Here is a 144,179-nt window from a genome sequence, read left to right on the forward strand (position 1 = left end):
ATTCATAATATGGCCGGCCTTCTTCAAGCTTTGGGTTGTTTGTGGCTTTTTGAGTCTTTAGTCATTAAGTTGTCATACAACTTAAGTTAATGGGCTTGACGGTTCTAAGCCCAAAGGGCCTTGAGGTCTAATAATCACTCAAAAGCTAAAATGAACTTATTCGTTTGATTAATTAACATATTAATTAGTCCTAGCCATATATAATTAAACCCTTTAATTATCCTTACTCATCCTTGTTGTTTCTTCAATCTCTACCTTACACAGTGTATGATTCATTAGGTTCCTTTTAGCATGGCAATGGGTGATTAGAACTCTTTAAATCGATTGTGAATTGAAACGTACTTTCAATTCTCCCTTTAGTGATTATACACCTTTAGGGCTTCCATAAACCATGAGTGACACCTAGTAGTATGTCATAGCTACCCAAGCTAATCAGAAGAGGTGAAGAACTTATTCAGATTAAGATTAGAATGCCGGTCTTTCTTTACTACAATACTCTTGACCACATTGTTTTGTTTGATAGTTTGTTCATGTCTACTATCCAATCTGATTTTCTTACTTATATGATTACCTTGAATGTGATTTGGAACGAATTTCTAAATCTCATTCATACTCTGGGCAGAGATTCTTAATCATATCATAGAGCATTCTCCCTCAAACGATTTGAAGGTTAGAGATCCCTTGTTGTGCATTCACTTGCCTCCATGGCTAAGTGGCTTAACCCCAACTATGCTGTGGACACCCTTTGACGGAGTGACTTTGACATATTCAAAGATGAAGGACCTAACCACAAGACAACTATGATGCCTTTGGTCAAATGACTACTTTGAATTATCCCAACCATGAATTCTCATGTGACATGATGTCTTGGTGTCAGTTACACCAACGACTCGAGACTAGTCATTCTCTCTAAGAGAAGACAGAGAACGTATTGATCTTAATGGACTTTCAATGCCCAATTGGCAATCCTACGATCAAGAACATTTAGGATATGTATGCGAAAGAGAATGGTCTCATGAATCTAACTTCTTTAGATCACATTCTTCCAATTACATATTCCTTGGACTTACCGTTTAAGCATATAACGTTTATATGCGACGACTTTAAACTATAATATTTTCCCTTTATATTAAACTAGATTAGTTTAACATGTGAAATGTCCATAAAGTATCATCATAACATTGGCTTTAGGGCACATTTCTAACAAAGGGTTTATATCACAAATGGTCCTTAAAATTGACCATACCATCAAGATGGTTCCTGAAATTGAAAATTGATCAATGTAGTCCCTAAAAATATGTGTTGCAAATTAATGTGGTCTTGCCATCATAGTTTTTTCAAAAATTGTCTCATGTGTTGATGTGACACATAAATGAGGCCTACCAAATGTAAGACTTTTTATCACAAATGGCCCCTAAAATTAACTCACACCATCAAGATGGTCCTAAAATTTAAAATTGATCTACATAGTCCTTGAAAATAGGTGTCGTAAATCAATGTGGTAATTCGCTCACAATTCTATCGAACATTCTGTTATGTGATGATGTGGGTTTAATATTTAATTAAAAAAGTTGTCAAAACACCTTTTTGCACAATGAGATTATCTCAAGCCAAAGCTTGCCATTGTCAGCGTCACCAAGGTCACTGGGAGAATCCACAAAGCTCTCCAAGATTAAGGTTGTGAGGTTGTCTATTGCTCAAATTTTGACGATGGAGTCACAAAAGTCGTCACCAATCCAAGTTGTCACCAAAGATTGTCTCAATCCTTGTCAAATTCGATGAAAGGATGTTGAAGGGTGTAAAGATGGGTGTCTTAAGAATATTTTTTTTAGAGAAGAGACGGTGAAGGCTACCATAGATGGAGATAGAGGAGTATGGGTTGGGATCAAAGGTGATTGCGGGATCGAGTTTCTGAGTTAACAACTTTTTTAATTAATTATTGAATTATTAGACCTATTTCTAATTTAATTTTTATTTATTTAGACTTGTGGGTCCATTTATGTGCCATATTAGCACATAACAAAATTTTGACAGAATTACGATAGAAAGACCACATTGATTTGAGACATTTATTTTAGGAGTACAGTGATCGATTTTCAATTTCAGAGACCATTTTTGATTAAAAAAAACAACTTGTGGGGCCCATTTATGTGCCACATCAGCACATAACAGAAGTTTTGACAAAATTGTGACGAAATGACCACATTGGATTGTGACGAAATGACCACATTGGATTGTGACACCTATTTTCAAGGACAACATTGATCAATTTTCAATTATAAGGACTATCTTGATGGTGTGGGTCGATTTTAGAGACCATTTGTGAAAAAAAAAAAAATTAAAAAATTAATAATTAATATTGGATTTAATATTAGAGCCCGAGCCCCAATGCCCATCTTTTGACAATTAAATATATTTTAATTATATATTTAATTATCACACACCCAAACCCAAACCAAAGGTTGAACCCCAATTTTGCTTCCAATGGTCCATCTTTCCAATCACTTTGTATGACAGACAAGTTGTTATGAAGTGTGAAACTTCCGAACTTGACCAGTGTGTGACAAATGACATGGAAGGAATTTTCATCTCAAAACCTTCATTACCCAACATTTGAATTGAAATTTCATTCAAACATTAACAATACCCCACATATGAAGGCAAAAGTAAATGAAAACGTAGATGCTAGGCTGCCTATCAAAACTGAGAGAGATAGACATGAAATGCATTGGGGGGAAGTGTGTTTTGGACTTGAACTTACCTTAGTGAAAACATATCAGGTTTACTTGGTGACGCAGTGGATGTGGAAGATCTTGAACTGTTCACCACAGTAGTAAACTGTGACAATATGCTACACATATATCATGCCTACCACACATCAATTCAGTTGGTTGTGTACATGTTCGTCTTGAACAGATCCTAGTTTTCATAGGAACATTAGAGAATTTAGCGATTTAATAAAAAAAAAAATATTTTGTTGAATTAGATGTTAGATTAGCCACCTACGGGGTTCCAACCCATGCCATCATGCAAGTGGCCATTTACCATAGTGAAGAATTTAGCCATTTCAATTCTCACAAATGCAACCCCATTTACTCATATATAAGTGACATTAATTAAGAATAATATGTCATATTCCTCTTGATAACATGATATTAATATCATAAATGCGGCCCCATTTACACCTATAAATGTGACCCATTAACTCCCAAGCCCCATCTTTTGACAATTAATTATATATTTAATTATCACACACCCAAGCCCAAACCCAAGGTTCAAGTATAATTTTGCTTCCAATGGTCCATCTTTCCAATCACTTTGTATGATGGACAAGATGTTATAGAGTGTGAAACTTCACAACTTGATCAATGTGGGACAAATGAGATGGAAGGAATTTTCATCTCATAAACTCCAGCAGAAGTATCCTGAACTTTAACTCTGTAGACATTGCCTTCCCATTCTCTGTCGACTACCAGCACATCCTTCTACCAATCTTTGTCCTGCTTGGGTAGATTGGTAATGTATGTATCCTAATGGAGGCTTCTCCTTGCTTAGAAGAATTAGTGAGTACATGCGCTTTGTACATGACCCATAACTCTTCGATTTCGAGCTCCACAACGTACCACTTGTTGAGGGGCTCAAAGCAAGTGATACTCTAGTAAGATGCCTGAATAAGGTTGCAAAGAGAGTTTATAAGAGACCAAAACCTCTTTGGCGAAGTCCAAGATGGAGAACTTGACGCCCAAATCATGATTCCATGGATGGATCCTAGTGCATGGCCTCTATGGGTTAAATGGATTCGGCAGCAGGGTAGGCATATCTTTGCCGACTTTCCACCTGACATTCTAGCTGTTCAACATTTCTAGCCTTGCTTGATAAAGGTGATCTAGTCCTGTTGACTGTGAATTCTGATCATCGGCTGCTCGTAGAGAATATGATGATTACTTACAGGTGTTGGTTGAACACTAGAAAAGGCCATTTTTTTCTCATTGGAAAAATGAAGAAGAAAGTCAGAATTTTGAAAAAGGGTTGAAGGTTTTCAGAGCTTTTTGCACAAAATAGTACTTAGAGGAATTTTGAGAAAGGGTTGAAGGTTTTCAGAGCTTTTTGCACAAAAGAGTACTTAGAGGATTTGAAGGCAATGGAGAAAAATGAGAAGTAAAATAGAAGATATTTATTAAAAAAAAAAATTCAGAATCATGTAGTCGTTAAATTCGTAACAACTCGCCACGAGATTCATGAATCTGACGATTGGAACCTTGTGGAACACAAAAAGCAGTTTCTTGGGCTTCGTGTGACACACCCTGACCCAAAATGTCCACTAGGACTCCGAATCTAGTTGTGCTGGTCGACATCTGGAAGGTGATGAAGCCATAACGTGTAGTGATGTAAATTTAAACCTAAAGATGTCTAAATATAAGAGTGCATTATGAGCGGGAATGAACCCATTTCACACGTGATGATAGAGCATAAGTACAATACAATAAGATAGGGTGAGAATTATACCCCTGAAGGTAATCGTCTGTACCAAGATTTGCCACGAATCCTCATCAATATGAAAGCTTAACTACTAAAACCTGGAGGGGCGAAAAACAAGGGTGAGTGAGCCTGAAAATTAAGTTTTATAAAAACCTTGGAAAATGTTATAACCCCTCGCCGTAAAACATGTATAGTTTTCAAAATATACACACAACGTATAGTACGAAAATACTTACCATAGCCTGCAAAACATAAATAAGGCATGACATCCCAAAATCACAAAATCTCAACAGTAATATAAGTAAAATCAGGTGCTCAACAACCTATACTAGCACACCAGTCGAAGTCGCCTAATGTGGCCTGTACGATAGGACTAAGTGTAATAATATATGCTCTAGTGCTACAATCACGTGAAGACTAAAGTTATTCGCTACCACATACGAGTCGAAATTACTTACAATCTGTACGACAAGACTAGCACCTACTTGGATCCAAGGCGAGTGTGCGGTGCTGATGTGAACAACACGTAAAAGACTAGTCTGGGCCTAGGCTGAGCACTAACACCTGGGTGTAGTAATGATGAGCAGACTATATGAATATAAGCATGCCATAATGATGCAATAATTCTAATCAACATAATAAACTTACCTACGCATCCCGTATGATTATTTTGCATTTCACAACAGTGCAACAATTCTTATAACATTATTTAATCATGGCAACAAAGATTATAAGCATACATGTGCATCTCGTAGGATTTATGATAACTTCATAATTTTCTGTTATTTCGCTAATTTAAACTTTAGTCTAATCCAGGCATACATAAATGTGTAAATGGAAACTATCAATCATATATATATATATATATATATATATATATATATATATATACACTATAAAAAGGAAAAGACCCACTCACCTGAAGTCCGCGCTACAACTCCCTAGCACGAATATCGAGGCACCACGAACGATCGGGGCCTAGAACAATTATCAAATCACGCATCAGAATTCTTATATATAGAACACATAACTTACATAAAACACATCTCCAAGGACGTTCTAGAATGATTTGTAACCCATTGACCAAAAGTTAACCATCGGTCAAAGGTCGACGGTAGGGTCCACAAACCTATGTAACTCAATCCGAAAGATCTGCACCTCGGATTTCTGATCCGTAACTTCCAATGATCCACATTATGCTTCTAGAACATCATACTAAAATTTCATTATGATCCAACAATTATATCTCCGCCAATTGCAAATTCAAGTGGCAGCCAATGTTTTATTTTACGAACTTACAAATCCAATTTGGGAAGAACCATATGTCGGATTCACAATCCAAAAGTTTCTATGGTCCTCAAATATTACGTACTATAACGTATTAAGGTTTGGTGATGATCCAATGGTCAGATCGTCGATTCACATAATGTTCAAGTGGCGGACATTAGCGAAGTTATACCCAAACAATGGAATTTCGTTAATTAGATGTCAAATATGGAATCGGGGCATCCAAATTAGCCTATAAAGGTCAGGTGGGGTCTCGGCCCACGTGCCGCCACACGCAGCGGTCGGCCGCCCCGACTAGCCGGAAAAATTCAATTATTTCTAAAAATTCTCAAATTTTACAAGAATGAAGATCTTAACGAGTAAAGTAATTTTTATACCTGTGGCCAAGTCCAATTTGGCTAGGAAAAGCTTCAAATCGCCATGAATGCGCTGAAACCTTAGAATTTGGGTGTTATTAATTCATCCTCAAACCAACTCTGACGCTTCAACCAATGATTGGGAATTGTTCCTGAGCTCAAAGGAAGTTGTGATGATGGAGATCTATAGTCGTGGCTTCAGAAATGGTGGATCGCCATCAAAGTTCCCTCGCACCCATCGGTGCAGTTCATCACGAAATTGGGGTCAAACCCAGTCGGGTTTAGATGGAAAAGGAAGAGAGGAGGCCAAGGTGATGAATGATGGTAGTGGATAGTCACGATTCATCGAAAAATGGAGTACATCGACTACAAAGGAGCTACCAGAAACCAGGTCAAGGACGGGTGGAACGGGTCGAAAACAAGTCCGGGGGTTTTGGCTGCTTCTCCCCCTCTCCTTTCCATCCTTTCTTCTCTTCTTGATTGGTCACTGTCCTCACCTCTTTCTTCTAGTTGGTCCATCCACCTTCATTTCTCATCTTTGATTGGGCAGTAGCCATTTCGTTTCTCTTCTCTTCTTTCGTCCACCATTCCCCTTTTAGACACACACATGTGGCATAACAATTTAGTAATATAAAATAGTATAATATAATTAAAATAGTGATTTCTTCAAAAATACTTTCGGATTCGTAGCCCCGTAAAACTTTAACTGTAAGTCTGATTCTGATTCCGTTTGCTCCTAATTGGATTTTTAGTACCTACGCAAATGGGGTTAAAATCATTTAAAATACTTGCAAGAATACAAGGTAATTGTCGTATAAATGCCCATGCAAGGTCGTTGTCCCCAAATATTGTTTGACTAATTTGTAATTAAACTAACTCTTAATTAATTATTAAAATAGATTTGATCAAAGATTAGAGATTTATGAATTTAAAAAGATTAAATTAACAATAAAAGAAATCTGAAAGTTTGGAAATAATAACAGCAAAGAAGAAAAACGTTTTTAAAATTAACAATTTAGAGAAATCTAGGGTTTAGCCATCAACGTCACAATTCTATCAATTATTCATGAATTTTCACATACATGCTTTGAAGGTTAGGTTTTCCTAATGCATATTTTCCTTGTGATATTCAAGCAAGAACGTATACCTAACATGCAATCCGTCCGTGACGTTTAGATCAAATATAAACATGCAAGACTCATTAAGCTTCATGAAAACCCTTCGAAAAAACCATGCAACCCTTAAGAGCGTGATGTTTGCCTTAAGTGAACTTACAATGATTAATCACAAGAAGCCCTCCTCAATTTCAGGGTGACGTTCCAACATAAATTGCATCAAATTACTTTTCTAAATATCCTAATGGTGATCAATCATTAAAATACATAGATGGTTTTAATTGCTGTGATTAATAATTCAAAGCAAGCATGTATCCATTCATAAGGAAATTAATAAAATCACATATTCATACTAAGACTCATGGCCCAACCCTATCAAAGGAATTAGTTACGCTTACTCATAATAAAAATCAAATAAAATATCATTAGAATGAATAAGAATGAAAACACCTTGAAGTAGAAAATCTTCAAGAACCCTAACAATTCTATCTGTCTCCAAAGTTTCATAAAAGAAAGTGTAAGGAAAAACTGTGAATAGCAACCCTAACAATTCTCTCTGTCTCCAAAGTTTCATAAAAGAAAGTGTAAGGAAAAACTGTGAATATCAAGGCATTATATACTACGCCTAAAAAGCAACTCACAATCCCTAGAAAATAGTCCTTTGTTCCAACTAGGAAACCAAATAATAAATAAAATATTTTAGAAAATAAAATCCTAATTGAGCTAGAAGAATCTGCCAAGTACTTGTCCAGCCATGTTTTAGCCTCAAATATCATCCAAATCTGGATCAGGATAGCTTGTTTTAAAGATTAGTACATTTTGAACATATCTTCAAATGGCCACAAACCCATCAGAGGTCATCTTGGACTCCAAAAACACAATTCAAGCCCAAAACGTCATTATTTCAGCACCGCGCACTGCACCTTTATTTTATTGCCAGGAAATAACCACCTAGATGAAAAATCTGATATTTTGATACGATTAAGCCAACTGACTCCCGAACGTCCTTCCACTAGAATTACTCCAAAATTCATCCATTTGTCCATATTTTTCTCCAGAAGAAGTCAAAAGTCATATATTGAAAATACAATTCAAAGTATCAAAATTCTTCCAAATATTAACCAAAATATACTAATATATAATATAAAATCTACTCATCATCGCCTATGCATAGGTATCGTTAAGTACTTCAAGAATATGCTAAAAGAATATTTTGTACGTCTCACTATACGTTTATCAACGAAAGTCAATACCCTTGCCTCTAGGGCATTTTTGTAATTTCACATTTTAAAAATTTATAAAATCATAGAATTAGGGATGGGTTGTCACATCGTGCACACGTAATATGACAACCCATCATAATTAATGTCTTAATGGCACGATTTCCAAAATCACACTCATGATTTTAGAAAATCTTCATTACCTAGCATTAGTAGTAAAACCAGATTGACAAGTGTCAAAGAATTCCAAACGACAAGCTATTTCGATTTACTTCGAAAGGTATAGTCCTTGGGTAACTATCTATCCTTAAGAGAACGCCCTTCGATGCATCGTCTAGGGCATTTGTGGGACCATGATTTTTCTCGACTGGAGTAAGGTGGATCGAAATACTAATGCCTCATGAGGCCAATCATGGACTCAATGGCTTAGAACCAAATTAAGCCACCACACCCTGTTGAGCTTTAGAATGATAGGCAAGGCCTACTAGGATCGACCATGCTTGTCTCGAAAAACATAGAAGCTTGAGTCATGGCTCTTCTCTAATTTGCATAATGTGGGACCCTAATTTTCTAAAACCAAGACATGTGACACCTTAGGTAGCAAAGAAAACTGGGATGCCCATTGCACGTAATGTTTAGGCCAACAAGCTAAGGGGTCCTAGTCAGATTAGATAAGCCCTAGTTAGAATCGAATTAGCCTTAGTCATATGAAGTAGGAATACCAAGTGAAGTCAGACAGACTAGGCTTAACCACATTAAAGATATTACTTGTCTCCCATGGAAACCCTAATTAAAGTCAAATTATGATATCCTAGGGATTAGGCAACATAGTCATAATTCTAGGAAGATTGGGTATCTCATCCTAGATTTCCTACTACATAGTCTCTTAATCTGATGAAGATTACTTTCCCTACAAGAACTCTCAAGATTCTTATAAATACACTAGCTTGGGTATTTTTCAAGAGGCAGCTATCTACCTTCCTAGGAGAACAACTATATCTCTCTTTAGGACGATCACTTTATTCTCTACAAAACTATAATAGATATCTACCTACAGTCAAATATATCCCTCTACAAAACCGCAACACATTTATTCTCTCTATGCCTAATAAAGGCTCATACGTTGCCGTTTATGCGTAGACATGTCCATGGAGAATTTACCTCCCAACGTCCCGCTATAGGCTATTCGTCAATGATGGTTTACTCAGTTCTTTCATGGAACTACACTTGTGGTTTGATTCTCCTTCCCGATATATAGGCAGTCCTTTGCGAATTCAACCACATCCCCCAATTAACCCCATTCTCTCCTCGTCGGGGATCATAGATAATTCCGACTTCGTTCTCGCCTCCGTCCATAGATGTGCACAAATTCGTTTCCAATAATCGGTGGTATCATTGAGAGTGAATTCATATTCCCCCGTCCAAATCACTATATCGACATGCGAATCTACTTTGGGCAAAAAGTGATCAAACGAAGGAATCTTGGAGCAAATTCAATTAGAGTGGATTTGTGAGATTTTCAAGATAATTATGTCAAAATTCCAGAATTTAATTCCACGCCATTTTGGCAGTGGCAAAGAAAAGAAAGGCTAGCATGCAGCTTTTCCAGATTGATGTTTCGGGATGTTTTGGGAATTTTGAAGGTCAAGATGACATATTCTGAGGAATGTTCCTTTAGGGGATTTGTTAAGGACCACTTAAGGTTTAAAAAAGAGATCTTTTGTAATCAAATAGGTGTTGATGTGATGGTAAAAATCCTATATGTGAGCGACAACAAAAATAAGGACGACAGTCATAACTACCTCATGACGGATTGAAGAATCACGAATTCCAACTCCATATGATGGGAATAAGAGTTTTATCACAGTGCTCAGGTTTTCCTAGAGGAAACAAAAAGGGAGGGTTTCCAATACCTTTATTTTGTTTTGTTCTAATCTCTTATTACTTTGAAAAGTTTAAATCGCTTTACCATGAAACAAAGAGCTCGACCTAACTTTTTGTTATCGTTTTTTTGCCGAAGGGGATATGTGCTAATTGCACATCCCTTCTGCTTTTTAGATCCTGTGATGTTGGACTAACTCAGTCCAACACTATTCCGGTGGAGCCAATAGCTTCGACAACGACACAGCCTCTCTGACGAGCATGACAAAGTCCCAAGACGGGGGAGAAGTACACTGGGGGCAAGTCAACCCTAGAAAAGATATAAAATTCAACTCCAGAACTCTGTGCGGGTCAACATTTCACATTTCACCTCAAATTCGATTCGCAGTCCTCTCGCTGGAAGTGTACTGCAACTCAGTTTGGTTCATAGTCCTCTCACTGTTCTTCTTGCCTTACCAAAGTTTGTAACTGGAAATGGGAATAAAATTCACTTTTGGAAAAACAATTTTGTTTTATGTTTTATTGATATCATTCAAAAAACTGTATGTTACTGTTAATTGGTGGGGTGAAATGTTTGTGGTCAGAAAAAAATTCGAAGGGGAAGAAGAAGATGCATAAGGTTTTGCTACATTTTGTTTTCTAATGTTTAATTTGATTTGTTTTTCTATTTATTTATAATGGCTTTTTACTTTTTAAGTAATTAATCATAAGGGTGAACTTGTCGTTGAAGGGGTGAGGTGAAAGTGAGATTGGGTTTATAGGCCACGTCTCTACCAAACCACACCCTTTCAGGCCATTGGCACTGAAAGATCAAATATGCTGAAGTTTCAGGGTGCATTTTGCATATGGGGCACACGGGATTGGGGCTTAGCTTCCTACGGAATAAGCAATCAAAGGTGGGGAGTGCACGATCAATCGCCATAGAAAGAGCTTGATTTTAGGTAGAGTGTTGCAGCCCCAAATCCTTTGCCATATGTCCGGATTAAGACTGTGAGACGAGCATGGCTTGTTGGAGCTAGCCTTAGACAAAGTTGTGGAATGAGCCCAATGATGCCTAGTTTGACACAGAACTCACCAGATTTTGTGAAGGGCCATATCAATCTATCAGCGGTGTTACCGTTGCCTAAGAAGATATTCTAAATTGCTCTAATTTATGGAAATGATAGATCCAAACTTGAGTTGTGCAAGCACATTACCCTAACCAACTTGCCTAATCCACGTTTGCTCATATTGGAGGCTTTTCAAACCCACCAAGCAAGCATTTGTGGTCGAAATTCCAACCATTCCAATAAATTTAAGGTACCTTTTAGTTTAAATACCAAATTCAAAAGAACTTTAAGCTAAAATACTATAATTTTTAGTTTAGATACTAGTTAAAAAGTCAAACTAATTTGCTAGTTAATATGACAATAACGTCCAACTTTACTATTACAAGGCCATAGCCAATTAACATTCTCAATGAACAATGAATTGTGACTAACATGCATACGTAAGACTTTTGTTAGAAGAAAAAATTTCACTACGTTAATCGCTCAGGGTATAGGGTCTAGTTCCTGGATTTTGGGCACCGTTGACCTACACCTTAAACCCTAAACTCCTCCAAAGTACATTCTAAGTATTGGTTTCGTACTGATGTGCTTATATAAAAAGTGGGTATATAAAAAAAAGTTGAGCTAAAAAAAGTGTTTGGGAAACACTTAGAAACAGCTTATTTTCACAGTTATGGGTGAAAAAAAGTTGAAAACGTGAAGTAGAAAAAATAAGCTTATTCTCACAGCATAGCAGAATCAATTTTTTTTCAAAGCACAACAATACCAAACCAGCCGTAAAACCATACACGCAAAATGATCAACTCCAAAACCATGATGGACCTTCTAAAATCTTAAACCCTCAAAGTTAACCTTGTGTTTTAACACTATGTTTGCATGACAGAAATAGACTTAGAATTTTGACAAAAGTCAGAATTTATAAATTTGGCATAGACCAATTCTCTTGTTTGGGTTCATAAACATAGAAATGTAGAATTTTCACGTGGAAAAAAAAACTTGGAATTTGAGACTTCCAATTCCTAAGTTTAAATTTCATGTAAATAGACGCAATTTCTAAACACAAGTGAGATTAAAAATTACAAAATCCATATTCAAATTCCATTGTTCTTTTAGGCTAGCCAAACAAGAAAATTCACAAAATCTAGAAAAATAAAATTCCATCATTTTAAAATTTCCTAGCAATCTTAAATTTTCTCATCCAAATAGAGTGTAAGGGAACTTATAAAATTCTAAAAAGAAAAAGCTTGAAGACAAGATGGTAATTTCCCATGTCGTATTCTATTGAGAATTTGAAAAAGTTTAGAAGAGTTATAAATTCATGGAGTTTAATGGTGTTCCACACATTCCATGTGAATTTTGGATGAAATCATTACAAATCTTAGAGGTTGAGGTTTGATTTCCCAAAGCCTATATAAAAAAGGAAAATTAATAAAAATGACTTGAAAACTTTGAGTTTTAACGATAAGGACAAAATAAAGGGTAAAACGAATAGTACTAGAATTGACTTTTTAGTGTAAAAATGTGGGTTTTCGTTAAAATAAACAGTACCATGAGCTTTTTGTTAAAGTTCCCAAAATAAATAAAAAAAAGTATAAAAACCCTCCAAATCCATTAAAATATTTCATCATTTAAATAGTTTAAAATCTAATCGTGATTGAATATATGGAGTTTTATGAACTACTTTAAAATCTTGAAAGAATGCAATCTAATTTTGTAAAGTTTTATACTTTTTAAAATCTTGATTGAATACCTGTGAACTTCTATAGATTCATTCAAAATCTTGATTGAGTATGTATAAATTTATACTATTAAAAACTTTTAAGCTCCAAATTGAATACATCCCCTCAGTCAGAAGCTCACTTGCAATAAAATTTGTGGCTTATCCTAAAATATTTAACTGAACTTTGTAATTTTTTTTCTTACAGCCTATGCCCAGCTTGGTATTTAATATAAATTTAATCCAGATTCCTGATTGAAACAGCACGACTCAGGATCCACAACTGAATGCTGGTAAATTAAAACCAGACATTCTAGATTTCATTGGAAGCACAAAATTTGACAGCTACATTAACTCTGAGAATACCATTACTGGAATAATGTAATGTGCTTAATCGTAACACATTTGTAACAGAAAATATAGCATATAAAAATACACTTGCAAGCTGCAGCTTGATCATTCGATTCTGTTGGTTCGGTACTCGCGAGTAAGACCATACTCGCCAATTATTTTCGACATTATCAAAACAGTTTCCCAGTTGACTAGTGAACAGTGAAGATTTGGACTGTTAATTGTCATTCAAACTACTCGTAACTGGAATTCGACCTCGTTGTGTACTCTGCCACGAGCTGAGCAAAGGACGATGATTTGTTTTCCAGCAATCTTGCTGGAGAATCATATTCCTCAATAAGCCCTGCAACACGATAAAAAATACGTTAAAGTAAAAACTAAGGGGATCACTAGGAACGTTGGATGGATTCATATGGCAATACTAACCGTGACTTAGAAGCAGAACCATGTCACTGTCAAGAACAGAAGTTATACGATGCGCAATAGTAATGACTGTGCAGTCAGTAAAGTGTTGTCGAATGGTCTGCTGGATCAGATTATCTGTAGCCGTATCAACCGATGCAGTAGCTTCATCAAGCACCAAAACCTTACTTTTCTTCAGGAGCACACGGCCAAGGCAGACCAGCTGTCTCTGACCCATACTCCAGTTCTCTCCGTTCTCACTAACTGCAGCAATTCTTGAACATAAGCACAAATAATTTCCATGACATAGCATGAAATTGAGAGCATCTCTATAGCCTCTAAATTAAGAACAAACCTGTGGAATCCAGCTTTCCTTCCTTTTTCCTAACTTCATCTCCAAGTTGGCACTTATCAAGGGCCTAAAACAAATAAAAGACATGTTAATGAGTGACGCCGATTTGGAACTGAAAAATCAGATACAGAAGAACATTTCGAGGGAACAAAATTCCGATCATCAATGTAACCAACCAACCTCCCAAATTTGTTCGTCTGTGTACTCTTCAAGCGGGTCGAGATTGCTTCTTACAGTCCCTTCAAACATGGTTGGGTCCTGAGGGATAATGCTCAACCTAGACCTCAAGTCATGCAGTCCAATTGAAGAGATATCAATACCATCTATCAAAATTTTGCCGGTAGAAGGATTCACAATCCGGAAAAGGGTCTGTATGAGAGTTGATTTGCCACTGCCAGTTCTCCCCACAATCCCAGTTTTCATTCCCCCAAGAAAGGTACAGGTGAGACCCCGCAACACTAGTGGCATGTGTGGAGCATAGCGAACCTACATAAACATGAAATAACAGTCATAAACATGACTGATCCTATATCGTATGAAGAAATAAACCAGAACAGAAGGTACCTGAAGATCACAGATATCAACTTCTCCAAGTAATGGCCAAGAACGATCCGGCTGATTGGATTCTATTACAAGAGGAGGTTCACTGGGAATATTAGTGTACTGTAGTAATCTCTCCACTGATATTATTCTGTTCTCTACATTGCAAAGATTCCATATACACCGAGCTTGCAACATGTTTAGATTAAGTCCATATGTGAGAGCCAATCCCGCAATGCCTTTAGGGTAAAAAATGCAAACCAAATAAGAAAAGAGAGAATTTATAGATTTGCAAACAATTATTTCAAGAATAACCGGTAAAACAAAAGATGAATATCACTTGCCTGGATCAATTACCCCCGCTGGAATAGAGATCAAGAAAATCAAAGAAAATCCAAATGTGATAGATGACAACATATCCAAGCGAAAACATAGCCATTCCATTGCAGCTGCAGTATGGAACTTAGGCCGACCAAAACTGTCGTTCAATTTCATATTTGTATCCCTGAATCTTGATTCTTGATCGAAGCTTCTAATAGTTGTTGACCCTGAAATTGTTTCGGCAAAATGTTGTATCACTGGAGCTTTGCATACTCCAACCAACCGTGCTAGTTCTCTTGCTGAAGTAATGTAATATTGCTGCATCAATATAAATTCGTGAGCATTTTATTTAACATGATTCTTATATATTCCAGGCTGTAATAGGAGGAAACTTTTGGGTCAATAAGGAAGCCAAGTTCAAGCATGTATAGGTATGAATAAAGAGCATCAACAGAGCATGAACAACATAAGAATTAAAAATGAAGTATTTTCCACAGTTGAATTCATGTGATAAGTTGACCTATCAGTACAACGTATAAGATAGGAGCATTCGGACAAAGTTAGAAGAATTACCTGATACCAGATACAGATTGCAACCACGGGGATAAAAATGATGAAAACCTGCCATGCAACCTGTGACATCACTGCAATAATTCCTACAAGCTGGATCGTTGAGTTAGCAAGGGCCCCAAGTTGAATTGACATGTTCATGTCCACAACATTTTGGTCAGTAGAAGCCTGCAAGAAATTATTGAGCAACATTGATTCGAATACTGATTTTAGAAATATATTTTGCTTTGAACCACCAATCAGGCATGATATTAGAAATATATTTCGCTTACTCTGTTTAGGATTCGTCCACTTGGAGTTGAATCAAAAAAAGACATTGGAGCACGGAAAATGCAATGGTGCATTTTACTAAAGAGTATAGTTGCTGTCTTGTACGCAGCTGTTGCAAGAAACATGGATCTGAAGAGCACACAAAAAGAACTTCCAATAGCCAAAGCAACGTATACAATTATCAGTGTAGAGCTTGTAACAGCAGGTTTCGCATCCTCAGACACGGGAGTTGCCCAAGCCATCCAGTAATTGCTTCCAATTTGAAGGATCTGAAACAAAATTTGTCCAAGCAATATAAAAGGCACAAGAGCTCCTCCGTAAGCTGTGGTGATATACTTCCAGTACACTGAAAACCCAACTCGACCTTTCTCTCTCTCTTCTTCTTGAACTATCTGCCCTTTTGGCTCACCTACATCATCTGTTTTACTATTTTGAACATCACTGCTTTCTTTTTCTTGGACAACCCCATTAGTACTAGCCGAATTTCCTTCTTCTTTGCTAACACTTATTTGTTCAGCAGGCCCTTCCTCTACAGAATTAACCGCGGACAAAGCTTCCTCATGCGCTCCCACAAGTTCCTCAAAATCAGTTCCGGAATTCAGAATGTCATTGAACTTTCCAGCTTGACTAATCCTTCTGTCCTTCATGACCTGATGACAAGGAGTAACTTTGAGTGGACATATACCAAGTAGATAGTATCACGTATTATGCATTGGAATTTCAAAAAAGAAAAAAAAACCTCTGTGGATAGTTTACCAATATAAGATCAGCAGCCGGCAAGAACTCCACTTGATGAGTGACATAAATTACTGTTTTCGAACTCAACAGGCCTAGCAAACATTCCTGTTGTGCAATTGTCAATTAAATAAATCAATCGTGAAGTGTCAAACCAAAGAATATTATTGATGCATATGTCAATAGTTCGATGATGCGAATAACTTTGCAGATTCAGTTTATTACATATGGAATCATACTAGAATAGAGAAATAAAATACCTTAAAAAGGTGGGATCCTGTATGAGCATCAACGGCACTAAAAGGATCATCAAACAGATAAATATCAGCATCTTGGTATACGGCACGTGCAATTTGTATTCTTTGCTTCTGCCCGCCACTTAAATTGATTCCTCTCTCCCCTATAACAGTCTGATCACCAAACGATAGAACTTCCAGGTCCTTCTTTAATGAACACGCTTCTAGAACCCTCTCATAACTTTCTCTGTCCATCTGTTTACCAAACAATATGTTTTCTTCTATTTTTCCACTCTGTATCCATGGTGACTGAGAAACATAGGCCTTGGTCCCACACAACTTAAGAGTCCCAGATATCTTTGGAACTTCTCCCAGAATGCAAGAAAGTAAGCTCGACTTGCCCGAGCCAACAGTACCACAAACAGCAACTCTCATACCACGGCTCACTTTGAAATTTATATCCTTCAATGTTGGATTAGGGGAAGATAAATCCCAAGAGAAATTCCCATCGACTATCTCAACTGCTGTATCAGAACTACCTCTTGGGATGTTCTCTATAACATCTGGCTGCAAGTCATCAAGACAAAGGAATGATGCAATTCTATCAAGAGATACCTTAGTTTGTGCTATCATTGAAATTGTATCTGGAAGACAGTAAATAGGCTCTTGAAGAATCCTGAACGTTGCAAGTGCAGATAAGATCTTCCCGGATTCGAGTGGGATTCCCAAAAGCGTGCAAGAAACAAAAGTGACCACAGACACAAATGTTGGGGCACCCCAGAAGACAAATGAGGTTATGGCCCAAGTGTAAACAAACTTTCGTAACCATCCTGCCTCTGACTTCCGGAGCTCATTAATTTTAGACAGAAACTTCATCTCCCATGCTTGAAGCTTGAGAATTCTCATGTTCCTCAAGATCTCAGATGTTGCTTTCATCCTTTTATCTTTTGACTTCATTAACTTGTCCTGAAACTTCTTCTGTAAGGACCCCAAGGGAACATTTGCCAACATAACAATTATCGTTATAATCAATGTTGCGATAGCTGCAAGACCAAGATTTATGTACAAAATCACTAGGGCCAAGCCAACTTGTATAAGGATTATCCATGGATAGTGCATGTACCAAGTGAAGTCACCGATCCTCTCAGCATCGACAGTCATAAAATTGATTATCTCACCGCTTGTGTGGCCCTGCTTGGACTGGCATGACAAGGTCAAACCCTTGTTATATATGGCTGTAACAAGTACTGCTCGGATTCTTACTCCTGCCTGTTGCGTCTTAAAGAACCAGTGCCTTTGAGTGAGGCACTCCACTAGCTTTGCAAACAAAAATGCAGAAACCAAAACATAGCCTTCATTTTTGAACTGCCGTCGCCCATAGAGGTATTGAACAAGTGTGTCGATCAGATATGGACCGACATAAGATGCCATTGTGTAAAAAATCCCAGATGAAGCGGTCAAGAGAATCTCTTTCCAGGCTGAGAAGATTAATGCCTTCACCAGGTGAAGTGTGGTAACCTTGCCGCTCCCACCACACCCCACATCAAGCTTACTTTTAAAACGAGGATAGGACCCAAATAAACTGTCAACCTTATCTAGTTCAGGAACATCCTCAAGGTCTAACACCTTCTTATTGCCAGCCGCAATTAGAGGACCCATCCAAGCAAAAGTAAGAATGCTGAAAATTCCAGCATTCGAATAAGGGTTAACATTTGTTCCCCCTCTCGACTTATTTGACTCTCTATGATTACCTAAACCAGTACTACGATTACCGTTCAAAAGGGGTTCCTCAAGAACAGAATCTCTGCCCTCTTTCTTCCCCAAAAACCCCACATACATGAAAAACAAACCCGAAAGAACGCAGACAACATCGAAAACCAAAGATTTAACTGGCAACGAAACACGGTCCTTGTGAAGAACAATGTCAATGACAAGGGAATAGCAAGAAATAGAGAAATAGAAACCCCACCAAACTCTCAAAAAGTTTGGGAAGTTAATGGATTCAGCAGAATTGGAGAACTGGGTATGCAAATAAACACAAACTGCACCCCAAGAGAGTGTTCTAACAGCTAAATCCAAAATGGTTACTACTTTTACATCAGACCAACCATTTTTGTACCAAGAAAAGTAGTTCAATAAACAAAAAACAAGACTAAACCCGGAAACACAGAAAGTACAAATTAAAGCCTGCTTGTAGTACGAATTTTGACTATTCGAAAACCTCTGTTTCGGAGCCTCTCCTCCTCCTCCATCACCCCCCTTGAATTTCCTCCACAACCAAGAGAAGAACAACACAAATACCAATACTATGTGTAATGAACCAGAAAACGCACGTATAAAAACTGGGTTGAGCAGAAAATGGGTACCTGGATGCATCAGTGATGCGTCGTGTGAGAAGAAGGTTGAGAGAATACCGTGGTTTGATGAACCAATAAACTCCATGAATTTTGTTGTTGGACGAAGATTTTTTAGTGTTGTTTATATAGGGGGGAGAGAGGTGTGAGAGTGGAGAGAGAGATCGCTCTACGAGTGGAACTGTGAGAATGGAGAGGGAGAAAGGGGTGAAATGTCAAAGTTGAATTTTCCCGGGGAGGTGGCTAACGTAGTGCCCAAGACTCAGAGCATTTCCAATGAATGTCTTATTTAGGGACTCCCACCATTATTTTTGTGTACTTATTTAAGGATTAAAAGAGTGTCTTTAGAGGAATATTGTCTTCATTAGTAAAGTTCTAATAGTAGAATCCTGAATTCTTAAATTTGAAGTTTTTATGATTTTTTGTGATATTTTTTTTATCAAACGATAGATTTTGTTAGATTTGCTATTGACAAGGTTTGAAACCATGCCGTCATGCAAGGGCTTAACATCTTTCCACCACTGCGGTAAAAGGTCACTTGCATGATTTTAAGTGATAATTTGATTAGCTGCAATTTCTGTTTATGTTAACTTTTTCTTAATTAATTAAAAGCATTAAAATATTCAATCAAGATTATGGCTTTGTTTTCCACTCAAAGTGCATATTTTTTTGTTGGCTAAATTGAATTAATGATTCCTGTGGTGATAGGTTAATCGGATGATAATCCCTGTGGTGAAAAATTTTGGATTTAAACCTTCGTGATGAAGTTCCGTTAGAATCGAAGTCCAAAATTAACATTGATGTCAACTTCTGTTAACATTTCCACCTTGGTTCTTTGGTTCTGCCTCCCCCCGCCTGGTTCTTAGTATCCCATCTCTCTCTCTCTCTCTCTCTCTCTCATTTTCTCTCCAGATTTTCGGCCTGGAGCAAATCAATGGATATTTATCTGCATCCCAGCACCCAAATCATAGAGTCATAGCTATAGTTATGGAACATATGAGTTAATTAACTAATAATTTTCAGCTCCAAAATAAGAGAAATTAATAGCAAATTTAAATAATTAATCTGAGAAATAAAGATTTATGAGGGCGTCGAGCCCACATTGTAGCTGTAGTTTTACCTATCGAAATCACAGAAGCACATAACCTCTCTCTTCTGGAGCCGACTGAAAATGTCGTGCTTAACAGAACACTGTTCGTTCTCTTCATACATGCCTGAGAAATCCTGTTCCTTTCTCTCCTCTCTCTCTTTAGCTTCCTTTCGTTATTTTTTTTTCTTTTGAGATAAAACAATCAAACCTGAAACACAGATAATTCTTCAGTGGATGATGATGAGGTATGCTTGTTGCTCCTCTTTTCGTGTTTCTTGGGTTTTGTTTTGCTTGATTGGTGTGTGATTCTCAATGAATTAGTCCAACCCATCGTTTCATGCTCCTCTTTTTGCTTGATTGGTTTTGATTTCATCAGTTCTACAGCCAACAAAACCAATCAAGAAATCAATCTAACAAAACCAGCCAACAAATTAATGATTAATTTACTGAATTGGATTAATAGTTAATTGCAGGCTCAATTAGCTATTAGGAAATATTCATAGGGTAATCTAGAAAAAAGACGGAGTGGGTTAACGGAAATGTTAATTTTGGGCTTAAATCCTAACAAACTTCACCACGAGAGTTTAAATCCGAATTTTTTCACCACGGGGGTTATCTTCCTATTAACCTATCACTACGGGGACCATTAATCCAATTTAGCCTTTTTTGTTTATGTTAACCATTTTTTAATTAATTAAAGACATTAAAATTAAAAGCATTAAAAAGTTCAATCAAGATTGTGAGGACATACACTATGTATCTGGGGAGTCTTATACTTTAGGGACTCACTTTCTAGTCCATTTAGAGATTCATTTTGTCCCTATATTTGTTTAATACCCATTTTATACAGTGATTGTCTTTATTTAGAGACTCCACTGGAGATGCTCTCACGTGACGGAGATCGCTATGTCAAGTAATTATTATCATTATGATTTGTTGATTAAATTGTTATTGGTAAGTTGTTTATTAAATTTGTAATTTGTAAGTTGGTTATTTTTGTCAAAACATTCAAGAGAAATGCTAAAGAGACTCATTCTACATGAACTCTCTGCCACTTTATTTTTTTACACAATGTTTTATAATATTGACATGAAAATTGACATTAAACAGTGAGCTAACATAGATTCCATAGCATTTCTTAATTTTCAATTAACATCGTTGCCTTTGCACTATGATGTGTCTTAAGGGTCAAATCTTGGGGTTGGAGTGGCAAGGTCGAAGTGGTTGATTGGTTATCCTAATTGTTTTGGAAGGATTAATTATTCCATAAAAACGCACATGATGATGAGATTATGGTGGGGTTATCTCTTTTCTAATCACTCTTAGGTCAGTTCATTACTTATTCTATTTACGAGACCTTAGACATTTGTGGTTTGTTTTCAAAGCAAGAAAACTGACAAGTTTGAATCTTCGACAAGCATCACCCCCGGACTTAATTTCAAGTTCACAAAATGTTCACTTAATTTCAAACACATCTTTTGACTAAAGTATTGGAAAAAGCTTGTCAAGTGGGATACCAAATTTCAAATTGTAGAAATATTGCATATTGACCGTATCTTTGAAAAAAGAATAATTTAAATATCTTAACTCTTTTTCAATTAGCACCGAAATCTTTTGTGAAAAAATTTCACCCGATAGATTCTGCAGGTGATAATTATCAAGTTGTGGACAATATTAATATTATTAGAGTGGGTCTTTGGTCCATCTCTTTAATAATTAAATTCCATGTTGAATTTTGATGCATTTTTTGAATTCCCATGGTTTTGAAGTGGTATGTCCCCCTTTATGGACGAAGTTGTTAACACCTTTAAACTTTTTAAGTTTGAGAAATGCTAAGGAAACTCCTCAAAGTTGGACTCTTTATGGACTTTCTACCACTTCTTTTTTTTTTTTAGCATAATGTTTTATAATGTTGACACGAGAATTGTGTTAAGAAGATAAGGTGTCGGAGAGTCCAACCCTTGAGAAATGCTAAGGAGACTCTCTCAAATTAGGACTCTCCACCATCTCATTTTGTTGACACATTGTTTTATGATGATGACATGAAAATTGTGTACCGAGGTGGCAAAGAGAGAGTCTATGAAGAATTCCAATTTTAAGAAAATCTTCTTAGGATTTTTCTTTATCTTTTTTAGTAATATTATTTATAAGTAAAAGTTTTAAATTTAGTTTAATACCTATTGTTATAACAGACAACCTAAATACTTCTTTCACTTTTTTTAATGTAAAATATCGTTAGATCAAAACAATAATATTCATTGCTGAAACAATAAGGGGACGTTAACCTTCAATCCATGTTCGAGTTGAAGGTAAAGCATAAATTATTCATGATCGGTTTTCGTTTCTTTCATTTCTGTCAAAACAAAAGAAACGAGTTTTTTTCGTGACTATTATATCTTTTACTTTTAACGAACACAATATACAATATTATTCAAACATACATTGAGACAAATGAATCACTTCGTCTTAATCGCATGAAGATAAGTAAAAAGACAATCAAGGGAAAGATTTAGTTTGACCTTCTGCCTTTATTCGAAAGAGCACCACAAGGTTAATATTAATCTTGGTTGACAATTCATGCCAACAATCAAGGGAAAGTTGCTTTTAAAGTCAGTTGGCATGGCTATATATAGATATATATATATATATATATGTGAAATCTTTAAGGAAAAGGATCTTAATTTTTGTATAAAAATAGGGATTAGTTGTGAGGTCCCTACTACATCGAACTTTAACAATCTGAACTATCTATGTTTCAAGTTGCACCTCATAGATCATCTTTGCAAAATATTAGTCAAATCAGAAATGTTTAAGATATCTAATTGGGTTCAAAGAAATTAACGAATATTTTGTTATATAATAAACAATGAAATTTCATCTTGATAATTAAATAAGTAAATGGTTTCAAATTGAATTGAATTTTTACGTGATGATTTATCAATCGAGACTAACAAAATAGATGATTACGATCGTTGAAATTCGATGTGAAGTGAGCACCATACCTAATTCCTATTTTTTCCAAAAAATAAGAATCTCTTTGCACAAAGAGCTATATATATAATGCCAATCATCCCTTCTCTTCCATTCAACGCTTTTTGAGAATAAGTGGAGAGCATCTGGACGAATAAAAAAGAAAGGAAGGAGAGTATTAGTTTCTTTATAGACATGCTGTTTTCCATTCAAGACAATTTTATTTGTGTGATTCCTTCCATACGTGTTTGTTATGTGTTTACAATATTTCTTTTTGTCAGAACGATAGAGTTTATTAATTAATTCTTTTTTTAACATACGATATTATCTATATTAAGGGTATGGGAGAATGAGTTAAGCCTGACAATGAACTAGCAATAATGTGGTTCAACTTCACCTTTAGCGAAAATCGAACTTAAGACCTCTTCCTTATAAGTGAAGATGAATACTACTAGACCGTAGTACTTCGTGGCTATTAATGAATCAATTTGAATAGTAATGTTTACATCCTCAATAAAGATTTTGAAATTTAGGAACATGTGAATAGCTCGCCTAATACAACATTTTGCTTACTAATAAATTTTTTTTTTCTTCAAGAAACGATATTATCTACACTAAAGGGTAAGATAGTGGGCTAAGTCTTACAATAGATTAGCAATAATGTGATTCAAATTCGCCTTTGACGAGAATCAAACCTAAGACCTTTCTTTTACAAATGAAAAGGAGTATCACTAGACCGTAGTAATAAATGACTACTAATAAAACTTTTAGTTGTACACTAATAATTAACTTAAATAGATAACAGGTCAGATAATGTGCCTACTTAATTAATAGTCTAACAAATATAAAAAGCTTGGGATGAAGAGAAATATAACTCAAATTGCTAGTGTGGGATTGATTGTGCTACTAACCTACACATATTTGGACCATATTTAACTTAACGCATTATGCAGTACTAGGACTGTTGGATACTGCTTACTGGTCAGAACTTACAATTATTTTGGCTATAGCCTATATTAATGACTACAATTTCGTCTATCTTGGTGGAGTATGCTGCACAGAATGTGGTTTAATGATTAGACTTTCGTTTGGGCATGAAATAATGGGTTTGGGCCGAAGGTGGTTAATTCGTAATAGGGTTTAATCTTCGGCGCAGTGACATTCCTCCATGTCAAATAGCATTGATATCCGGCCCACGATGGATGGCCGCCGAGTTTTAACAAGAGGAGGACTCCTAAGGGATCAAGTTGAAGAGTCATTCGGCTGAATCCTAATGTAAGGACAATTTTTAAGGACCAGGATGAGTGATGAGTCTATTTTATATTATATATTTTATCCTATTCTTCATATGTTTTGGTATTTATTTTAGTAAAATTTTGATCCTTTGTTTTATATTCTCAAAGTAGAATATGTGACTTCCTCTTGAGTAAAAAGTAATTAAACAGATGAATTTTAGAGTGATTTTAAGAAGGTGTCTTTTTGACAACGAGCCCTTCTAGAAATATGTTTAGGACAACTTAAGTTTTAAAAAGAGTCATCTTGGGTGTATTTTGGAGCTATCTAGGGTCCAAAACGTGGCTGTTTTGTTTGTTGGTAGATTCTTCTTGTCAAATAGAGATTGTGTTTCCTAGTTTCTCTTAAGTTATTTTGTTTCCAAGTTTTGTTCTAAGACCTTTTCTAGGAAGGATTTATAATGTCATAGTATAAATAAAGCTTTTTGTCCGGCCCTAGTCTCTTCTTTTCTATGCAATTTTTGAGAGAGGAATTTGGCCAAAGATTAGAGATTTCAGATATTTACATTTAAGGTGTTTTCAATCTTTTTCTATTTCAATAAAATTCCTTTTGATTTTAATTATGAATATGTGTAACTAACTTTCTTTTGTTAGGGTGAGCCCACGAGCCTTAACAAGAATATGTAGCTTTTTCTCAATTTGCTTGTGATATTATGCATGCAGGTTTTGAATTATTAATCACCGTGTTTAAACTATTTAAGTGTCTTGATGATTTGCAACCATTAGGATATTTAGAAAATTAATTTGATGCAATTTTGGTCAAAGGGCGATCCCTAAAATTGATGAAGGCTTCTTGTGGTTTATAATTGTAATTTCACTTAAATGAATACTACGTCTTAAGGTTGTGTAGTTTTTCAAAGGGTCTTCACAAAGCTTAATGAGTCTTATATGTTTAGAGTTGATATGAATATCACATATGGGTTACATGTTTGATATACATTCTAGACTGGCGGTCTAAGTAGTGCATACTTTAGGAAAACCTAACCTTCAAAATATGAATGCACAAGTCATAAATGATTGGAATAACTACGTATGATTGCTAAGGTGATGACGGAACCCTAGTGCTTTTACAACATGATTTTCAAAAACTATTTTCTTTTATGATTCTTTGCTCTTGCCAATTTCTCTAATATTTTTAATTAAATTTGTTTTTCTTATTTTAGGTCTTAAAATCAACCTTTTCCAACAAATTTCTTTAACTAATTAATTAAGATATTTGGTTTTAATATAAATTATTTTAACATTTGGAAAAACTTTCACGAAAAAGTCATTTTCATTTGAGTTTAAGTTGAATTGTTAAGCACTACAATCTAATTGAAGATCATAAGCTACGAATCTAGACATCTGTCAGTGTGGGATGCACTGGCAATGCTACAAAGCTTAGATTAGCACCAATTTTAGATATGTTAGAGTAGAAAATTTGATTAAGTGTTGAAAATAAGACTTACAACATAGCAATTTTGGTAGCAATTCTGAATCAACTCGTATGTTCTCGAAACAACACGACTTAAATTCGTTGGAGTAATAGTCGCACAAATTATAACCTGAGCATGCTCCAAGTTGTTAAGTCTACTAGCATTGGCTGAAAATGCTTATCCTTTTCATGTGGGCTTAAGACAACTAAAGGTTGTTTCGACTGCTCGACTACAACTTAAGAGCAGCGGATGAGCTCGTAGTTCCGATGGGTGCATAAGAAAGCCCCTTCAAAATACTCGTTGGAGTGACGAAGATATGACCGAGTAGAATGCGGTCTGGAAATTGTTACCTTTGTGGAAGTATGAATGGGGATCGAATTTACATCTACATCGGAGTTAGCATTTTGTTGTTGCTCTTCTTATTCTTGTTGCTCATGTTGTTCTTGTTCTTGCTGTTGGTATTGATATTGTTATTGTTCCGCCACTTCTTCTCTTCTCACCTCCGCTCTCCCGACAAAGCTATCTGGGATTTCAATAAAACTGTTGAAGGGATGAAGTGTTGAAGTGTGTTCCGATGGGTTTAAGGTTAGCTTCTAGGGTAAGTTACCTTGGGTGTATCTCTAGGGTAAGCTTAAGCCCATACTTGTTATAAATATGTTTTTCCTTAATTTAAGGAAAGTGACTGAATAATGTAAATTAGATAAAGCCTTTCCTTAATCTAAGGAAGGTGACTGATTGGGTGAGGTAGGTTAGCTCTAATCGTTGTGATAAATAGCCTTCTTTTCTTCCTTCTAGTCAGCTGCTTGTTGCAGCTAGCTACCCGGACTTCTTCTCTCATTCCTCTCTCATATATACGTTATATCTTGTACCTAAACTTAAGTGAAATACATTGAAACTTAAAGCTAAAATATCCACATGGTATCAAAGCGGGTTCTTTAGTAACCTATCTCTGCCATTCTTGCCACTGCGTTATTTCTTTTATCTTTGAGCCATGGTTAAAGAAAGTTCAGTAAACCGCAATGAAGAAACTCAGCATAGCCCCTTCCCAAATTTCTTAGACATTGAGGTTAACACCAATCAACGTTTGTGTTCAGTTCTCTTGAACGATTTCAATTATCTTCCTTGGTTTTGAGTTATTTCACTAACCCTCGGAGGCAGAGGGAAATTAGGGTTTGTCAATGGAAGCATAGAGGCTCCAGACAACTCCTTGACAACATACAGTGCATGGCTTTGCAAGAATCAGCTTGTCATGTCCTTACTCCTCAACACCATGGGGAAACATGTTGCTGAGATTTTTAGCTATTACAATTCATCACTTGATCTTTGGAAAGCCTTGTAGGATATGTATGGATATCAAAAAATATTATGCACGAGTTTTTCAACTTAAGAAGGACATTACTAGTGCCCAAGAAGAAGGAAAGGCATTTGTTCAACGTCTTGGGAGTCTTAAGGCCATGTGGAATGAGTTGGATGTTTATCTCCCTCATATCACATACCCTACCACTCTCCTGAAACAAGCTGAGGAAGACAGAATCTATCAGTTGTTAGGGAGTTTGAACTCCGAATACGTGGACCTAAGGAGTCACATATTGATGAGTCAAGAATTTCCCACCTTCAACAATGTTTGTGTAATTATTCAACGAGAAGAAGCAAGGAAGAAAGTGATGAATGCTGAGCACAACTTAAGATTGAAACTCGTGCATATGCCTCAAATTACAAGAACTCAGAGGCAAAGGGGTACAAGGGAAGAAATACACACCTAAAATGCAAATACTGCAATGGTGTAGGTCATATGGAAGACAAGTGTTGGGAACTTCATCCTGAACTCAAGCTTAAAGTTACTAAAGATGGGAAGATGACACCAAGATCTTCACAATTTCACTCTCAACCCAAGGCTCAACTTACTAATGCTCACTCTCCTACTTTCTCAAAAGGATCCATGGAATTCATTACCAATCCATTGTCACTCATAAATGAATTTGCAGCCTATCTTCAAAGTAAAGGACATGGAGAAGGTTCACAAGCTCAAGGCAAGGATGAGGCCAGTCATACAGCTATGTTCGGACAGTTTGCTGGCTTTCTTACTGGAAATGGGAAGGTATCACAAGAGGAAGCACCAGGTATACTCAAAGCTTTCACTACTGCCCTATTGTTGGGTAATAAATTCAGGCACCACAGATCATATGATAAATAAAGTCACAAATTTGCATCATTTTACATGTTTTTCGAGTCCGTCACATGTTTTAGTTGCAAATGGAAAAAATGTCTTAGTTTTGGGCAAAGGGGAAGTAAACTTACTCTCTCACAAAATACCCTCCACTGCCTTATATGTACCAACCTTTCTTTTCTAACTTTTGTCAATTGGAAAAATCACAAACACCCTAAATTGTCGTGTTATTTTCACCAGATAATGTAATTTTTTAGGATGTTCTCACCATGAAGATGATTGGTGAAGGGGTCTTCATAAATGGACTTTACTACTTGTGCAAGAATGCCTGCTTTTCTCAGGCTCTTCAAGCTCAATCGAAGGTCCATAGATGAAAACCAACTTTGGCATAAGAGATTAGCTCATCCCTCAGAAGCTATCCTATCAAAACTATTTCCACTTTTTTCGTAAATCTCATCTTACTTGTGATACTTGTCAATTTTCTAAATTTACTAGACTACCTTTTGGTAATTCAATGTCCATGACAAGTAAACCTTTTGAAATGGTTCACTTGATGTATGGGGACCAACAACTAAATCAATGGAAGGTTTCAAGTATTTTGTTCTATTTGTTGATGACTTCTCTTGAATGAGTTTTTTATACCTTACGAAATCAAAGAGTGAAGTCCCAAACATTTTCAAAGACTTTCATCTACAAGTTAAAACTCAATTTCAATCAAACATTAAAGTCTTAAGATCAGACAATGGCACTAAATTTCCATCCAACAACATGCTTCAATACATAAGTTCCCAGGGCATTATACATCAAACCAGTTGTGTAGGAACTCCCTAACAAAATGGAGTAGCCGAGTGAAAGAATAAGGATCTCTTAGAGAAGACTCGTGCTCTTATGCTTCCCATGAATATTCCAAAGAAATTTTGGTCATTTTTAATCCTCATTGCCATTTATCTCATCAATCGACTCCTAAGTCAAGTGCTAGAGTTCAAATCTCTCTATGAAGTACTTAAAGGTAGAAAGATTGATTTGACACACCTCAAGGTATTTGGATGTGTTTGCTTTGTTCACATTCAAGCCTTGAATCATGATAAATTAGATGCCAGAGCTACCAAGTGTGTGTTTATGGGATACTCTTCCACCCAAAATGGATATAAATGCTTCAATCCGGCCACTAAGAAGTGCATTATGTCAAGAGATGTGAAGTTTAAAGAAGACTGTCCTTATTTCACTTCCAAAGGAACTACTACAAGTCAGGGGGAGGAATTGTTTGAATTATTTCGATTCCCTCAGAACTTCAATCCTCATGTGTTTGAAGAAAACTCAATTTCTGTGATTTTTGATATTGAAGAAGTGCAAACTGACTCAATCACTTCTAGTCCGATTCCTGCTAGTGAAGAGAATGATGAGTCTCATTCTGATCATTCTCAACCTCTCACAGAGCCTCAAGTGATTAAAAGAAATCCTCCTTGAACAAGGAAACCTCCAACTAGGTTGCAAGATTATGTTACTTATGCCTCACGACACCCTATCATTGAAAGCATCAGTTTTGTGAGTTCTCTACATCTCATGCTGCATTTTTTAATGAAATTGATAAACACTATGAACCTAGAAGTTTCCAAGAAGCATCACTCCTTCCACAATGGAATCAAGCCATGGCAGATGAGCTTCATGCACTAGAAGAAAATAACACCTGAAGTTTAGTTCAACTACCACCAGGAAAAAAGATTGTTGGAAGTCGTTGGATTTGCAAGATCAAATTGAAGGTTGATGGTTCTATCGAGAGACACAAGGCTAGACTTGTAGCTCAAGGTTTCACCCAGACCTTTGTGGTAGATTACAAATAAACATTTGCACCTGTGGCCAAGATGAATTCCGTGAGGGTTTTACTTTTAGTTGCTGTAAATTGTGGGTGGTCCCTCTATCAAATGGATGTGAAGAATGCATTACTTCACGGACAGTTACAAGAAAAAATGTATATGTAGCCCTTTCTAGGCTGTAATGGTCTTAAAGGCAACATGGTGTGTAAATTGCACAAGGCAATATATAGATTGAAATAATCCCCAAGAGCTTGGTATGCCAAGCTCAATTCAGTACTTGAGAAGGTTGGTTTTATGTGAAGTAATGCTGATTCCTCACTGTTTGTAAGAACTGGTACCAGTGGGAAATTAGTGGTTCTCATTTATGTGGATGATCTTATTATCATAGGAGACAATGTTGTTGACATTGAGGCACTGAAACGTTCACTACATCAAACGTTTGCTATTAAAGATCTAGGGTGGCTTAAGTAATTTTTGGGTATTGAAATGGCAACATCTTCAAAAGGGCTATTTCTCCATCAACGCAAATATGTACTAGATATTCTTCAAGAAGCAAACATGCTTGACTGGAAACCTGCCATCACTCTTATGAATTGCAAACTGAGGCTCAATACAGATGGAGAAGCTATGCATGATGTGAGTTATTACCAACGGTTAGTAGGGAAGCTTATATATCTCACCATCACACGTCTAGATATCACATATGCAGTGAACTTAGCAAGCCAATTTATGCAATCTCCCACTATTGATCACCTTCACATTGTTAAAAGAGTTTTGCGCTACCTCAAGGGGTCAATAGGGTAAGAAATCATCATGCGTAACAATAAGTCCATTACCATTAGTGGCTACACGGATGCAGATTGGGCAGAGAATGCATTTGATAGAAAATCTACCATAGGCTATTGTACATTTGTGAGGGGTAATCTTGTTACTTGGAAGAGCAAAAACTAACAAGTAATTGCTCTTCCAGCACAGAGGCTAAATATCGAGCAATGGCAGCCATTGCATGTGAACTTATTTAGCTTAAAGGGCTTCTTTCATACTAAGGGTTCCCTACTTCATCCTCTATGTCCTTTATGTGTGATAATCAAGCAGCCATGCACATCATTGCCAACTCTGTGTTTCATGAAAGGACCAAACATATCGAAGTGGACTACCATTTCATTAGAGCTCAAGTTCAAACTCAAGTCATACGAACCATCTTCACACGAAGCCATGATCAATTGGTAGATCTCTTTACCAAGGCATTGGCATCAGCTCCACTTCATCATTTTTTGGGCAAGCTTGGCTCAATTAACCTCCTCAATCCAGCTTGAGGGGGAATGTTGAAGGAATGAAGTGTTGAAGTGTGTTCCGATGGGTTTAGGGTTAGCTTCTAGGGTAAGTTACCTTGGTTGTATCTCTAGGGTAAGCTTAAGCCCATACTTGTGGTAAAATCTGTTTTTCCTTAATTTAAGGGAAGTGACTGATTAGTGTAAAGTAGATAAAGCATTTCCTTAATCTAAGGAAGGCGACTAATTAGGTGAGATAGGTTAGCTCTAGTTGGCTATGACAGACAACCAAATAGCGGCAACTTGCAGGCAAACCTCGACTGTTGCGATAAGAAAACTCATCCACACTAGGAATAACCTCGTCTTAAAATTTTCCCTAAATTGGCAAGCCTCCTATTTTGTGGAGATCCCAAAGTGAAATCGACATCTCCCCTTAAGATGTGTGAAGTGTGTTAGTTACTGAACACCAATGCTCAAAAAACACACGAATGATAGAAGGATGACGATCATAGCTAAACAAAGATGTGTACACAGCGTGATAAAGGCCAACATTGGTGAGCATATATTTGGGTCAACTCAAGACATCTTCAAGCCACCCCTAGTAAAACTCATCAAAGGCAGCTTCTTCAGTAGTCGACAAGGCGTCATGCCAAGTCACAACTCCGTTGCGGATACAATCGCTAAGAAGCTCAAACAGTGTGAATGATTCAAAACAAGAATCCTCGATGTACATGCCTTCTTCTTTGTATTTGGACAACAAAAATCCGTCACCTGTCAAGACACTTCAGAAGACCATAACTTGATGTGCATCGAGTTATCTTTTGCAGGAAGAACAAGCACCTTAGGGCTGATCAACAGCGCATAAAGTTTCAATGTCGTTCCCCTATCTTGCGGATCGCTTTCCTTCGCAAGAATAGTGATGGTATTGCTCTTAAAGCACTTGAAATACCATGGCTGCAACAAAACAAACAAAACAACATCAACACAAAGGTGGGATGGCAAGAAAAAAACAAAGAAGAAAAAATTGCTTCGCTAAAGCAAAAGACATGCAAGACAAACCTCATAAGCATTGAAGGATGACGATGACAAAGTCATAACAACAAAAAGAAATCAGCCACAAAAGCTTGAAGAGCACGATAAAGAGGGCAGCTACAAGATGGACCTTCAACGCACGTTACAGTAGCAAAGAAAGCCAAAATGCTACGCAAACTCGCAGCTATTACGTAAATAGTTTCTTGCACTGCATGACAAATAGGCCAACTACAAGACGGTCCTTTAACACGCTCTACAGTAGCAAAGAAAACCAAAATGCTACACAATCACACTACGTAAACCCGTAACGATTACGTAAGCAGTTTCTTGCACTGCACGATAAAGAAGGCAGCTACAAAATAGTCTTTCAACGCACGTTACAGTAGCAAAGAAAACCAAAATGCTACGTAACCCCACAGCGATTACGCAAGCAGTTTCTTGCACTGCACGGCAACGTGACCACTAAGGGAAAACTATGACCAAAAGGCACTACACAGCGCATACTCGTTGCAATCTTTTGTACAACACCACACTATAAAAGTGACGCACTGCAGCAAGCTCCAAGCAAGAAAAACCCATGGAAAGCAAGCAGCAAAGCACAGAAGCAAGCACATGGCAATGATGTGAATTGTGAAAAAAAAATACACACCCAATTGTCCTATAAATAGGGGTCAATTGCTTCTTAATGCTATAAAGGAATACATACCTAAATAGCAAAAGGAAAATCAAAACAAGGAAGCACATTGCACCTTCCAACCGAAAGAACGAAGCAAATTCCAAGCAAAAAATGGCAAGTTTCAGCCAATCTGCGCAAGTAGGACGTTTTTAGTGATAATTCGACTTTCCAGAGGAATTTTGATGTAAGCCCAGAGAAGGAAGCTAAGAGGCTGATGATTGTTGTATTAAAATTTCATAATTTTCCCAAAAGCCAAACATTCCAATTTTCAAAGTTAATCCCGCAGAAGTTGTTTTCCTGTAAGAACTGCACAGCTGTAGGAAAATGACGAGTTGAAGGCTTTCCTGATTTTTCCTAGTGGTGTCTGATATATGCCTGAAAACATAAGAGATAAAGCTACTTTTCCCATATTTTTTTTTAGAATTTTCCAAAAGAGATATCAACCTCAAACTTGGCGTGCAAATCAAATGACATGTTTCCCAAACCAAGGACAAATCTTCAAAGTTTCCCAAAACAAAAGCATGTTGTTTTGGCACCAAAAATCAGCAAAGAAAAGAAAAGGAAATGAAAAACAATAAAATAAGGAAAGGGCTTTAAAATTTCCAAAATAACAAAGGAAAGTACCTTTCCGTGCCAAAATACAAAAGGGAATCCCTCCAAAGCAAGGAAAAATCTTCAAGTTTCACAAACTAAGAGGGAAAATACCCCCTTGGCCGAAAAAAAAAAAGAAAAGAGGAAAGAAAAAAATGCACATCCTACTTACCCAAGGACAAGCATTAAAGCTTTCCAAAACCTTGAAGGAAATCATCAAAGCTTTCCAAAACCTTGAAGGAAAACATCAAGGATTTCCAAAATCTTGAAGGAAATCATCAAGGCTTTCCAAAACTTTGAAGGAAATCATCAAAGCTTTCCAAAATCTTGAAGGAAATCATCAAGGCTTTCCAAACCTTGAAGGAAATCACCAAAGCTTTCCGACATTTTGAAGGAAATTGAAGGAGGTTCCTACCTAAAAAAGGAAAAAACATTTTTTTCCTACAACCACAAGGAAAAAATTCAAAAAATACACCAAATTTATTTTGCCAAAGATTATGGAAAATCAAATACGCACAATAAGTATGTGTCGATTTGTCCATTTTCAAATTTTCATTCAAGATCAAGCCTCTACGGCCCTTGAAGAAAAAATTTCATTTCTTTCAAGATCAAGCCTCTATGGCCCTTGAAGAAAATTTCATTTTTCACTCAAGATCAAGCCTTTACGACACTTGAAGAAAAATTTCATTTCATTCAAGATCAAGCCTCAATGGCCCTTGAAGAAATGTTTCGTTCAAGAAATACGCCTCAACGGCCCTTGACGAAATTCATCACTTCATTCAAGATCAAGCCTCTACGGCCCTTAAAGAAAACTTTCATTTCAACCCAAGACCAAACCTCAGCAACCCTTGAAGAAATGTTTCTATCAAGAAATACGCCTCAATGGCCTTTGACAAAATTCATCACCTCAACTCAAGACCAAGCCTCAACGGCCCTTGAAGAAGCAAACTAATTCAAGATTAAGTCTCAACGACCCTGAGTTAGAACATTCACATTGCAGGACTTCAAAACACATTTCCAACATGTGGCAAGCACATGCCTACAACACACCTTGAAGTGTGGGCATTTGTAGACATGTAAATTTTGTTGCATACAAATGATGCATCACAAAGCCCCACGTGGCATATGACTCATCACAAATGGACAAGTCATCAATGACATGTGGCACAAATCAAGCAAAAGAAGCTTAAAACTTCCCAGAATTCGGCCAAAGAGAGAAAACCTCTCTTAAAAATGATAGCAACAGTTCAAAATGTTCTCAAAACCGGAAAGAAAGTTAAGATATCTTCATAAAACAAGCAAGAATTGAAGATTGCTCACAAAATAAGCAACAAAGACCCTATAATTCGGCCAAGGGAGTAAAGATGACTAAAATTAAGACACAAAACATCCCTATATTCTCCCATGGAAGAATTAGGACATAAATCAAAGCCAAATCCACCCAAAGGCAAGCCTTGAGAAGCCTATAAATACAAGGTCCTCCTACAAGCATAAGGGTCGAAAAATTTTAGCATTCAGAAGAACCTCTGCCAAACCTTTGAAGACTAAAACGCTGCCGAAGCTCTCTCCGAAGAATATACAACCAAAGTCGAAGCTTTCTTTCCACCAAAGCTGAAGCACTCTCTTGAAGAATCAACAAGCACTTGTGCTGATTCCTTCAAGACTTTGTTGCAAGCTCATAAAATTGTAATGACGTTCGTTTCAAGATCAAGTCGTCAAGACCCTTGAATCAACGAAAACCCGCATCAACATCATATTTGCCGCACCTTGAGGTAAAGACCATCCACATGTTGTTTTCAAGCTCAAAATTTGAAGCAATCGTTCAATTGTTTGTCCGAGATCAAGTCATCTCGACCCTTGGATCAATAATCAACCTACACATCTACATCAAATTTGAAGACTGAATCAAAGGAAAATTGTAAACAAAGATTGTAACCTACAAATTCAAATCAATACAAATCTACTTTGTGCACCTGTTCTCGTTTCATTCGTTACAGAATTTTCGTGTTTACATAGCCATGGCTAGGGTTGGTGGCAGTCTTTTCTTTCTACTTTCTGTTGTTCTCTTTCTTACCTTCTTTTATTGTTTTCCCCTGCTATCTTTTCCCTTCAATATGTTCTTTCCAACCCACATATTGTTGATCCTCCTAGCCTAGGTCCTCAAAACCAATCTTTTCTTTTATCTAACCCCTGGTATCCCTCCATCTTCACCCACCTTCTCCATCCTTGCAATTCGTTTTTTTCTTTCTAACGTTCATCAATATCATACCATATCCAATTTGCAATCACTTTCAACTGCAATTTGTTGTAGTACATCGAGAGGGTGTGTAGAGCTCCGGTGTTCACATTGGCTCGCATGTTCGCACCACCACTTTCTCTTAGTCTGCCTTCCTTGGCAATGTCGCAAGTGGAGATCCCACTGGCTTCTTTGTTTTTTTTTTTCTACTTGGTGACTGCAATCGGAGAGGTTTTCTTTGATGGATGATGGTGTCTTGCTTCCTTCCACCTATGAGGCGTCGATTGGTCGGATTTATGGCATTCATTGGGGTCCATTGTATGTACTAAACGAGAGGTGTTGCGGCTATAGTTGCAGAAGATTAGGGGTTTCTTTTTATTTTGAATTGTTTCTGTATTTCGGCCTAATCTCTTGGTTATGCTCATGCTGTTTTGTCTGGAAGGCCCACGTTTTCTTTGTATATTTGTTTGGGGCCTCGACTGTGTAAGTTTTGTAATGTAAATTTTGTTTTTTGTTGGCAATAAAATATGCCTTTGTACTCAAAAAAAAAAAAAGCAAAGAAAATATTACTAATTAATATCATTCATTTTAAAAATAAAAAAAAATTGTAGAAAACTAAAGAAAAAAAAGATGAAAAAGAAAGGGCGGAGACTTCAGAATTTTTTGAGACCACATCTCTCCCTCACCCACCCCCAACTCAAAACCAAGCCGCCCCATTACTTGCCGGTTGCTCCGCCGTGTTCTTCCTTTAAAACCTTGTCCTCCCCCACGCCGAGAACCCACAATGTCCCTAACAGTCTCACCCAACTCTCTCCAATCCTCCACATTCCCATTTGCCATTCATTCCTCACAAAATTACAACCTAACCCAGCCATGGCTTCCGCATCTGCTTCTTCGGAAGCGACCCACGACCCGAATGTCCTGCATTTCGACCCGACCCAAAAGAAATTCGGGACCAAAGACCGAGGACCCGGAAGTCCGGGAGGTGGTACGGACGCTCATGAGGAGCTTCAGTGACAAAGAGCCGTTGTTGAAGACGTTAAATAAGTATGTTAAGACTGTGAGGACGGAGCATTGCTTTATGCTTTTTGAATAGCTTGGGAAGGCTGACAAATGGCTTCAGTGCTTAGAGGTCAGCTCAATTTTCAATCTTTTTTGTTTTGTTTTTTTTTTTTTAAATTTAAATTGTTTGATTTTTTTGCTGTGGTTTGATCTGTGAACGCCATTAATAGTCGAAAACTTGATTAATCGATGGGGAAATGATAAGGACACCCTTTTTCTCCTCTTACTGCTTAATGTTGTCATTGTTTCTGTTTGATTTATTCAATCCGATGACCAGAAACAAAGAGAGACGTGTGGGAGGCTAAAAATGGTGTGTGGAAATCAGCTTCCTAAACGATGTGAATTTGGTATGTATGGTTATTGTGCATGATACACTATATAGGGTAATAGAATGCAAGGAGAAATGTATATGTTTTAGAGCAGGCATTTTGAGTACACGGTCGGACATTTTAAATAATGGCAGTGGCATGAATTTTATGGGTTTTTCGAAATCGTGTGAGTTCGATGTGCTTGTAATGTGAACAGTTAGTTTTTACGTTTCGGTGCATTTGATAGTGGTATACTGCTACTTTTATGTAAGACATGTCAGTTCCTGTGTGAGTATTTTCTAGCAGCAATTGTGATAGGATGGAAGATAGTTTCACGTACATAAGCCACACTCAGGTATTCAGATGGATGCAAAGACAGCGGTGGTATGTTGCTGATAATGGCGTGTATTCAAAATTGATCTCGGTTATGGGAAAGAAAGGCCAAACTCGGATGGCAATGTGGCTTTTCTCTGAGATGCATAATAGTGGGTGCCGGCCTGATACTTGTGTTTACAATGCACTCATCTCAGCCCACCTTAACTCCAAGGATGAAGCGAAGGCTTTGGACAAAGCTCTCGGATACTTTAACAAGATGAAGGGAATGGAACGGTGCCAACCCAGCGTTGTGACATACAACATTCTTTTGAGAGCTTTTGCACAATCTTGAAATGTAGAGAAAGTTAATGCTTTGTTTAAGGATCTTGATGAGAGCGTTGCTTCCCCTGATATCTATACGTATAATGGTGTAATGGATGCATATGGGAAGAATGGAAATATCAGAGAAATGGAATCTGTGCTTTCTCGCATGAAAAGTAATCAGTGTAAGCCTGACATCATCACCCTTAATTTGCTGATTGATTCATATGGGAAGAAGCAACAATTCGATAAGATGGAACAGGTAAGCCAACACTCCCTACGTTTAATTCAATGATCATAAATTATGGTAAGGCAAGGCTTAAGGAGAAAGCGGAACATGTATTGCAGAAGATGACTGACATGAAATACACGCCAAGCTTCGTAACATATGAGAGTCTTGTCATGACGTATGGGTTATGTGATTGTGTTTCAAAAGCTAGGGAGGTATTTGACAGGTTGGCTGAATCTGGAAGGGAGTGAAAGTTTTCAACGCTTAATGCGATGCTTGATGTTTACTGCATGAATGGTTTGCCCATGGAAGCTGATAAGCATTTTGTGCGTGCAAATAGTATTGGGGTACGCCCAAATGCATCAACGTATAAACTTTTATACAAGGCTTACACCTAGGCCAACATGAAGGAGTTTCTAGAGAAACTGCTGAAATCCATGGAAAACGATGGTATTGTCCCAAATAAGAGGTTCTTTCTAGAGGCTCTTGGGGCATTTTTCTCTTCACCAGGGAGTCCAGGGTCTGTGAGTGCCACAACTGGTTTGAGCAGACCGCAGGGAGTCTTGGGGCATTGTTATAATTTACTCTAATAAAAAACCAAATTTTATTTTTTATAATTAAAAACTTTAAAAATATAAAAATAAAAAAGAAGAAGATGATTGACTGTTCATTGTCTTCTTCCCCATGAATTTGGGGCAATGGAGTCCACCATATTAAACACTGCTCACTGCTTTCCGTTTCCTCCTCCCTCACCGTCCCTACTTCCTCCTCAACTCTCTACTTCTCCTTCACTCTTTTAATCGAACCTCCCGTCAAAACCAAGAAACTTGGGATTTAGAGGTGACAGTGCAAGTGCAAGTGCAATTCAGCTGTCACAGTGACTGTTATTGCAATGTTTATACAAGACGTTTCCTACATAAACCTCTTTACAAGGAAATATAAGCGTCTTGGAGCGCAAGAAACGTTAATAAATAATACACACATAAGAACGCTTACATAATATCATCGATGTTTACACAAGATTTACGTTCCTAATATACTGCAGATATATCTATACACCAGATAACAAGTCACCCATGTCTATCAGTTTCACCTTCGTCTGAATAATGCGTATTGTCGAAGAAACTTGGTTAGGCCGAAAGACGAATGATCTGTGCAAGCTAGATTATCCGACCTGCATATATATTCATCGCATTGGCTTGATCAGAAACCATTTCTATCGAAGACAAATACGAAAATATTGAAATGATGATATAAAGAGAAACAGAGGTACGCTTCACCTTTCGTCAAAAAGGAAGGTTTATCAGTTTGGAGATTATCCTTTGAGCCTTTCCCTTCAATTTCTTTAGAGATTGTGATCTCCTTACTCATCTTATTCGAGATGAATGCCCCCAATTTCGGACAGTACCGTAGGTCTAATCTCTCCAAGGACGGAAATTCAATGCAACTTCCTGCACAAAATCTGGCAAGGTTTGGAAGATCTTCTAGGTGCAGATGTTCTAACTTACAAAACATGTTATCTGCATTTGCTTCACCGGATTCATGTGTTGATACTATCTCTTCCATGAGATGACACCGAGATATCTGAAGATATTTGAGTTGCTCTAGACTTCTAGCCATGGAAGATGAAAACATGAATCTTAAACCATCGCATTGATCCACGATCAAGCTTGTTAAGCTTGGGAACACAACCTGCAGATCACGACAAATATTTCTTTAAGAGACGAAGAAAGACGCAATGCAATGCTATGACAACCGCTCTATAAAATTGAAACTAACGAACATACCTGACCATTCATGAACTGTTGCACGGGCCTTCCAATCTCATTCTCCAGAATGATTATGTTGAACTCTCCATTTGTTAATTGTTCGTCCAACCCGGTAGTAACAACAGGCTTGCTGCCTTTGGAGGAGAAACCAATAAGATTGGGTAGACACCGAAATGTCAAAGATCGTAACTGAAAGAACTCAAGGGGATCAACTGCTTCATCACTGAAATTATCTTCCCTTTCTTCCGCAACAATCTCTGTCATGGTTTCGCAGTTCTCCACTTCGATCTCTTGAAGATGCAAAAAGCATCTTGCGACTGAAAATGAAAAGAGATTCCTCAGCTTGTGACAACTTTCCACTTTTATGATTCTTAACTGTCGGAAACTCTCCGCTGTGAGTTGGCCACAACAAACACTCTCCAGACTAACAAGGTTGTCAAGAAAAAGCGACTCCAAGATGGGGAAAGCATTATGAGAATAACTCCAGTTGACCGAGTTAATAATATATGTAGTTTCAGCGTTGTTTTGAACGTGGAGATGTTTCAGTTGCTGAAATAAACCCTCACTGTCTAAATGACAGACAATATTATTAACACCCTCCAATACGTCGAAGTACAAATCTTCAGATCTCTTGAGTAGCATTTTCAAACCTCCGTCCAACTGATTGCTGGCAGTAAGCTTGAGTTTTAGAGTGTTGAAGGTTTCATCCACGCCATGCCATTTCCATGCATCACCGACCAATATGTGGTATCTTTCCAGCTTGTCGGAGAACAGGTTTTCTGGAAGAATGTTAGCATCTGGAATGTGTATGTCTAATGAGCTTAGCCGAGACAAGTGCTTCAGCTCCGAAAGGCTAGCATTACTTCTTTCAACATTGACTCCTTCCTCCTCCCATTGGTTAAAGCTGTTTCCCATTCTCAAGTCTTCTAGTCTTTCCAGGCTAGATATAACACCGGGTGAAATCACTTCAATTTCAGAGCAACCGCTCAAGTCCAGCAATCGTAGACGACTCAACTGCCCTATTTCTTTTGGCAGCTGTTTAACTTGAGATTCCAAAAGGCTAAGAATCTCTAAGTTCCTTAACTGTCCGAGTAGAGCTATGTCTCCCAGCACGCATAGATCTAAACATAACGTTTGAAGACTTGTTAGGAACTGAAGAGATGGAGGTAGTGATGGAATCCGCAGATTGGTTAAATCCAACACCTTAAGTTCTTTCACCTCTTCAAAAAATCTCTCCGGAATTTCAAACGAGTCATCATTACTCCACAAAAAGAACATTTTTAGTTCTCCACATTTCAGAGCTTCAGGAAGTGTAGGGATATTGCAACAAGGGAAAGAGATCATACTGCAATTTTTTAAGAAACCCTCATCTGGCCATTCTTTCAACTCATCTCCATAAGCTGCTGATAATATGTGTTTATCTCTAAATGCAATCGAGATAGCAACATCTCGTACAAGGTCATGCATTCTGACAGATGTATTATCATAACCGTCTAACAACAGACAAGCATCCTTAAGCTTTTCCACCAGTGAATGCAATGCATTTCGTGCTTCTTCCACCGTATTGATGTTCTTAAACAACCCCAAACCAATAGCATATTTCAGCAAGTCTCCAAGAAAAATATAGTTTCTCCCAGTAATTCCACAGAGTAAGAACAAAGGCTTGAGCTCCTCATCACCCAATTGATCGTAACTCCACCCTAGAGCCGAGTATACTTTTTCTGTCAATTCTTCCTTGCCAAACCTTTTTAAGCGTCTTAAGGCATCTTTCCATGCATGTAAAGTCCTTCTATTTCTCAAAGCGCTTGCAACTGTGACAACTAAAACTGGCAAACCTCCACATTTTTGGGCAACTTCAGTTGCCACAGTTCTTATAGCGGGATCTTTAACAGCATCACCTGCCATCTTTTCAAATAAGCTCCAAGTTTCTTCTTCGCCTAAAACATGAAGCCCGAACTCCTTTTGCGTACGCATCTCAGAGGATAGTATTTCTCGACTTCTACATGTCAACAATATTTTGCATACCCTCCGGGGAAGTCCCAAAGCCTCCAGATCAATTCTTTCCCAGACATCATCTAAAATCACAAGAATCTCCGTGTCTCTTAACCTGTCGCATAGAATTCGCGCTCTTCCAGCTATGGTCTGATTTTCAAGAACATCAAGACCAAGCTTCTCGGCAATTTCTTTCTGAATTCTTTCCAGGTCTGGATTCTGTTTGACATCTAGTACAAGAACCACATCATCAAATAACTCCTCTTTAGTAGCCTGCCTGAAAACTTCTTTGATGAGTGTGGTCTTCCCCACGCCACCAATCCCATACACCCCAATCATGTTGGTATTAGGATTCCTCAGTTCCTCCATGATTTTCTTCACGGTAGAGGCCCTTGATTCAAAGGCCTCGTACTCTTCGGTGGGTATGCTCCATATCTCCTGAGGGGGAGCCTTGAAAGAAAATCTGGGAAATTCTTTATTTGCATGGAGTTGGAGAACCCCCTTCACCATTTTTTTCGATTTCTTGCTTAGCTGATAACGGAGAAACAGATTAGGGCACCATCCATGGAGACACCTTGCCTTTGCTTGTTGTTCATCTTTCAACAATTCTTTTGCCTCTCCAGTAATTTCGTCCACTCTTGTCAGCCACTTCTCGACGTCAATATCCACATTCCTACCCTTCCTTTTAACTTCATTGACTGTATGCTGCACCCGGTTTCTGGAAGCACCTAGGTTGTCCAACTGACTCTCCAGATTTTTAAGGTTTATTTTGTGGTGAAATATATAGCCCGCTTGCCGTCCAACTGGTTGAACTGTGAGCTCCAATACTTTCCCGACAATCCCAGAAACAGCTGCCAAAAGAAACTCCATGCTTCTGTCAGCAGACTAATTTATCTGGTTCCTATTTTCACCGTTTGCTTCTGGTACTGGTTTTATAAACGTCTGTTGAATACAAACCAAATTATAAACAGGTAGACTTCTCTTTCGCAATAAAAAGTAACAGAAGAAATGAAATCAAGGCAGTTGGTTGCATGACATACCTTATCTCTGTTGGTTATGCATGAAGCTGGTTGTTGTTCATATTCTTTCGCAATAGATGTTTCTTTTCATTTGTTCTTCTTCTTAGTGTATGTCTTGCTTTTGGATTTTTTGATATGAAAACTAGAAGTGATTGAAGCAGAAACAAGGTTGCTGCAACAAACTGACTGCAAGAGAGCAATCGAATGCGAGGAGAGTCAAGTTGTGAATTGCAAAAGAGCTGTTAGCGCACCTCGGCTTAGATCACAGAGCAAAGAGTATGGCGATGGCAATTGAGATTCAATCTTTGACAAGTTGGGGTATTAGATTCAGTAGTCCACATCAATTTTACGGGTGTTTTATTATTATAACAATCGTTCATTTTCAGAATAACCTTAAATCATTGGAGTAAAATCCGAGAAATTGAATGTAAAAGGCATGCAACATGTCGGAAAGAAAGTCAAAGCTAAGTTATAAAAAATATGCTTCTTCGATTTCCTGCTGGGCATCCTAGTAGTTAGTCAATGTTCAAACCACTAGACTTGTTTAAGACGACTTCGACATAGGAATCTAACTGACCGATTCCATGGAAAATGCATGGTACCTCCTACTAAATTGGGTCCCACTGCACATTCGCATCTTCAAAGAGCATCTTCAAGGGATTAGACAATTGTTTGAGGCAGAACCGTAAACTCATGCGGTATTTTGAGTAGTCTATTTTAAGATTTTAGAATGCTAACTTAACTTAACTCATATACAATGCAATATATGTTGATATTGTCTTAATTTAACTCATAAACAATGTGATAGATGTTGAATTTTATCACATAAGATCTCGGTGTTAAGAAGACATCTATTTAAACCATATGACGTGGGCGTTGATGATTGAATTATTATTGAAGTATTGATTAACATGTTTATTTTGTATTGGTGACACATCATATAGTTTGTAAATATGATCTAAAAAATTTATTTATTTAGCATTACTCTTCATTTATGAGTAGTAATATGAGTAATACTAAAAAGACTAAATTTTGGAAACATGGAAGTTGATGATTGGTTTATTACTTAAACGTTGATAAACGTCTCATTCCTATTAGTAACACGTCATTGAAGTTGCAAGTTTAATCTCTAAATTTAGTCTCACTAATATTAGTCGTAATAATATATTTTTTCATGCTTTCAATGTGGGATTGCATTTTCCAACACTCAACATTATTAATTTAATAAAATATTGGAGGAGTGTAAAGTATGTCAAGCAATATTTTACTTTTAATAAAATAAAATATTGGTGGAGTGTAAAGTGTGTCGAGGAATATGTTATTTTTTTTCTTAAATAAAAATAAAAAATATTTGTAGGCCCCAAATTGCCTAACCAATTTTTTTTTAGTACATTAATATTTTTACATTAAAAAAAGAGGAAGTTCGGTTAAGTCGCATAATGGGCAACCTAATTTGATATCGAATTCGTCATCCACGAGATTCAAATCTAAAATCTCTCACTTTCAAGTGAAGAAGAATACCATTAGACCGTAGTATTGAATGACGATTGCCTAACCACTTTTAACTTGGCAAAATAGCCTTGTGAACGAGAAATTATTCTATAGGAACGGGATCCTCTCTGGATCCCTTCCATCAAGTCTACAAAGACCACAAATTTAGGCCTTTGAAATTTGAATTAACGATAAAAGTTATTTTAACTTTTAAAATGAATTCATATTTGTACCTGTTGGATCAAATTTTAAAAACCTGAATTTATGATATTGATGAACTTGATGGAAGAGATGCGAAGAGTATCCCTTTCCTATTCCATATGGGAACCAACCGGTTGGATATATGACCCACTCACACAAAATCATCCTTACCTCACCGTTCGTGATTTATCATGTTCACCCAACATCAATGTGTCTCACTCCCCTCTCACGCAACACCGGGGGCCCACCACCAACGGTGGCCGCACCAAGACCTTCTCCTTGTGAACCTCCACTAGGCATTTTTACCTACCATCTAAAAGGACATTCCACCTATGTGGTAGGGGTGGGTTCGGTTCCGTTCGGTTCGGTTTTTTGCCAAAACCGGAAACCGAACCGAAATTACTGTTCGGTTCGGTTCGGTTCGGTTTTATTTCGGTTTGTGTTCGGTTCGGTTTGTGTTCGGTTCGGTTTTTCTCGGTTCGGTTTCGGCCCGGTTCGGTTTTTTTTTTTTTTTTTTTTTGTTTTTTCTCTCTTTCTTCCAAGTAGCTAAAAACAATTGTATGAAACCAACTTGCAGCCATTTTGTAATAAGTCCCATTTCAACATAATCGTCAAAATAAGTATTCCAAAATTTCTAATATAATCATTCAAAGACAATGAAATAATCATTCAAATTTCTAATATAATCATCCAAATTTCTAATATAATCATTCAAACATAATCGTCAAAGACAATGAAAATAAACATTCAATTCAAAGTTCAATTATAATCAAGTGTTTCAAAGTCCAAAGTTAAATAAACATTAAAGTTCAAAGCTTCCAAAAGTCCAAACTTAAAATAAACATCAAATGATCAAAGTTCAAAGCTTCCAAACTCTTCTTATGCCTTAATGGTATGAGAGTGATCCACCAACTTTTTCAATGATAATTTGCTTGCTAATGCTTAAGTGGCTTAGGGGGCAACATATTGCCTTTTTTTGAACTTCCACTTGCCATTTCTACATACAAATAATAAAAGAAAAGATATTAATTAAAATATTATTTAAAATAATCTAACAAAATCAAATGCAATTAATAAAATTACCTTTCTCAACTTCTTCACAAAACTCTATCTCCTCAATGGTTGGCTCATGATGTAATGCAACATGAATGGACCTAAGCCAATTTTGAGTACATATCAAAGCCTCCACCATTTTTGGACTTAAAGAACTACGATATGGATCAATTATCCGTCCACTTGTACTAAAGGAGGATTCCGAAGCAATGGTTGATACGGGAATAGCTAAGATATCTCTTGCAACACGTGCCAAAATAGGGTACTTAGAAACCCCATTCACTCTCCACCAATTCAATACATCAAAGTTCTCCTCTTCTTCTCCTTCATTAGGATCGGAAAGATACTTGTCAACATCATTATGCACAACCCGGGCTCTCTTTGCTTTTCTCATTTCACTTTTTTCTTTCAACTTTCTTTCTATTTCGGTCATGCTTGATGAAGAGTCTCCACTTGTCGTTTGAGAACTACCACCACCACTTATACTTTGTTGTGTACTCAAAGACATATTTTCATGAATCTTGTAAAGATCAATCAATAAGTCCTTCACCCCATTTGTGGCACTTTCAACCTTTTCTTCATCCTCACCAAATTGTATCTCAAAATAATCAACAACTTTATCTAATTTGTGACGAGGATCAAGCACAAGTGCTATAAAAAGATATTGATTCATGTCCTTAAGTGAACCCCAATACTTGTCATATTTTTCTTGCATCAACTTGGAGATCATAGACAAAAGTTGATCATCTTTGTTTTCATGCAAGAGACTTTTGATCTTAAACAAATCACCAAAAGTAGTATGAACGGTTGGAGTATTAGAACAACATACTTTTAAAGTGACTTCATAAAAAGGTCTCAAAAAGATTGCAAATATCCCCGCCTCACTCCAATCATCCATCGAAGGTGGCCCCTCCCTCATATTATCATGATTGTCTTTAACAAAGTACGGAAGGTAATGACCATCATCTACTTTTAATCTATCAAAAGCCATCTTGAACTTTAAAGCCGATTGCAACATTAAAAATGTGGAATTCCACCTAGTAGGGACATCCAAAATCACAAGCCCTTTGCTCTCTATTCTCACTTTCTCAACACACCTTTTAAAGCTTTCCAACCTTTGAGGGGAAGATCTTACGTACCTAACCGCATTACGAATGCTTTGTATAGCCGTATTCAACAATTTTATCCCATCATTCACAACCAAATTGAGCATATGAGCAACACACCTCATATGTAAATATTTTCCATCATGCAAGAGTGCATTAGGAATCCCCCACCCACTTATTCGGTGCACCAAGTCCCTTAAACCGGAATCATTTGCGGAAGCATTGTCAACCGTAATGGTTAACACCTTCTCTATACCCCACTCCACTAAACACTCCTCCAAAAGTTGAGCGATGGATTCTCCTTTATGATTTGGAATAACACAAAAATTCAAAATCTTTTTATGTAACATCCAATCATCATCAATAAAATGGGCGGTGAGAACCATATAATTGGTTTGTTGAATAGAAGTCCATGTGTCCGTTGTTAGACACACCCTAAATGTCTTCAATTGACTCTTCAATTTATTTTTTTCGGCATAAAACAAGCTAAGTACATCCTTAGCAATTGTCTTACGACTAGGCACTCTCCACATAGGACATGCTTGCATGCAAAAACGGCAAAAACCTTCTCCTTCAACAAAAGTAAAAGGCAACTCATCTATAATTATCATCTCAACACAAGCCTTAGTTACTTCTTGTTGAGAAAAACCTATAGCTTCCAACTTATCTTTCGTGCCGGCAAAGGTTAAGATCTTTTGCCTATTTGCGGCAAATATTTCCTTATTAGGACCGTAGCTTCTACATCTTGCTATATGGTTTCTTAAATTAGTTGTACCATTTTTATCTGGGTCGGCCATATATGATTGAGCGCAATACTTGCACAACCCCTTAACTCTACCACCCTCAATTTTTCTTTCAAAGTGCTCCCAAACTTTAGACCTTTCATGACTTTTTAATGATTCCAAAAGAGTTTCTTCTTTACTTACTTGGTCACTTTGGTCACCTTCTTTTGGAGTTGCATCGGCGGGATTTCCGGATCCACCAAGAGAACTAGGAGTTGATTCACCAATGTCCATCTAAAATAAGAGATTCATTACAATTAATGAATTAATTATTAAACACAAGGGCAAAAGTAATAGAAAGATATGACTACTTACTTCCGATGGTATACTCGAAGATGAGTTTGTTTGATCATGAGGGCTATTTGATATTGATCTCATTGAGTTTGAACTTGAGCTTGAGGCGACGCCTTTGCGTTCATCTAATTCACACAAAACAATAAGAGGATAGTAGTTAGTAACTTAGTACTACAAACTTATACAAAAGTAAATGTTAATCAAAACTGGCAAGCACATTAGTAGAAAACTACCAAGCACATTATTATATCTTGAGAAGATGCAATTTCAATACTCCAACCGTAGAGACTTTAGGGTTTATAAATTATAACTGTTAGGATTTTTTATTAAAGGTATGTAATAAAATATATGCTGCATGGATAGCTTCGATTCCAAGTCACAACCTCACTAGTTGACGGATGACGGAATGAAATGTTTGTTGTTGTTTGGTAACACTTTTGTCTATTCATTTTTATGCGAGTCATTGTTTTGTTTATGTATACAGGTTCTGATTAATCTCAAGTTATTGGGATCAATTGGCCTTTTTTTTCCTGTTATTGTAACGTACGTATAATCTCAAGTGGCCAAATGGCCAAATGGGCACCCCTGCTACATAACATTCAATGAATCAATTTGTAGTGCCATGTACTGTAGGTAAGAAAAAGGAAAACGAAAAAGAAGTTGCATAAAAGAACAAGAACCCAGAAACTTAGATAATGAGACATGCCTGCATGGTGAATGGTGATGGAGTAAAAAGACACAAGAAGAAGTGGGAAAAGAGGAAAACAAAAAGCTAATGAATTGAAATTCATCCAGAAATGTGTGAAAAGGACTAGTGTGGTCGAAATCTTCACATCTCAATTGAAATTCATCCAGACATATTCCTTTCTTTAATCTCCAACCTTGCTTTTGCCAAAAGCTAAAACAAACACTGCTCCAAAGTTAAAGCAGATACAAAAATCCTTAAGTTTCATTTTCAATTGCAAACCAACTTACTCTAAATTCCTTCTAGGCATAAAAGATAAGTAGCTACTAATTAGGCAGTGTTATGAAATTGAATCCTCCTAAATTCGAACTCAAACAAACAATCCAAGGGTGTTCAATTGAAAATCAAATCAAAGTGTTTTTCATTCAATTAGCCAGGTGCATCTCATTACTTGATCTTTTTCTTGCTTTTTGATACATAGACATGCTAATATGCCAATACATGAACTTAACCAGGAATGATGTAAATCCTTCCTATTTTCCACGGGATATGCATATTAGAGAGTTTTGAGGATGTCGTTAGTACATTTTATAACCGACTTGATGCAATTGATACCATAAAATAATAACAAACTGTCAAACTCTATTCTCTGTGTTCCAGGCTTCCAGTTCCAGCCTCACTGACTTTTTAGATTTTCTTCGTACTGATGACAAATCCTACAAAACAATGAAGTTAGTTAGGTAAATGAGGACTCACACAAATCTTGTTGGAATGCACACACCTCATCAACGACTCCAGTGGGGAGCTTCCACACACCTGTCCCACGATATGTAGGAGTATGCAAGTCCAGAAAATTAATGTAGACATGAAAAATTCACTTATTCAGATGATTGTTCGATGGAAGGAACATAAACACACACACACACACACACAAAAATGAAGCGAGCAAGATGGAAACTACAGATTTATAACTACATGCATATATCTCTCTGTTTTGATTGATGAGAAAGGCACCAATTCCCACACGGTGTGTTGCATGTGTGGGAAGAGTATGAGGGGACTGAGGAATCCAATACACGAGCATCAAATCATCAGGCTCTGATGACAAATCCTACTTAAGAGAACCAAAACCCTAATTTTAAACAAATTGAATGAAGACATGAATTGGGGGAAACAGATGGGTTTCAATCGAAGTTTTCAAACAAGAAATAATAGAGAATTTTTGAAGCACCTGATTCACTAACCTTTTGCTGGGAATGAGAATGGTCACAGCGGCGACTCAGCGAGAGCTTGAGAGAGGATGAATTGGGAATGAGAATGGTCACAGTGAGCTTGAGCCTTGAGAGAGAATGAGATTGACAGAGTCTGAGAGAGAGATGAGGCTGAGAGAGGATGAAGAAGACCGAGAGCGGAGAGACTGAGAGTGAGAGCCTTGGGAAAACAGGCGAGGCGAGACCAAGAGCGGAGACGGAGAGACTGAGAGACTGAGAGCGGATGAAGAAGAGTCGAAGACCCTAAGTTAGGTTTTACGTTTTAGGAGCTAAACGGTGGCGTTTTAGAATTAGGCATAAAACGATGTCGTTTTTGAAGACTTCGGTTCGGTTCGGTTTCTGAACCCCAGAAACCGAAACCGAACCAGACACTATTCGGTTCGGTTCGGTTCATCCGAATTGGTTTGGTTTTTTTTTTTTCGGTTTTTTCGGCCTCGGTCCGGTTTTCGGTCCGGTTTTTTTCGGTTTTCGGTTTTTCCAACCCACCCCTACGTATGTGGTACAACTCGTCCCATTTTATTAGGCATTTGGAGATGCTCTAAGGCAAATTCTGCATGTTCAGGGAAAAACCCCTTGGAAAGTTAGGAACATTTACCTACCATCTAAATGTTCTTTATTGCTTGAGCTACAAGTCTTTTGTAATTTTAGAATAATTTTCAAATGTCATATCTTTGACTTCTGACTTTCTGCCATTAGTGTGCATGAACAATGCATATTTTGAAGAGGATGGGGATGCTTGATTATTGTAGATTTGGTGGGTGTGAATTTTGTTTACTGAAAGAATACATGTATATATGTATGAGGAATGCTTAACTCCTTAAGATAAAGGAGAAACAAGATATTTGTGATCAATTCAAAACATTTTGTATTTATGATCGAAATCGTTTATATAATAAATTATTATGTAAAGATTAATTATACAAAAAAAATCTTTTAAAATTAAGGATGTTTAGTCAATCAAGTTGGGCAAATAGACAGACTGTTCATAATGTTTTTATCATATCCTACCATCTTTTTTTTATACGGTTTAATGATTACACGATCTCATATTTTATTGATCTTTTTTACAAAAATGATCTTTACAAAGTAACTTATGATATGAGTAGTTCCAACCATGACCACGAAGTTTCGTGAATCAATCACAAAGCATCTGGAGGAACTCATACGGAGCCAAGTCAACCTACATTTGTTTAGAGACCTTGGCATTGATCAGACCACAAAACTGGAGGCCGAGATTCAAATTGAGGAGCAGGACCATGGCTTAGCTATTCGATGTAAGACAAATTTCCTTTCAGAATGTTATGCCCTAGCTATGCGATGTAAGACCTGCCTTGTGACTGCAGAGACCAGATGCTCATGTGCATTTGATTGAAAAAAATTATAAAAATAACAGAGTATATACTATGGAGTCGTTTAATAAACATGGAAGAATCTCAAAGGGAAATTACAAAAACAATTGGCGAGAGAGAGAAAGTACTCAAATAGATACATACATGAAAGTGATATGGACTAATGGAGTGAGTTCATCTTCTAAGTTCTAACATCCTCCTCTACAAGAATTCGGCGAAACAAGGCTCTCCAGGTAGATCCCAACTTCAGTAACTATGGGGAATCCGGACACTGATAATTTCCGAAATCTTTCACCGTTAAAATTGTGCATAAACAACCGGTCCTTGAACACCAAAAGATCATGATTTTTCCTCTCGAAACCTGAATGTAACAACAAAGAATATGGCATGGAGATTCTTACTTTAGTCCAAGACTCCCTCACTCCATATTCTTTCATGATCCAAAACTCATTGTGTGTTTGCCCATCACAACGTGTTATGCACAGCATCTGTCTAAATACTCCGACAATATAACCTTTAGCGTCAACCAAATCACATGGCAATGGGATTTCTTGAACATGCTCCTCTGCTAAATCAAAAGATATAATCACTGATGAACCTCGAACTCTGTTCACCAGCCAATGAAGGCCTCCACTGACCAGGATCCCATGTAACATGAGATCAGATTTGTAAGGATATTGCCTTTGAATCTCCCGCCAAGAACCAGTTTTCAGCGTGTACACCATAAACATAATTCCACCCTTCAAGTATCGCAAATCAACCACCTTGTAATCATCAGTGGAGTGATCAAATCCAAGACCAAAGAGATCAAAATAATAATACGCAATGCTAGAAGATGGAATATCTGGTAGTTTCTTCGATTTCCTTGTTGCTGGGTTAACCAGATACAACTCCCAGTTATATAACTGGCACAGCAACAAACCATTGCAGTGTAACACCATGAAAACCCAATTATTTGGGATTTCACTATAAATGTAGTCGAGCTCAGTAGCCACTGCTTCATCATCATCATCGTTGGTATTAATATCATTGTCATTCTCTTTTTCATCAAGATAATTATGAACTGCATTGTTATGGTTGAGAAACTCATCGAGGTCCAAGGAGTAGAGTGACCTATGTGACCCATCACTAAACATAAGCCTTCGCCTTTGATGGAAAATCTCCACATTCTCAAAAGCTTTGTTAAGGTGAATTTTAACAAAATCAGGGTCGGTGACTAGAGAACGCCATGACTTTGATACACACCTGAAGCGGCACAATGACTTCACTGGTAGCCTTGAAAGAATGTCGAGCATGATATCAGTTGGGAAATTAGGGTTTTCCATCAACTGATCTTTAATTTTCTTTCACCTTCAGTATCTAGCAAAAGGAAAACTGTGTTTAACTGCTTTCAGCACAAGTACAAACTCTAACCTTAACCCATAAACCTGAAAAAACAAAAGAAAGAAAAAAAAATCCTAAGAAAGTAGGTAGATGGAGCTCCTGAGAGACTACAGACATTAAAAGAACAAAATTCGAAGCAATTAAAATATACTCAAGCAAGCCCCAGTTACGAGAAATAAATCAATACAATGCATTTATACATATTCCACATAGCACATCATACGATTTTTAATCCACACGAAAGCACAACCATGAATACTAAAAACCTTACATAGTGACAGAGATCTTGAAAGCTTCTATAGCCAGATTACAAAAGTAAAAGCTTTTTCTGGGCAAAACATCAACATACTAAACCACTCAAATTAATTGTCATTAAAGATGAATGGGAATTAGATAGAAAATAAGCATACAGCAAAATCCTCTGGCCAAAGTTAATCGCTATAATATTCCATAATTAACTGGCACATATTAGCAACTAACACAGCTTTAAGGTTTCTAGGTTTACCTAAAAACATATCCCAGTGCCCCTCCTAACAACTTTTACTTAAGAATAAAATAGGAATTGAAGAACGAAAGCCAATAACTATGCACAGGTCTGCAGACGTTACTAATCGTCTGAGCAAGACTATGCAGCTTATGTTCAGGTGGACAGGTAGAGCTATGTCCACTGTCTCCTAGACCCCGGGGCCAGGGTACAAGGAAACTGTGGCCACCCACCGTTCAATCTTAATACGACGGCGGAGGATAAAGTACAACAACAAAAGTTAATGACTACCTGATATCAGATTAAGGAAATTGTGGTCACCCACCCTAATATCTTTAATCCTACGGTAGGTATTTATCCTCCGCACTGGGTCAAGGAGAATGGGACTTCCATGTCAAATTGCAGAACTAATAGATACCATCAATAAGCGCCTAAACTAACAAAAGAACAAACAAACCATGAAAACTGACCCAAAAATACTTGCAGCATCCCGCAGCTTTGATGATAAATAAGTTAGAATCCATCAAAAAACAAAGAAAAATGGCCTATACATCACCCAATTCCACTCCTCCAACACTAATTGTCGAGAAAAACAACATACCTGAAACTCAATGGCCGCCTGACCAGCAGAAAACCTAACACACACACACACCAAAAATTAAGAGTCGATGAAAAGAAACAAAAAGACCCAAAATCCAAATCATCGCATATATATTCATCGCATTGGCTTGATCAGAAACCATTTCTATCGAAGGCAAATACGAAAATATTGAAATGATGATACAAAGAGAAACAGAGGTACGCTTCACCTTTCGTCAAAAAGGAAGGTTTATCAATTTGGAGGTTATCCTTTGAGCCTTTCCCTTCAATTTCTTTAGAGATTGTGATATCCTTACTCATATTATTGGAGATGAATGCCCCCAATTTCGGACAGTACCGTAGGTCTAATCTCTCCAAGGACGGAAATTCAATGTAACTTCCTGCACAAAATCTGGCGAGGTTTGGAAGATCTTCTAGGTGCAGATGTTCTAACTTACAAAACATGTTATCTGCATTTGCTTCACCGGATTCATGTGTTGATACTATCTCTTCCATGAGATGACACCGAGATATCTGAAGATGTTTGAGTTGCTCTAGACTTCTAGCCATGGAAGATGAAAACATGAATCTTAAACCATCGCATTGATCCACGATCAAGCTTGTTAAGCTTGGGAACACAACCTGCAGATCACGACAAATATTTCTTTAAGAGACGAAGAATGACGCAATGGAATGCTATGACAACCGCTCTATAAAATTGAAACTAACGAACATACCTGACCATTCATGAACTGTTGCACGGGCCTTCCAATCTCATTCTCCAGAATGATTATGTTGAACTCTCCATTTGTTAATTGTTCATCCAACCCGGTAGTAACAATAGGCTTGCTGCCTTTGGAGGAGAAACCAATAAGATTGGGTAGACACCGAAATGTCAAAGATCGTAACTGAAAGAACTCAAGGGGATCAACTGCTTCATCACTGAAATTATCTTCCCTTCCTTCCGCAACAATCTATGTCATGGTTTCGCAGTTCTCCACTTCGATCTCTTGAAGTTGCAAAAAGCATCTTGCGACTGAAAATGAAAAGAGATTCCTCAGCTTGTGACAGCTTTCCACTTTTATGATTCTTAACTGTCGGAAACTCTCCGCTGTGAGTTGGCCACAACAAACACTCTCCAGACTAACGAGGTTGTCAAGAAAAAGCGACTCCAAGATGGGGAAAGCATTATGAGAATAACTCCAGTTGACCGAGTTAATAATATATGTAGTTTCAGCGTTGTTTTGAACGTGGAGATGTTTCAGTTGCTGAAATAGACCCTCACTGTCTAAATGATAGACAATATTATTAACACCCTCCAATACGTCGAAGTACAAATCTTCAGATCTCTTGAGTGGCATTTTCAAACCTCCGTCCAACTGATTGCTGGCAGTGAGCTTGAGTTTTAGAGTGTTGAAGGTTTCATCCACGCCATGCCATTTCCATGCATCACCGACCAATATGTGGTATCTTTCCAGCTTGTCGGAGAACAGGTTTTCTGGAAGAATGTTAGCATCTGGAATGTGTATGTCTAATGAGCTTAGCCGAGACAAGTGCTTCAGCTCCGAAAGGCTAGCATTACTTCTTTCAACATTGACTCCTTCCTCCTCCCATTGGTTAAAGCTGTTTCCCATTCTCAAGTCTTCTAGTCTTTCCAGGCTAGATATAACACCGGGTGAAATCACTTCAATTTCAGAGCAACCGCTCAAGTCCAGCAATCGTAGACGACTCAACTGCCCTATTTCTTTTGGCAGCTGTTTAACTTGAGATTCCAAAAGGCTAAGAATCTCTAAGTTCCTTAACTGTCCGAGTAGAGCTATGTCTCCCAGCACGCATAGATCTAAACATAATGTTTGAAGACTTGTTAGGAACTGAAGAGATGGAGGTAGTGATGGAATCCGCAGATTGGTTAAATCCAACACCTTAAGTTCTTTCACCTCTTCAAAAAATCTCTCCGGAATTTCAAACGAGTCATCATTACTCCACAAAAAGAACATTTTTAGTTCTCCACATTTCAGAGCTTCAGGAAGTGTAGGGATATTGCAACAAGGGAAAGAGATCATCCTGCAATTTTTTAAGAAACCCTCATCTGGCCATTCTTTCAACTCATCTCCATAAGCTGCTGATAAGATGTGTTTATCTCTAAATGCAATCGAGATAGCAACATCTCGTACAAGGTCATGCATTCTGACAGATGTATTATCATAACCGTCTAACAACAGACAAGCATTCTTAAGCTTTTCCACCAGTGAATGCAATGCATTTCGTGCTTCTTCCACCGTATTGATGTTCTTAAACAACCCCAAACCGATAGCATATTTCAGCAAGTCTCCAAGAAAAATATAGTTTCTCCCAGTAATTCCACAGAGTAAGAACAAAGGCTTGAGCTCCTCATCACCCAATTGATCGTAACTCCACCCTAGAGCCGAGTATACTTTTTCTGTCAATTCTTCCTTGCCAAACCTTTTTAAGCGTCTTAAGGCATCTTTCCATGCATGTAAAGTCCTTCTATTTCTCAAAGCGCTTGCAACTGTGACAACTAAAACTGGCAAACCTCCACATTTTTGGGCAACTTCAGTTGCCACAGTTCTTATAGCGGGATCTTTAACAGCATCACCTGCCATCTTTTCAAATAAGCTCCAAGTTTCTTCTTCGCCTAAAACATGAAGCCCGAACTCCTTTTGCGTACGCATCTCAGAGGATAGTATTTCTCGACTTCTACATGTCAACAATATTTTGCATACCCTCCGGGGAAGTCCCAAAGCCTCCAGATCAATTCTTTCCCAGACATCATCTAAAATCACAAGAATCTCCGTGTCTCTTAACCTGTCGCATAGAATCCGCGCTCTTCCAGCTATGGTCTGATTTTCAAGAACATCAAGACCAAGCTTCTCGGCAATTTCTTTCTGAATTCTTTCCAGGTCCGTATTCTGTTTGACATCTAGTACAAGAACCACATCATCAAATAACTCCTCTTTAGTAGCCTGCCTGAAAACTTCTTTGATGAGTGTGGTCTTCCCCACGCCACCAATCCCATACACCCCAATCATGTTGGTATTAGGATTCCTCAGTTCCTCCATGATTTTCTTCACGGTAGAGGCCCTTGATTCAAAGGCCTCGTACTCTTCGGTGGGTATGCTCCATATCTCCTGAGGGGGAGCCTTGAAAAAAAATCTGGGAAATTCTTTATTTGCATGGAGTTGGAGAACCCCCTTCACCATTTTTTTCGATTTCTTGCTTAGCTGATAACGGAGAAACAGATTAGGGCACCATCCATGGAGACACCTTGCCTTTGCTTGTTGTTCATCTTTCAACAATTCTTTTGCCTCTCCAGTAATTTCGTCCACTCTTATCAGCCACTTCTCGACGTCAATATCCACATTCCTACCCTTCCTTTTAACTTCATTGACTGTATGCTGCACCCGGTTTCTGGAAGCACCTAGGTTGTCCAATTGACTCTCCAGATTTTTAAGGTTTATTTTGTGGTGAAATATATAGCCCGCTTGCCGTCCAACTGGTTGAACTGTGAGCTCCAATACTTTCCCGACAATCCCAGAAACAGCTGCAGAAAGAAACTCCATGCTTCTGTCAGCAGACTAATTTATCTGGTTCCTATTTTCACCGTTTGCTTCTGGTACTGGTTTTATAAACGTCTGTTGAATACATACCAAATTATAAACAGGTAGACTTCTCTTTCGCAATAAAAAGTAACAGAAGAAATGAAATCAAGGCAGTTGGTTGCATGACATACCTTATCTCTGTTGGTTATGCATGAAGCTGGTTGTTGGTCATATTCTTTCGCAATAGATGTTTCTTTTCATTTGTTCTTCTTCTTAGTGTATGTCTTGCTGTTGGATTTTTTGATATGAAAACTAGAGGTGATTGAAGCAGAAAGGTTGCTGCCACAAACTGACTGCAAGAGAGCAATCGAATGCGAGGAGAGTCAAGTTGTGAATTGCAAAAGAGCTGTTAGCGCACCTCGGCTTAGATCACAGAGCAAAGAGTATGGTGATGGCAATTGAAATTCAATCTTTGACAAGTTGGGGTATTAGATTCAACAGTCCACATCAATTTTACGGGTGTTTTATTATTATAACAATCGTTCATTTTCAGAATAACCTTAAATCATTGAAGTAAAATCCGAGAAATTGAATGTAAAAGGCATGCAACACGTCGGAAAGAAAGTCAAAGCTAAGTAATAAAAAATATGCTTCTTCGATTTCCTGCTGGGCATCCTAGTAGTTAGTCAATGTTCAAACCACTAGACTTGTTCAAGACGACTTCGACATAGGAATCCAACTGACCGATTCCATGGAAAATGCATGGTACCTCCTACTAAATTGGGTCCCACTACACATTCGCATCTTCAAAGAGCATCTTCAAGGGATTAGACAATTGTTTGAGGCAGAACCGTAAACTCATGCGGTATTTTGAGTAGTCTATTTTAAGATTTTAGAATGCCACATTGATGTTGTCCTAACTTAAACTCATATACAATGCAATATATGTTGATATTGTCTTAATTTAACTCATAAACAATGTGATAGATGTTGAATTTTATCACGTAAGATCTCGGTATTAAGAAGACATCTATTTAAACCATATGACGTGGGCGTTGGTGATTGAATTATTACTGAAGTGTTGATTAACATGCTTATTTCGTATTGGTGACATATCATATAGTTTGTAAATATGATCTAAAAAATTTATTTACCTAGCATTACTCTTCATTTATGAGTAGTAATATGAGTAATACTAAAAAGACTAAATTTTGAAAACATAGAAGTTGATGATTGATTTATTATTTAAACGTTGATAAACGTGTTCATTTCTATTGATGATGCATCATTGAAGTTGCAAGTTTAATCTCTAAATTTAGTCTCACTAATATTATTCGTAATAATATATTTTCTCATGCTTTCGACATGGGATTGCATTTTCCAACACTCAACATTATTAATTTAATAAAATACTGGAGGAGTGTAAAGTATGTCAATCAATATTTTACTTTTAATAAAATAAAATATTGGTGGAGTGTAAAGTGTGTCGAGGAATATGTTATTTTTTTCTTAAATAAAAATAAAAAATATTAGTAGGCCCCAAATTGCCTAATTTTTTTTTTTTTTGAGTACATTGATATTTTTACATTAAAATAAGAGGAAGTTCGGTTAAGTCACGTAATGGGCAACCTAATTTGATATCGAATTTGTCATCCACGAGATTCAAATCTAAAACCTCTCACTTCCAAGTGAAAAGGAATACTATTAGACCGTAGTACTGAGTGACGATTGCCTAACTACTTTTAACTTGGCAAAATAGTCTTGTGAACGAGAAATTATTCTATAGGAAAGGGATCCTCTCTGGATCCCTTCCATCAAGTCTACCAAGGTCACAAATTCAGACTTTTGAAATTTGATCTAATGATAAAAGTTATTTTTAACTTTTAAAATAAATTCATGTTTGTACCTGTTGGATCAAATTTAAAAACCTAAATTTGTAATATTGGTGGACTTGATGGAAGAGATCCGAAGAGTATTCCTTTTCTATTCCATATGGGAACCAACTAGTTGGATATATGACCCACTCGCACAAAATCATCCTTACCTCACTGTTCGTGATTTATCATGTTCACCCAACATCAATGTGTCTCACTCCCCTCTCACGCAACACGGGGGGCCCACCACCAACGGTGGCCGCACCAAGACCTTCATCCCATTTTATTAGGCATTTGGAGATGCTCTAAGGCAAATTCTGCATGTTCAGTGCAAAACCCCTAGGAAAGTTGGGAACACATAATTTCTTATGCAAATGTAAATGCTCTTTATTGCTTGAGCTACAAGTCTTTTGTAATTTTAGAATAATTTTCAAATGTCATATCTTTGACTTTTGACTTTCTGCCATTAGTGTGCATGAACAATGCATATTTTGAAGAGGATGGGGATGCTTGATTATTGTAGATTTGGTGGGTGTGAATTTTGTTTACTGAAAGAAGACATGTATATATGTATGAGGAATGCTTAACTCCTTAAGATTAAGGAGAAACAAGATATTTGTGATCAATTCAAAACAGTTTGTATTTATGATCGAAATTGTTTATATAATAATTTATTACGTAAAGATTAATTATACAAAAAAATCTTTTAAAATTAAGGATGTTTAGTCAATCAAGTTGGGCAAATAGACAGACTGTTCATAATGCTTTTATCATATCCAACCATCTTTTTTTTATACGGTTTAATGACTACATGATCTCATATTTTATTGATTTTTTAACAAAAATGATCTTTACAAAGTAACTTACGATATGAGTAGTTCCAACCATGACCACGAAGTTTCGTGAATCAATCACAAAGCATCTGGAGGAACTCATACGGAGCCAAGTCAACCTACATTTGTTTAGAGACCTTGGCATTGATCAGACCACAAAACTGGAGGCCGAGATTCAAATTGAGGAGCAGGACCATGGCTTAGCTATTCGATGTAAGACAAATTTCCTTTCAGAATGTTATGCCCTAGCTATGCGATGTAAGACCTGCCTTGTGACTGCAGAGACCAGATGCTCATGTGCATTTGATTGAAAAAAATTATAAAAATAACAGAGTATATACTATGGAGTCGTTTAATAAACATGGAAGAATCTCAAAGGGAAATTACAAAAACAATTGGCGAGAGAGAGAAAGTACTCAAATAGATACATACATGAAAGTGATATGGACTAATGGAGTGAGTTCATCTTCTAAGTTCTAACATCCTCCTCTACAAGAATTCGGCGAAACAAGGCTCTCCAGGTAGATCCCAACTTCAGTAACTATGGGGAATCCGGACACTGATAATTTCCGAAATCTTTCACCGTTAAAATTGTGCATAAACAACCGGTCCTTGAACACCAAAAGATCATGATTTTTCCTCTCGAAACCTGAATGTAACAACAAAGAATATGGCATGGAGATTCTTACTTTAGTCCAAGACTCCCTCACTCCATATTCTTTCATGATCCAAAACTCATTGTGTGTTTGCCCATCACAACGTGTTATGCACAGCATCTGTCTAAATACTCCGACAATATAACCTTTAGCGTCAACCAAATCACATGGCAATGGGATTTCTTGAACATGCTCCTCTGCTAAATCAAAAGATATAATCACTGATGAACCTCGAACTCTGTTCACCAGCCAATGAAGGCCTCCACTGACCAGGATCCCATGTAACATGAGATCAGATTTGTAAGGATATTGCCTTTGAATCTCCCGCCAAGAACCAGTTTTCAGCGTGTACACCATAAACATAATTCCACCCTTCAAGTATCGCAAATCAACCACCTTGTAATCATCAGTGGAGTGATCAAATCCAAGACCAAAGAGATCAAAATAATAATACGCAATGCTAGAAGATGGAATATCTGGTAGTTTCTTCGATTTCCTTGTTGCTGGGTTAACCAGATACAACTCCCAGTTATATAACTGGCACAGCAACAAACCATTGCAGTGTAACACCATGAAAACCCAATTATTTGGGATTTCACTATAAATGTAGTCGAGCTCAGTAGCCACTGCTTCATCATCATCATCGTTGGTATTAATATCATTGTCATTCTCTTTTTCATCAAGATAATTATGAACTGCATTGTTATGGTTGAGAAACTCATCGAGGTCCAAGGAGTAGAGTGACCTATGTGACCCATCACTAAACATAAGCCTTCGCCTTTGATGGAAAATCTCCACATTCTCAAAAGCTTTGTTAAGGTGAATTTTAACAAAATCAGGGTCGGTGACTAGAGAACGCCATGACTTTGATACACACCTGAAGCGGCACAATGACTTCACTGGTAGCCTTGAAAGAATGTCGAGCATGATATCAGTTGGGAAATTAGGGTTTTCCATCAACTGATCTTTAATTTTCTTTCACCTTCAGTATCTAGCAAAAGGAAAACTGTGTTTAACTGCTTTCAGCACAAGTACAAACTCTAACCTTAACCCATAAACCTGAAAAAACAAAAGAAAGAAAAAAAAATCCTAAGAAAGTAGGTAGATGGAGCTCCTGAGAGACTACAGACATTAAAAGAACAAAATTCGAAGCAATCAAAATATACTCAAGCAAGCCCCAGTTACGAGAAATAAATCAATACAATGCATTTATACATATTCCACATAGCACATCATACGATTTTTAATCCACACGAAAGCACAACCATGAATACTAAAAACCTTACATAGTGACAGAGATCTTGAAAGCTTCTATAGCCAGATTACAAAAGTAAAAGCTTTTGCTGGGCAAAACATCAACATACTAAACCACTCAAATTAATTGTCATTAAAGATGAATGGGAATTAGATAGAAAATAAGCATACAGCAAAATCCTCTGGCCGAAGCTAATCGCTATAATATTCCATAATGAACCGGCATATATTAGCAACTAACACAGCTTTAAGGTTTCTAGGTTTACCTAAAAACATATCCCAGTGCCCCTCCTAAAAAAGGAATTGAAGAACGAAAGCCAATAACTATGCACAGGTCTGCACACGTTACTAATCGTCTAAGCAAGACTATGCAGCTTATGTTCGGGTGGACAGGTAGAGCTATGTCCACTGTCTCCTAGACCCCAGGGCCAGGGTACAAGGAAACTGTGGCCACTCACCGTTCAATCTTAATACAACGGCGGAGGATAAAGTACAACAACAAAAAGTTAAATGACTACCTGTTATCAGATTAAGGAAATTGTGGTCACCCACCCTAATATCTTTAATCCAACGGTAGGTATTTATCCTCCGCACTGGGTCTAGGAGAATGGGACTTCCATGTCAGATTGCAGAACTAATAGATACCATCAATCAGCGCCTAAACTAGCAAAAGAACAAACAAACCATGAAAACTGACCCAAAAATACTTGCAGCATCCCGCAGCTTTGATGATAAATAAGTTAGAATCCATAAAAAAAACAAACAAAAATGGCCTATACATCACCCAATTCCACTCCTCCAACACTAATTGTTGAGAAAAACAACATACCTGAAACTCAATGGCCGCCTATGACCAGCAGAAAACCTAACACACACACACACCAAAAATTAAGAGTCGATGAAAAGAAACACAAAGACCCAAAATCCAAATCCCAATAGAGGTACCTTGAGCGAAAGAGAATCAAGCGCCAGGGCCCGAGAGAGAGGAAGATATGAAAGAGACAGAGGGAGGGCGGGGGGTAGGGGTTTAGAGGCCAGAGCTTTGAGAGAGTGAGAGGGACAGACGGGCGTGGGAGTTCAGAACTTCAGAGAGAAAACGGAGTTTTCAATTTTTGAGCAAATTCTTCCAAATTTTGGGACTTTTTATTTGGATCAACTTGCCAGCCCAAGGATGACGTGGAGTCATTCAAAATAACTTGCGTCTATTTATGAAACTTCATGTATATAATTGGAATTGTTGATGGCAAAGAAAATAAAAAAAAATATAGATCATTTGGTTAACGAACAATATAAAATAGATGGTCGAAATTGGTAAAAGCATTATAAATTTTTTATTTTGTTTGTTACAATTGATTGACTAAACAACCCTGGTGGAATACAGGTAGGGGCGGAACGCCCTTCCGGCACGCTGCTCTGACGCCCTCTTGGCATGTCAATCCTTACAGGCATGTTTGCAGCCGGTGTTTGTGATCTTGTCACTTTAGTTAGACTAGAGAAATACGTCTAGAGCAACATTCTGAAATTTAGAGTGCGTCGCACCTGCTTATCACACTATGTGATACGAGGATAAAGATGAGGCATAGTAGGCAATGTCCATGCAAATTCAAATCGTTCATTACGAACATTGACGTTCTTTCCTTCCCCTAACAGTGGGGAGACTGTCTCATCGAAAGGACAATCCACAAAATAGAGAAAAGAAATCCCTTGCAACGGATCTAAGAGTTTTGAAGACCTATATTATTGTAGCAGCACAAGTGGCACATAAATCGCACACCCAAATCCATAAGTACAAAAAAAAGGATTGGATGTCGATGGGCCTGAGATTGACCAACATTACTCCTAGATTGCATAGCCCTGCGCAAATTCTAAGGTGTGATATACATTGCCCGTGCGTTAATCAAGGGCATTTTATGACCACTTCTGCGAGGTAGTTTGGGTGTGAGCATGGGAAACAACAGATCTGACTTCAATCCCACAAGATATGAAATAATAATTGAAAAGTTCTTTGATGTAAACTCTGCATTATCCTAGTCCCTCATACATTATGGGATAATTGGGGGTAGTGAGCTCGCAACCTAAAAATTAGTGCTAGGAGATTAGCAACATTGGTATGTGGACAATAGACATATGACCATTATGTCGATACATCAACCAAAACCAATATAATGTTTATATGGTTTGGTTTTTTGTTGGATTAGTCCACACATATTCCCTTGAATCCACTATAGAAAATAGTCTTTCACATCTTTGTGGGGGCATGATATAAGAATCAACTTTCCCAAAAGCACGTTTGGCATGGTACGTTTGAATGTACAATCTTAATATAAGTAAGACGATGCCCTTGGGTGGAATACAGTATACAGTGCATCAAAGCAAAGCAAAGAACTGCTCGAATCGCACGGCTTTGGCCGACCACATGGTGCACTCTATTCAGGGAGCTGAACCATGGTCTACAAAATATGCTTCGTACCATATTCACTGGAGGTGATGCAGTGACATTCCACTCAATTTTCTCAATGGTTTCAACTTAATCGTTGTCCTCTCAAATAACTTTAAAATCTCAACAACGTTCTTTTCTCATTATGTTTTTTACATTTGGATTTAGACGTTGTTTTATAGTGTTCAGTTCTTTGTTTCTTTTTTTTCATCATTCATACGCCTCTTACGTGTTCGTTTTTACATTTAGATTTAGACAATGCAATGCAATGTCCATTTCCTGGTTTTGTTTTTACTTTTGGATTTGGACACTACGTTGCAGTGTCCATTTCTTGGTTTCGTTTTTTCCATCACTCACACGCCTCCTATGTGTTAGTTTTTATGTTCGGACTCAGACACTGCACTGCAGTATCCATTTCCTGGTTCTGTGTTTTACTCTTGGACTTAGATGCTGCATTGCAGTGTCAATTTCTTAGTTTTTTTTTTTTTTCATCACTTACACACCTCTTACGCGTCCATTTTGACATTTGGGTTGAAACACTGTAGTGCCATGTCTTTTTCCTGATTTTTTTTTTTTTTTTTTACATTTAGATTCAAACATTGCGTTGTAGTAACCATTTCCTGGTTTGAAATGGAAGGGTGTTTGGCTCTAATTGGTGACAGACGGTGCAGATGAATATAATGAAATTATGAATTTTGAAGGACGAGGTCCAATATTCGAGATTACTCTGGTAGGATTCGGCAAAGTGGAGTGTTTTTCCAGAATAGATGCTTCAGAATGATATTCGGTTGAAGTTACTGGCTAATTATGATGACAGCATCGTCCCCTTAAGGTGAGATGTCTTATTTCATTATCAAGCTTCAATTCAATGTTTCTTTGTTGAATGTTGCAGTTTGGTTATCTGTTTAAAAGAATGCATTACAAGAATAAGAGGTCTTAGGCTGATATTGATGGATATGTTTTTCCAACTGGTTTAACCCCATGTGACATTCTAAGCGAGAAAGAGAGAGGAGGATAGAAGCGTCAAGTTATAACTATTTATAATGATTTAAAGCTCACGTGTCATTCATCATTGAGCGATACATAAATATATCATTTATTAAGTCCAAAACAAAAACATAAAATTGATATAACGCTAAATAGTAAATTTTTATTGGCTTTTGACCAACTTACCTATAAATATCTGATTGGAAATTGGTTGTATGCATTACTTGCCACATGAGATGATACATCAATCTAATTTAAAAATGTGGTTTATCTAGTATTATTCGTTTTTTTAGTAAAGATTGATATAATTTTCTTCACAGGAAACAAATATTATGAAATAAATTGGAATTGATAAATGTCATGAGTGGATTAGGCAAGCGAAAGTGCAGGACTATATATATCAGGACTCGGATTCCTATTCTTTCGAGTAAATCCCGCTTGTTCACATCTATATATTGAAAGAGAACCAGACCTTTAAAAGAACACCCGTACCCAATCCAGCCAATATACCAATATCAAATTTAAATAGGCCTCTTAAGACCTTTGTCCACTTTACAGTAAGAAGTTTTAAGTTTGATTCTCGTTATAGGCAAATTTAAACCACATTATTAGTAGACTTAGCCAACTCTCCCACCTCACTAACTTTAGCGTAGATAATATCATTTATTTAAAAATAAATAAAAAATAATGCCACTTGGGAGGTGATGAAAGAAAAACGTAGGCAGGAAGGAAGGAAGAAGGTACGGGAATGATTCTTTCTAAGATTCACTAATTTCAGGAAACATCTTTAATTCCTAGAATCATTAAATCATCACAACTTTAAACCTACGGAACTTCCTTTTATATACGTTAATTCCTTTTATTTATTTTCTTTTGGACGTTCTTTTGTGCCGGAGAACAAGATTGAAGAGATATGGAAGGGTCTTCTAGGGCTAGTGCTGGCTGCGGGATTAATTCCAAGGGAGGAGGAAAGAGTCTTGTGCAGTGGCTTAAAGAGTGTTCGCAACCGCACGCAAAATCGGATGATGGGAAATATAAATTTAGAAGTCATATATTTAGGATTGGGACACGGCTCTCTCACTGCGTTGTTGATATTATGTTGTTGATGTCGCAAGGATCGGATGAGATGGTAGACAAGTTCCAAGAGTTCAGCCGTTTGCTATCAGTCCAAAAGAGCGTAATCAATTGGGAGAGTTGTGCTGTAAACAAAAGAGTCACTGGTCTCCTGAGAATAGCATTTCACGAATTGGTCAAAATTAACAAGAGAAGGATGCGAGCAATGGGGGGAAGATTGGCTACTATGGAAGGTTACAATTATGGAACCGAGCTGTATGAATGCTTCTGCCTAATAACGCTTACTGAAATTCTGAGAGTACTTTCTCTAGTGATTTCAAAGACGGAGGCTGCTTTGAGCGTCCCAGTTTCGAACGAAGTGTTGACATGGTTGATGAAAGCACTCCCAGAAATTCTAGATGAGATGGAAACCAAGATACGTTTATGCATAAAGACCTACATTGACTTCGTAGTGGATGCAGAACCAGTAGTGAATGATTTTCAGAATATAATGAAACCGAAGATTAATCAAATGTGGAACAATTTTGGGTCGTCTCAAGAAGAACGAAAGAGAAAAAGGACCGAAGAATTGAATGGGTAAGCTTCAGTAGGTCCTCCTAAGTTAATTGTTTTGTTTCTGTAGTTGCTGCCTTATACTGATTTTCTTTAGTGCTTTAGTTGTAATCGGGCCAATTATTTGATATATATCCCTAAGTGATTTTTAATTCTCTTGAATTTGTGGATATATATATTTACACACCGTTCTACAAATCCAGCCTAGGCCTAGGCAGGGGCCATCGCTCCGATTAATATCTAAGCATTTGAAAATTAAAAATGGGGCATAAACCTACTTAAGTGTTTGCCTAGCCCGCCCAAGCGTCCGCTTAGACCATCTAGACCTGCCTAGGCATTCGCCCAGGTTGTGAATCTCTTTATACAGAAAACTGATAACTTTTGTTTTTGCATTTTATTTTTTCAATAAAATGTAAGGGACTTGTTAAATACTCGAATGAACACTCATTATATGTTGTTCCCCATGTTCTCAATATATTTTAATAATTTATAATATATAATTCACTTTATTTTGCAGTTTATATGTCTCCCAATACAATATATATCATTTTTAAGTATAAATAAGAACTTATTTGTACGATGTATAATAAATTTATTTAAATCCGCCTAGACCCCCTAAGTCCCGCCTAGCCGACTAGGCGCTAGGTTCCAGCCCTTCACTCGACTAGCGCCTAGCATTTTTTAGAACTTTGTATATATATGTATATTCTATCACAAGGGATATCACTAGTTTAATCTACAATAAAGAGAGAGAGAGAGAGCTTTTTTGGCTTCTGGGTTTGGCATCGCCATCAGTGGTGCGGGTGGTTGGGTCGTCAATGTAGTATCAATCCGTTTTCCCTGTTTCTTAGTTTTAGAAAAGGAATGGTAGGCTTAAATAAATGTAGGATAATGCTAACAAGACTAAATTTGTAGACAAAATGTTGTCAACTAAATGAAATGGAAGTTGATGATTGGATTATTGTTTAAGCGTTGATAAACGTGTTCATTCCTATTAGTGACATGTCATTTAATTTGTAAATTTTATCTACAAATTTAGCATCTTTAGCATTAGTCATAAATTGATTCAATTAAGTTATGAATGCACGTTGGTCATGCAATTTCTGATACCATATAGAAAAATAGAAATTGGTAAAGAGATAACTAGTGCATTGGGAAAGTAACACCCTCATCCTTCTCTACCATGTCATCCTTATCCTCCTCCTATCCAACCCCTAAGCCTTCGAGCTTGGCCACCAGGCCCGTCTGTATCGCAACTGAAATAGCAGTACAACATGGCCATTCATCAACCCCATCCGCCTAAGCTCAATCCTGAGGCACTCGTAATCAAGATTGCCCTCGCTGACGCAGCAGAACTCGACTACGAACAGCGTGGCGGCGAAGACGGCGACGATGTAGGGGACGGGAATGTGGTGGAGGTGGAGGGTGGAGTGAGAGATGAGCGAGATGGAGTTGAAGATGTAGGAAAAGTAAAAGGTGATGAGGAAGGTCCCGGAGAAGAGGACGAGAATAAGGATAAGGAGGTCAAGGGTGGCCGACAACGAGTTCTTGTAGAGAAGGGTGCAATTAGGGTTTGGGGGTTGGATAAGAAGAGGATGAGGATGACGTGGCAGCGGCAACGGCAGAGAGTGATGAGGTGGGTTTGGGGGGGAGATGTTGGTATGGGTGGGATCTGGGTTTGGGGTCGTTTTGAATGGGGTTTTTTTTTTTTTTAAGGGTAAATTTTTCTTTTTAATATTTTATTAATTTTTTAATAGGGAGTGGGCCCCGTCTCAAGCCATGGCACTATTTAACAGAAGAATTGACAGACAAACTGACGGAAGTATGAAATTGTAACAAATTCGTAAGATGAGGTATAACATTGACATTTTTTAAAGATGGGGTATGAAACTGTAACTGACCTAATAGTTGAGGTAGTTTTATGTAATTTACCCTTAAAAATATGACTCTAAAAGGATGACTTCTAATGAGTGGACAAAAAAAGCCATGTTGGCTCTGAAAATTTAGAAAGGGATCCTCTTCGGATCCCTTCCTCTTAATCCACCAAATCAGGGGATTCGTGCCGTTGAAATTTGGCTACAAACAGGGGCCCACTTTAAAAATTATAATAACTTCAGCCGTTAAATCAATTTTCAATGGCACAAATTCTCTGATTTGGTGGATTAGGAGGAAGATCCCTTTTCTGAAAAGTTGAACCAAAAAGAACCATGTTGTCTTCAAAAGAGTTGGACAAAAAGGATTCTAAGTTGGCTCCAAAAAAGTTATCTAGCACATATGAGTCGGTAAACCCGACCATGTAAGTTCTGGTAGTATTAGACCCGGATGGAATTTGGAGCATTCTAAACAAGAATACAAGTTGGTATATTACGTGCCAAAGATATATTTTTCAGTGTTTCTCCACAGGTACTTTGACAAGCAGTGTACTAGCTCGTGATTCGAGTACATTGAAATATCTCCACACCTTGCTAGTTACATTAAATAAGAGAACGAAATATAAATCTTGTTTTGTGAGATAGTCAACTTTAATGAAATAAGTCTGATGTCTCTAATTCCACTCAACATGAATAAGCTTGATTTTATACCCAATATGTATTCAAATTTTAAAAAGTAATATCTATTGCAGTCCTATTTAGAATAAGAATTTGATTGTGTAAATTCTAGTGTATCTAGGAATATCTCTTATAATCTTATTAGGAGTTGATTACCTATTAAGAGTTGTAATCCCAAAAGGGTAAGGAATTAACCTTCCCTACTACTATAAATAAAGGCATAATGGGGTGGAATGGAACACAACTCACAATTACACATCTTTCTTTTCTCTCTCTGTGCCGCACCCTCTCTCTCTCTAGCTTCCATAATTGTTCAGTAAATTATGCCTATAACACATTATCAACATGCTCTTCACGTTGCGCTAAAGAGAGTTTAATCTTCAATCAAGGGAGTATTACGTTTTAATCATTCTTTTTATGATTAATTTATTATTTTATTGAATTGATCTACATGCTATTGATTCAATTTAATGTTTCTGTGTTGAACGTGATACAACGCATTGGAGATCCAATTCCGACTTTCTGAGAAGGATCTTCTACAAATTCAAAGGCTTTTATTGTTTTCTGCCAATTAGGTACGCTTAAAATAAAGTAAGATATTTGAAACGACCGTGAAGCATGATAACATTCCCATGATGCATGAACCCCTACATTTAAATTTACCTTCCGATATATATATATATATATATATATATATATATTGTATATGTTCATATATTTACCACAATACACACACACACACACACACACGTTTCATGCATTACACAATTTTTGCTATGTGGAATTTGTGAGTCAAACAATCAAAAGAACTTAGAAGCAATTTAGGGTTTGTCAAACCCTAAGTACGTCGAAAAAAAAAAAACAAATTATGGGCACTGGTGCACCATTGCCGCACCTCCACCATGGCACCACCATAGCAGCAACCATCTGGGCCTTGCTACAACCACATGGACACCCCCTAGGCCTTCGGCCTGGTTGACTTGTATGGGCCCGAAGCCAGGCATGTTCCCTAAGGAAGCCCATAAACTTCCTAGCATGTCCTTATGATCTTAGCCCAATCTGCCAGCAAGCTTTGTGCTTGTTGGGCTTTGCATCTACCATGCCCTGTGATTCTATATGCCAGCCCATGTGGCTGGGCTTGTCCCACGACCCAATAAACACGGCCCCAACTCTGGCTGGGCCTCACGTAACCCAACCCGCAAGCTAGCCTCGGGTGGGCTTGCTCCCGCTATGGTCTCGGCCGACATATGCCAGCAACTTATTGCTAGGCTTAAAAACCCTCGGCCTGTGGCCTGCAAGCAACTCGAGCCCAAAATGCCTTGAGGGCTCTGCCCAACTCACGGCACCCAAGCCCAAACCTTTTTGGGCTATACTTTTTCAACCTAATGCTAATTTTTGTCATTCTAAATAATTTTAACCCAAATGTTATAATTATTTTTTGCTTCTACGATTGACCCCGTTTAGTCCCGATTTATTAAATTAATTAAAATTGACCTACAGTCCATTAATCTGACAAGAAATCCAAAATTATTGACTTGAAGATCACTTTTGGACATTATCGATTCAATAATTTATTTCTCTTCTTTGAACCGTTGACATCCTTTCGTAGTCCTGAAGAGCTCACACTTGAGTTCCTGAAACAACTTAAATCCACTACACTTAAATCAACATATTGCGTTCTGTGTTCTTACAAGAACCTCTCTTTTATGAACTAAACGTTCATAAACTAAGTTGAACCTGCAGTTTCAAATTTAGTGCCTTTGAAACCCAAAGTTTTCATAAAACAAATACACCCATGAAAACCCGACGTAGTTTCATGAAAACCATGTCTTAGAACTCGAATGTTCTACCATTGATGCTTATGGATGATTCATTCCCATAGCACCAATCACAATCTTATTCCCTCCAATTCAATGTTACAAGTTCAATTTCCCTTATTTGGATGTTTCTAATAGAAACCACTTTATGTGGGGTACAAGATATGAATCTCCACTTGACTATCAAGAAGCTGAGAAACCATTGAAGCCAATAATGGCAAGGAAGAGCTGAATAAGCCTTCGCCATGATCTTCATTCGAAGACTTATGCCTGAAGCATTATAAATGGAAGTACCTCATGAACGAAGATTCCATGGCTTTTTGGCTCGCTACTACGGACGGTTTAATCATGAAAGACATTGTCTGAAGCACACCATGATTACATCCATGAATGAGTACAATTCTGAAGTTTATAAATCTGAACAAATTTTGACTGTTCTCGTCCTTCTATGTTTCCAACTCGCTCCTAAAGCAGTAGTGTAGAAAGTGGAAGTTTACCAAATTCTCAGATCTAATTACTACCACAAACGTGAGAAAATGGTATAGACTCAGTTCGGTTAGAGTTTACCGAAATGGCTCAACCCAGTTTGATTAAAAACTACTGAACGGTGATACTCTGCTTGGGCACGAATGCACGTAAAGGCATGCTCTGCTTCAATAAAGGTGCACCGAACGGTACTAATTTGCTTTGGCAGAGGCCTACCAAACAAACCCCTTCAGTTTCGGTTGGAACCTACCGAACCCAAGTTCGGGGTTGTCTCTTTCACGATCTAATTTCGAGTTTGTTTTTACAACATTTGGTAGAATCAAGGCCTGCCAAGGTAATATTATTCTCGAACCTCAACCCTGCAGAATCTACTTCCGTCTCGATGGAATAGATCATTGGTTATGCACCTATTCATGCCTCTACCAATGTCGTTGAGGAGTACCATTCTCATAGTCAATATGTGAGACTAATTTTGCTCTACTGAACACCGTTGGAAAAGCAGAATTTTGACATGGATAGCCTTGTTGGCCGAATCCCCTTAATAAACCATTTACTTTGTGAACATTTTTCTATGTTCTTAGATTCATGTTTGGTGTTTGTTTTACTTATGGATAATTTTATTGATATTGTCCTCAAATATAAGTTAATTCTTGTATACATGTGACCAAATTCAATTAAACACATGATTGGGTATGAATGTGGGGAAGTTAGTTGTTTGCATGAATGTGATAATACACACACTAACTTTACACCTAAATCACATCTCTAACAACAACTTCAGGTTTATCCAACCTGATTAAGAGCATTGGCAAGCTCTTCGTTGTATGAATGGTATTGAATTACCATTTAATGGACCTTAAATTCTCCTTGTCGTTGAGTTTTAAAAGATATTCTAGATGACAATGATCATGAATGAAATCACTGAAGAAAATAGAGTTGCATACCTTTGCACCACCTCTAAAAATAAGCATGAAGCTTTGATTTGGGGCCAATGGGCTCCCTTCCAACTGGGAACACGTTACATATTGCCGACTTGGAGCCTGGTAATTCAAGCAGTTTACTTGCTTTGGCACGACCTTGTGGGACACTTAGGTTAAACAATGATGTTACAATGCATCTCCTTACCTGAAGTAAGGATTTTGTGCCTACAAGCACACTATGCCAAGCCTGCTCATTAGGGAAATTGATTTTCTATATCATTCCTTGCAAAGATACGAAATCACCCTTTTTCACAGTGGATTCAAGGGAATATATATGGACCAATCCAACCAAAATGTGGACCATATAAATACTTATGGTTTTGGCTAATGAATTGACAAACTGGTCACATGTTTTTCCACACACATTGCTGCTAAACCTTCTGGCTGATTAAGGGTTCACCACCCTACTTATCCCATAAAGTCCGAGAGACTGGATAATGTTAGAGAGTTTATATCGACAGTTTTCGATAAAGTATTGCATGTCTCTTGGGTTTATAATTGGACATCGAATTCCCATGTTCACCGTAAAAACAACCTCGCAGAGCGATCATAAAGTGCAATTTAATTGATCGCCCGGACCTTGGTGAACGCACCAAGTTTTTGGTTTCGACTGAGGGCTATGTAATCTTGTACCTAGCTATGTTGGTCCACCTTGAGGCCCATTGCCACCTAATACCAACCTGATGTTTTTCATATTTATGCATTTGGGTGTGCATTCCATGTGCCAAGTTGCGCCACCATAACGTACCAACTTGGGTACTAAAAACAAAAGGATGTGAAACTTTGTCGATTATCATTCTCCTTTATACTAGCTCTCTTAGAGCCCTTGCATGTGATATCTTTACCGCTCATTTGTGGGTTGTCACTTCAATGAGACAGTCTTCCCACCGTTAGGGGGAGATAAGAATGTTAATGTTCCTAGAGAACGGTGCGAATTTGTGTGGACGTTGTCTACTATGTCTCATCTCGATCCCAGTATCATACAAGTGTGATAAGCAAGTGGGATGAATCCTAGCTTTCAGAATGTTGCTCCATACACATTCCTCTGATCTAGCTAAAATGACGAGATCATATACCAGTTGCAAACATGCCTGCAAGGATAGACGTACTTAACGGACATTCTTGGAGGGTGTAACGCCCTTGTTGGATGATTTGGACACCCCTGTTGGACGGTCCGGTACATTGGTGAATCGCCAATCAATCTGTCCTGGCTTAGAGCACAACAGATCACTCATTTCATAGGATTCACTTCCCTAGAAGAGGAAGATACGGCACAACAATGAATCTATACTTGATTGCTATCTCAAATCATTTCCATCTCATGAGATTAATCTGAATTACTCCCAAGACTTAAAGTTCTTGGTCCAGTATACTAGTTTAAATGAGTTGAATGGAATTGAAATGAGATTACCATCGATGATGTTTTCACTTATATGGCAGCTACCGACATAAATGAAAAAGCAACGATATTGAACCATGTTCCGTTGATTAAGTGACAACATAGAACTAATTGGACAGCCGAAGTTACAATCCAGGTCAAATTCCTTACCAAAGTGTGTTTTGGACCTATTGTTCCTACGCTGCCCAAGGTAACCCTATTATGTTACAAGTGGGAAACGAAGTGTTATGAAATGAATGAAATAGTGTGACATGATGCACACTTTACGGCGCAAGGTTTCTCTCAAACGTCCTGTGATTGATAGCAGCATTATGAAATATGGTTAGTTTTTTCTCCATGGGGATATAAATACGGAGATTTACATATAAGTTCTCGAAGAATACATGGACTAGTTTAAATAGTTCTAAACCACGGAACACCCTCTTAACTCGTTTAAGGCATTCACTTACGGATTGAAACAATCCGATGGATATGACATACCTATCTAAGTGATTAGTTGATTAGTCAGGGACATGATTGAATGCCCTTACATGTTAAACTATGAAGTCTTATTTCGAATTGCTAGAGTTACAGTTTATGTCGTTAATACGAATCTCACTAAGACTCTGGAAGAGCTTGAGAAAACTGCCTTGCACCTGAAGAGGGAATTTGAGATGAAAAATCTTAGGAAAACTCGTTTATACCTTAACATGAAGTTCAAGCGTTGTTCTAATGGTACCTTGGTCCACCAGTCGAACTATACCCCTAATGTGTTATCTTAGAGTATACCTATGATCGTCCATATGTTATATGCAAATAAAACCCTTGAAGAGGTTATGGAATCCGAAATTCCATATCTAAGTTCAACTTTGCGCTTCGTTGTACTTAGCTCATTGTATTAGACAAGACATCTCCTTCGTTGTTGATCTATTGGTAAAGATGTAGCACTGCGCTTATATGCAACCACTAAATTGGTATTAAAGACTTACCTTGAAGGTACTACAAATTTGGGCAAATCATATCTCAATGAATCTCGAGCGGATCCAACCCCTTGATCTTTGGAATGATGCTTGCCTTATTTATTATGCTGACACAGGTTACTTATCAAACCCGCACAAGGCAAATCCCTGAATGGTTATGTCTTTACCTTTAGGGATATCGCAATATCTTGGAGGTCTGTGATATGACCTTAGTGGTGAAATCTTTGAACCATTCCAAGACTTACCTCACTTCACTAACCCACAAGTGAGACATGGTTAGGAGTTCTTGTTAAGCATATTCGAAGTACTTGTTGTTTTCATCCATCGTTGAGTCCTAACAACAATCCATAAAGATTATGCGGCATGTATCAACCCGACCAAGCCATGATACATCAACAAAGTCAACACCAAGACATATATAGCATCTACATCTACATCAGCAAAGCATCAGAAGATTGAAGTCATGCAAGTCGATCCCATACAACCTTGCTGACCTCTACATGACATCACTGCTAAAGTCAACCTTCTAGAAGCTTGTCCGAGGAATTGGTATGTCTTACTATCAATTGCAATGCTTGTAGTTCTCATTTAGAAGTTATGTCAAACTCAAGGGGAGTATCCAGAAGTATACTCACTTGATCTTAATGTACTCTTTTTCCCTACGATTAAGAGCATTTTTCCCATTGGATTTTTGCTACGTAACTAGGTTTTAACGAGGCACCCATCCTGGGCTGATCATGCTCTTATGAGCTCTTCTAGTTGTGTCCAGAAGATTTATAGTTTTAACTTAATGCAACTTCTCACTTTTCTTCTTAGTCTATGGGTTTTTATCCCACCTAAATTTTACCATGGCGAGGTTTTGTGAGTTTTACCTTTTTATGCATTCTTCCATTGATTTGAGACTCGCATTCGCTCATTATGCTGATGATTTCATCAACTGTACTTACTTCATCACTGAAACCTAATGCGCCATTTAGTTGAGTATTTACACACTAAAGGGGGAGTGTTGCAGTCCTATTTATAAGAGGAATATGATTGTGTAAATCCTAGTGTATCTAGGAATATCTCTTATATTCCTATTAGGAGTTGATTACCTATTAAGACTTGTAATCCTAAAAGGGTAAGGAATTAACCTTCCCTATTACTATAAATAAAGGCACAATGAGGTGGAATGGAACACACCTCACAATTACACATCTTTCTTTTCTCTCTCTATGTCGCACCCCCTCTCTCTTTGACCTCTATATATAATTGTTCAGCAAATTATGCCTACAATAATATCTTAAATCATAGTAGTAATACTCGGAATTAAATCCCTTCGTACATTATTACTTGTATTGTCTACCTTTAGGACATGGTTTTTTTATTTTTTTTATTTTTTTTATTTTAGAACAACTAGACGAAAATCTAAAAGGAATTAACTTGATTCCTCAATGGATGATAAGAAGGACCGCCGCAATTTCCTACGTGATTGATTTATATATGGGACATGCTTATGATAAGAATCGTTCTTATTTTAACACTCTGAAAAGATTATATGTGAAAAATCAATAAAATATGAGATCTTTTAGTCATCGAACTGCCAAAAAACAGATAGACAAATTTGGTTAAAGGATTACAAATTGTCTCTCTATTTGCTACAATTGATTTACTAAATAATCTTAGTTTCAATTGGCTTTCTTTTTTCTTTTCTTTTTTTTTTGAACAAACGATATTATCTACACTAAGGGAGAGGAGGATGGGCTTAGCCTCACAATGGACTATCAATAATGTGGTTCAAATTTGCATTTGGCGAGAATTAAACCTAAGACCTCTCACTTACAAGTGAAAAAAATACCACTAGACCATAATACTTAATGACTGTTTCAATTGACTTCTTAGAGATGCATGTGGACCAATATCTTAGAGTATAGGGTGTTAGGTTTCCACCCTGCATCCTGGGTTCGAAACTCGACCTTCCCAAAATTATTATAATAGTTTTGAACTTTCCCATCTCTCCTTAGTAATAATAATTTTTTTTTAAAAAAAAAATTGATTTTTAAGATATGATCTTTCCAACTTTCCATGCCTCTCCTTAATAATAATAATTTTTTTAAAAAAATAATTGATTTTTTAGATATGATCTTTACAGAGTAATATATAATATGAATGGTTCTGATAGTAAGCAGTGGCGGAGCCAACATGGGGTCATTGGTTGCTCATGACCACAATAGCTTCATAACCGCAATGTATATTTCTATGTATTTGTATATGACTATACACAATTGCGGCAAACTGAAAAATAAAATAAAAAAGAGAGTCAAAACACTTAATTACAAACTGCTTCTTTTGTGCAACCTTCATGTATAGTTATTGTAAAAAAAAATTTCTTTCTTTCCTTTGTCGTTCTTCTCTTATTTCTTGTGTGCGACCTTATGGTGATCAACAAGTGTTTATAAAAAGCATCACTAGATAGTCATTGGCAAAAATCAACAAAACTCAGCATAACTTGGCAAATACCCACCAAAAGTTCAACAAAATGATCCAATGAAGTTTTTTTGGCCCAAATTATGACCTAATTGTTATTAAATTCTGGCTTCGCCACTGATAATAAATATGAATTTCTATGAACCGGCCACTCATTAAATTGAACAGGAATTCCTCCTCTATTTTGAGGAGCCAAGCCTTTCTCAATCTAAATAACATCTAACTTGCCTCTATATAAAAGTTGAGAGCAAAAAAAATGATCTATCTATTACCTAAACACTTTTAGTCAACCAAAACCCAAGGAAATTATACTATTATACATTCCCATACATAATTAAAAGAAAATATCGAGAAAAAAAAAATCATGGATATAAAAGTAATCTTGTACAATTTTTTTTAATCTTTTTTTCTCTTCCCTCACCCACATGTACAAAAGAAATTATCCCACCCCACGTTTCCTCTCTCTCTTTCACATTCCTCTCCAATTTTTTCCCTTTCATATATTGCTTTTTTAAATTTTTATATCTACATACAGAGTGGGCTTAATCTAGTAAAAATCTCGATATATAGAGTGAGAGCAATAAATTGATAAAGCTTCAATATTCTCATAATGCCCTCACTTAATAGAAGATAATACAAAACTAGCCAAATATAATGGGGTTACAACTGTAAAATGACATAATTCAGAAAACCGGAGTTGCTCCTCTACTGATAATGTTTGGCCCATATCTTTAAATGACAGTTTTCAACCGTTAGATGAAGCACACCCAAAGTGTACATTAAAAAGGATTTGTTGAAACATTATCTTTTCTCAATTAAGTACAAAAGAAACTCACTCTATCTCTTCATATGGGGAGGAGTTGGAGGGTAATTTTGTTTGACTTTTAGAAACTCAAATAAACCTAATAGAATAAAACAACACTCAATCATCAAAACAAGAGAAAATTTGCTGCAATAACCAAACTCTATTCCTTATGCAACTGAGTTTTCAATTTAATGATTAATGAACATATTTTATTTTATTTTGTGCATACTTTTTTCTATTTTATTTGATTAGAGAAGCAAGGAACCTCGTGGGATCGTGGGTGGTGGTACTCGTGTATCGTGGTGATTGAGTTTTTGTAATGCGTAACATTGAGGGGTTTCCCTACTCCAGCACATTCTCGCATCACAAAAAGGAAAAAAGAAGCAAAGCCATTCGACATCTCCGTGCAGTTTAGTCTCAGTTGAGCTTTTCAGGTAGGAGTTTTGTTTTCTTGGCTGGTTCAAAGAATAAGATTTTGCCCCTCTCTATGTGTTTCGTCCCATTTTTAGTTTCCCCATTAATTATCACTAACAGAAGTGATCAGCCATTGTATTTGTTCATTGTTCGTCAAAATGGAACAACTTCAATGTGAAGGATTTGAAACATTGGTTTGTTGCTTACATTCTAACTTTTTTCTTTTTATTTTGATCTTATTCAGGATGAGAAATCTACGCAGGAAGGCCTTCAATCACATTCCCGAAAAAACCTTGATCGGTATACTAGTAAGACTACCCGTAAAATCCCTTCTTCGGTTTTTGTGTGTATGCAAGTTATGGGGTAGTTTGATTGGAAGCTCAGGTTTTATTGGCACCCATCTTAATGGTGATGTCACAAAGCATGCCCATACTTTTCGTATCGCTCTCCACTGCACTAGAGGCAAGCGTTTAAAGAGTGATTGGAGATTGGACATTCCTTGGGGATGAAAAAACGTTTTCAGATACATGGTTCAAGTAATGGTTTATTATGTCCGTCAGATGACCCATTGCGATATTACAGTCCTATATGGATATGCAACCCATCAATAAAGAAATTTGTGCACCTTCCTACAGCCACCATTCCATTCCAAATCCTTTCGAGGAATTCCAATGTTCTTGCATTCGGGTTCCATTCCAGGCTTAATGATTGCAAGGTGGTTAGGATGGTGAACTTTCAGAATTATAAGAAAAGTTGCTTTGAAGTGGAAGTTTACAGTATAAGCATGAACTCGTGGAAGAGGATTCAGGCAATTCCTCATTTGATAAAGACCATGTGGTGGCATTCTGGTTCTGCATTTCACAATGGAGTAGCATATAGGATTATGGCTAAGGCAATTTCCATCTTGTGTCTTTTGATACAGGGACTGAAGTTTTCGAAGAATTGATACTGCCAGAGACGACGCTATTTTCAAAGGTTATCCATCTATGCCAACTATTAATCTTTACAAGTCATCACTTTGCTTGCTCAATAAACGTGTGCCAGATAAAGGTATTGACATATGGGTTCGGAAAGAACAGTCTTTCGAAAAGTTGCACACAGTTCTTCCTGGAATGAGTACTACTCCATTCGGGTTTAGAATAAGTACTGAACTCCTTTTGGAGTGAAGGACATGATCTGGCTTACTATAATCTTGAAACCGAGCAACTTAATGGAACTGGAATTCGGTTGGCACGAAATTCCCTTTCCCGCTACTATACGGACACTTATGTTGAAAGTTTAGTAATTTTACTCAATAAATTGAAGAAACAGGTTAGATTATCACCTATTTTATTAATTTTCTCTCTGTATGAATCAAGTATTTACGTTTTTCATAATGCACCTGTACCTTTGTCTTTGGGGGAGTGCTAACAAGTTGTAGTTTTGAAAAATTTTAATGCATGTCCGAGTTGAGTTTAGGAAAAATCCAGTACTTTATATTTTTACATGTCCTTTTTGGCTTGATAATTAACTAGAAATCAGCGTTACTGTATTCTTAGTGCTCTTGTACTCTATATTTCATCACAATGTTCAAGTGTCATTGTTAAACAATCGCCAATGTGGTCGAAATAGTCTATAATTACTGTCAGCTTTGTATTGCCAGAATCGCTCTTAAGATTAAAACCAAATATATTCTTTCGGAGGCTCTGAAACACACTACGTATGGTCTAAAGACTTCTTAAAACCAAATCATGTGTTTAGAGCATCTTCAAAGAAGATGTCAAGTTGTCCACATAAGCTATAACGGTAAAAAAAGACAACCACTAATTGTTTCCAACCGAAATGTCAAATCCGATGTGGCATGACATGGAATGACAGCAAAGGGGCTTGCTTCAAATTTTTTTTTTACTAATTATTAAATGTATTTTATTAATATTTTAATGTCATTGATTATTAAATGTCATTTATTATTTGATTGTTGAACGGTTTTCTTATCTTTTGCTTTCTCTTCTCTCTCTATCTTTCTCCCTATCTGTGAGTTTGTGACCATGCAAAGACAGTTACTGGGCGGCTCGCCGTCGAAGCTCCACCAACCCCACATCGGACCCAAGGAATAGACTCTTACTGTCAATGACTCCCCCAACCACATTAAGGATCTTTTAGCCTTTTCCACCACCACCTCCTCCTCATCCTCTTCAATCTCTGCAGCCTACGAAGACGACGAGGACCACAAAGCATCGAAGCCACACCGTCTGTCATCACTGCCGTCCATTGCACCATACAAATTCATCCACGTCATCCTGGTCCTCACCCTCCTCTGCTCCTCATCCTCTTCCTTTTCTCCCACGTCCCCTCCCAATCAGGTACACTCTTAATTAACCAATGGGTCTTCACTCATCTCTTCCTCGTTTGAATCCCAATCCTGACCGTCCCTTTTGTTCCATTTCAGATTTGGCTCAGTTCAATGGCTTCACTAAACTGCCTGGATCGGCAAAGCACGTAGGTACGCAATGCAGATGAAATCATTCACAATCTCTCAATCCTGACCGTCGAGTGGAGATATAAGAAAAAAAAAAAATGTAATAAAATAATAGTTTAATTTGATATATTAGGTGGAGAGCAAAACATGAAAATATATCAAAATGTCATATAAGCTGTCAAATTTAAATTTAAGGTTCAAAATTTGAAATCTCCTTTGGAGATGGTCTTAGACTTCAAACTTACGATTTGGGATTAGGCAATACATTCTTATAGTGCACAATTTTATGACGTCGTTTATGAGAATGTTGAAATAAAGACTAAGACTGTCAAAGGAAATTAGTAACTAATTAAAAAACGTATAAATGAAATCACTCCAAAGAAAATAGCATGGGATTTATCTAGTGAATTACCGAACTGTTAATCTTTTTTTGTCAAAAAATAGGAATTTATATGCTAGTGGCAATTGACCTTTTTATATTAGATTATGTCTTTTAATTTTTTTAAAGTAACTATTTTATATTTTTATTAAAAAATTATTCAGAAAAAAATAAACATGGGAGTTTTTTTTTTCATTAAAGTTTTAAATTTAAAATTCATTCAAAATTAAAATGTGGTGAATTACTTTAAATTCTTATGGTTCAATTGTAATTTTTAGAATTCTTAAAGGACAATTTTTGGTATTTTGAATGTTTCACATTTTTATCCTTCTCACTTTATATATAATGCTCACTTTATATATATATATATATATATATATATATTAAGTAGGAATTCTTGACCAAATAAAACTCCTACGTTTCCACCGCGAGTGAAGATTTGTAGCGTGTTTTGAGCGTGATTTTAGGGCAATGATTCCAAAATGAAAGGTTAGGGCGGTTGATCTAAATCTATATATAGGATTTTGGAGTGGAAGGACTAAATGCAATCATCAAAACCACTTCAGAGAAACAAATCGACTCGGAGTATCTAAAACCCTTACCAAGAAAAAACCTCTCTCCCCGCAGCCCTCCCGCCCTAATCCTTTTCTCTCCACATTCTTAAATCTCATCTTCTCAAGAAAGCGGAAGCAAGAAATATACATATGGCATCTGCTAATGACTTTCCAGCAGCTTACAAGTTTCACCCAAGAGACGAGGAGTTAGTGGGATATTATCTGCGCAACAAGGTTCGCGGCTCACCCTTTAAGGATGAGAATGTTATTCCAGATCTCGATCTTTATGGTAGCATGGAGGCGAGAGATATATGGAATAACAATGGCGGACAAAATTTGGGAAAAGGCGAAGACCTTTACTTCTTTACCAAACTGAAGCCAACGAGCAGCAAGGGTACAGGTTCGCGCATGGCTCGCACGATAGGGTCTGGGACATGGCATGGCGAGAATTCAGGGACTAAAGTCAAGGATCCGAAGACTAAAGAGACGATAGGTTGGTGGAAAAGGTTTACATATGCGAATACTAAATATCCTCAAGAAAACGGGTGTTGGATTATGCACGAGTTTAGCCTGGACCCTAAACTGGCCATGTACATTAAATCAAATAATTCAAGAACTAGTAATGGTGATGAATATGTAGTCTGCCGGATTAGAAAGAATTATGATAGAAAGAGAAAGGCGGAAGATCGTGAGGAGACCCGAGTAGTAGAATCCCAAAGAAACAAGATTCCAAGGCAATTTGACAATATTGATGAATCTTATGTTACTCCTGTGTCTTCTGAGGTTGCTGAGGACGTTAATACAGATCATTACCCACAGCAGCAAAAGCCGCAGCAAGAGCAACAGACTAATCTTCAGCACAATAGTTTTGTGAATAATGTTGATCATTACTATAATCAGCAGCGGCAAGAGCATTGTAATGTTACCGACTTTCCACAATACTACTATGACTCACAAGAACTGATGGCGAGGCCAGAAGCAGCATGTCCAACTTTGGCCTCTTCACTAGGCATGGCTAACCAAGAAGACTATCTTCAGCACCATGGTTTTGTGAATAATGTGACCGATTTGCCACAGTACGACTACTCCAGTACACAAGACCCAAGTAGTGGTATTGTTTTCTCGCACTATGATCTGCCGCAGACTTCTACGACTGGGTTTGCTAATCAGCCATACCACTTTGTTACACAAGACCAGCCAAACTACTTTGTTGCTGATCCCATCATGGCTTCGTCACTGAGTATGGCTAGCCAAGAAGACTATCTTCAGCACAATGGCTTTGTGAATAATGTGACCGACTTGCCACAGTACCACTACTCCAGTGCACAACCAAGTAGTGGTACTGTTCTCTCTCACTATGATCCGCCGCAGACTGGTACGACTGGGTTCGCTAATCACCCACACCACTTTGTTACTCAAGACCAGCCAAACTACTGTGTTGCCGATTCCACCATGGCTTCTTCACTTGCTAGTCCGGCCAACATAGATCAGAATTATCCTGTCATGAATGATAAGGATCAACTTCCACTTCCCAATTTTGACTACTCACAATTATTTTATGAAGCTGAAGGTGATCATGACATCATGATAGACTTGGAGGACCTTTGGAATGATATGGTTCAACCTGCTGCAGTTCTTTAATTAGGTTGCTTTTTGTAGATTTACTGATAAAGTATGATTTGGTAAGTCTAATATTGTTTACACGTCCCTTTTTTTATGTACAATAATATATATGTTTCATTTTGTATAAATGTCTAAATCTAATGTAACACTGTTCTTTCTTTATACTACAATTAATTAATTAATTAATTAATAATCGATCGATCCCATTATTTTACTCTTCGAAGTTTTCCCTTTTCTATTCATGCATGTATGGGAAGATCTTCTATTATAAAAGCAAACCATATAACAATCAAATCATATAATTCTAGAAATTAAAGAACAGACAGGAAAGTGATAGAAAGCTTCATTCGCAATTCCATCTGACCTATGTTTTTGTTGGTTCATCAACACATTTCCTAAAGGATTGGAAATAAAACCCAATTCAGCGAAAATTCATAAATTCTGGTTTTCTAAGTGTTTGATTATTCTGCCTTGAGGTTGGTGGGTGGCAGAGGATATTACAGTTGGGTCACGTAGTTTAAGGCCGAAGCCCTAAGAATTTGGGAGCTCTAAACAAGCTTTCGAAGTGGGATTCTAATGTTCTTTGATTCCCACTTCTTTGTGTATTGATATGTAACAAAAGAATTTGCTGAATAAATATTTCCACATCAAATACCATTAAAAATTAATATAAAAAAAAGATAAATATACAAACATTACTTAAATTAATATAAGGAGCTTTCAAGAAAAATAGCTTGGACTAAGTTTATTTTAACAAAAAATCATGCTAAAACTTTATTTAATGAAAAAAACTTAAATTTTAATGAAAAACCCTTAAATTTTAATAAAGAAAACAAAAGAACTTAAATTTGAATGAAAAGGACACAATATTAATATAATAAAAAAATTGAAAAAAAATGACATGCATCCACTACAAACATTGATTATGAAACTGAACAGTACTATATTATTTATAAAACTTAATGGTATTACACTATTTATGAACTGAATGTTTAAAGAAAATACAAAATTAATTGATCAATAAAAGGCTATTGATATCCGAACATCAACTGGGATTTTTCTTCTCTCAAGCTTCACATCCGAACTCAACTGCGGTCCTTTCGTTTCCTGGGATTTTTGTTAAAGTTAATAGTACCATGAACTTTTCGTTAAAGTTCCCTATAAAAAAATTTTGGAGGCTCCTTCGAAGTGGGAGCCCTAAACGGGTGCCTACTTAGGCTACCATTAGGGTCGGCCCTATTTAAGGCTGCTCCAAATTTAATCTAGAGAGCTTTCATTGACGGTTGAAACCTTGCTTGCTTATTCTAATAATAATACGACCATCGTCTTGTATAAAAGAAATGTATATACAAATATATGTATTGAAAAAAAGGAAAATTAATGAAAATGGTTTGAAAACTTTGAGTTTTAATGAAAACTACAAAATAAAAGGTGAAGTGAATCGTACCATGATTGACTTTTTAGTGTAAAAATGTGGTTTTTCATTAAAGTGAATAGTACAGGAGTTTTTCGTTAAAGTTTTCTAGAAAAAATTGGTAAACATATGCATACTAATCACACCATTTACCCACTTCACGGGAAGTAGTGGCTGGTTTCAAGCAAATGATAGATTGCTCTAATCAGTAGATAAGCTTCAAAACCTATCCCCTCCCTCGAATGTAGCTTCATTAATAATATCATTTACAATAAGAAAAAGTACCACAATTTGTCAATATTTTTCACTTATAAATGGTAAGTCTTAAGTTAATTTGTGTGAATAACAAGTTCAATATCAATTTATTATTACTGAACATCCTGTAACTTAGCCCAAATACATTGTTTTATAAGGAAAAAAAAAGTATCTATATAAAATCAACCTTGTAAAATCATTTCTAAATCAGTAATGTCTTGAGTTTCCAATTCAAATCAAATAAATTGATGGATAAATGTTGCAATGATTATCAAATAGTTAAAATTGATTTTATTTTTTTTAATACATCAATCTATTTACACCAACAGTGAAAATTGAGTTAAGCCACATTATGAGTCGATGGTGGTAACGAACTGGAATTAGACCATAATAGCAGGACTTTGCTTGCTCAATAAACGTGTGCCAGATAAAGGTATTGACATATGGGTTTGGAAAGAACATTCTTTCGAAAAGTTGCACACAGTTCTTCCTGGAATGAGTACTACTTCATTAAGGTTTAGAATAAGTACTGAACTCCTTTTGGAGTATCATGAAAATCTTTGTGAAGGACATGATCTGGCTTACTATAATCTTGAAACCGAGCAACTTAATGGAACTGGAATTCGGTTGGCACGAAATTCCCTTTCCCGCTACTATACACTTATGTTGAAAGTTTGGTAATTTTACTCAATAAATTGAAGTAACAGGTCAGATTATCACCTATTTTATTTTCTCTCTGTGTGAATCAAGTATTTACGTTTTTCATAATGCACCTGTACCTTTGTCTTTGGGGGAGTGCTAACAAGTTGTAGTTTTGAAAAATTTTAATGCATGTCCGAGTTGAGTTTAGGAAAAATCTAGTAGTTTATATTTTTGCATGTCCTTTTTAGCTTGATAATTAACTAGAAATCAGCGTTACTGTATTCTTAGTGCTCTTGTACTCTATATTTCACCACAATTTTCAAGTGTCATTGTTAAACAATCGCCAATGCGGTTGAAATAGTCTATAATTGCTGTCAGCTATGTATTGCCAGAATCGCTCTTAAGATTAAAACCAAATATATTCTTTCGGAGGCTCTGAAACACACTATGTAGGGTCTACGACTTCTTAAAACCAAACCATATGTTTAGAGCATCTCCAAAGGAGATGTCAAATTGTCCACATAAGCTATAACAGTAAAAAAAGACAGCCACTAATTGTTTCCAACCGAAATGTCAAATCCTATGTGGTATGACATGGAATGGCAGCAAAGGGGCTTGTTGTCAAATTTGACAGCAACTTCAAATTTTTTTTACTAATTATTAAATGTATTTTATTAATATTTTAATGTCATTTATTATTTGATTGTTGAACGGTTTTCTTATCTTTCGCTTTCTCTTCTCTCTCTATCTTTCTCCCTGTCTGTGAGTCTACGACCATGCAAAGACAGTTACTGGGCGGCTCGCTGTCGAAGCTCCACCAACCCCACGGCAGACCCAAGGACCAGACTCTTACCGTCGATGACTCCCCCAACCACATTAAGGATCTTTTAGCCTTTTCCACCGCCACCTCCTCCTCATCCTCTTCAATCTCTGCAGCCTACGAAGACGACGAGGACCACAAAGCATCGAAGCCTCACCGTTTGTCATCACCGCCGTCCATTGCACCGCATAAATTCATCCACATCATCCCGATCCTCATCCTCCTCTGCTTCCTCATCCTCTTCCTCTTCTCCCACATCCCCTCCCAATCAGGTACAATCTTAATTAATCAATGGCTCTTCGCTCATCTCTTCCTCATTTGAATCCCAGTCCTGATCGTCCCTTTTGTTCCATTTCAGATTTGGCTCAGTTTAATGGCTTCACTAAACTGCCTGGATCGGCAAAGCACGTAGGTACGCAATGCAAATGAAATCATTCACAATCTCTCAATCCTGACCGTCGAGTGGAGATATAAGAAAAAAAAAATAATATAATAAAATAATAGTTTAATTTGATATATCAGGTGAAGAGCGAAACATGAAAATATATCAAAATGCCACATAAGCTGTCAAATTTAAATTTAAGGTTCAAATTTAAAGGAGATGGTCTTAGACTTCAAACTTACGATTTTCGGATTAGTCAGTACATTCTTATAGTGCACAATTTTATGACGTCGTTTATGAGACTGTTGAATAAAGACTAAGACTGTCAAAGGAAATTAGTAACTAATTAAAAAACGTATAAATGAAATCACTCCAAAGAAAATAGCATGGGATTTATCTAGTGAATTACCGAACTGTTAATCTTTTTTTGTCAAAAAATAGGAATTTATTAATCGATCAAGTACGAATTGTTGCATCTTTTAGTAACAAATTAGCCTCATATGCGAGTGGCAATTGACCTTTTTATATTAGATTATGTCTTTTAATTTTTTTAAAGTAACTATTTTATGTTCTTATTAAAAAATTATTCAGAAAAAAATTAACATAGGAGTTTTGTTTTTTAATTAAAGTTTTAAATTTAAAATTCATTCAAAATTAAAATGTGGTGAATTACTTTAAATTCTTATGGTTCAATTGTAATTTTTAGAATTCTTAAAGGATAATTTTTGGTATTTTGAATGATTCACATTTTTATCCTTCTCACTTTATATATAACTAGCCTCTCTGCACGCACTAACGTGCGTGCGAGAGGCATTTTTGTATCGCGGGCGTTACGCTCCCCTAAAGGTGTATTGTGTTAGTTTTTCCCATTGTAATTGTCAAGATATACTTTAAATGTATTGTGCAAAGAGGAACTTTTTTTATCATGCACGTCCTAAAAAGTTATCATGTTTTTCATTTTTACTTTGTGTAAAGTAATGATTTAAATGTTATTCATGCACTTATCAAACAACATACGATTTTAGATGCAAGTTCCTACCTAAAGCCTATGAACAATAGCAAGTATATGTAAATAAATAAAAAAATAGTAGATGAAAACAGTAAGTACTCGTAGCAAAATACAAAACAATTTAAATGTCAAAATATAAATCCTACATAACAATATGTACATTATTCACAATACTCATAGAGTCTATATGTCACTGTTTTTTTTTTGAAAAGAAAGTTTACATATTGACATCAATGATGCAATTTCCACCCATTTGTTCATGATTGATGCTTCAAATTTTCATTGCCAATCTACAAACGATAGTGAGAAAATTAAAAATCAAATAAAAATAGTTAATTGATAAGTGAGAAATGCATACTGAAAGGTTATCGTTGATAAAGTTGTTACCTATTAGGAATCACCATAATTAGCTGGAATGAAGAAAGACTTCTTTGTATACTACATTCCGTGTAAATACACCTTGTTGGCCTACTATGGAGCCACTTTTTACTAACACGGTTGTGGTTGACTTTGAGACCCCCCTCGATAAAGCCACATATAATTGTCCATGGCTGAAGACATGATCTGGAAGGTAAATGCCTACATGTGGTATTGTTTGACCTTGAGATTTGTTTATAGTGATAGAGAAACTTAGTTTCACTGGAAATTGCTTTCTTGTAAGTTCAAATGGAAGCCCAGCAGTATCAGTACTTTTGAGAGGGATTCTTGGTAAGAAAACTCTGGATCCGGCAAATTGTCCAGTTAGAATTTCAGCATCAATAAGATTTCGGTAAGAACCACGACACAATAATCTTGTACCATTACACAATCCCAATTTCGGATCAATATTTCTTAAAAGCATGATTGGAGCACCTCTTTTCAGAGTTAACTTGTGCGGAGGCAAACCACCAAGTGAGATTGAATTCAAGAACTCTGGCTGATACAAATTCCTTGCGTCATCCTCAACTGAATCAAATGAATACATTGTCTCTTCTAAACCCGGAAACATATTGATTATCTTTTCATTCAACATATCAACGTCTTCATTTGTAGGAGTTATCACTGCCCTTTCCACCATGTAGGTTGCATCATTTATATGATCCTCTAAGTCAGGTAAGATTTTGGAAATTAATTGATTAATGGAATGCTCACTCTCCCATGGTATCACCATGCATTCAGGTAGTTTTACCATATCATCCATAATAACAGCTTCATTCCCATCACCAACACGAAGTAAAAATTCTGAAAATTCACAATCATTTATGGATCTCATGTTTTGTTTGAGTTTTAAAATCTTTACTTGTGACCAAAATGATGCCTTAACAACACTTGCTTGGATTAGTTCGGACTTGGTTCCTTTCCGGATAACAGGAAGAACTTGTCGAAAATCTCCCCCAAATATCATTATCTTCCCCCCCAAATGGTAAGTCAATATCTGTTAAGTCTCTGAACGTTCGATCGAGTGCTTCAAATGCATGATGATGCGTCATTGTTGCTTCATCCCAAATAATCGCCTTGGCCTTTTGTATTAGCTTTGCTAAATCAGATTGTTTACCGATCGAACACATTGATGATGCATCGAGACTAAGTGGTATCTTGAATTTAGAATGTGCTGTCCTCCCACCAGGCAATATCGTAGTTGCTATTCCAGATGATGCTGTTGCTAATACTATATGCCCCAACCTTCTCAAGCTTGCTAACAATGCGCGATATAAGTAAGTTTTTCCAGTTCCACCGGGACCATCCACAAAAAAAGTTGCATTATCCGATCGTTGAACTGCACCCATTATTATGTTAAGCGCACTTTTTTGGTCATCATTTAAGCGTTCAATTGCATCAAGATCTTGTTGTGGAATACATATGGATATTTCATCTTCAATACATCCGGTCATTCCTGAACTTGATTCATTTCCTCTTGTCATTTTGGGCAAATCAAACTCGTTTATACTCTTGTTAAATTGAACCAAAAGTATGTTCAACTCACGCAAGAGTATGTTGGTAGCAAGTGTGGGAGTTATGTTAGTCATGGAAACATAATCTTCCATCATGAATGGACAGAACTCATCCCATAACCCTCGAATACCAATTGGTGCACAATATACCAATATGGTGACGAATAATCTTCTTAAAGCCGACGACATCTGAATTGTGGAGGCCTCTAACAAACATTGTCGAATACTGTTATCTCTTTCTAACAAACCTCGTTATTCTGTTGCCTGCTTAAATGTTGGATGCAAAACCCCATTAATTGTTCTCAAGTTTATGAAGGATGTTGGTCTTCTAACATGATTAAGAAGAATCCGAAGGTAAAATTTTTCGCCTTCAACAGGTGAAACTGCATATATTCGCCCAATAACCGTGTTACGATTCTTTCTTTTAGACCACTTTCTTTGAGCTTGAATCCATCTGTAATGTGATGGTATCTCCATGTATAAATAATGTCGCGCTTCTGCATCCACATGATTAAGTGTAAAAAATTCAGTCAACATTGTCTTTCTTGTACTCTCATCATGTAGAATATTTGTTATGCTTTCATCGGCACGAAACTGAACTTGGTGCATATTAGGAAGATGTATTTGCATTCGCTCAACAGATGGATAAATTCGATTAATAATGAACTTGAATATTTTCCATAATGCCTCTGGTGCGCAAACTCATCTTGCATCCTGAAACTGCTTTATTTCATCATATTGAGGGTCTGATTGCACTTCAACTGTTACTCTGTCTGGGCCTTTGTAAACATACTTATATAAGTACTTGACACTTTTTATGCTTGCGCAAATTTCGACATTGATGTGACAATCATACCTTAACTGCAACCATGGATTATATGGAATGACCCAACTATTATCAACCATTATGTTTCCTTGTTGATTAAGTGAGACGAGCAATCGATTTCCTCGCCTTTGATAAATTGGATACGAATCATTCCCTTGAACGGTGACTGATGCAAATGGTTTGGGAAACTTTCTCTTACAACTCCCATTTTTCATACATGGAGATAGAGGATTATGAATCCCACACAGGCCATGAATCATATGCTTTAACACCACATTATAAAGTTGAGGCTCTACATCTTCATTTGGTATTTCAGCTCTAACAATTCGGTCATACTCATCTGGGTTATTGATCTTATCATTTTCATTTAACACAACCAGCATATGCACATGTGGAAGACCACGTTTCTGAAACTCAATAACGTATGCGTAAGCAACAACACTACCCAATACCCCCTTTTCAATGATGTCTTCTTTTAGTTGCTCAAGTTTTGCACGAAATACTCTAGTGAGTAAGTCAGGGCGATCTTGTGGAGTTTGTCCAGCGAGTAATTCGCTTTTGATTTCTTCCCAACTTGGGTTAGATGTCATGGTAATAAAAAGATCTGGCTTTCTGAATCTTTGAACCAAAGTCATTGCGTCTTGATATCGTTGGTACATGTCACGTGGGCTTCCAACAAATGATGATGGTAAAATAATTCTACGCCCGATGCTACCTAATAATATTTTATTTTCAATTAGCTGTATATATTGTACACACTTTAAACAAAGTTATATTTCTAAATAACGATGACTGAAACGATATATATACCTGCATTGTGTTGACCTGCATTTAGAGAGTCTTCAAGTCCTTTATAGAGATCCGCTCTAACTGTGGCTTGATTAGAACGCAACCATCTAAGTTTTTGTGATTCAATTTTAATGTAGTTATCTACAACATATTGTTGCAAGAGACGTCCACCTCGAAGCAAAAGTGATGATCCATTATGGCGTATCTACAAAAGCAAATTTCATATATTGCTTTTAATATAGGAATTATCATTCATCTATATATACCGGGAAGTAAATTATGTTATTAGTACAAACCTGTAACATATAAGCATAATAGTCGCAACATGTTATTGCTCTTCCACCATCATCACGACTGTTAACATCCCATCCATATGTACCGTAAGGCAGCAATAGTGGATATTGTAAGGGATCATAAAATCCAACATAGTCTTGGACGTGAGAAAATCTTCCACTAATTGTCTCCACCACGATATCCCTTCCATTTGCAATTGTGGCATTATCTCCATCTATTATAATTGCCGCAACTTATGATGTTGATGGTAGACTATACTGACGCCGATCTATTGGTTGCTCTTTTAGGATCAACTTGCAATTCGGCAAATCTTGGCGTTGTCCGAGGCTTCGCAATGTATGAACAAAAGGATTATGGTTGTTCAACATATGTTGTATCTTTTCAACCACACGTCTATCTAAAACTTCACTTTCACACATTCGGTTTTCAACTTCATGCTCAGTGTCATATATATAAGCTTGTAAAAATCGCGGTCTGTTCCCTTCATTTTGTAAAAGTCCACCAATCTTATGATATAATGCACCTTGAGCATGAAATGTGTAAATCCCACGACCACCAATATTAATTTTTTCATCCACGTGTACTCCCATTGAAGTGAATGCAAATGCATGATTGTAAGCTCGAATATGTTGCCTGAAGTGTCTACCCTCATTTGTTTGGTCAGAGAAAAGAGCAACCATTTCTGGTGGGGATTGTATTGGGGGTAAAACAATTCTTCCTTTCAAGCAACACATATTCAAAGTTTCTCGAGCAAACAATCGTGCATAGCAGTACGGACATGTGGTTGGAGCAGATAATTGGCAACCTAGGATACCCCGATTCTCAATATAATTTCTAGCACAATTGTGGTTTCTTCTTCCTCTGGTTTGGCGCACATGACAATTGGTTCTATTTGCATGTTCTTCTTCTGATATTTTTACATGAATATCCAACATTCAGTATAAGAATTTTCTTTGTAACTAATCACATATCTATATAAAGATAAAATTATATACTAAGCTCACCATTGTGGGGAGGAATTGAGAGCATCCCATAAGATATTTGTGACCTATTTGAATGTGCCAACTGTCCCATATGAGTACGCATTCTAGTAGAAGTTTGGTCATCATGATTTGTGATATCTAACAAAACCCTTGAATTCGCGCTTTCATGCTCAATTTGTTCTAATAAATAGACCACATTATAATACGATTAGTTAAACATTTTGTCTTTAATATTTAATATATTTAGTTGTGAGTCTAATATTTCGTAAGACTACCACTAAAAATAACTACAACATTGAGATCAATATGAAAGTATCGAAGAAAAGAATACAATGAGATTTCAATTCACTAAATTTTGCTCTTAAAAAATAACCTAATTTTTTAAGTGTGAAACAAATACAAATAAAGAAATTGAAATAAATACCAGGAATTTGTTGTTCTATATTACTGGGGTCGACCTCAACATCATCGTTAGCCAACTGAACCCGTTCTTGTATATTATTGGGACCTACTTGTTGCATAGTTAAAAGAAAAATTAGAAATTAGAATTTTCATTTTCATTTTTTTTTGCATTAGTATGAGTTAAAGAAAAAGGAATATGAAATAAATACCAGGAATTTCTTGTTATATGTTACTGGGGGATGTCATAGTATGATCATCATATAGAGTTGGAATTTGTTGTCTTTTTTCTTGTGCTATTAGACGTCGTCGAGCTAGATATCTTTGATGTTCTTCAGGACTCAATGATTGACGCCATTGTCTTGCACGACTTTGGCCACACTCCATGGAAAAATTTATCTAAAAAATTAAAAAATAAATGAACCTAAATTGAATACAAATTCTGTTACATTCCATAAATACGAAAAAGTCTACGTAGATGCCTATGAACAGAAGAAGAAAAAACATTTATCTACACATCACTATAATACAAAAGAACAAAATAAAATGATCACAAAATACTTTTGAAGTGTAATAGGTATTAGTGCAACGAAATGACGGGCCTATATACACTTCTCGGTTGGTGTTAGGACTTGGATATGATTTAGCTTTCATGTTTTTTTCTTTTATAAATTAGCATTGTTTATAGAGTTATAATTTTTATGTCAACTGGATGAGTAAAATTTTAAACTTTTTTAATACCCCTAAACCCTATCATAAATGACAGATGTGGGCTGGACATAATATAAAAAGTTTTTAGAAATGTGTAACCCGTAATAAGAGAACGTGGGTTGTACCCCGTTTGTTTGGATAGTTGGATAGTGCTTATATCAAAAATCGGAGTGATGTTTTCATCGTCCATTTTTTTAATCTAAGGGGCCACATTCATTGATGAAATTTAGGATGAAGCTTTGAGGGAGGGTTTGATTCATCCAACGAATAAAAACAATCTTGGCTAAGAGTGTAGAAAAAGTATATCTCACGTAAGCATCTCCCATGTGTGTTGTGTTTCATTTCACTATGTTACCCCTATTATAAGCAGTTACTTTTGTGTTGTCTTTTTTATTGAATGAGTACTTAATGTTGTGATCTACTATTTTTTATTTATTTACATATACTTGCTATTGTTCATGGTCTTTAAGTAGGAACTTGCATCTAAAATCATATGTTGTTTGATAAGTGCATGAATAACATTTAAATCATTACTTTACACAAAGTAAAAACGAAAAACATGATAACTTTTTAGGACGTGCATGATAAAAAATAAAATAAATAGTTCCTCTTTGCACAATACATTTAAAGTATATCTTGACAATTACAATGGGAAAAATAGGAAAAGTACCAACTAACAAAACCAAAGGGAGCTAATGTATTTACCCTCTTTTCTTTTTTTATATTTACTGTAACTTTTATTTTGAACAATACTGTAACTTTTTTAATTCCAGTGTTTTTTTTTTAATTTGTTTTTTACACATGTGGTAAAGATGATTTTTTTAATTTGTGTTCTTAAATTGCCCACTACTGCGTATCAAATTGTGAAGGTTGGTTAAGCACGTTCATGTTTTTCTTTCAAGTTTTTTGTTTTCATTCCAACATTATTTTAAATTTTCTTATGTTTAATTTTTACTGGAACTTTTTTAATTTTAGGTTTTTGTATTCATATTCATTTTTTACATATATAGTAAAAAAAAAAATTTAATTTGTGTTTTACCATTAAAGTACAAATGCTAAATTTGTGCCAATTTAAGTGGTGTGCAAATTTTACCCTTTAATTTAATACAAATTCATTTGAGATCAGGCCATGAAAATAGCCTTTTTTGTTTCAATTAATGGTTGTTTGTTTTCTTACACCTAACGCTAGAGTACAATGAAACACAAAATAGGCTAGGAAATCATTCATCATATAAGAAAGAACTTCGTACATAAGCAGGACCATCCAAATAAGATTTCAGGCAAAGAGGATGGTGATACACGAAATACATAGTTATTCTGATTGTATATAGGAATGATAAATATGTATTCGTCCATACAAAAGAATGAAAAATAGGAGAAAAGTGCCAACTAACAGAACCGAAGGGAGCTAATGTATTTACCCTCTATTCTTTATTTGTCCCTCTTCTTTCTGTTGCATTTATGTTGGCGTCTTCAACCGCAGCATACAATCTCAGTTTCCTATTGAGAAAAACAGAGGCATAAATATCATCTTATCCTCACAATACCACAAAATACAGCTTACTACATATTGGATTCTATTTGAACACTTTATTTTACCAAATCTGTTAAAGATGAGTTGATTAAAGCTATAATTTGTTCTATTTTTGTAGACCTATATATTGAGTTGGTTAGATTGGGGATTCCAATTATTGGTTGGAATTTGGATGTAGAATTGTTGGATAAGATCTAAGTCTTATTGATAATAAGGATCATTAGATGTATCACACATCTGTTTTTAATGATAATAATGATCATGAGGCTCCCCTAATGTAGTGTTATGAGGAAAGTGGAAAAGATAAACTAAGTTCATGATGATACAGATAGAATATGTATTCATGGATAAGATACCTTAATGATGTTATGTGCAATTTTTTGGATAGGTCTTCATCTATTTACCTAACTATTGTGATAGTTAAAAGTTGCTTAATATGCTCTAAAATTAATGTAATTTAGTAAGGCTAAGTAAAAGCCAAAACCAAATCGTCATGTATGACAAATAGACAGCAAGCGAATGCTCAAACCTGGAATGTGTAGCCATTGGTATTCTCCATGTGTATCACTCCCGAAACACGTTAAAAGCTTTGGCAAGTAAGCAAACTGCAACATCGATACAATGACAAATAGAACTTCAGTTACACATTGCCAAACCGTCCAAAACTTTACTCAGCAAGAGAGCAATTAAAACATCATATTCTAATAAAAAAATTGTAAGGCTACATCCAAACTGAATTGTACATCTTTAGCAAAAACTTATAAATAAATAAAAAAAATTAGATTGCAAAACTGTCTATGTAAATACTTAAAGTCATTGTAAAAGAATATACTATAATCGAACGAAGAGCATAAAACTCACCACGTTGCTTCAAGTCATTAAGCCTGAAATGCAATGAAATCAATTCATTTGCAGCAAACAACATACACATATTTCTTTCGACACAGAGGTATACAAAAACCAACCTACCTATAAACTCCTATGTATCAATAAACCGTACCCGACACCAATGGGCCACTAGTCTCAGCAACAATGAAGCTGAAGCCGCCAATCCCCAGTGGGATGAAAACTCAGGATGAAAAGTAGGTTCCTAAAGCTGTAAACATCTTTAAAATGAAACGGTGGGAGAATTTGACTAATATTGTCTTTTTTGCAGATTTTCTTTCCTTGTTCTTCCATAAAGATTCCAAATCTTATAAATTCACCACCCAAAAACAAAGTACTAATCGTAGTAGTACATTACACAAAATCCCATTGAATTAACCAAATCAAAAAATAAAATCCAAGATTCTAAGTTCATAACCAACAACCAATCATCACGAACAAACCCCGTCAAGCCCAAGCTCAAATACAAACACCACTAACATAATCACCCACAATTCATTACAGTAAACACAAAACCCGCCAAGAAATTACCTTCAGAAAACTTTTGATCCGAAACCAAGTAATTAACTACCAAGGAATTGCTGTAAAACCACTTACAGAAAACTTTAATCCGATAAATCATCTGAAACCAGGGCTCGGCTCAAAATATAAAAAACTTCAAAATTAACCAAAAATTATTTATTAGACTATCTGAATACACAATTCAGACCAAACAGGAAAGAAGAAGAAAACAAAACAGTCAGAACCAAACGGCGTCAAAGATGGAAACCAGATAGTCATTTAACAAAAACTTCAGGTCCCTCAAGAACTTGAACAGACCCACAAAAACCAAGAAAAATACAGAAAATCTGACATAGAGTAGCGGGGAAAATGCTTACCAAATGGTTCTTCAAGGTTAGCGATTTCAGGGGTTTTTTTTTTCTAAATACAGAAAATCTGACAGAGTGTGTAAGAGTTTGTTCTCATTGTAATATTTGAGAGAGAGAGAGAGAGAGTGATGGAAGGTACCTAATGACAGAGAAGTAAAGAGTTGGGGAAATACTCGAGAATTTGTGTAAATCCTCACATTTATTTTTCGGATTGCAGGTTTCAGATGAAGAAATCATACGGAAGCAGGGTCTGTACGCAACACGAAAGTAATTAACATGTATTAGTTTAAATAACATAATTCAATTCAAACATTACCCCAAGCATTAGTAAAACAAAAACAACAACTGGTAATTCAGTAACTCCTTAAATGTCTCTGGCATTCCATAAAAGCAAAAATTAAGCCAGAAACTGAATAACCAATACACAAAACAGAGAGCTTTCTACAAATTGGTCCAAAACCCATTTAAAAAATCTGGTAAATATAAATAATTTCGAATAGTTCAAAGGACAATCGAGTTAAAAACTCCAAATTAGTATATATGAAAATAAGGTCGTGATGAACAATTCAATTAAGCATAGAGTACCTAGATTGAAGCAGAAAGTGAAAATCTCTAGCGAAAACCCATTTCAAAAATCTGGCCAAGATAAGGATAATATTGTTCGAGAAAATTATCCAATTTATCTAATGTTTTCAAAGCTACCTGCCAATGACAAACACAAAAATAATACAAAGTTTAATAGGAATCAAAACATATGTATACGTATACATGAGCATATCAGTTCTTCCAACGAAACTGAAATTTACTTTGGAGAAAAAGTAAGTCGTACCAATGTAAGATGATTCTAATCGACAGGAGAGATCTGATGAAATTCAGAAGAAACTTCGGAAAACCACTCGGGGGAGATGAGTCTGTGCAGAAAACGAAAGTGAGTTTGTTTACTTTTTGTATATATTGTGGGGGTTAAGTGATGCTTTGAGATCTTTAGAACGTGCGGTAAATGACGGTTACTTCTCCATTATTGGCAACTGCTACAACTGTTGTTTTGAGTGGAAGTGTGGAGAGTTTCGATTCCATCTAGAGTGGTTTACTTTTATTTTTTATTTTTATATTATTTTTGTGTTTTTTTATGGTGAAAAGATTAGAGTGCAATGCAGTAGTTATAAGAAGATCAATCTAAGGGCTGACAATGAATTTTAAAGTGTGGGTGTTTTCATCTGATAGTACAGAATGTTCATGGTTAAGATAGGCATATATGAGGAACATTCCGCTTTTTGTAGATAATTTATGAATGTTGTGATATTATTGTTTTGACCCTATTTCTATGAGCAGTTATACATTAGCTTTGTGTGTGAAGTCAGGACATTCTTGGCATTTTTGAATGCTTCACCAAACTGGCCTTCTCCCTTTATATATATATAGATGCTCACTTTATATATATATATATATATATATATATATATATATATATATTAAGTAGGAATTCTTGACCAAATAAAACTCCTACGTTTCCACCGCGAGTGAAGATTTGTAGCGTGTTTTGAGCGTGATTTTAGGGTAATGATTCCTAAATGAAAGGTTAGGGCGGTTGATCTAAATCTATATATAGGATTTTGGAGTGGAAGGACTAAATGCAATCATCAAAACCACTTCAGAGAAACAAATCGACTCGGAGTATCTAAAACCCTAACCAAGAAAAAACCTCTCTCCCCGCAGCCCTCCCGCCCTAATCCTTTTCTCTCCACATTCTTAAATCTCATCTTCTCAAGAAAGCGGAAGCAAGAAATATACATATGGCATCTGCTAATGACTTTCCAGTAGGTTACAAGTTTCACCCAAGAGACGAGGAGTTAGTGGGATATTATCTGCGCAACAAGGTTCGCGGCTCACCCTTTAAGGATGAGAATGTTATTCCAGATCTCGATCTTTATGGTAGCATGGAGGCGAGAGATATATGGAATAACAATGGCGGACAAAATTTGGGAAAAGGCGAAGACCTTTACTTCTTTACCATACTGAAGCCAACGAGCAGCAAGGGTACAGGTTCGCGCATGGCTCGCACGATAGGGTCTGGAACATGGCATGGCCAGAATTCAGGGACTATAGTCAAGGATCCGAAGACTAAAGAGACGATAGGTTGGTGGAAAAGGTTTACATATGCGAATACTAAATATCCTCAAGAAAACGGGTGTTGGATTATGCACGAGTTTAGCCTGGACCCTAAACTGGCCATGTACATTAAATCAAATAATTCAAGAACTAGTAATGGTGATGAATATGTAGTCTGCCGGATTAGAAAGAATTATGATAGAAAGAGAAAGGCTGATGATCGTGAGGAGACCCGAGTAGTAGAATCCCAAAGAAACAAGATTCAAAGGCAATTTGACACTCCTGTGTCTTCTGAGGTTGCTGAGGACGTTAATACAGATCATTACCCACAGCAGCAAAAGCCGCAGCAAGAGCAACAGACTAATCTTCAGCACAATAGTTTTGTGAATAATGTTGATCATTACTATAATCAGCAGCAGCAAGAGCATTGTAATGTTACCGACTTTCCACAATACTACTATGACTCACAAGAACTGATGGCGAGGCCAGAAGCAGCATGTCCAACTTTGACCTCTTCACTAGGCATGGCTAACCAAGAAGACTATCTTCAGCACCATGGTTTTGTGAATAATGTGACCGATTTGCCACAGTACGACTACTCCAGTACACAAGACCCAAGTAGTGGTACTGTTTTCTCGCACTATGTTCTGCCGCAGACTTCTACGACTGGGTTTGCTAATCAGCCATACCACTTTGTTACACAAGACCAGCCAAACTACTTTGTTGCTGATCCCACCATGGCTTCTTCACTGAGTATGGCTAGCCAAGAAGACTATCTTCAGCACAATGGCTTTGTGAATAATGTGACCGACTTGCCACAGTACCACTACTCCAGTGCACAACCAAGTAGTGGTACTGTTCTCTCTCACTATGATCCGCCGCAGACTGGTACGACTGGGTTCGCTAATCACCCACACCACTTTGTTACTCAAGACCAGCCAAACTACTGTGTTGCCGATTCCACCATGGCTTCTTCACTTGCTAGTCCGGCCAACATAGATCAGAATTATCCTGTCATGAATGATAAGGATCGACTTCCACTTCCCAATTTTGACTACTCACAATTATTTTATGAAGCTGAAGGTGATCATGACATCATGATAGACTTGGACGACCTTTGGAATGATATGGTTCAACCTGCTGCAGTTCTTTAATTAGGTTGCTTTTTGTAGATTTACTGATAAAGTATGATTTGGTAAGTCTAATATTGTTTACACGTCCCTTTTTTTATGTACAAAATATATATGTTTCATTTTGTATAAATGTCTAAATCTAATGTAACACTGTTCTTTCTTTATACTACAATTAATTAATTAATTAATTAATAATCGATCGATCCCATTATTTTACTCTTCGAAGTTTTCCCTTTTCTATTCATGCATGTATGGGAAGATCTTCTATTATAAAAGCAAACCATATAACAATCAAATCATATAATTCTAGAAATTAAAGAACAGACAGGAAAGTGATAGAAAGCTTCATTCGCAATTCCATCTGACCTATGTTTTTGTTGGTTCATCAACACATTTACTAAAGGATTGATAATAAAACCCAATTCAGCGAAAATTCATGAATTCTGGTTTTCTAAGTGTTTGATTATTCTGCCTTGAGGTTGGTGGGCGGCAGAGGACATTACAGTTGGGTCACGTAGTTTAAGGCCGAAGCCCTGAGAATTTGGGAGCTCCAAACAAGCTTTCAAAGTGGGGTTATAATGTTCTTTGATTCCCAGTTCTTTGCGTATTGATATGTAACAAAAGAATTTGCTGAATAAATAAAAAATTATATTTCCACATCAAATACCAATAAAAATTAATTTAAAAAAAGGTAAATATACAAACATTACTTAAATTAATATTAGGAGCTTTCAAGAAAAATGGTTTGAGCTAAGTTTATTTTAACAAAAAATCAAGCTAGAACTTATTTAATGAGAAAAACTTAAATTTTAATGAAAAACCCTTAAATTTTAATAAAAAGAACAAAAGAACTTAAATTTGAAGGAAAAGGACACAATATTAATATAATAAAAAAAATTGAAAAAAAATAACACGCATCCATTACAAACACTGATTATGAAAATGAATAGTATTATATTATTTATGAAACTGAATAGTATTATATTGTTTATAAAATTTAATAATACTACACTATTTATGAACTGAATGATTAAAGAAAATACAAAATTAATTGATCAACAAAAGGCTATTGAGATCCTAACATTAACTGGGATTTTTCTTCTCTCAAGCTTCACATCCCAACTCAACTGCGGTCCTTTCGTTTCCTGTCAGCTCTGCCTTTGACTCTCTCTCTCTCCCTCTCTCAAACAAAGTCACTGCTGTAATTAATATTTGGATTCCTTGATTTGTTTATCATATATGATTCGTTGCGGACATATATGGTTCCTTAATTAAATAGTTAATAATTAATAATTAAATAGTGAAAAAGAGGTATGCACGCGCTTCGTAATTTTTTTTTTTAAATTTTTTTATCTTGTCATTTTCATTAAATAAAGTTAACAGATAATTTTTGGTTAAAATTTAAAGTTTTGAAACCATTTTCATTACATGTCTAACGTTTTTAGATTCAAATGTACTAAATGTTTTGCAGTGAATAGTCTAAAATTGAGAGTGAAGAATAATAAAACTTGATTGACAAGTATAATAAATAATCAACAACGCCAATTGTTACACTTGTGTTTTTTTTTTTTCTTTCTAAAATCAACATAACACTAACAAAACGAATATTACAATAATCCATTGAATGAAAAATTATTGAAAAGCAAAATATAAATTCAAAGTTTTGATTACCTTAAAGTACAATCTTCAAGGCCATGTGATAATTGATTTAAACATTTGATAGAATAGAGTGATTGGGAAGTTAAAAGGAAAAAAAAAATTGCAAAGTGACTTAGTTGGACTGGACTAGCTATTAGTCCTCGCTAAGTTGGACTGGACTAGCTATTAGTCCAATACTGTGTTTGTTCCATGCTGGGACTAACATTAATGAGACTAAAGGGGACTAGCATGGACAAAACCCTTCACTAAGAGGTCTTAGCGAGACCACCTAATAACCATGGGACCAGCTAAGACTATCCTCTCTTTCTCGTCTTCGTCATGCTCAATGACCATTCCCGACAGACTCTTCGTCATCTCCGGTCACCTAGACCAATCATTAACTTTTCGACTCTCTTTCAGATCCATTTCACAACCAACTTTCATATAAAATATACCAAATTGAAGCTGGGATTGACAAGATTACAATTTTACCTGAATCGAGGCCAAAATGTGGTTGAATGTGGCCGAAAAATGGCCTGGAAGTCTTGCCATGTTTGGGCTTCTTCAAATCCATGACAGATTCGAGCATTCAAAGCTAAGATCTCGGTCTAGGGATGATGATGAATTTTTTGGCGGTGCTAACTTCATCCAATTTAACGAGGGTTGGCCGGAAAACACATCGGGAAACCTGCAACTCGTCGGGAAAATTGAAGCCGTAAGGTTCCAATCGAACAACGCATAGCTAGAGAGGGAAGGAGGACAGAGAAATAGAGACTGGAATCAATAAGGAGTTTGGCCAGGAATGAGAAAGAGGCATGAATTGAGAGGTCTAAGAGGAAAAAAAAGAGGGAGATGGCGGAATGATGAGAGAAGAGGAAAAGAGTGGGACGGAAATGGTAGGAAAAGATGAAGAAAAAGAGAAGATCATAATAAAATATTAATAATTTATATATTAAATAATATAATATTAGAATTTGTTATTATCCGGCTTCTTAGTCCAATACTGTACCAAACGCTTCATTAAGTTAGTCCAGTTTAGTCTAGTCTAAGCCAGTCCAACTTAGTCCTTGAAGCTAATCCAGTCCGAGATAGTACGGCGCAACAAACACCCCCTTATAACTTTATATGCATTTAGGCAGATAGATTCGGAGTAAATTTGAGAGACAAAAAAAAAAAGTAGTCACTAAAAAAGGAACTCCATGTTTTGATGAACTCCACATCCCAAAGAAAAAGGAAGTCAAACATTTCCACTGGAGCAACCAATAAATTATGATAATTTTTTTTCTGTATTTATATGTTAATTACAGGATATAAAAGGAAAACTAATGAAAATGACTTGAAAACTTTGAGTTTTAACGATAAGGACAAAATAAATAGTAAATTAAATAGTACTAGGATTGACTTTTTAGTGTAAAAATATGATTTTTCGTTAAAGTTAACAGTACCATGAACTTTTCGTTAAAGTTCCCTATAAAAAATTTTTGAGGACTCCTATGAAGTGGGGGCCCTAGGCGGGCGCCTACTTGGGCTACCATCAGGGTCAACCCTATTTAAGGCTGCTCCAAATTTAATCTAGAGAGCTTTCATTGACGGTCGAAACCTTGCTTGCTTATTCTAATAATACTACCATCGTCTCGTATAAAAGAAATGTATATACAAATATATGTATTGACCTTTTAGTATAAAAATGTGGTTTTTCATTAAAGCGAATAATAACAGGAGTTTTTCGTTAAAGTTTCATAGAAAAAAATTGGTAAACATATGCATAATAATCATACCATTTACCCACTTCACGGGAAGTAGTGGATGGTTTCGAGCAAATGATAGATTGCTCTAATCAGTGGATAAGCTTCAAAACCTATCCTCTCCCTTGAATGTAGCTTCGATTAATAATATCATTTATAATAAGAAAAAGTATCACAATTTCTCAATATTTCTCACTTATAAGTGGTAAGTCTTAAGTTAATTTTTGTGAATAACAAGTTCAATATCAATTTATTATTACTAAATATCCTGTAACTTAGCCCAAATATATTGTTTTATAAGGAAAAAAAAATATCTATATAAAATCAACCTTGTAAATTCATTTCTAAATCAGTAATGTCTTGAGTTTCCAAAGTCAAATCAAATAAATTGATGGACAAATGTCGTAATGATTATCAAATAGTTAAAAGTGGTTTTTTTTTTTTTTTTTTTAATACATCAATCTATTTACACCAACAGTGAAAATTGAGTTAAGCCACGTTATGAGTCGATGGTAGTAGCAGGACTTTTTTTAGCCAAGTGCCGGGCAGTGCCTATTGGGTATTGGCACACCTCTGTGGTTTTTAAAGGTACATGAAATTTACAGAACTGAACAACTTAATCTTTTGATTTCATGGCTTCTCTGCTGCGTCGAATTGCACAATCTTTAATTCCCAAACCCATCAATCAGAAAACCCAACTGATCCACACAAGCTCAGGGCCGCCAAATGACGTCGTCAAATCCATCCGCGACTCGTTCAGAAGCAGCTGCAATTGGGACACTCTGTCCACAAAGTTCGAGTCCGTTAAATTGGACGGAGAGCTCGTCGAGAGTGTGCTGCTAGAACTGAAGGAACCCATCGATGCGAAACGTGCTCTGGGTTTCTTCCACTGGGCCGCTCACAGCAAAGATTTCGAACACGGGGTTTGGTCCTACTCCATAACCATTCATATTTTAGCCAGAGCCAGGCTGCTCATGGATGCAAGAACATTGCTCGAGTCGGTTTTGAAGAAAAATGTTGGCAATTCCTCATTTGATAAAGACCATGTGGTGGCATTCTGGTTCTGCATTTCACAATGGAGTAGCATATAGGATTATGGCTAAGGCCATTTCCATCTTGTGTCTTTTGATACAGGGACTGAAGTTTTCGAAGAATTGATACTGCCAGAGACGACGCTATTTTCAAAGGTTATCCATCTATGCCAACTATTAATCTTTACAAGTCATCACTTTGCTTGGTCAATAAACGTGTGCCAGATAAAGGTATTGACATATGGATTCGGAAAGAACATTCTTTCGAAAAGCTGCACTCAGTTCTTCCTGGAATGAGTACTACTCCATTAGGGTTTAGAATAAGTACTGAACTCCTTTTGGAGTATCATGAAAATCTTCGTGAAGGACATGATCTGGCTTACTATAATCTTGAAACCGAGCAACTTAATGGAACTCGAATTCGGTTGGCACGAAATTCCCTTTCCCGCTACTATACGGACAATTATGTTGAAAGTTTAGTAATTTTACTCAATAAATTGAAGAAACAGGTCAGATTATCACCTATTTTATCCTCTCTGTGTGAATCAAGTATTTACGTTTTTCATAATGCACCTGTACCTTTGTCTTTGGGGGAGTGCTAACAAGTTGTAGTTTTGAAAATTGTTAATGCATGTCCGAGTTGAGTTTAGGAAAAATCTAGTAGTTTATATTTTTACATGTCCTTTTTGGCTTGATAATTAACTAGAAATCAGCGTTACTGTATTCTTAGTGCTCTTGTACTCTATATTTCATCACAATTTTCAAGTGTCATTGTTAAACAATCGCCAATGTGGTCGAAATAGTCTATAATTGCTGTCAGCTATGTATTGCCAGAATTGCTCTTAAGATTAAAACCAAATATATTATTTCGGAGGCTCTGAAACACACTATGTAGGGTCTACGACTTCTTAAAACCAAACCATGTGTTTAGAGCATCTTCAAAAGACTTTGAAATGTCAAATTGTCCACATAAGCTATAACAGTAAAAAAAGACAGCCACTAATTGTTTCTAACCGAAATGTCAAATCCTATGTGGCATGACATGGAATGGCAGCAAAGGGGCTTGTTGTCAAATTTGACAGCAACTTCAAATTTTTTTTACTAATTATTAAATGTATTTTATTAATATTTTAATGTCATTTATTATTTGATTGTTGAACGGTTTTCTTATCTTTCGCTTTCTCTTCTCTCTCTATCTTTCTCCCTGTCTGTGAGTCTATGACCATGCAAAGACGGTTACTGGGCGGCTCGTTGTCGAAGCTCCACCAACCCTACGGCGGACCCAAGGACCAGACTCTTACCGTCGATGACTCCCCCAACCACATTAAGGATCTTTTAGCCTTTTCCACCACCACCTCCTCCTCACCCTCTTCAATCTCTGCAGCCTACGAAGACGACGAGGACCACAAAGCATCGAAGCCTCACCATTTGTCATCACCGCCGTCCATTGCACCGCACAAATTCATCCACGTCATCCTGGTCCTCATCCTCCTCTGCTTCCTCATCCTCTTCCTCTTCTCCTACATCCCCTCCAAATCAGGTACATTGTTAATTAATCAATGGCTCTTCGCTCATCTCTTCCTCATTTGAATCCCAGTCCTGATCGTCCCTTTTGTTCCATTTCAGATTTGGCTCAATTCAATGGCTTCACTAAACTGCCTGGATCGGCAAAGCACGTAGGTACGCAATGCAGATGAAATCATTCACAATCTCTCAATCCTGACCGTCGAGTGGAGATATAAGAAAAAAATAATAATGTAATTAAATAATAGTTTAATTTGATATATCAAGTGGAGAGCAAAACATGAAAATATATCAAAATGCCACATAAGCTGTCAAATTTAAATTTAAGGTTCAAAATTTGACATCTTCTTTGGAGATGGTCTTAGACTTCAAACTAACGATTTCGGATTAGGCAGTACATTCTTATAGTGCACAATTTTATGACGTCGTTTATGAGAATGTTGAATAAAGACCAAGACTGTCGAAGGAAATTAGTAACTAATTAAAAAACGTATAAATGAAATCACTCCAAAGAAAATAGCATGGGATTTATCTAGTGAATTACCGAACTGTTAATCTTTTTTTGTCAAAAAATAGGAATTTATTAATCAATCAAATACGAATTGTTGCATCTTTTACTAACAAACTAGCCTCATATGCGAGTGGCAATTCACATTTTTATATTAGATTATGTCTTTTAACTTTTTTAAAGTAATTATTTTATATTTTTATTAAAAAATTATTCAGAAAAAAATTAACATGGGATTTTTTTTTTTAATTAAAGTTTTAAATTTAAAATTCATTCAAAATTAAAATGTGGTGAATTACTTTAAATTCTTATGGTTCAATTGGTTCAATTGTAATTTTTAGAATTCTTAAAAGACAATTTTTGGTATTTCGAATGTTTCACATTTTTATCTTTCTCACTTTATATATAATATATATATATATATATAATGCTCACTTTATATATATATATATATATATATATATATATATTAAGTAGGAATTCTTGACCAAATAAAACTCCTACGTTTCCACCGCGAGTGAAGATTTGTAGCGTGTTTTGAGCGTGATTTTAGGGCAATGATCCCTAAATGAAAGGTTAGGGCGGTTGATCTAAATCTATATATAGGATTTTGGAGTGGAAGGACTAAATGCAATATCAAAACCACTACAGAGAAACAAATCGACTCGGAGTATCTAAAACCCTAACCAAGAAAAAACCTCTCTCCCCGCAGCCCTCCCGCCCTAATCCTTTTCTCTCCACATTCTTAAATCTCATCTTCTCAAGAAAGCGGAAGCAAGAAATATACATATGGCATCTGCTAATGACTTTCCAGTAGGTTACAAGTTTCACCCAAGAGACGAGGAGTTAGTGGGATATTATCTGCGCAACAAGGTTCGCGGCTCACCCTTTAAGGATGAGAATGTTATTCCAGATCTCGATCTTTATGGTAGCATGGAGGCGAGAGATATATGGAATAACAATGGCGGACAAAATTTGGGAAAAGGTGAAGACCTTTACTTCTTTACCATACTGAAGCCAACGAGCAGCAAGGGTACAGGTTCGCGCATGGCTCGCACGATAGGGTCTGGGACATGGCATGGCGAGAATTCAGGGACTAAAGTCAAGGATCCGAAGACTAAAGAGACGATAGGTTGGTGGAAAAGGTTTACATATGCGAATACTAAATATCCTCAAGAAAACGGGTGTTGGATTATGCACGAGTTTAGCCTGGACCCTAAACTGGCCATGTACATTAAATCAAATAATTCAAGAACTAGTAATGGTGATGAATATGTAGTCTGCCGGATTAGAAAGAATTATGATAGAAAGAGAAAGGCGGATGATCGTGAGGAGACCCGAGTAGTAGAATCCCAAAGAAACAAGATTCGAAGGCAATTTGAGAATATTGATGAATCTTATGTTACTCCTGTGTCTTCTGAGGTTGCTGAGGACGTTAATACCGATCATTACACACAGCAGCAAAAGCCGCAGCAAGAGCAACAGACTAATCTTCAGCACAATAGTTTTGTGAATAATGTTGATCATTACTATAATCAGCAGCAGCAAGAGCATTGTAATGTTACCGACTTTCCACAATACTACTATGACTCACAAGAACTGATGGCGAGGCCAGAAGCAGCATGTCCAACTTTGACCTCTTCACTAGGCATGGCTAACCAAGAAGACTATCTTCAGCACCATGGTTTTGTGAATAATGTGACCGATTTGCCACAGTACGACTACTCCTGTACACAAGACCCAAGTAGTGGTACTGTTTTCTCGCACTATGATCTGCCGCAGACTACTACGACTGGGTTTGCTAATCAGCCATACAACTTTGTTACACAAGACCAGCCAAACTACTTTGTTACTGATCCCACCATGGCTTCTTCACTGAGTATGGCTAGCCAAGAAGACTATCTTCAGCACAATGGCTTTGTGAATAATGTGACCGACTTGCCACAGTACCACTACTCCAGTGCACAACCAAGTAGTGGTACTGTTCTCTCTCACTATGATCCGCCGCAGACTGGTACGACTGGGTTCGCTAATCACCCACACCACTTTGTTACTCAAGACCAGCCAAACTACTGTGTTGCCGATTCCACCATGGCTTCTTCACTTGCTAGTCCGGCCAACATAAATCAGAATTATCCTGTCATGAATGATAAGGATCAACTTCCACTTCCCAATTTTGACTACTCACAATTATTTTATGAAGCTGATGGTGATCATGACATCATGATAGACTTGGACGACCTTTGGAATGATATGGTTCAACCTGCTGCAGTTCTTTAATTAGGTTGCTTTTTGTAGATTTACTGATAAAGTATGATTTGGTAAGTCTAATATTGTTTACACGTCCTCTTTTTTATGTACAATAATATAAATGTTTCATTTTGGATAAATGTCTAAATCTAATGTAACACTGTTCTTTCTTTATACTACAATTAATTAATTAATTAATTAATTAATTAATAATCGATCGATCCCATTATTTTACTCTTCGAAGTTTTCCCTTTTCTATTCATGCATGTATGGGAAGATCTTCTATTAGAAAAGCAAACCATATAACAATCAAATCATATAATTCTAGAAATTAAAGAACAGACAGGAAAGTGATAGAAAGCATCATTCGCAATTCCATCTGACCTATGTTTTTGTTGGTTCATCAACACATTTCCTAAAGGATTGATAATAAAACCCAATTCAGCGAAAATTCATAAATTCTGGTTTTCGAAGTGTTTGATTATTCTGCCATGAGGTTGGTGGGTGGCAGAGGACATTACAGTTGGGTCACGTAGTTTAAGGCCGAAGCCCTGAGACCGAAGCCCTGAGAATTTGGGAGCTCTAAACAAGCTTTCGAAGTGGGGTTCTAATCTTCTTTGATTCCCAGTTTTTTGTGTATTGATATGTAACAAAAGAATTCGATGAATAAAAAAATTATATTTCCACATCAAATTCCAATAAAAATTAATATAAAAAAAGGTAAATATACAAACATTACTTAAATTAATATAAGGAGCTTTCAAGAAAAATGGCTTGAGTTAAGTTTATTTTAACAAAAAATCATGCTAGAACTTTATTTAATGAGAAAAACTTAAATTTTAATGAAAAACCCTTAAATTTTAATAAAAAGAACAAAAGAACTTAAATTTGAATGAAAAGGACACAATATAAATATAATAAAAAAATTGAAAAAAAATGACCCGCATCCATTACAAACACTGATTATGAAAATGAATAGTATTATATTGTTTATGAAACTGAATAGTACTATATTTTTTATGAAATTTAATGGTACTACACTGTTTATGAACTGAATGGTTAAAGAAAATACAAAATTAATTGATCAATAAAAGGCTATTGAGATCCGAACATCAACTGGGATTTTTCTTCTCTCAAGCTTCACATCCCAACTCAACTGCAGTCCTTTCGTTTCCTGTCAGCTCTGCCTTTGACTCTCTCTCTCCCTCTCTCAAACAAAGTCACTGCTGTAATTAATGTTTGGATTCCTTGATTTGTTTATCATATATGATTCGCTGCGGACATATATGGTTCCTTAATTAAATAGTTAATAATTAAATAGTGAAAAAGAGGTATGCACGCGCTTCGTAATTTTTTTTTTTTTTTTTTTAAAAAAGGAACTCCATGTTTTGATGAACTCAACATCCCAAAGAAAAAGGAAGTCAAACATTTCCACTGGACCAACCAATAAATTATGATATTTTTTTTCCTGTATTTATATGTTAATTATAGGATATAAAAGGAAAACTAATGAAAATGATTTGAAAACTTTGAGTTTTAACGATAAGGACAAAATAAATAGTAAAGTGAATAGTATCAGGATTGACTTTTTAGTGTAAAAATGTGGTTTGTCGTTAAAATTAACAGTACCATGAACTTTTCGTTAAAGTTCCCTATAAAAAAATTTTGGGAGCTCCTCCGAAGTGGGGGCCCTAGGCGGGCGCCTACTTGGGCTACCATCAGGGTCAACCCTATTTAAGGCTGCTCCAAATTTAATCTAGAGAGCTTTCATTGACGGTTGAAACCTTGCTTGCTTGTTCTAATAATAATACTACCATCGTCTCGTATAAAAGAAATGTATATACAAATATATGTATTGACCTTTTAGTATAAAAATGTGATTTTTCGTTAAAGCGAATAATACTAGGAGTTTTTCGTTAAAGTTTCTTAGAAAAAAATTGGTAAACATATGCATAATAATCACACCATTTACCCACTTCACGGGAAGTAGTGGATGGTTTCGAGCAAATGATAGATTGCTCTAATCAGTGGATAAGCTTCAAAACCTATCCTCTCCCTTGAATGTAGCTTTGATTAATAATATCATTTATAATAAGAAAAAGTACCACAATTTCTCAATATTTCTCACTTATAAGCGGGAAGTCTTAAGTTAATTTTTGTGAATAACAAGTTCAATATCAATTTGTTATTACTGAACATCTTGTAACTTAGCCAAATATATAGTTTTATAAGGAAAAACAAAAAAAGTATCTATATAAAATCAATCTTGTAAAATCATTTCTAAATCAGTAATGTCTTGAGTTTCCAATTCAAATCAAATAAATTGATGGACAAATGTCGTAATGATTATCAAATAGTTAAAAGTGATTTTTTTTTTTTTTAATGCATCAATCTATTTACACCAACAGTGAAAATTGAGTTAAGCCACATTATGAGTCGATGGTAGTAACTAACTGGAATTAGACCATAATAGCAGGACTTTTTTTAGCCGAGTGCCGGGCAGTGCCTACTGGGTATTGGCACACCTCTGGTTTTTGAAGGTACATGAAATTCACAGAACTGAACAACTTCATCTTTTGATTTTATGGCTTCTCTGCTGCGTCGAATTGCACAATCTTTAATTCCCAAGCCCATCAATCAGAAAACCCAACTGATCCACACAAGCTCAGGGCCGCCAAATGACGTCGTCAAATCCATCCGCGACTCGTTCAGAAGCAGCTGCAATTGGGACACTCTGTCCACAAAGTTCGAGTCCGTTAAATTGGACGGAGAGCTCGTCGAGAGTGTGCTGCTAGAACTGAAGGAACCCATCGATGCGAAACGTGCTCTGGGTTTCTTCCACTGGGCCGCTCACAGCAAAGATTTCGAACATGGGGTTTGGTCCTACTCCATAACCATTCATATTTTAGCCAGAGCCAGGCTGCTCATGGATGCAAGAGCATTGCTCGAGTCGGTTTTGGAGAAAAATGTTGGAAATGCTTCAAAGTTTTCGGTTGTGGATTCGTTGCTTAGTAGTTATGAGGTCGCGGCTTCGAGTCCGTTTGTGTTTGATTTGCTGGTGCAGGCTTATGCTAAGCTGAGAATGTTTGAGACTGGTTTTGATATTTGTTGTTATTTGGGGGAACGTGGGTTGCCTTTGAGTCTCACAAGTTACAACTCATTGCTTCGTGTCGTCGAAAAATCTGACCGGACTGCTCTGGTTTGGAAGATTTATGAGCATATGATCGAAAACAGAAGGTATCCGAACGAAGAGACGATTAAAATCTTGGTTGATGCTTTGTGCAAGGAAGGGAAGTTGAGGAAATGTGTTGACATGCTGGACAGGATTCATGGGAAGAGATGCTCGCCTTCCGTGGTTGCGAATACTAGTTTAGTTTTCGGGATTTTGGAGGAGGGTAGGGTTGAGCAAGGAATGGTGGTATTGAAGAAAATGTTGCAAAGAAATATGGTTCTTGATACAATTGCTTACTCATTGACTGTATATGTTAAGGTTAAACTAGGAGATGTAAACTCCGCACAAGAGGTGTATGAAGAAATGCTTAAGAGAGGTTTTGGACCAAACTCTTTCATCTGTACGTTGTTTATAGGAGCTCATTGTGAAGGAGGACGAATTGACGAAGCACAATGCATCATGCACGAGATGGAAACTATGGATTTGAAGCCGTATGACGAGACTTACAATCTTCTTATTGAAGGATGTTGCAAAGCCGGAAGAGTGGAAGCAAGCACGAGTTACTTGAAGAAGATGATGGAGTGCGGGTTCATCCCTAGTTGTTCTTCCTTCAACGAGATGGTTGGAAAGTTGTGTGAAACTGGAGATGCAGAGCATGCCAATGAAATGTTAACTACCCTGTTAGATAAGGGGTTTGTACCGGACGAGATTACGTACTCTCATCTGATCAACGGGTTTGAGAGAAAAGGTGACAATCAGGAAGTTGTCAAGCTCTACTATGAGATGGGGTCGAGGTCGCTGTTTCCTGGAATTTCGGTTTTTACATCCTTGATAAAGAGCTTCTGCCAAACAGGGAAACCGGAGGAAGCAGAAAAGTATATTGGCTTCATGAAAGGTCGTTCGATAGCCCCGAGTTTATGTACATATGAGATCCTGATTTCCAGCCACTTGGAGAAGGGCAATTTAGAGAGGGCCCTTCACCTTCGGAAAGAAATGGCCAAAAAGAATTAAACCCTGATTGCTTTGTCGTCTTCTATGAAGAAGCGAAACTCGTTGAAGCTTTTATTCTTTGGATTCAGGACATGTTCATGGAGCTGTTTCTGTCTAATATGTACGTAATTCCCTTGAACAGCCGCAAACTGTAATAAACCCACGACTAAACTTAACTTAGTGAATGAACCCGGCCTTCGGGGAGGACGTTGCTCTCAAGTTTCAACCACTTATGCTAGCTATATAACGTTAAATCGCATCTGGTCATACAATACAATCTACTAAACTGAATAATCGGACTAAATAAGCAGGAAAAAATAACCAGATCTGCATCAATTAGAAACCCTGTAAACTTGCATTTTGATTTGTATTGCAATTCACTTTTAAGGATTTCACATAGATATTAGCAGGCTGTTCAAAAATGAAACTGATCTAACAACCAGGATTTCACATAGATATTAGCAGGCTGTTCAAAACATGAAGATGTAATGGAAGTCGACAGCCAGGAACCTAACAAAAGCTTTGCGTCTTCAAGCTCTATTCTTCTACGAACAAAAAGATGAAGCTCATTTCTTCAAGCTCTATTCTTCTGCGATACAAGGAGGACAATTAGTTAAAGAATTCCAGCAAACATTTGTACAAAAAGTTTCAAGAGTCTCCAGTAATCATTTCCATAAAAAGTTAGGCTAACGGATATTGTAAATGCATTTCATTTGTAAACCAAAGCCAAACAAAGAAATCAGAAAATTACGATAAGGGACTACAGGAAACGGAAACAAGGGATGAAAATGGACCAGAAGCTACCATTTCTTGAACAAATTGCATCGAACAAACAGAAACATCCAGAGCCAGAATCAATACATAACTTCAATGACTTGTGTATCTATGAGCCAACCTACTGTGTCCAACAAGAAGGGTGTACTTGAAAGTGCTTTTGATTGTGTCAAAATTGCTAACACATAATCAAAGACGCCTTCATCAATAAATGGCAGAGACAGGAAAAAAAAAGCTTTCTGGTTCAGAAAAAAAACCTTCGATGTTTCCTAAACAAGAACCTAACAAAGTGTGGAATGAGTTTATTGTGTTCTTTTAACAAAGTGCCACTAAATACCTAGTAAAGAACTACTGTCCAAAGGCAAAAGGAAAGCAAAATTATGAAAACATCAAGCAAAGAAATAGTAGACACGAGACATTGTTACATTCATGACATGAAACACTAGAGATGATGATAGAAAATTTACATACGAAGTGCAGCCTGTCCTATTAACAGCCGAGTAAACAAACACGTACAGTTCCAAATCATTCCACTCGTTACCACACCTTTTGGCCGAAGCCTAATCTCAGCATATCACAAACGAGAACCATCGACCAAGAGAGCTGTTATAGCCATTTTTCAGTAGTGCTTAATAAAACCAGAAAAAAATTTAAAACAACAAAGCTTGGAAAGAGATTGAGAGGATTCTGCTTTACCTCCTAACAAATTCTTTCATGTTTCATGTTCTGGATCAAGACTGCCATAGTAATTGGGTGAAACAAGGCTCTCCATGTAGATCCCAGCGTTTTCAAATTCAGGAAATTCCCGAACTGACAGATTGCAAAAGCTTTTCTCGTTAAAATCATACATACCAAACTGATAGTCGAGCAGCAACAGATCATGACTGTCCTTCCAAAAACTCGTATGATATAGTTCAGAGTATCAGAAGGAGGTCTTTATGTTAGTCCAAGACTGCCTAATTCCATAGTTCTTCATGACCCAAAACTCATCAAGAATTTTAAAATCGTCACGTGTTAAACATAAGCAATCCCTGAAGACACCCAACACATAGTATTCATTTGGGATAAAACCGGAACCTTTAAGTGGCAGTGGAATCTCTCGAAACTCCTCCTCAGCTAAATGGAAAGACACAATCACGGGTGATGACTCCTTGCCAACTTTTGTCATCACCCAATGAACACTTCCATTCAGCAGAACCCCATGAGTCGTATCGGCGTCATTGTACTGAATAGGACTTTTAACCACTCTCCAAGAATCAATTTTCAGTGAATAGACACTAAAATCAATAGTGTCCAACCGCTTAGAATACACTGCACAAACCACCTTATAATCCTCAGCCGAGTGATCAAATCCAAACCCCTTGTGATCGAAATATTTTGGTCCCTCGGGCAGCTTCTTGGCTTCCCCAGTAGCCGGGTTAACCAGATACAACCACTCCGGCTTACCCAACTTGCACAACAACAATCCCTCGCAGTACAAAAAAATCCTCAATACTACCACATGGAAACTCAGTACGAACCAAATCTACCTCAGGAGCTACCAAATCACCAATGTCACTATAATTTTCATTGTAACTCAGAAGTAAGTTATCAAGGTTCAGAGAGTAAATGGAATTACCATCTGGCATAGTAAACATGATTCTTCGTCTTCGGTAAAAAGCATCTTTGTTCTCAGATGATTTCTTAAAGTGAAATTCACAAAATTAGGGTTATATATTAGGGATTTCCAGGGCTTGGATACAGACCTGAAGCGGCACAGTGATTTGGGAGGCAGCCATGAAAGAATCTCCACGATCATGTCCCATGGGAGTACAGGATTTCCTGCGTCCATCAGCTGCTGCTCCTCCATTTTCTTGGGAAGTAGCTCCTCCGCCATTATCTCGCGCAGCTTCTTCTTCTCCGTACCGGAACAGGCGTTTCCCAAGTCTGAAAACCAATGGTTGTTTCTTGTTGGAAGTCAAAAGCAAAATGAATGTGAATAGGAATAAATGGCAATAGTTGAAATTGTTGTCTGCACAACTATCTTTTACAGATAGCATGCTTTTAATCTTTCTACAAGCTGCCTTGTTTGTTTTTCAACATCAGCAGCCATTTATGACTTTTGCATGGATAACATTCATGTTTGGAAAGTCTCGTAAAATCTCTACAAGAGAGATGTGTATGTACTTTTGAAATATCCAATTCCATCTGGAAGCTAGGAATCAGTTTGTAAACTCTTTTAATATGAGAGTATTATTTTTATCAAAGCTTGCTGCTTCTTTTTCTTTCAATCGGTCCAGTTTCAAACATAGTAGAAGTGAGAGGTGTGATAAAGTTTGTGAACTTATTACCCACGTAATTGGTATTAAGTTAGCAAACTTTGAATAACAACATTTGGTATTAGAGCCAAAATTCTATTCTGGCAAGTGCAGCAGCTATGGCGTCCAACTTGGTGCAGCTCCAGGTTCCCACATTGAAGAAAGAAAATTATGAAAGATGGTACATCCAATTCAAAGCATTGTTTGGATCACATGAGCTATGGTAACTTGTCAGTATTGGGTATGTTGAACCCACGGCTAAGCAAGAAGTCGCCTACACTGCCGAGCAAAGGGACACTCTCAAGGACTTACGAAAGAAGGACAAGGTATCTTCTGTACCAAGGTCTAGAAGATGCAATGTTCGAGAAGGTTGCAGAAGCAACAACCAACAACCAACAACCAAGTTTGGTACAATCTAAGCACAATTAACAAAGAAGTAGATCGGGTAAAAAGAATCAGACTCCAATCCTTAAGAGCAAATTTTGAGGCTGCTTATATGAAAGAAGGAGAAAACATTTTAGACTACTACTCTCGACTACTTGTAATTGTGAATCAAATGAAAAGGAATGGTCAGAAGCTTGACGATGTTCGTGTCATAGAGAAAATCCTTCGATCCTTTACATCCAACTTTGAGCATGTTGTGACTACTATTGAGGAATCCAAGGACATGGAAACTATGAGTGCAGAGTAATTGCTAGGATCCCTCCTAGTTCACGAGCAACGCATTTAGAAGAAGGCAAGCCCCACAACGTTAGAGCAAGTTTTGGAGTCAAAGCTGCATATTGGCAAGTCAAGTAGAGGTCATAGATAACATAACTCACGATGCGGGAGTTCATCCAGCCATAGCTAAGGATGAGGCTACAGAATAGGTTGAGTCTATCCACAAAATCGAGGTTTGTCTCAAGAGTGGAGGCTTGCTCGAGGAAATGCACATATCCAATGTCACAACTGTCAGCAATATGGACATTATGCCAATGAATGTTCATAAAAAAATGGTGAGCATGTCAACATGGCAAAATCGAGTGAAAATGCCAATGAGGAACTTATTGTCTTACTAGCACACCATGCTTCCAGCATCCAACAAGATATTTGGTATTTGGATTCTGGTGCAAGGAACCATATGTGTGGGAAAAATGAGTTCTTTGCAGAACTCAAAGATGGGGCCTACGGATCAAGGAGTCATTGACTCCTCAAAGCTAGCAGTTGAAGGCAAAGGGAAGGTCAAGATCATCTAGAAAGATGGTAGGGAAGTATACATCTCTGATATCTACTGCATACCAGATATGAAAAGCAACATTTTGAGCATTGATCAATTGCTCCATAAAGGGTACATTATACATATGGAAAATATACTTCTCACTCTCAGAAATGTAAGGAGAAAAGCTTATTGCACGTGTTCAAATTTCAAAGAAACGAATGTTCCCATTGAATTTGAACAAAAGGATTGGAAGCTGCCACATAGGGGTGATTGAAGATGAGTCATGGAAATGGCATCTTCGCTTTGGCCAGCTTCATTTCAATGGTTGAAAGCTACTGTCCATTGGAGGAATGGTTCGTGGTCTAGCTTAGATAAAACCCATAAACCATGTATGTGAAGGTTGCATGCTCTCATTCCCTGTTGGTGATGCATGTAGAACAAAGGCACCACTGCAATTGGTGCACATAGATATATGTGGTCCATTAGATCTAATGTCCTATGGAGGTAATAGGTATTTTATTACTTTCATTGATGATTTTAGTAGGAAGACTTATGTTTAGTTTAACAAAGGAGAAGTCGACTACCCTAAGAATTTTCAATGAGTTCAAGGCATCCACAGAGACTGAGGGCAACCATAAGCTTGTAGTTGGGAGATCAGGCAGAGGTGGAGAGTACATCTCCAATATTTTCCAAGCATATTGCAAGGAGTAAGGAATTAGGAATCAACTAACTGCTGCCTACACCCCATAACAAAATGAGATAGTCGAGAGAAAAAATCGAACCATCCTTGACTTGACAAGATCCATGCTTAAGGAGAAGAGCTTTCTAAAAGAATTGTGGGCAAAAACTGTAGCTTGTTTGATTTATTTGTTGAATCAATGTCCAACAAAGAGTGTAAAAAGGATGACACCACAAGAAGCTTAGAGTGGATAAAAGTCGAATTGGATACCTAAGAGTTTTGGGTGTGTTGCATATGCTCAGTTTCCAGAAGCCAAGATGAGAAAGCTTGATGATCAAGGTGAGAACTGTGTGTTTATGGGCTATAGTGAAGAGTCCAAGGCATACAAGCTTTATAACCCACTAACTAGCAAACTAGTGGTTAGTAGAGATGTCATCTTCAGTAAGGAAGAGACATGGAAGTGGAACAACCAAGAGGTTAGTAAGGAGAAGATTGTTTCCACTAATTTTGAACAGTCAGAAGTTGTACTACCTGTTGAGCAACAACCTGCTCAATCAATCACAACAACTCCAATGCATAGAACTGCAGGGAGTGGTCCTACATTTAGTGAAGAAAGTAGCTCCTCAACTCTAGTGAGGCTAAGAAGTTTCACCGAGATATATGGACAAGAAGAAGAATAATAAGCCAACCTTTTCTGCTTATATGCAGACCATGAGTCTCTCTCATTCAATGAAGTTGTGGAAAAAGATCGTTGGAGAACAACCATGTAGGAAGAAATCCATGCCATCGAGAAGAATGAACTTGGGAGTTGACAAAGCTCCCACCAAATCAGAAGGCTATTAGTGTACAAGATCAAATGCACTGCAAATGAAAGTGTGGATCAATAAAAATCGAGGCTTGTAGCCAAGGGCTACAAACAAAAGTATGAAGTGGACTATGACGAAGTCTATGCTCCAGTTGCAAGACTTGAAACGGTAAGATTGTTAGTCTCTCATGCTGCTCAACATAAATGAAAATTTTATCAACTAGATGTCAAGTTAGCCTTCCTTAATGGAGTTCTTGAGGAAAAAGTGTACGTGGAACAACATGCAGGCTTACAAGTACAAGGAGAGAAGATAAGGTGCATTGTTTGAAGAAGGCTTTATATGGCCTCAAGCAAACATCGTGAGCTTGGAACTCAAGGATTGACAACTACCTTCACTACAATGGATTTTGAAAAATATCCATATGCTTATTCAGTTTACATGAAGACTGGTGAAAAGGGGAGTTCTTAATTCTTTGTCTGTATGTAGATGTCTTGTTCTTTATAGGAAACAATGAAGCTATGTTCTGTGAGTTAAAGCAATCTATGTTCAGTGAATTCGAGATGACTGACAATGGATTCATGTCATACTTTCTTGTCTAAATCTCAATAGAGGTACATGAGAGACATTTTTGAGATGTTCACAATGGCCAAGTGTAATGCTGTCAACACTCCAGTTGTAACTGGATTGAAGTTGTCCAACGAAGGAGAAAGTGAGTTTGTAAACTCAACCGTGTACAAAAGCCTTGTTGGAAAGCCTGAGGTACCTTACAAGCACAAGACTGGATATAGTTTATGGTGAGCAGGAATTCACTATTGGTCATTGGGTTTATTTGCGTCTTCAGTCTTATCGTCAAACCATTGTTGCTAATCGCTACTGTCATAGATTGCCCTCTAGATATTATTGTTCTTTTCTAGTCGTACAACGAATTAGAGAGGTGGCCTACAAGCTTGACTTACCTCCTTCAGTGCGCATCATCCCATTTTCCATGTGCCGTTATTAAAGAAGAAATTGGGAACTCATGTGATTACCTCTCCCACCTTGCCTCACATTCTTCCTGAAGATGTTCAGTGGCTGCCGAAAAAGGTTTTGGAGCGTGGCTTGGTAAAACAGAAAAGTGTGTTGGTAGTTCATTGGTTAGTTCAATGGTATGGGTTTCCACAAGAAGGTGCTACATGGGAGGATGCCAATGACATCTAGACTCGGTTTCCAGAATTTCAGGCTTGAGATCAAGCCTTATTTGAGGGGGGATGGATTGTTGAGAACCATATGTATGGACTCTTACAATTAGCCCAGTTACACCATAGAGGGGTACACATATCGTATATCTCGTAGTAGTTTGTATTCTGTATTTCTAAGTATGACTTGTATTATTACCCTTCAACAGGTCATGAGTTTAGCATGAATGAAATATTCTCTCTCTCTCTCTCCCCCCCCCCCAAGGACCTGAACCCAAGTTCCTATCATTCTTCAAATACCTCGTCTATGAAATGAGTCCCCAAAAGGACAATGACGCCAAGTGAGTGAAGTTATAAGGGACACCTTCAAGGTTGAACTTGGTCATCCCTTCAAAGGATGGGAACACTCACAGAGCATTTCAGCTTTTTCTAGTCACCATCGTTTGATTGACCATCATGTACTAATTTTGATTGCTATGTCATTAATTTTATTTCTAGCTTGTATTAATCAAGAGTGTTTAATTTGCTTCTCTCAATTGTACATAGAAATTCAGATTTGATACGTAATTATTATGGTTGATCCATTGTAGCTTAAACCAAAATTTCTACCACTTAATTAGGGTAGATTATCTTTATACTATTTTAAGGGTATGCTCCCACCACTTAGAGCACAATATCCTTGTAAAAATATGAAAATAGTAAAAAAAATCGAAGTATGCTAGTTCCAAACACCCCAACATATAGAATTATGTAGGACTAATAACTAGATTTTATATTCTTTTAATTTGATGTTGAAAATTGGTTACAAAGTTCAAAAGAGAGTCTCATGGTTGGCACCTGATCAATTCTAATGAAGGATAATTATGTCAAACAACTAGTTAGACATATATTGACATGATTTCAAAAGAGTGCTACTAAGCTCATCCCATTGTCTTATTTTTCTACCCACATTTTAATGAAAATGTTAATGACAAGTTTATCCTTGTAGAAAAAGTCTACCCATTTCTTTTCACCACTGTCTCTCTTTCCCGTTCTTCTCTCTTCCATTTTATCTCTCTCCATCAGAGAGAAAGATCCAGTTTTTCTGGCGGCGGAAGAAGTTCAAGAATCTGCCGGTAGCCAGCATTTCTCATTGTTTGTTTCTATGATTTCTAGGGCTCCAATTCCAAATATGTTAATCAATTTGTAGTGTTTTCCAATAAATTTTTAATCTTTTCAGCGTTTTAATGCAATTTTGAATTGCATTTTAATTTGATAGCTTCCAGCTCATTTGAATCAAATCTCAGCTTTAGAATTTTTTTACTTTCACTTTTTGGATTTAATTCTTTCGATTCGAACGAAATTAGTTGAATTGAGTAAGCAGATCTCTTGCTCTCTGCAACTCTCCAACAAAACCAATGACTTTGGCTTTCAAGGTTGTAAATTTTCACTAGATAAATTTCTGGGTTTGTTCAGTTTGTACTGTTCGAGATTTGCAATCTTGATTTTGGTGTAAAGTTAGTTCAGGGGAAGGGAATGGTAGTGGAAACAGAACATTGATGGTGTGGTGGTATAAAGGTTATTTTAGGAATAATAGTGGGTGGGAAAATAAGATTTAAATTTTTAAAATTTTTATGGTGGTGGGATAATAAGGTGGGTGGAAAAATAGGATAATGTGATGAGTTTAACAACACTCTTTCAAAATATCAAGGTATAAATGTGAGAAAATTAAAACATTGTGCTCCATTTTGAACACCCTACAAACGTCAAAGATGTAAAAGTAATTAGCCTGCTTCTAATGGAACATAAATTAGAAAAGGAAAAGAATCCCTTTTAGATTTAGAAGGTTTGAGACCAAATTTCATGGTTTGTGTTAAATCAAAATTGTTCATATTTTTTAGAAAAATTTTATTTGGACCAGTTATCTTATCTCTACATCCAATTAAAATGTTTTATCCACTAAACTTTCAAGTTTAACCTTAAATAAGTAAATAAGAAAATAAATATCGATGTTTCTATCTCTACATCTAATGACCCAAAACCTAGCGCACCACTCCACCCCTCTATTATTTTCGGTGAAACAAACTGCTATCCCGTTGGCATTCTCCTCCGACCTGGAAAGCACTTCCTGCAATGTCTCCTTCAAAACATCAGTCAAGAAGCACCCAACAAACATACCAAATGGTATCACCAATTTATAGTTTCTGGAGATGGAAAATATGATGTCTGATAAGAAGCTGAGGGTGTCCAAGTAACATATGACCCATATGAATGCTTTTTTTCCAAGCAGAAGCAGCTGCTCTAGTACTGCATCTGCTGCTTTTCCCCCCCAGACTCCTTCACTGGGGCAGTTATGGCTTCCCGCAGCTTCTCCTTCCCAAAAGTGGTTTTGATTTGCAGCTTCTGCTTATTTTCTTTTTTGGATTCTCCAAATTGTGCTGTGGATGAAACTACTTTTACACGACTTGGATTTCGATTATATTACTGCATATGGTCTTGATAATTTACCCCTAAAATTTCCAATAAATAATCCCAATTGAAAATTTTGAAGCCCATGGTCGTGCGTGATCTTGATAGAATTTTTTGCTGTCACTTGGGTGGGTTTTGCTGGAAATAATGGAAGAGTGCAATGATGTGCTAGGTTTTGAGTTATTGGGTGCAGAGATAAAAACGTCAATGTTTATTTTCTTATTGTTATTTATTTAAGGGCAAACTTGGATGTTTAATAGAGAAAATGTTTTAGTTGGGTGTAGAGATAAGACAACTAGGTCCAAATAAAATTTCCCTATTTTTTATTTTAAGTTTTTGTGTCAGACAAGATAAATATTTTTTCACATATTTCCTGAATAATTAAGAAGCAATTCTTTTAAAATAGCACCCGGAACATTATCAGGAGGTTCAATGCCTAAAAAAAATCTGGCAAACTTGAACCATTAATGTGCCATTGTGTTCACATAACGTAGGACAATGGAAACTCAAGAATCAACGAAAGATTGTAACCACGGTTTGACGTCGTAGACAACCATGCTCAACTGTGACAAATTTTGAATAGGGAGGCACTGGAGGTGAGAAAGGAAAAACGTACTAGATTGGGAAGAAGGAATAGCAAAGGAATAAATGAAACATTCTATATCAGGTTCATTAATTTAAGGAAACATGTTTAATTCCTTAAACCAATAAATCATCTCAATTATGACACTATTTCCTCTTGTACGTTTCTTTAGCCCTTTTCATTTTCTCTTGTAAGTTTTTCTGGGAAGGAGAAGGAAGTTGTTTGAAGAGAAATGGAAGGATCTTCTCGTTCCAGTGGAAAGAGTTGTGTGCAATGCCTGAAAGAGTGTTCTCAAACAAACAAAAAACAGGAAGGTCTGAAAAAAATAAGGAATCTAATAGTCAGTATTGGAACTCGGCTCTCTCTCTGTCTTGTCGATATTATGTTGTTGATGTCACAAGGATCGGATGAGATGATCGATAAGTTCCAAGAGTTCAGTCGTAAGATTTATGCGCTACAGACTAAAGTTGATTGGGATGGTTGTGCTATAAATGAAAGAGTCACTAGTCTTCTGGGAATAGCGGATCGTGAATTGGAAAAGATTAACATGAAGAGGATGCAGGCAATGGGGGGAAGATTGGCTACTATGGAAGGCTACAATTATGGAACGGAGCTGTTTGAATGCTTCTGCATAATAATGCTCGATGAAGGACTGGAACGATTACTCTCTGCAGTGATTTCAAGGATGGAGTTTGTTTTGAGCATTCCCTTTTCGCCCGAATCGCTAACATGGATGCTAACAAGACCACCAATCCTGGATGAGATGGAAACGAAGGTAAGTGCATGCATAAGGGTCTTCATTGACTTCGTAGTGGATGCAGAGCCAGTAGTGAATGAGTTTCGCAATACAATGCGACCGAAGATTAATCAACTGTGGAACAACTTCGGTCATCTTGAGAAGAATGAAAGAGCAAAAGACTAAAGATGTCAATAGGTATGTTTAGGTTGTTTAATTTCTCTATTTATTGTCTTACTAGTTATTGCTATTTTTTAATTATTGCATTTGATATGCCGTTTATTTATTTGATGCAGATACATATAAATTATTTATGCTCCTGTTAGTAGTTATATGAATTTATTGGCATGTTCTACTTTTTTACAATAGAGATAGAAGAGTATAATTATTGGTTAGTTAGGGTGATCCGTTCATTTTATAATGAACGTATTGCTATTTTTATGTGTAGAAGGATGTGAATAAGAAATTTTTATACGGAAGAGCGCAATTATTTAGGAGTAGTTGGTAGAAATACAACAATATCATTCAAACAACAGGGCCAACAAAATTGGGAAGGGACCTGTGGCCCAGCAATATGTGGCTTCGTCCCGGCCTGAAAAAGAGAAAAACTCAACAAATATGTCAAAAATAAATGTAAAGACAAAACAAAATATTCCCTAAAGAATCATGCATAAATTACGCTAAATGTAAAGAAACTCAACCAGTATAATGTATAGGTTAGATAATAATTAAATACACGCTAGGTCGTATTATCTAGTTGAATACATTTAAATCATAGTACCTAGTTGAATAGTACCTAATCGAGTATATTTCATATAGTACCTAATTGAATATATCTAATGTGAATATGAGCAATCCCAATGCCAAATTCAACAGTTCATGCATACATCAAAACGATTAAAATCCGACAACAAAAGCTACAAACATGAAAAGAGGATCTTCTGGAATTTTCTCTCCCTGTAAGAGACCTTCCTTCTCCTTGTGGGCGATTCTCACCCTTTCGTGTGAGTGGCTCTCAATCGTGTTCAAGTTTGTTGCCGCCGATTCTAGCTGCGGTTGAGATTGGTGGGTGTTCTTTTGTTTTTGCCTTTGTCTCCCTCTCTTCTCCCTTTCGCTACTTTTTGCCCCTGCTTCCTGGTTCGATTTACCCTCTTCTTATCCCATTGGTGTATCTCCTCCTCCTTCCTTTAATTTCCGATCTTTAGTCAAGTTTCGTTGTGATTTGCGGCTTGTCGAGTCGGTGAGTTTTGATCTAGTGCTTCCACTAGGTAGGGTGTTCCAAACACCATCACTTTCTTTTTGTTGTCTGCCTTGGATGGTAGTGTTGCTCGTGGATTTCCACACGATTCTTTCACTTTGCTGCAAGTTCTTTTGTAATCTATGGCTGTGCTTGGACTGAAGATTGGAATTGATTGATGGGATTGCTGAGGCAAGGCTCGGTTGGGGGATGGGATTTGTGCAGATCGACATGCACTTCTGTAGCAGCGTTGGTTCTGGCGGTGGTTGCAGCGAACCCTCGGTTGTTTTTAGTTTTCTGTTTTCTTGGGTCCCAACTTTTGGTTGGGCTCTTTTTTGGTTTGTTTGGAAGGTCCCATTTTGCTTTGTGTGCATGTATTGGACCTTTGTTGTAAGTTTGTTTTGTTTGAAATAAATGTTTCAAAGCTACAAACACGAACAAAATCCAAGAAGAAAAAATGAAAAAATATAATCAAGCACAAAAGGTTGATGGTATTAATCACATTCCTCTTGGTTGTAAATTGTTGACCTCCACGAAAATATATGTCATATATATGCCATTCAAAACAAAGAGGAAGAAACGAGAAAGCAGAGAGACCCAACACCACCAATACTGAGCAAAAAGAAAGCATAGAGAAGAATAAATCGTGTAACATTAGACGTATGTGAAGAAAAAATCAACCAATATGTGGATATTTGCTTTCCCCCATTCCTTCTTGCATGCATAAGGTGAATATTTTGCTGCGTTGAATGGTAGGCCTATTTGAAGGACTGAAATTAATTTTTAATCTTATAGTAGGGATTAGTCTGCATGTGATATTTGACAAGGACTGAAATTGTGTTTGTCTCATTGCTTGTCTGCATGTGATATTTGACAAGGACTGAAATTGTGTTTGTTTCATTGCTTTGATATTTGACAAGGACTGAAAATGTGTTTGTTTCAGTAAATTGAAAGAACAGTAGTGAAGAGTAGGCGCGAAGAGGTTGCTTTCCAGACGTCAAAAGGCTCTCTTTCGTTGTTGTTTATTTCCTTTGCATTCCCCCTCCCTTCATCTTTAACCTATGAGATGAATAGGAAAAATAATATTCTGTCCAGACAGAGAAATAATTGACCTTTCAATTTATGTTTCTTTTATAACATTACTTCATTTTCTATACGCCTTGTATTAATTTCTTTCATGCACATTCGGCTTCACCACAGAAGAAGGGTGAACCCGTGTATCGTTCTGCTCCGTATGATTTATGATTATGGGAATGACAATATATATACACATACACAATGCATGCAATGGTGAATGACTTCATAAAAAAAAAAGATAAATTTCATTAAGCGTGAAATGTTTGTACCTCAATGGTGAATGACTGACTGCATAAAAAAAAAAGATAAATTTCATTAAGCGTGAAATGTTTGTAACTACAGATACAAAATCCACAATATACTAATTTCTCAAATTCACATTTATCTTTTTTACTACGATAATTTAGTGTTTTTTGGGTCGAAACCACATAAATACTTTTACTACGCATTATCCCAATATAAAGCAATTGTAAAGCACGTTAACGGTCTTGAATCGCTGAAGGTGAATCTCAATAGCAACGGCAAGCATCCAATAGTCCTTAATAAACTGCAGGAGAACAAAATGTATCATTTCTATCAACCTTCATCTCAATTTCATGGCAACGTGCTCAAAACCGATATACCCGTTACTAGAATCATGCATCAAATTTTTTCAATCCAAACTACACTTAAACCCATTATGATCATATTATTCATCAGAATATTCACTTAACCTCAACATTCACTTTAAACAGCATAAATGTAGATTAAACGTTAAATGAGGCCTTCAAACAAAGCAGTAAAAATCTAATAGATGAGAGTAACCACGTACACTCACAGGTTTAAAATTATGCCCCTATCATATTTCCGTACGTATATCACATGATGGCCAAACACATTTAACATTTCATCAAGGTTGCAGTCTTGGAGCAAGAACAATATACATTTAAGTTTCAAAGCAGCTAAAACATCCAACTTCTTCGTTTTACACAAACTATAGCATGTTGCTAGGAATCATCTTCTTGATTCGTTAATTAATGCATGAATACTTCAAATTGATAATTTCATGAACTGTACAAAAAACAACTTAGACCTATATATGGCTCCAAGAGGTCTGTCCAACAAGAAGCAATACTAAGTAACCTGCAAGAATATAACAGTAGTAATGGCAAGAGGAAAATAAAATCACGAATTATTTGGCATGAGAAAGATATACGGAAATTGAGAAATAGATGCGAAAGAAACAAGAAACACAGATAAATTGTTTCTTCTTACCTCTCTGGCGCCTATCTACACTCTCTCATGCTTCAGTTTTCAGTCAATATTGCGAGGATAGTTTAGCGAAACAAGACTCTCCACGTAGAAACCCGCATCACTTACTTTAGGGAAATCATAAATGTTTATGCAATGCGAGCTTCCATCACTAAAGTTGTACATAACCAGCAGCTTCTTGTGCTGGCAAATCAACAGAACATAATCTTTCTTCCAGCAACCTGCATGTACTAACTGTTGGTATTTGACAGTTTACTAACTCAATACCAAAATATGTGGGTGATAAGTTTACAAACTCTATCACACCTCTTTCACTTTGCACTCTCAAATAAAATTGGACAAAGAAATAGAGAAAGGAGGGAAGCAACAAGCTTTGATAAAACACTTGGACTTTGATATATGAAAAGAGAGTTTACAAACTCTATAGCTTACAAGCTTAAAATGAGAATGAGAAATGGGATTTTGATGGGATGATTTACAATGCTTGAGAACTTGGGTATTTATAGCAAACCAAATGATTAAACTAAGATTATTTATTACCACACAAAACACATTAATTGCACCTAATAATTTTTATTCAACCATACCTAACATTGCCTAACTTTCAATGCCTAACTTTGACATTGATTTTCAACAATAGCAACTTGTTTTGATTTGAATTTCCAACACACCTCCTCAAATCAAAACGCCTTCATTCCTAGCATTTCACGCAGTAGCCGGAATGTTTCAATTGGCAATGGCTTTGTGAAGATGTCTGCCACTTGTTCCTTGGTGTGACAGTAGACAAGTTCAATTGTCTTTTGCTTCACATGGTCCCTTAGAAAATGGAACCTGGTATCAATGTGCTTGCTCCTTCCATGTTGAACAGGATTTTTTGCAAGTTTGATTGCAGACACGTTATCTACGTGAATCACAGTCGATTCCACTTGTGGATGACACACTGACTTCAACAGATTTCTTAACCAAATTGCCTCACACACGGTTGAGGCTACAGCAACATACTCGGCTTCACATGATGACAAAGCAACAATTGATTGCTTCTTTGAAGTCCATGAGAAAGCTGTTGATCCTAGAAAAAACACATAGCCAGTTGTGCTTTTCCTTTCATCTTGGTCACCTCCCCAATCACTATCTGAATAACCAAATAATTTTGCATCTTCACCAAAATTATAAAATAGACCATAGTTTAGAGTACCTCTTATGTACCTCAAAATTCTCTTGGCGGCCAGCCAATGAGACTCCCTTGGTGTTTCCATGTATCGACTCACGAGTCCAACACTATAAACTATATCAGGTCTTGTGATTGTAAGGTACCTTAGGCTTCCAACGAGGCTTTTGTACACTGTTGAGTTTACAAACTCACTCTCTCCTCCTTTGGACAGCTTCAATCCAGTTGCGACTGGGGTATTGACAGTGTTGCACTTGTCCATATTGAACTTCTTCAATATGTCTCTCATGTACCTTTGTTGAGAGATGTAGATACCATCACTTTCTTGCTTCACTTCTATGCCAAGAAAGTATGACATTAATCCATTGTCAGTCATCTCGAATTCACTGAACATGGATTGCTTGAACTCATGGAACATTGCCTCATTGTTTCCTGTAAACAATAAATCATCTACATAGAGACAAATAATTAAGAACTCCCCTTTTTCACCATTCTTCATGTAAACTGAATGCTCGTATGGACATTTCTGAAATCCATTTTGGTGAAGGTAGTTGTCGATCCTTGAGTTCCAAGCTCGTGGTGCTTGCTTGAGGCCGTACAAAGCCTTCTTCAAACGATACACCTTATCTTCTTCTCCTTGTACTTGGAAGCCTTCCGGTTGTTCCACGTACACTTCTTCCTCAAGTACTCCATTAAGGAAGGCTGACTTGACATCTAGTTGATAAATTTTCCATTTATGATGTGCGGCAAGAGAGATTAGCAATCTTACCGTGTCAAGTCTCGCAACTGGAGCATAGACTTCATCATAGTCCACTCCATACTTCTGTTTGTAGCCCTTTGCTACAAGCCTTGATTTGTATCGATCCACACTCCCATCTGCAGTGCGTTTGATCTTGTAAACCCACTTGACACCAATAGCCTTCTGATTTAGTGGGAGCTTTGTCAGCTCCCAAGTGTCATTCTTCTCGATGGCATGGATCTCTTCTTCCATGGCTTTCTTCCAACAATCTTCTTCCACAGCTTCATTGAATGAGAAAGGCTCGTGGTCTGCATACACGCAGAAAAGGTTGGTTTCTTCTTCTTCTTCTTGTCCATAAATCTCTGTGAGATTCCTTAACCTCACTGGAGTTGAGGAGCTGCTTTCCTCACTAGATGTAGGACCACTCCTTGCAATTCTGTGCACTGGAGTTGTTGTGATTGTTTGAGCAGGTTGTTGCTCAATCGGTGGTACAACTTCTGGTTCTTCAAAATCAGTGGAGACGATCTTCTCTTTACTGACTTCTTTGTTGTTCCACGTCCATGTCTCTTCCTCACTGAAGATGACATCTCTACTAACCACTAGTTTGCCAGTTAGTGGGTTGTAGAGCTTGTATGCCTTGGACTCTTCACTATAGCCCACAAACACACATTTCTCACCTCTATCATCAAGTTTCCTCCTCTTGGCTTCTGGAACTTGAGCATATGCAACACACCCAAAAATTCTTAGATGTGTAACATTCGGCTTGTATCCACTCCAAGCCTCTTGTGGTGTCATCCTCTTGACACTCTTTGTTGGACATCGATTCAACAAATAAATCGAACAAGCTACAGCTTCTGCCCATAACTCTTTTGGCAAATTCTTCTCCTTAAGCATGGACCTTGTCATGTCAAGGATGGTTCGATTCTTTCTTTCGGCTATCCCATTTTGCTGTGGGGTGTAGGCAGCAGTAAGTTGATGCCTAATTCCTTGCTCCTTGCAGTATGCTTGGAAAGCATTGGAGGTGTACTCTCCACCTCTATCTGATCTCACAGCCACAAGCTTGTGGTTACTTTCTGCCTCTGTGAGTGCCTTGAACTCCTTGAAAATTTTTAGGGTAGCTGACTTCTCCTTGAGAAAATAGACCCAAGTCTTTCTACTGAAATCATCAATGAAGGTAATAAAATACCTATTTCCTCCATAAGACATGGGATCCAATGGACCACATATATCTGTGTGCACCAACTGCAGTGGTGCCTTTGCTCTCCATGTATCACCAACAGGGAACGATAGTCGTGCTTGCTTGCCAAGCACACAACCTTCACATACTTGGCGTGTGGCTTCAATCTGGGGTAGACCACGAACCATTCCTCCACTTGACAGCAACTTTAGGCCATTGAAATTAAGATGGCCAAATCGAAGATGCCATTTCCATGACTCATCTTCCATTACACCGATGTTGCAGCTTCCAATCTTTGTGTTCAAATTCAACGGAAACATCCGGTTCTTTGACATTCGAACACGTGCAATAAGCTTTCTCCTTGCATTCCTGAGAGTGAGAAGCATGTTCTCCATATGTATAATGTACCCTTTCTGGAGCAGTTGACCAATGCTCAGAATGTTGCTCTTCATACCTGGTATGTAGTAGGTATCGGAGATGTATTCTTCTCTTCCATCCTTCTGGATGATCTTGATCTTCCCTTTGCCTTCAACTGGCAACTTTGAGGAGTCACCAAGGCTTACAGATCCATAGGCCCCTTCTTTGAGTTCGGCAAAAAACTCCTTCTTTCCACACATGTGATTGCTTGCACCAGAGTCCAAATACCAAACATCTTGTTGGCTACTGGAATCATGGTGTGCTAGTAAGACTGTAAGTTCTTCATCGGTATTTCCACTTGATTCTGCCATGTTGACATGCTCACCATTTTTATGTGAACATTCATTGGCATAATGTCCATATTGCTTACAGTTGTGACACTGGATATGCGCCTTTCCTCGAGTAGATCTCCACTCCTGAGACTGACCTTGATTTTGTGCATAGCCTCGACCTCTTCCTCGGGCTCGTCCTCGGCTACGGTTGGATGGGCTCCCACGACGTGAGTTCCACTGCCCACGACCTTTATTTGGTTTGTCAATATTCAACTTTGACTCCAAAGCTTGCTCTAGCGTTGTGGGGCTTGCATTCTTCTGAATGCGTTGCTCGTGAACTAGGAGGGATCCTAGTAGCTCTTCTGCGCTCATCACCTCCAAATCCTTGGATTCCTCAATGGCAGTCACCACATGCTCAAACTTAGATGTGAGTGACCGGAGTATCTTCTCCACAACTCGTACTTCATCGAGTCTCTCGCCATTTCTCCTCATCTGATTTACTATCACAATGAGCCTTGAGTGATAGTCGGAGATGCTCTCCCCTTCATTCATATGAGCAGTTTCAAAATCTGCTCGAAGTGATTGTAACCTCACTTTCTTGACTCGATCTACTCCTTTGTAGATTGTACTGAGTGTATCCCATACTTGTTTGCTCGTTGTTGCTTCTGCAACCTTCTCGAACGTTGAATCTTCCAAACCCTGGTATAGAAGATACAGCGCCTTTTGGTCCTTCTTTCGTAAGTCCTTGAGAGTGTTCCTTTGATCCGCAGTAGATACGGCTTCTTGCTCGGCAGTGGGTACAACATACCCACTACTGACAACTTCCCATAGCTCCTGTGATCCAAACAATGCTTTGAATTGGATGCACCATCTTTCATAATTTTCTTTCTTCAATGTGGGAACTTGGAGTTGCACTAAGTTGGACGCCATAACTGCTGCACCTGCCAGAATGGTATTCTGGCTCTGATACCAATTGTTGGTATTTGACAGTTTACTAACTCAATACCAAAATATGTGGGTGATAAGTTTACAAACTCTATCACACCTCTTTCACTTTGCACTCTCAAATAAAATTGGACAAAGAAATAGAGAAAGGAGGGAAGCAACAAGCTTTGATAAAACACTTGGACTTTGATATATGAAAAGAGAGTTTACAAACTCTATAGCTTACAAGCTTAAAATGAGAATGAGAAATGGGATTTTGATGGGATGATTTACAATGCTTGAGAACTTGGGTATTTATAGCAAACCAAATGATTAAACTAAGATTATTTATTACCACACAAAACACATTAATTGCACCTAATAATTTTTATTCAACCATACCTAACATTGCCTAACTTTCAATGCCTAACTTTGATATTGATTTTCAACAATAGCAACTTGTTTTGATTTGAATTTCCAACACTAACGAGAATGGGATGAAACAAGAGAACCTTTTTTCAGTCCAAGACTCCCTGACTCCATATTCCTTCATAACCCAAAAGTCAGTATATTGTTCATCTACATGAGAAGAAACCCAATCTGCTATGCACAGAAATTCCCCGAAGACACCCAGTTTATAGTGTAGTGGCTTATAAGAAGTAAATGGTACTGGAATTTCTCGAACCTCCTCCTCTGCTAAAAGGAAAGATATAATCACCCACGAGTCACCTTGGGCTATCTTCACCAACCAATGCACGCCTCCATTCAGCATGAAGCCAATAAAACAGAACATAGCTTTGTAGGGAAACCGCCTTTCAATCACTCGCCAAAAACCGGTTTTCAATGAATAGACAGCAAACTCGATCTCATCTTTCACGGACCACCCATTTACCACTTTGTAATCATCACTGGCATGATCAAAACCGAACCCGAAAAGACTTAGTGTGTTAAAAGATGGTGGCTTGGGCAGTTTCTTATATTCCCTTATTGCTGGGTTGACCAGATATAACTCTTGTCCATTTAACTTGAACAACACTAACCCATTGCAGTAAGAAATCAAGACCCAGAAATTCGGCAACGGCAACCCATCAGGACTGGACTGTTCAGGATGAACATAGTCCAGATTACTAACCACAACACTTTTACCGATATTCTCAGTAATACTTTCTCCATCATCCAGAAATCGACTGTCTTGATTGAGAAGTTCATCAAGGTTACAAGAGTAAATGGAATGACGTTTTTCATTAGTAAATACAAGTCTCCGTCTTTGGAACAAAATGTGCTTATTGTCAATTGTTCTGTTAAGCTGGATTTTAGCAAAGTTGGGATCGGAGATGAAGGAACGACATGGCTTAGATACACACCTGAATCGGCCTAATGATTTTGTTGGCAGCCATGAAAAAATCTCGCGTATCATCTCCCATGGAAGGTTAGGGTTCTCTTCCTTCATCATTCGCTCCGCGGTTTTCTTTGAGCTACAAAAGATGGTTTTTTGGTGAGTTACTAACTTCGGAATTCTTTCTTTGAAAATAAGAATATGAAGATGAAGTGAAGATGAGAACAAGAGCAATATATAAAGGAGAACAAGGGATTTGGCCGTAAGATACAGATGAAATAGCTAATTAAATATTAATGGAAGGCCGGCACTACAAAGCAAAGTAGACGTTGTCTCAAGGCAAACCAACTATAAGAACAAACCAACTGAAAGAAGACAAGAAACTGTCATAGTTCTGGTCAAACATTTGGGCACAAGTAATGAAATTGAAGTGGGCTGTAAAATTTATTTGCTGGTTTTAAAAGAAGAGTAATGCTAGAAGAGTACATTTCGGACCACATTTGCGTATTAAATGATGCATATAATCAATATTGAAATAAATTTAGTAATATGGTACACCGTTACAACCCATACCTTAAAATAGTATAATTTATTCTCGTGACATGGGAAATGACTATTTTACCCTCGAGTGGGTGACTAAATTAATTTATCTAGACTCAACTCAAGAATTATATCCTTGCACTTTCTTAAGGTTCATAAACTTTATTTTCGTATGTAAGTTTTGCCTCGAAATCGAATTATGAAACGAGACCCGAGGGTCTATTTGTAATTAAATTTAATTGGAGGACAAAACCGTAATTTCACTCAAAACAATTTTAAGTAGGGTTATACACACTCTCGATCTCGAGAGATTTTTCAGTGTGACCGTCACACGAGATGGTACACCACATGTCTTTATATAAATGGTGAGTTATGTGTGTTAAAAGGTTAATAACTTAAAAATTAAAAATTTCCACCACTTGCATAAAAACACATGGCGTATCATCCGTGTTCTAAAAATTTATACTAAGTCTCCTTCTTCTCCCTCTTCTCTCTCTTCTCCCTCATTTTCTGTAACCCCTTTATCTAAGCTCTTGACTCTCTCTATCTCTCTAAGCTCTGAGAAGGAAACCACCCCATTCCTCTCGATTTTAACCAAACCAACTCCCAAAAATCTAAACTATGAACCTTTGGGACATGGGGAACTCATCTGTGGCATTGCAAGTTGCATTGAGTGCAAGAATCCTATGTGGACTCAACTAGTTAGGATAACGGAGAAGTAATAAGTTGGTAATACAAATCAAATAGAGTTTGAATACGTGTAAAGCTACATCCTATAATTAAGGAATATACTTCCAATATGCGTTTGAAAATAAGCACTAATCACAATTGCTCCATACACGGTTGGGATTGGGTGCAACGGGTGAATAACCAACCCTCCATAATAGATGGAAGTTGGCTACCATTGCATCTATATAAAATGAATTCCTTGCTCACAGAGAAAGTGTTCTACGTTTAAGGGGTCTATCACCATTAGAATATAAAGGTCTCTAAGTGAGTAGAAGAGTTCTTTAACAACCACGATGGCTTCGACAGTTATGCTGCACAAATGTGTTCTCCTGAACCTACTGATATGGTACTACTATGGTTGCTTCAACAGGTTTGTCTTTGACCCTTATGTCTGATTGTGGTCTAGGGTTAATGTTAGAATAAGATTTGTTCCAATATTTGGTATCAGAGCCAACTTAACATGCCCTAGATCCATTGTATAATTATACTGTATGATTCTAACAGATAGACATTCCGCCTCCATATTCATGTACAACCATTTTCATATTTAAGATGGATTGATCAGTAGTAACATCAAAAGAATAGGATTTACCATAACGATCAACAAGATATATAGAATCTGCCTTCAAATTGAACATTATTTGGTCCCGTGGATGACAAGGTTGTCAAAACCCAAATAAATTTGGGAAGACATCAATGAATTTGTGGGCCTTCATAAGGATTTTTAATCATTGTCAATGGGTATCGAACTGTATCACTAATAAATCCATATCATTGGGGTTGTAGTGATAGCACAAAGGGTGTGTATATCCTTTGTAGTCAAACGCTATGACTCGCAAACAAGGATAAATTATTTTAGCGACTCCAATCTCTCCACAACTAAATTAATGCTTTCTAGGCAACGCAGCCCAATCTGGGTCTGTAGATTCCCTCGGTAATTGGGTATGGTAGGATAGGGGTTGCTCTTATGGTTTTATTTGACATGGTACTAAATTACTTTAGTTATTGCTGGGTTCTCATTTGTTGATAACTATATCACTTTGAGTTTTATCTTTTCTGCTCCTATACTAACAATTTGGTTTGCAGTAAATGTTAAGAACAATTAAGAGCATTGTTCGATTACAATAAAGGAAGAATATTTGTGGTTAAAACTCATGAAATGTTCACATTCTTTTCCAAAGAAGGGGATGTATAAATTGTTGGTATTTTTAATTAGTGTATGGCATCATACAGATGAGGCCATATTCTTGTCCAAGGACTTGTAATAATTGCATGATAAAATCCTTGAGTGATGGCTGTACAATGAAGGTCAATGGTAGTTTATATTTCTTGCCCAAAGGTGTGATATAAACATGCATTTACCAATCACTAATGGTTTTTTCAGGCTTTTCATATCTTTGACAGCCAAAAATTTTATTCACAACAGGAAAAGGAAAGACAAAGGCTCTTCTTGATGTGTGTAGAGGTCGCGTACATCTGAGCGCACCAGATGATGCCACACCCGCTTCAGCATTCGCTCCATCTCCCATTCTCAATCTCCAGACTGTTGGTATTTGAGTTTACAAACTAATACCAAATATGTGGGTGATACTTTATTTGATTTGTTATTATTGTCACTGATAGCATTAATTAGTGAGCCATAGATTTTGATATATTTGTGAGTCATTTAATTTGATTGGCATCTGAATTTTAATGGAATCAACCTATCACTGTTTTGGTTTAATCTGATACAAAACCCCTTAGTTTTCTTGTTATCAAGTTATCAATTGCTCAAAAATTGTGTGCGCGAGTAATTTAAAGGAACATAGAAATACTTGATATCAGATTGCAGTGCATGTAGTTGATTCATATATGGGAGTAAGAACCATCCATGTTATTTCTATATATGATCGGTGCCCGACAAAACCCTTACAAAGTAGTCAGGTTGCCTTCGGTTTTGAATGCCATTCTTGGAAAGAATCAGAAATTATGCTTAATTTCTTTTTACCTGTTTTGTTGATCTTACCATGAAATAAAGCATTACGTTTATAAGCGATGGGTTTTCACTTTTCATGTGTGTCGTGTGTCTTCAATTATCGGTTGCCCAATGCCTAGTACTTAATCAAGGATTGTAATGGGTCGTTGATATGACCTTTATTTTGTTAAAGTTGTGGAATATTGCTATCCCAATCAATCCAAGATTGTTAATTATGTTATAAGGTACACAATCCAACTTAAAAGAACCACCTATGTGGTTTAATAAACAAAAGACAAGTTGAATACCTTGTAAAACACATGGAGGAGCTTTGCCCTTTGAAATGCCACTGATCCTTAAATCAAATCGGGTGGTGAAGAAACATTGTATGTGCAGTAGTATTGTTTGAGATTTTCTAGTGATTGGATTTGAGTAATTTTGAACTTGAACTTTGGTGACTTTGATTTACCTTATATTTGATTTCCTACTTTTGTTGTTACAAAATGGTGTTTATCATTTAGTTTGAGTCCAAGTGATATAAGTCTTGGCAATCATCTTTCTCAAAAGTAAAGCTACTGTGAACGATATTTTCTCTTACAGCTGTATAAGAGTCTACCTTAACACCAAAGTTAGGGGTCCCTAGCAAAATTATAACTTTTTCTAGGCTTGTAGACTCTGAATACATTGATGAGTGGTGGTGTCACAACAGAGGGAACCATTGTAAGATGTCAATGGTCTTTGTTTCTTTCATCTGATTATAATTGTTTGCGATTATAATTGTTCACATTAATGCTTTTCTTGACAAGTCTTATTCAGGAATGATGCCAATAGAAAATAACTAAGGGTGTAACATTTGGAACAAATATTCATGTTACCTTAACCATGGACAAATGTTGATTAAATCTTCACCTAAGTGAGATTTTATGGAAATTTTGGTCTAGGTGCTATTATCTGTTTGGCAGCATATAGGATGGTAGAAGGGGTTACATTGCATGCTTATGCCAAAACCATTCAGGAAGGGAGGAAGCTAATTGGTGCTCTAGGCCATCAAAAATGGTATCTTCAATTTTCTCCTTCAATCAACATGTTTATGTGTCTATAAGTGTATGAACAAGCATATACATATATATATATATATATATATATATGTATGAACAAATCATGTAGTTAACTGGGTTCTCTTCAATTTCATTGATTTGTGATTTTTTAAGTTGCAGTATAAATATTATGGGTTATTTGCAAATTCTAGTTTAAAACTTTTGATATATTTGAGTGAATGCTGAGGAGGTTTTTGGATATAGATGCAAGAATTTGTCAAAGTCTTAGATGAGGTGCATTTTACGTGTGAGTTAATTGGCATCTAATCCAAAGGTAAATGAAAACGTGTGGATGAAAATTCATGATTTATGACGAGAAAATGATATATGTATGTGTGTGTGTGTGTGTATTAAAAAAAAAGGGGTGAGGTTAAGTGGAATTTCCTCGAAAATAATGTTCTGTTTATATTTAGGTAACTGAACTTGAATTGAGTTTAAAATGAGAAATATATGAATGGTTTGAGATGTTTCAAGAATGTTATTTTATTTTTTAAGAGAATTAAGTTGACTGTTTTCTTGTCCAAAGACTTGAAGTCTTGGTTGTTTTTGTAATCTCTAACATGACTGTTATACAATAAGGTTATACAATCCATTATCAAATGGTGGTTGTTTATGTTTCTTACCCAAAGGTGTAACATAAACATGCATGAATGATGGACATGAAAGACTTGTCTGTGAAAGAAGAAATGAGAAAAGGGTCGGTGTTGATTGAGCATGTTGATAAGAAACTGATGTTAGTTGATCCATTGACAAAACGACTGATTTTGGGAATTTTCAAGGAACATGTTGCAAACATGTGTGTGCATGATGATTTTGGTTTTGAGTAATTAGTATTATTTATGTTGATTACATGACTAGAAAAGTTCTCTTGATTCATGTTGTTTTCTTTGCATTGTGTCTGTAATTAGATTTTGACTAGTAGGCTCTTGCGAATCATAAATTGTCAAACCATTTTGGGACGAGGGAACCTTTATGGAAAGTGTACATGTGTCAAGGTCCTCTTCAAAGCTTTGTCTATTTACAACTGGGGCAAGATAGTTATATTTCTTATTAGGTGGTAAAGTTTTGACTGTGAACCATTATGTAGAAATAGAATCCATGGTGCTGGATGCTGTTTTTGTCTTTTGCTTGTTCACAAAATGGAAATTTTAGGGCACAATAGTAGTGCGTATTGGAGTGGGAATCTATTCCTAAGGATGGATTAGATGATGCCTTGACCAAAAGAAGAAAAACTCCTTGGCCAAACAAATGCTTGGTTTCATTGTTTCTCAGAGAAATTTATTCCTAAAGTGGAACCTGTTGGTTTGTTGAAATGTGGGAGTAGAGGAAACCAATGCTTGTTTTCACTATGTCTTGTGTCACTAAAAGATTTTAGTTTATTCTCTTTCAAGCTTAGAATTGACAATGTTTATGTTAATTCAAAATTTGTGATGTGCAATTAAATGACTAATCATTGTTCCAAAGAGCATATTGGTTAAGTCTGTTATGCAGGGAGCTTGAAAGTTTAATGTCCAATGGTTGAAGATGAGAACTTGGAAGTTCAATCTATGAAGGTACATTGGGTAAATGTGTGGGAGGAAATAAATGTGATATAAGTTGTAAATTACTTGCTTGGAATGTGTATGAAATGTATATCAATTGCATCATTGTGATTCCAGGGTGCATGCAGTATCATTACATGCATTGTTTTCTGGAGTTCAAGTCTCAAACATTTACTAGTAAATGTGTATAAGATGTTGGTTACGTAAGAAACTCAAGGTGATGATTAAGGAATGATTTGTCATGGACATTTTGCTTCATACCATAACTAGTTAACGTCCATGTGGGAGAATGTAAGAATCCTATGTGGACTCAACTAGTTAGGATAAAGGAGAAGCAATAGGTTGGTAATACAAATCAAATAGAGTTTGAATACATGTAAAGCTACATCCTATAATTGAGAAATACACTTCCAACGTGCGTTTGAAAATAAGCACTAATCACAACTACTCCATACACGGTTGGGATTAGGTGCAACGGGTGAATAACCAACCCTTCACGATAGATGAAAGTTGGCTACCATTGCATCTATATAAAATGAATTCCCTACTCACAGAGAAAGTGTTCTACGTTCAAGGGGTCTATCACCATTAGAATATAAAGGTCTCTAAGTGAGTAGAAAAGTTATTTGACAACCATGATGGCTTCGACAATTATGTTGCACAAATGCATTCTCCTAAAACTATTAATATGTTACTACTATGACTGCTTCGACAGGTTTGTCTTCGACCCTTATGTCTGATTATGGTCTAGGGTTAATGTTAGAATAAGATTTGTTCCAACATCGAAGCAACCTCGTGTGCTCTGCCATTAACGCCGAGAGCTTGAGCTCTCTCAAACTCTATCTCAGGTATGGTTTAATCCATTTCTTGACTTTTGTAGGTTATAATTTGCTTTGTGATGTGTGTTTATGTCGATAATCCAAAGGTTTAAGACTTGTCATGAATCTGTGCATACATGTCATCCCTGACAACGAATTCCGGTAAATGTTGTTGAGTTCGAATCTAGGTGATGACTATTCTCTTTAGGTTTAGCTCGTTGGTGAATTTTAAGTGTGTTTTTGTGCTAATTCTAGCTTTAATTTGTGGTCTAATCCTCTCCATGCACCATATTCTCTGTCACAGCTTTCGATGGTGAACCTTGAGTTGTTCCAATGAGTTCGAGGCTTCTGGTACTCGAACGCCTTCGAACCTCATTACAGGTAACAAATTACCTAACTGCATGCAAATTTTGGGTTGAGATCGCCAAGTTTTGACATGTATGCACTATGCCAACCTTTTTCTAGATTTTGGCGAGTTACATCGAGCTCCAACGGTCAAATCCGAGAGGGATTCAACCGATCCTTGTCCTAAAAGGATCCTAGGTATGTTTCTAGTGATTTTTAGGACCAAGATACTTGAAATTTAGCTTTGAAAACATTGAAATCGAGTTCGGAAGAGCCCTGATCGTGTTCTGGGCTACTTTGTAGTTTCCAGTGAATCACCATGACCAGCAACGAAGACTTGCCACGATCACTGTTGGATTTAACGGTAGTGGCTGAGATTCTGTTAACTTTGACGGAATTTCATAACGAAGAAGGTATATTTTGTTAACTCACTTACGGCGGCCCAAGGTGGCACGATCATCGGTGACGGAAGCCCAAAGCGGCGTGTGACATCACCATGGTGGTGTGTGGTCGGAGCACGGCGGGGCGTGACAAACCCAAGACCTAACCCTAGGTTTTTCGAAGTTCTATATCCCTTGGTGCCCTCTATTTGTGCAAATTCGAAGCCTAATAGGTTGAATTGGACTATGTTCCATTAAAATGATGATTTAAGCTTATCTTAGTTTATATTGATATTCACAGGGTTAATTGAGGATCAGAAGGATACAAGCAAGGAGTTTAAGTGTGATGGATGCTCTGCTTACCTGTGAGTGGACCCCTTCGAAAAACCAAATGTTTTTACGTTATATGTTTACGTATATGCTTTAATGCTTAATATATGGATGCATATTGTTGTGTTAGTCTTGGATGAGACTTGTTTTGATATTGATAATAGTATTACCGGTATTGTGATTAACTAGTTGATGCTAGTATATTTCTTGCTTGCTATACTTGTGTTAATGGATGCTAGTGTGTTTGATTGATGGAAGGTATAGTTTCTGAACTTGAACTTGATGGTTTTTCGTTGATGTTGATGAATGAGATTTTACTATTATGGTAGTACTATATTATATAGTTTTTCGCTATATATGTTTTCAAAACAGGGGTTATTATGTTTAACAATGATTTTATAACTGTGATAAAAACTGGTCCACTCACATTTTGTTTTATCGACCCCTTGAGGACATAACGAGATTAAGGAGAACACCGGTGGGGACGAGTGGGCTTGGCAGTGAGGCTTTCATCCTCTGGATCTTGGGTGATGGCTCCTTTACTAGAGTTTTATTGTAGTTGTAATAATATTTGCATGATCGTATTTTTGATTATGCATAGCACTGCACTATGTTGTATTTACTATTGTGCACTTTGTTGTATTTACTATTGTGTGAAACTTCTAGCTGCTCTAATGTGATATGATTAATAACGGGGTTGAACATGAGATATTTTGTGTCCCCAAGTGGGGAGGATGATAAGTACTTATGTAGCAACTTTTATTATTTAATGAACATTTTCGGTTCAAATCTTCTTGTTGTTGTGCATAATCTGTTTGTTGTTGTAGCAACTTTCGCGTCATGGGTACATAATCTTCTTGTTGTGCTTTTGTTATCGGTCAAACTTTATGCTGTAATTTAAAAATATTGAATCGCATGAGTGTTCACACGCAAAAGTATTAATCCTTTATTAAATTAAGGGGCTTTTAGATATAGGTCCAAAAACGTAGAGTGTTTTTGAAGTGAGTTCAGTTATCTAATTATATGTTTTTATTTCTTTTATACTCATTTTATATTTTCTAAAAATATTAAAAATCAATTAAAATCTTCTAATATTATGCATTCCAACTCCAAAAAAAAATATTTAATATCTTATAACAAAAAAACTAATATACTAACATAAATTTAACTGCAAAACATTTTACGCTAACTCAAGTAACAAATATATGAATGTATATAATACCTATACGTGAGATATGAAACCTAATTAAAAGGTAGAAAAAGCATAACATACCTATAAGCAAGACATATTAATCTGTGACAGGTTGATTATAAAAAAAAGAATCTGTCATATAGGTAGATAAATATAATTAACCTATGATATAGGTTGATTATAAAAATTAAAAAATAAAATCTATAAATGGGGTTTAAAGCAGGAGGAAGAACGAAAAATAACAAAAAGATAAATAAAAAGAAATAAGCAAAGAGATAATTGGGAAAAAAATTGATTTTTATAACAAATCTTATTATTCAACAAATAACTATTGATAATTAAATAATTAAACATAAAAATTGGACTTATTTTAATAAACTGGACTATTCCTACTATTGGCTCAAAAAATTGGACTTATATCAAGTTTCCCCTTAAATTAAATGGAGGGAGAGATGAGCGGGTATGGGACGTTTGAGACTCTGAGTTTGGCGGAGAGATTGAAAATTTGGGGTTTTTAATTTTATTTTTATTTTTAATTCTACATATATTAAATTAAATGGGTAAATGGATATTTATTATAACCGCGGGTAATACCCATAACCGCCAATTTAAATTTCATGGTTAAACAGTGATACCCATAACCGTTTGTTTGTTTAAACGGTTACCCATAACTGTAACTATGAACTTTAAATGGGCGGGTAACCGTGGTTACCCAATTGTTTTGCCCTCTACTGTGTAACCCTAAGTACTAGTTTGGTACTGAGGTGTTTTTATAAAAAGTGGGTATAAAAAAAAGCTGAGCTCAAAATGATGTTTGGTAAACACTTAAAAACAACTTATTTTCACAGTTTTGGATATAAAAAAAAAAAAGTTGAAAACGTGAAGCAGCAAAAATGAGCTTATTTTCACAGTACAACAGAAGCAGTTTTTTTCTGCAAAGCACAACAATACCAAACCAGTCCTAAGTCCCTGACCCTATCCGCGTATTCCTCTTTGCACTATCCCACTTTCCCAGTTCGCGTCGCGCAACAGCTTCCTCTCTCTCAAATTCTGTCTCTCATTCCAAGTAGCGGCTCGCAACCCTCCTCTCTCTCTCTCTCTCGGCCTTCAGTCTCTCAAACTGTGTCTCTCATTCCTAGCAGCGACCAAAAGGTTAGTCTCACACTCTCACTTCTCTGTGTTTATCTCTCTGTCTCTCAAATTCTATTTATCTGTTGAAACTGGTTTTGATTGGACAAATATACTATATGTGTAGTGTGGTCATGAGAATTTGAGATATTTCAATTTTCAATAGATTGTTATTTTAGATTTTTCTGGGAGGGTAAACCCTTTGGCCGTACTGGGTTTTGGTGTTTATAGATTGTAGAGAGAGAGAGAGAGAAAGAGAGATTGTCACTGTGAACTGGCCCGTCATGTAGCAACCTTCATGCCAGAGAGATAAACCTGACTCTGAATCATTAAACAATTAGCAATGCAAAATGACAAGCGTTCCAATTACTCATGCAATACTTTGTTCAG

The 144,179-nt window shown here is 36.9% G+C and overlaps 10 protein-coding genes, 2 long non-coding RNA genes and 3 pseudogenes across 21 annotated transcripts; 4 read left to right on the forward strand and 11 right to left on the reverse strand.

The window, feature by feature from the left end:
• Positions 1–13,380: 13,380 nt before the first annotated feature.
• On the reverse strand, positions 13,381–19,548 carry LOC103948026 (ABC transporter C family member 3). The gene is made up of 10 exons (XM_009359015.3): positions 16,906–19,548; positions 16,667–16,753; positions 15,913–16,560; positions 15,644–15,808; positions 15,094–15,388; positions 14,774–14,988; positions 14,390–14,695; positions 14,213–14,276; positions 13,882–14,121; positions 13,381–13,798 (listed from the first exon to the last, which is right to left on the reverse strand). Exons 1-10 carry the CDS (start codon positions 19,321–19,323, stop codon positions 13,689–13,691), a joined length of 4,548 nt encoding a protein of 1,515 aa, XP_009357290.2. The 5' UTR covers positions 19,324–19,548; the 3' UTR covers positions 13,381–13,688.
• Positions 19,549–36,117: 16,569 nt separating this feature from the next.
• On the forward strand, positions 36,118–38,629 carry LOC103948025 (annotated as a pseudogene).
• LOC125468380 (disease resistance protein At4g27190-like) lies at positions 36,967–43,267 on the reverse strand. The gene is made up of 4 exons (XM_048564038.1): positions 42,826–43,267; positions 39,812–42,727; positions 39,305–39,716; positions 36,967–39,198 (listed from the first exon to the last, which is right to left on the reverse strand). The coding sequence occupies exons 2-4, from the start codon at positions 42,653–42,655 to the stop codon at positions 39,185–39,187; spliced, it is 3,270 nt and encodes a 1,089-aa protein (XP_048419995.1). The 5' UTR covers positions 42,656–42,727; positions 42,826–43,267; the 3' UTR covers positions 36,967–39,184.
• A 7,819-nt stretch (positions 43,268–51,086) lies between these two features.
• On the reverse strand, positions 51,087–53,233 carry LOC125468377 (F-box/kelch-repeat protein At3g06240-like). Its single transcript, XM_048564022.1, has one exon. The coding sequence runs from the start codon at positions 52,359–52,361 to the stop codon at positions 51,225–51,227; it is 1,137 nt and encodes a 378-aa protein (XP_048419979.1). The 5' UTR covers positions 52,362–53,233; the 3' UTR covers positions 51,087–51,224.
• On the reverse strand, positions 52,425–57,608 carry LOC103948095 (annotated as a pseudogene).
• Positions 57,609–60,087: 2,479 nt separating this feature from the next.
• Positions 60,088–62,762, reverse strand: LOC103948024 (F-box/kelch-repeat protein At3g06240). 9 transcript variants are annotated; one of them, XM_048564032.1, is made up of 3 exons: positions 62,605–62,762; positions 62,489–62,524; positions 60,088–61,396 (listed from the first exon to the last, which is right to left on the reverse strand). In XM_048564032.1, exon 3 carries the CDS (start codon positions 61,360–61,362, stop codon positions 60,226–60,228), a length of 1,137 nt encoding a protein of 378 aa, XP_048419989.1. In that variant the 5' UTR covers positions 61,363–61,396; positions 62,489–62,524; positions 62,605–62,762; the 3' UTR covers positions 60,088–60,225. The 9 variants fall into 9 exon arrangements, with proteins under 9 accessions (XP_048419989.1, XP_048419991.1, XP_009357288.2 ...); XM_048564034.1 differs by having other exon boundaries at positions 60,088–61,411; XM_009359013.3 differs by having other exon boundaries at positions 60,088–61,464.
• A 5,161-nt stretch (positions 62,763–67,923) lies between these two features.
• LOC125468441 (uncharacterized protein At5g19025-like) lies at positions 67,924–68,439 on the reverse strand (the record flags this gene model as incomplete). Its single annotated transcript, XM_048564186.1, has 1 exon — positions 67,924–68,439. A coding segment is annotated over one exon (516 nt), but the record flags the coding sequence as incomplete, so codon positions are not given.
• Positions 68,440–86,685: 18,246 nt separating this feature from the next.
• On the forward strand, positions 86,686–87,158 carry LOC125468442. Its single transcript, XM_048564187.1, has 2 exons — positions 86,686–87,001; positions 87,088–87,158. Exons 1-2 carry the CDS (start codon positions 86,686–86,688, stop codon positions 87,156–87,158), a joined length of 387 nt encoding a protein of 128 aa, XP_048420144.1.
• Positions 87,159–88,716: 1,558 nt separating this feature from the next.
• On the reverse strand, positions 88,717–90,240 carry LOC103941633 (annotated as a pseudogene).
• A 513-nt stretch (positions 90,241–90,753) lies between these two features.
• Positions 90,754–91,512, reverse strand: LOC125468443. The gene has a single exon (XM_048564188.1). It carries the CDS (start codon positions 91,510–91,512, stop codon positions 90,754–90,756), a length of 759 nt encoding a protein of 252 aa, XP_048420145.1.
• Positions 91,513–96,088: 4,576 nt separating this feature from the next.
• On the reverse strand, positions 96,089–96,991 carry LOC125468383. The gene is made up of 3 exons (XR_007250770.1): positions 96,557–96,991; positions 96,449–96,471; positions 96,089–96,192 (listed from the first exon to the last, which is right to left on the reverse strand). It is a non-coding gene; the product is annotated as an uncharacterized LOC125468383 (long non-coding RNA).
• A 9,230-nt stretch (positions 96,992–106,221) lies between these two features.
• Positions 106,222–106,694, forward strand: LOC103948094. Its single transcript, XM_009359092.2, has 2 exons — positions 106,222–106,537; positions 106,624–106,694. The coding sequence occupies exons 1-2, from the start codon at positions 106,222–106,224 to the stop codon at positions 106,692–106,694; spliced, it is 387 nt and encodes a 128-aa protein (XP_009357367.2).
• Positions 106,695–111,740: 5,046 nt separating this feature from the next.
• LOC103948022 (pentatricopeptide repeat-containing protein At1g66345, mitochondrial) lies at positions 111,741–113,670 on the forward strand. The gene has a single exon (XM_009359010.3). The coding sequence runs from the start codon at positions 111,864–111,866 to the stop codon at positions 113,460–113,462; it is 1,599 nt and encodes a 532-aa protein (XP_009357285.2). The 5' UTR covers positions 111,741–111,863; the 3' UTR covers positions 113,463–113,670.
• Positions 113,671–113,769: 99 nt separating this feature from the next.
• LOC103948021 lies at positions 113,770–115,816 on the reverse strand. Of its 2 annotated transcripts, none has more exons than XR_007250859.1 (3): positions 114,912–115,816; positions 114,687–114,818; positions 113,770–114,030 (listed from the first exon to the last, which is right to left on the reverse strand). It is a non-coding gene; the product is annotated as an uncharacterized LOC103948021 (long non-coding RNA). The 2 variants fall into 2 exon arrangements; XR_007250858.1 differs by having other exon boundaries at positions 114,683–114,818.
• Positions 115,817–132,083: 16,267 nt separating this feature from the next.
• On the reverse strand, positions 132,084–133,849 carry LOC103948092 (F-box/kelch-repeat protein At3g06240-like). The gene is made up of 2 exons (XM_048564189.1): positions 132,912–133,849; positions 132,084–132,147 (listed from the first exon to the last, which is right to left on the reverse strand). The coding sequence occupies exons 1-2, from the start codon at positions 133,847–133,849 to the stop codon at positions 132,084–132,086; spliced, it is 1,002 nt and encodes a 333-aa protein (XP_048420146.1).
• Between the last annotated feature and the right edge of the window lie 10,330 nt (positions 133,850–144,179).

This window comes from the organism of the source record quoted next, unplaced genomic scaffold (assembly GCF_019419815.1).
Source record: "Pyrus x bretschneideri cultivar Hongxiangsu unplaced genomic scaffold, Pyrus_bretschneideri_v1 Contig38, whole genome shotgun sequence".
NCBI classification, from domain to species: Eukaryota; Viridiplantae; Streptophyta; class Magnoliopsida; order Rosales; family Rosaceae; genus Pyrus; species Pyrus x bretschneideri.

Bases quoted from the DNA above. Each gene is read 5' to 3' on its own strand.
- LOC103948026 (XM_009359015.3), bottom strand. From the start codon at position 19,323: ATGGAGTTTATTGGTTCATCAAACCACGGTATTCTCTCAACCTTCTTC. The intron at 15,389-15,643 runs GTAATTCTTCTA...ATATTGATGCAG, and splicing joins CAATCTGTATCTGGTATCAG to CAATATTACATTACTTCAGC. The intron at 14,696-14,773 runs GTACCTTCTGTT...ATGTTTATGTAG, and splicing joins TTGATATCTGTGATCTTCAG to GTTCGCTATGCTCCACACAT.
- LOC125468380 (XM_048564038.1), bottom strand. From the start codon at position 42,655: ATGGAGTTTCTTTTGGCAGCTGTTTCTGGGATTGTCGGGAAAGTATTG. The intron at 39,717-39,811 runs GTATGTTCGTTA...CGTGATCTGCAG, and splicing joins AACAGTTCATGAATGGTCAG to GTTGTGTTCCCAAGCTTAAC.
- LOC125468377 (XM_048564022.1), bottom strand. From the start codon at position 52,361: ATGGAAAACCCTAATTTCCCAACTGATATCATGCTCGACATTCTTTCA.
- LOC103948024 (XM_048564032.1), bottom strand. From the start codon at position 61,362: ATGGAAAACCCTAATTTCCCAACTGATATCATGCTCGACATTCTTTCA.
- LOC125468442 (XM_048564187.1), top strand. From the start codon at position 86,686: ATGCAAAGACAGTTACTGGGCGGCTCGCTGTCGAAGCTCCACCAACCC. The intron at 87,002-87,087 runs GTACAATCTTAA...GTTCCATTTCAG, and splicing joins CCACATCCCCTCCCAATCAG to ATTTGGCTCAGTTTAATGGC.
- LOC125468443 (XM_048564188.1), bottom strand. From the start codon at position 91,512: ATGACTTTGGTTCAAAGATTCAGAAAGCCAGATCTTTTTATTACCATG.
- LOC103948094 (XM_009359092.2), top strand. From the start codon at position 106,222: ATGCAAAGACGGTTACTGGGCGGCTCGTTGTCGAAGCTCCACCAACCC. The intron at 106,538-106,623 runs GTACATTGTTAA...GTTCCATTTCAG, and splicing joins CTACATCCCCTCCAAATCAG to ATTTGGCTCAATTCAATGGC.
- LOC103948022 (XM_009359010.3), top strand. From the start codon at position 111,864: ATGGCTTCTCTGCTGCGTCGAATTGCACAATCTTTAATTCCCAAGCCC.
- LOC103948092 (XM_048564189.1), bottom strand. From the start codon at position 133,849: ATGAAGGAAGAGAACCCTAACCTTCCATGGGAGATGATACGCGAGATT. The intron at 132,148-132,911 runs GTTCTCTTGTTT...ACGTTCGAGAAG, and splicing joins GAGTCTTGGACTGAAAAAAG to GTTGCAGAAGCAACAACGAG.